The following is a 144,179-nucleotide window of genomic DNA, read 5'->3' as shown; positions in this document are numbered from 1 at the left end:
TTCCAAATCTTTCCATGTAGAGTAGGTAAAGACATTTTCTTTAAATTGGTAAGATTAAAGGTCAGTAGGATGTTATTCTTTACAATAATATTATGGTATGTTCATTACTATCAGGTAATGAAAATCAACCACCACTTCACTTGTATTTCTCCTCCTACTTTACAAACACTAATTAGTATTCAAATTGCTAATGTGTGGTGAGTAAGAGCTTCACAGAAATTATTCATATACTTCCTGGTTGCTGGGGATCCAATTTATCCACTCAGTTGATGGGACACACAGGAAGTGACTAACACAGGGGTTAAGGTGCACGAAGAAATAAGCAAAGCAAGTAGAATTTCCCTGATTTGAAAACTTACAAGGAATAAAGAAAAAATTTTCCCCTTTGGAATAAGTTTTCGGGTATTTTCCAGGGTTCGATTATCCAGTTGTATCTACATATAATATTTTAATAGTATATATCTTAACAATGAAATGTATTTCTTATTTTTCCGTCTTATTACCAACCTGTGGCTATTTGCAAACAAAGATTCTGTAACATCATTCATTCTCTTGGGCATTGTACTACCCCGTGTACTACTCCTGGTTTACTGAGTCCTGGATATGGAAACAGAGTCCAGCATACCATGCTCTTATCTAACCTTGAGAACAGTCTAGAAGTCTTCCCATTGCCATCCCCAAATGTCCTAAACCATTTGAGTCCTTCTCATCCTTCAATTAGGAAAACTGCCCCCCCCCATGCTATCATTATTAGTTCAAGTGAGTTAATTTTTCATCACAGGACCTTGTTTGCTTCCTTATTATAATTGAGCATAACCTGATTTATCTACATTATTTTTTCTCAATTAGACTCAAGAGGAATTTAATTTCATTGATCTTTTCTATTTTGAAAGACTTGTCCTTTGAAAAACTTTTAGCTTTACATTTATTAATTTTTTCTTTCCTAACCTTAAAATCCCATCTTTCTAGTGCTTCTTGTTAATTTTGCTGAACTTTTTAATATTCTTAAGATGTATGCTAAGAATCTACTCCTTTTTTGTTATTTCTTCTTTAATAATGAAAGCATTTAAGGTTTATACTTTCATTCCTTACTGTGGCTTTTGCAGCAGTGTCTCATAGGTTGTTGTTTTGTTTTGTTTTGTTTTTTGTTTTGGTTTGTTTTTAAGTAGTCTCCATGCCCAGCACAGAGCCCAGTGCTGGGCTTGAACTCGTAATCCTGAGATCAAGACCTGAGCTGAGATCATGAGGTGGATGCTTAACTGACTGAGCCACCCAGGTGCCCATCATAGGATTTGATGTAAAGTGGTCTCCTTGTATTGCTGTCTAAACAGTTCATAATTTGTTTTGAAATCCATTGATTATTTAAAAGTGTATTTCTCAGTGTCCAAGTGGTTGGAATGTAAACACATTTCATTATGTAATATCTGATACATTCAATAGACTCTACGTAAGAGTCAGCACCCATCAACAAAACTAAAAAGTGGAGCATTAACAATATCACTAACGCTCACCTATGCGCTTTCTTTTCTTTTCTACTGATCAATTGGACCAACCCTAAAATAAAACCACACTCTCTCATTACTCTGGCTTTATAATAACTCTTCGTAACTTATGGAAAGCCCCCATGTTATTCTATTTCTATTGTATTCTATCAGGGATAATGGCACGGTAAGGAGCTTCAAGGCCCTGATCCTCAACGGAAACACTGAAAACTGACAAAAAATGTCAGAATGAACTTTATAGGAACTCTGGAAAGCAGTCAATGGCTTACAGCAACCAAGCAAACACTTAATCAGGAAAAAGCAACTGAAACCTGGTAGGAAATCTTTGCGGCATTTCTAACCTACCCTTGCCCCTGGGGTAAAACTGCCCCACTTCCCCTGCTCGGTGGTGCTCTGGAGGACTCAGCCCATGGAGAGAGCAGAGCTGACCTCGTTCTCAAAGAATTGTGGTTGTTCTTGAAGGTCTAGACAAAAGTTTGCCTTTCCTTTGCCTGACTTGGAACTCTCTCAAGGGCAAAGAAGCTGCAACATGGAGGAGTTTTTCAAAAACATTTACAGGCAGAATTATTACTTTCTGGCACTAAGGATATCAGTTGAGGCAAACAACTGACACTCCACAAAGCCTGGGAGAGAGCCGCACCTGCGCTTGGAACTGGCAGAGGCGTCATTGCAGCTGCTGCCTCCACCACCACATCCACAGTCCTGCTGAAGCACGAGTTGTCTGTGGACGTGACCTGTGAAGGTTACTCTAATGCAGTCAGTCGGGCGCTCAACTAGCTGGGAGGAGTTGAGTCTGACATTCCCCTGCCCAACAAGGTTTGCATAAACTCTGAGCACAGCATAGACACTCTGCTGGAGACCATGGGGAAAACAGGAAAGGCTGTTTCCTACCTCTGCCCTAAGTAGTGAGGGCAAGGGTGTGGACCCCTGGGCCCAAGATGGACCAAAGAAGGCAGGACACTAATCCTTTTCTGCCTTCCAGACAGACCTGGGGTCTGGCAGTCTTGCTCACTGATGGGAGTTCCTGCTGAGACCCTCACTAGCTCTGCTCTTCCCTAGTGTCCCTGCAATAAAGTTGAGTCACTTTTGTTGGGGGGGAAAAAAAAGCCTGAGAGAAAGGCTGGGAAGTGAGATACTTTGAGGAATAAGAGTTTCAAAAATCTTCTACATACACCTGAGAATCTAGAAGGCTACATGTGTGCCCAGAGTGGAGCTCTCACACCTTGTCAGTAGGAATGTAAAATGGTATAGCCAGTGTGGAAAATAGCTTGGTATGTCTTTAATAAGTTAAAATAGAATCACTGTATGACTCAGAAATTACCATATGATTCCACTCCTAGGTATATACCCAAAAGAACTCAACACAGATCTTCAAATGAATTTGTGCAAAAGGGTCCACAGCAGCACTATCAACCCAGAAACTAACAGACAAATGCAGCATATCCTACACAATGGGATATTATCCAGCCGTAAGGAAAGCCCTGTCACGTGCTACCACATGGATGAACCTTAAAAACATTATGTTAACTGAAATAAGACAGACACAAAAGGCCACATACTCTATATTTCCATTTATATTAAAGACCCAGAATAGGCAAATTTATAGAAACAGAGAGCAGATTAACACTTGTGGGGGATTGGGGGGTGGGGTGGGAGAAAGGTGAGTAGGGATTAACTACTTAATAGGTTTGGGATTTCCTTTTGGGGTGATGAAAATGTTCTGGAATAGGTGATGATGATGGCTGGTCAGCAATGCAAATGTACCAAATGTCTCTGAACGGTACATGTCAAAGTGGTTACGATGAAGAATTTTATGTTCTGTGTATTTATCTGCAATTAAAAAAATAAGTGAAAACATAGTGTCTGGGTTCATTTTAGGTCATGTTTCTCCAAATACAATTTAAAAATTTTTTTAACGTTTATTTATTTTTGAGAGAGAGAGAGAGAGAGGCAGACTGTAAGCAGGGGAGGGGCAGAGAGAGAGAGAGAGAGAGAGAGAGAGACAGAATCAGAAGCAGGCTCCAGGCTCTGAGCTTTCAGGACAGAGCCCAACGCGGGACTCAAACCCACGAACTGTGAGATCATGACCTGAGCTGAAGTTGGACCTTTAACCGACTCCAAATACAATTTTTAAATAAACCTGTCAATATCCTTGATATCTGCACATAGTAAATCTTTCAACTGATTAACTATTAACATAGTATAGCTCTCTAAGTTGTCTTTACACCTTTTACTTACTTTAGTTTTAATTTTTGCTCTTTAAAGACATTGCTTTCTTTGTTAGATTTTTTCCTAGACATGTTACATTTTACAATAATGTTTTTGTAAAATTTCATGTATAGGAAAGAGTATAACTCATAATGCGTGGCTTGATGAATTAACACAGAATACACAGAGAATACTAACCAAATCAAGAAATAGAACATTGCCAGCACACCCCTGCCAGAAGCTTCCTTTGTATTTCTCCCCAGTCACCAACTCCCACCCTTGGCCCAAAACGAGCCACACTTTTCACTTCTAATTTAATGTAGTTTGATTTTTCATTGCTTCAGTTGTAATGAGTGCTTTTTGTTTCCTATTCAAGAAATCTTCCCCCTCAAGTTTACTAAACTCTTCTTTCATGTTATTACATTTCAGATAGTTCCATTGTGACTTCTTTTTTGACTCATAATTTATGTAAATGTATTTGCTTAATCTTCAAAAATCTGGGCTATTTTCTAATTTTTTTTTTTTTATTATTGATTTCTGGTTTAATCTCACCATGATCAAAGAGCATATTCTCTGTTTTCAATCCTGTCAAATTTGTAGAGACGTGCTTTATGCTCCAGCATAAAGGTTTATTCCACACACATCCAGAAAGATGTGAATTCTTTCCCTGTTGGGCTGAGTATTCTATGTATGCTATGGATGTCATTCAGGTCAAATCTGTTAATCCTATTACTTAAATCTTTACATTTAATGAGTGTTTTAATCTTTCCTTCCTTCCTTTCCTTTTTTCTTTCTTTTTTCCTTTCTTTCTTTGTAAGAATGCTTGACACCTATTCAGCAAATTTCAAGTATGTAATACAATATTGCTAACAATAGTCACTGCTATATATTAGACGTTTGGAACTCATTCACCTTATAACTGAAAGTTTGTGTTCTTTGACCTACATCTCCCCTCTTCCCCACTGCCAGTCCCTGGAAACCAGCTTCTTCTCTGTCTCTATGAGTTTAATTTTTTAGATTCCACCTGTAAGTGATACCATATAGTATTTGTCTTTCTCTGGCGTATTTTACTTAGCAAAATGCGCTCCAGTTTCATCCACATTGTTACAAATGGTAAAATTTCTTTCTTTCTCATGGCTGAATAGGATTTCATTGTTTATATATATCAAATCCTCTTTATCCATTCATCTATCCATGGACCTTAGGTTGCTTTCATATCTCGGCTATTGTGAGTAATCCTGCAGTAAATATGGGAGTACAGATATCTCTTGAGATACTGATTTCATTTCCTTTGAATATATACCCAGGAGAAGGATTGTTGGATCATATGGTAGCTCTATTTTTAATTTTTCGAGGAACTGTTTTCCATAACGGGTGTACCAATTTACATTTTCACCAACATTCTACAGGGATGAATTTTTGACTGCTTGTTTTACCACTCAGTGAAAGAAGTATGTAAATTTTCTCATTATCCTTGTGGACTTGCATATTCCTCTTTTTAGGTCTGTAAGTATTGTTTTATATATTTAAGAGACATATTGCCAAATGCAGTATACAGATCTTGTTTCTACTCTGATTGAAAAAATATATTTTAAGACACCAGGGACATTGGAATACAGGCTATATGTTGGATGATATTAAGAAATCATTGTTAAATTTGTTGGATGTGGTAATATCTACTAGATATACCGACTAAAGGGTTTATGGGTTAAATTTTATAACATTTTATAGAATTTCTCATAGAGTAAATCGTGAAGACTGAGAAATATATTTCCTTTAAGATTTTTATACCAAGACCTCTACTTACAAAGGTATGATGAAGACATGATTGGCGAAGATATGATTTGTCACATGATAAATAAATCAAGTTGGTTGACATGGAGAGCTGGCCTCTGACAGGCCTTGGGCAAACATAGACAAAACCTGCATTTTTTAAAAAACCACTAATAGATAGTTTTTCCTTTTATTTCTACACACATTAACAAACATTTTGGGAAAAAAATAATCCAGTATATATACTTGTGGATGGGTGGAAACATTTTCAGAGTAAACTAAAAAAATCCATGTAATGGTTAATTTTATGTGTCAACTTAACTGGCCTAAGGGTTACCCAGATAGCTGATAAAACATTATTTCTGAGTGTATCTGTGAAGGTGTTTCTGGAAGAGATTAGCATTTGATTCAGTAGACTGAGTAAAGAAGATCCACCTGCACCAACGTGGGCAAGCATCATCTGATCCATTGAAGGCCCAAATACAACAAAAAGGAGGAGGATGGATGATGTCCCTCCTCCCTTCTTGAGCATGGACATCCGTATTTCCTGCCATCAGACATCAGAGCTCCTGGTCCTTAGACCTTCCGACTCTGGAACTCATACCAGTGGCCCTCTGGTTTTGAAGCCTTTGGCTCCAAACTGGGAGTTACACCATTGGCTCCCTTCATTCTCAGGCCTCTGACTTAGGCTAAATTACACCATTGACTTCCCTCCTTCTCCAGCTTACAGGCAGCAGACTGTGGGAGTTCTTGGCCTCTATAACTGTATGAGCCAATTCTTACAATAAATCTCTTATGCATATTCATATATATTCTGCTGGTCCTCTTTCTCTAGAGAACCCCGACTAATAAAACCCATAAGAAAATTTTTGTTTATTTATTTAAAAAAAAACCCACAAAACACACGGTCTGACTGAGGTGAGATTTCTGACTAAAATAAGTTTGCTAAGATGTAAGCTGTCATCAGTGCCCAGGGATGTGAGCCAGCAGCTTCAACACAGGAATCAGCTAACAAGGCTGTGAGCCACACAATATAAGAAGAAAATGCCATTGGGAGGACATTCAACTAGATGTGGCTTTTGGAGACTGACCATGTGATGGATGAAATGTAAACTAATATTTTTCCTCTATTTCATGAGTTTGAAACCACTCCCAAGCAGTATTTAGGACATTAGGGCAGAGATACTAAAAGTATCATTTTCCAATTGCCTGAGCCCACCTCTTTATAGCTCATATAATAAGTACTAACTTTTCCTGTTTTCAGATGTGGAAACAAGAGTTGAGACTTTAAGACATTACAGCCTGGGAGCAACCCTTAACTGGGGAAATACTGGCAAGCAGAATGCCAAGTATTCTATCAACATAATTGTAAGGAATGTATGATTATATCCATTAGACAGATGTGAAAACTGAGTTTCTGCAAGCTTAAGTGACCTGCCTAAAGCTAAACTCTAAGTGCTGGGTAGCTGGGATTTAGTTTGGCTCCAAACTCTACATTCTTTCTTCTGTATAATAAAGTCATCAATTGCATGCGCTTCAGATTAAAATGATCATTTAACCACATTCATATGGGATTGCTTTAGGACATATTATCTTTAAAATGCTCTTTTTTGTTTTCTTTGCTAATTGTTTTATTTCTTTGCCATTAAATTCGTTTTTAGAAACTAAAAAAGTAATGCTTGGGTGCCTGGGTGGCTCAGTCGGTTAAGCATCCAACTTCGGCTCAGGTCATGATCTCATGGTTCCTGAGTTCAAGCCCCATGTCGGGCTCTGTGCTGACAGCTCGGAGCCTGGGGCCCCCTTCAAATTCTCTGTATCCCTGTCTCTCTGCCCCTCCCCCACTTGTGCACTCTCCCGCGCATGTTCTCTCTCTCCCCAAAATAAATAAATAAACATTAGCAAAGCAATGCTTGCTTGTATTGTTTTAAAAAAGATCAAATACTAAGAAAAATATAGTTAAAAGTAAAACTCCCCCAAACTCTTTGTAGAGGTGACCATTGTTAAATTTCTCACATAGTCCATTGCAGAAAATTTCTGCCGGTATTCAAATATACACACATAGATTTATTTTACTTCGATGAACCCATATTTTGCATACTGTTCTGCATCTTTCTTTTTTCACTTAACATAACTTACACATCTTTCCATACAAGTATGTACGTCTACATTTTCGTTTTAATGGTCACGTACATTGGCATTCCATTTATGGGTGTATATCATTCAGGCGACCAATCCTGATTAGAGCTGTTTCCCCCTTTTTATTGCAAACAATACTGCAATGATCAGTCCTGTACCAATATCTGTTCATACTTACATGAATTTAAACCGAATTATAATCAAGGATTACCCTATAAGTCAGTCCTAATTTTGGTTATAATAAGTAATGGGACATAAATTTCAGAGACCCAAGAGACTCAACAGTGAGTTAAAAAAGAGTTACTATACAACATCTTTATTTTCCACTCAAAGCAACATATTTAACATTCAGATATTTCTACATTGGCTTCAGTCTGCTTGGGTGAGCAGAATTCTTTCAAATATCTGAGCTATCTGGACTCACCATGTTTTACCAAGATGATCACGGAAGGTTTTGTCTATAGGCGAATGGTACCTTCCAAGGGCAAGTAGGTTTTCATTCTTCTAATTACCTTCCTGAGGTCGGAATCATTGGGGTGTCCCAAGTCCCACATTATAATTTGTTAAAGTTATATTAAACAGCATGCTGGATTAGTTTCTTGAACAGAGATTTTCCATAAACTCTATAATCATTGAATGTTCAATTTGTGGCAAACATGTGAAGTTCTTTCTAAGAAGGAAGCATGGCCTCTCCTAATATGACTTACTTGCAAACAGTTCTTATCTCACAACTCGATATTTCTTTTTTCTCAAGAGACAAAAAGATCATTAAATACAGGGAGTGTGCTAAAAGGGGAATTTGGATGGACATAGAGGACATAATGCTAAGTAAAATAAGTCAGAGAAAGACAAATACCATATGATTTTACTCACATGTGGAGTTTAAGAAACAAAGCAAATGAACAAACAAAGAAAAATAAAAATGTACTCTTAAATACAGAAGGGGAGGTGGAGGATGATGGATAAAATACATAAAGGGGATTAAGAATGCACTTAATCTTGATGAGCGCCGAGAAACGTATAGAATTGTTGAATCACTGGGGCGCCTGGGTGGCTCAGTGGGTTAGGTCACTTCAGCTTAGGTCATGATCTCAGGGTTCACGAGTTCGAGCCCCGCGTCAGGCTCTGTGCTGACAGCCCAGAGCCTGGAGCCTGGAGACTGCTTCAGGTTCTGTGTCTCCCTCCCTCTCTCTGCCCCTTGCTCGCTCCCACCCCCCCCACACACTCCCTCTCTCTCTCAAAAATAAATAAACAGTAAAAAATTAAAAAAAAATTGCTGAATCATTATATTGTAGACCTGAAACTGATATAACACTGTATGTTAATTATACTTAAATAAAAAAAATTAAAACTAATTGGAATGAGGATAAAATTCCTCTAAGTGGAAGTGCTGACTTAAATAATATGCCTTTCAAGTTTTGATAATATTGTCAAAATGCTGTCCAAAAAGTTGTTTAAATGTATATTCCCACAAGCTTATAGTGCCCTGAGTCCCATCCCTTTCCACACACAAATTCTCATCCTGAAAGTTACTAACTACAAACAATGTAATTAATAAAATATATTGTTTTTCAGTTGCATCCTTAAATTATGAATGGGTTTTAGCATCACATATTTCCTTTACTTATGAATTGGCCATTTTAAGAACTTCTTTTAAGCACCTCCAAGCAAAGTGGGGAAGTCATCTCATGATGTGTAAATATGAAGAGAGACAAGTCCCAATTGCCTTTGCAAGACAGCTTCTTTTCTGCAAGACTGCTCAGATTTTTTAGCACACTCATGTGCACCATGACTCTCTAGGAGACCAGGTTGAAGAGGGGTTTGAAGGAAAATCTTCATTCCATACCCCTCCTCCACAGCAGTTTATAATGACTCCACCTCTGGGTCCTAGATGCTGTGGAAATATTATTTATGACTATATATTACTGGGTATGAAATCTGTAAGGTAAAAGTTTATCTATTGTTATTCATTGTACAGTTGTGTTCTATATTTATCCTCAAGAACTTTCTTATGTGAGGACCAGAAAGGGGGTTAGATAATGTAGTAGATTGTCTGCAAAGATAACTGTCCCTCCCACCAAGCACTTAAGACTGTTTTACTTCCCCTTGCCTCCAGTTGATCTTGGGACTTCTGTAACCTACAGAATGCATTGGGAGTGTTAGGCAAGAAGCCAGGCATTAACGACAGGAGGATGGACCTTGGACACTCTTAAAGGGAGCCCCAACCTAGGACCACCCAGGGAGCATCCCATTCCACCCATCTACCAGTCTGTCCGGTCCGTGGTTACAGCATTCTGGCAGCGGAAGAGTTAAGTTTGTTGTGCGCGTTGCACTGGTGCAGAAAGCAGCCGCTTGTCCTTACCTGACCTCTGCCTCTAGAATAGAAATAATGTTGCGGTTTCCTACCCCTGCAGGCATTTCGAATAGGTCTTGGGAAAGGACATGCGTAGTTGGTTAATTATTATATAATCCAGGCCTGTCACTCAAATGTTGTAACCCAAGGACCCACCCAAAAGAAAAAAGTGTCTCAAGCCCACATCCTGGACTTTCTGGGGCCTTTGTCTCTTTTGGAGACCTGCTCCTCCCTTGAAGCGTACTTTAATAACACTTTGCTCTGCTTTGTTTTAGTTTCACTGTCCTGCGATTCTTTACTGTGGCAGTGAAAAGAACCTTGTCTTCTTTCTTTTTCCATCTCACTCCTGGTAAAGGAAGCGACGTTGGGCAAGTTCTAGTGCCAGCCCCTAAGCGCTCTGGAAGTTTCTGCCTTCCCTTGTTTATCAGATGAAATAAGAGTTGAACCACAATGTAAAAGAGAGAGAGAGAGACGACCCAGTCTGCTCCCGGCCATGCTGGCCACCTAGCTGAGGTGCCTGGCTTGTAGGCAAAGCCATTTTGGACACCCCAGGTCACACACAGCTTCCAGCTGACCGTAGTCACAGGAGGGATCCTAGTTAATGCCAAGTGAAAAGAACTACCAGCTGAGCTCAGCTAACTCTCAGAATCATTAAAATTAAATAGATAATTGAAACCACAGTAGAGACTAAAAGAGAACCTGGAGAGAGAAAATCGTGTGAAATATAAAATGAAAACCAATTGTCAGGACAAGGGTGCTGGGAATAGATGGATGGGGAAGGCCCCAGGCCAATAGGAGAGTACAAAACTCCTATCCTGAGTCCTATCCTGAGTTACGGTTCAATTGCTAGGACTGTATACTGCAGATGGAAACATTGATTTGTGGCTATAGGGCACCTGAAATATGGCTAGTACTGGGGTGCCTGGGTGGCTCAGTCAGTTAAGCATCTGACTTCAGCTCAAGTAACAATCTCAAGGTCTGTGAGTTCCAGCCCCACAATGGGCTCTACCCTGACAGCTCAGAGCCTGGAACATGCTTCGAATGCTGTGTCTCCCTCTCTCTCTGCTCCCTCCTACCCCACTCATGCTCGTTCTCTCTCTCCTCTCTCTCTCAAAAATAAACATAAAAAAACATGGCTAGTGGAGCTGGGTTTTAAATTCCGTGTAATTTTAATAAATTGTATTCAAATTTAAATAACACTATATGGCTAGTGACTACCATACTATAGTGCAGCTACTATATCACACGTCAAACTTTACCCTGATGAAGGGGTGAAAATCAATAACTTGCCCCCAAATTGTGCCTTTTCATCTGCTTCTTTCTCAGAATTCTGATAGGAACCTAATTACTTACACTGTGATCTGCTTGAGTCCCAGAGAACTGCTTAGAATGACCACATAATCTGTCAACATTTCCATTTGCAGAACAAGAATCAGAAGTGGGTTCCCCCTTGTAGTGGTTTCTGAGTGAGCAGAGATGAGACTGGGAATAACAACTTAAAAAAAATCTGTCTTTCTATGTTTATAAGTAGTCTTGAAGTGAAAGTACCTATTATGAAGGACATTTCTAAGAACTTTAATTAAGGTATTGAAATTCAAACCCATATATATATGTATGTACACACACACACACACACACACACACACACACACACACATATGGCTGCTGTGTTTCCCAAACTTCTTTTAATATAGAAATATTTTGTGTGTATGCCTTCCATTAACCTTTTACAGCAGCAATAGGACACATTTTGGGAATGCTTTTTTAGAAAATGGCAGAATTTTTATTAAACTGGGCTAAATGTCATTATGAAATATTGAACCCTTCAACCATGAATACTACATGATAACTTTCCAAAATCAATTCCATTTCCTTAATTAGAAAATTAATCATTTGAGATTATTAAACAAATATGAGGCAAGATTAAAATGATGATTTTCATTTCCTTATGGGTTAATTTTTAAATATTTAACAAAAATAGGATAATACCCTTCTCAGGGAAGGCAAGATTTTAGCTGAGATTTAGTTTAATTATATGGTAACTAGACTCCAAAATTTTAAAACACTGTCTTTAACATTCCTACCTCCTGAAGGCAATATTGACATTCACATGAACAAAATCGTCTTTCTTTTATACCCACCACTTGGCAATAGGCCATGATTTTCCAAGGAGCCAAGGACAAACGATTATTTCAAGGACAGTTTTTGCTAGAGAGAAATTCTTGCTTTCTTAAAGAGAGAATAGAATTTGTTCTACTTCACTGTCTGATTTAACACCCCTGAAATTGAAAATGTATTATTTCTACTTCTGTGAGTCCTCAAAAGACTCTCCTACCCTCTGGAGCTTGTCCTAACTGGATTGTCAAATTAAGGTACTCCTCCCTAAATTCCTATTCATGTGAATTTTATTGTTGGTAGCAGTCCTCAAAGATCATCTTCCTTGATGGTTCTCACGTTGGCTGCATATTGGGGGGGAGCGGCTTTAAAAATATGGATTTCTGGGCCCTACTTCAGACTAATCTCAGTGGGGAGTTGGGGAGAGTGTGGGGAGCCAGCATAGACATCCTTAAAGCCACTTGGGAGATTTAATGATAATTACACTATTGAGCTAGTCCATCCTGTTCACCTAACAGATGTGGGGACTGAGGACTAGCCACCTAAGTGAGATGTCGCCATTTTGTTTCTTATTTATGAGGCTATTAGGACTGAAGCAGCCTGAACAAGCATTGGCTTCCAGCTTGTGCACAAGTTACCAGGGTTACAACTGGGTATCTCTAGGGCCACCTTGGGGGTAAAAGGGGACAGTGAAGGAAGGGGAGACTCTGATCTCCCACCAGAACATCTCTCTTAGCTGTTTGTTCATATTTTGTTTGAAGAGACGGTTCCACTGCTAAAGTATGACCAGTCTGAAAAATCACCCCTCAAAAAATGTGAACATTGTGTGTCCATTTCTGAGATTTTTATCAAAATATCTTCGGAGCCAGACACCAGTTCAACCATTAATGAAATGTAAAAACACTTAACAAAACAGAGGACTGTTTATTCTTAAGTCACATTTCCCCCCAAGTGTTTGATGAGCAATAAAGGGGCTGTCTAAGCTCAAATATTTGCATCCATTAAAAATATGTGTACCAGGTAAGAATGTCAGGACACAAGTGCAAATTTTTAAAATGCATTTCATTTTTTTGCAACTAACTTAATTTCTATTTTATGTCCTATTACTTTGATACCTGATGCAGCCTGCCCCTGCCTGTGGTTGTGTCTAATCCAGGGGATGTCGGGAATTCTAAAGCCTCATGGAAGAGGTCTGGTCCCTGGTCCTCTTCTGTCCTGGATGGCATCCTCTGAAATATACTCTTTTCTATCTGGCCTCAGGTCATGGGTACATGTGGTTTCTATTTACTCCTCACCACAAAGTCACTTATATCCGGCTCTATCAACAGCCTTTGTCCATACGTGGTCTCTCAGGAAAGCATTCTGTTGCTTCCCCAGTCCTCCTGGGTTTGGAGAACCATGTCAGCAAGTCTCAGGCTCCTCTGTGCAAGACCCCTCCACCACATCTATTCCATCGCTTCCCCCATCATGATGCTGAAAGGGAACCCATGAATCTTGCTGCATTTCCTCACTTCAGGAGGAGCTGTCCCAGCAGTGGGGACCAAGGCACAGGGTCGGTGTCCTGAAAACAAATGTCTAAGTGTCCTCTGATTCCTCTTTCTTATGGATACTGTGGTTGAAAGGATGGGAACATTGTCTTGAACTGAGAACACTTTCTTCTGAAACCATTATTCTGTACTAAAGCCTTCAGAATCCAGGCTCTGGCAACTCAAAACACCTTTCCTTCAAGACTGTTATTTCTGCTATCATTCCAAAGGTCTATTTTAATACTGAAGCACAGAGAATCGCCTACTTATTCTTCCTTTCTCTTGTGTCATCTCGTCCAAGAAGCCGCCCCGGTGGTGGTGAGGAGAGTCACAAGAGGCAAAGGAGGATGGTGGGGGTGGGCATGGGGGGGGGGGAGGGGTGTACACACACACACACACACACACACACACACACACCAGTTAATACATCAATATCATACCTTTCTACATATGCGTAAGGGGGAAATATTGATCAAAACCTGACCTCCCTTCAATGCTTTCTTGACCTCCCTTCAATGCTCATCACCATTTCATCCTTTTCCCCTTGTTCCCTATATTTTCTAATGCTTAGTAATAGGGATTCATAATATAAATTTCAGAATTTCCATATAATGGACAACTATGTAGTTATTTATAAACATATTAAGTTGATATTAAATTGCATGAAAAAACTGCCATGATTCTGGACATTGGAAATGTTAGTGTGCCCGCCCTGACCACACCCAGTAGTAAGGGAAACAGCCCCACCCTCTCCTCTGACAGCAGGGAGTGGGAGGGGAGATTGTTTGACCACTTGGTCTTCCTTCCAGTGTCTCTGATTGGCTAAGGAGTGAGTAACAGATGCAAGGAGTAACCAAACAGTAAACTTACCAACAACGCAGTGTCTGTGCGGACTTGACAGAAAAATGAGCAGGGCAGAATTTGAAATTTGTACTAAAACCCCAGAAAATCATGAGGCAATAAGGGTGAGGGCTCAGTTAAAAGGTCATAAGGTAAAATGGACACTAGAGGAGACAATGTGAGAAGTAGGAAGCTGAAAATATGGGGGAGCAGACATGAAGAACGAGAAAGTGGTTGAGAGAGTGAGTGGTTGAAAGCAGAGCGAAAAAGACAGAGATGGAGGGCAGCCACTAAACTCCAGCTCCCAGGGCTGAGGTCTTGGCAGCTGCTTGGGGTACAGAACTTTACTCCAGCTTGTTCCATACGGGACGTGCCCTAACCCGACCCCAGCTCTTAGATTTCCGAGACAATGTCCTCGGCATTCTTTGTAGATCATTTCAGTAAGCCCTTTACGTGGTCTATGCTCAGTGGGTCCCTAGCTTGCAACTGTTACAAGAGTATATAAACTATGAGCCCAAGTATATATCTTTAATGTGTGCTTACAAGTATGTGTGGATATGAAGCAGAGTCACAAACTTACTAACAATATTCTTAGATGTACCAAGATATGTGGCTCCTTTATTTCTTCATTAACTAATTTGATCACCTAAAAGATGATAATCACTGGGTGCAACTCGGCAATGTTCCAGTATTCTGTGGCACAATGTCTCCATCCAGTTTACATATTCATTTAAAGTTCAATTACCTAGGTTTTTGTTAAAGATATACCTCGTGTAGACAAAAAATGACATATTTACAAGGTCATTCATTGCACTACTGTTTGTAATAGCAAAATTTTATCTATGTCCATCCATAAGGATAGAGTTGAATAAGTTATGAAGCATCCTTACAATGGAAGACTTTCCAAAAAACAGTGACTACATTATATACCATACAGATATGAAAATACCAGTGATGTATTTTAAATGAGAAAAAAATAGTTTTGTTCCCTTTGATTTAAGCAAATGAAAAACAAGATTAAGACTATATATTCACATTTGCTAGTAATAGCATAAACTCTGGAAAGATATATCAGAAGCCAATTAAAATAATGCACTTCGGAAGGAGTGCTCTTGGGGGACTAGGAACAGGGTGGAGGGAAGCAGGTCTTTTTCCTGTAAGTCTCCATACAATTGTATCAGTTTATGGACCATGTAAATTACACTGTTATAAAAATGAGGCCTGTTTTGGGGCACCTGGGTGGCTCAGTGGGCTAAGCGTTTAACTCTTGGTTTTGGCTCAGGTCCTGATCTCATGGTTCATGGGATCAAGCCAAGCCCTGTGTTGGGCTCTGCACTGACAGCATGGAGCCTGCTTGGGCTTCTCTGTCTCCCTCTTTCTCTCGGCCCCTCATCCCTCTCAAAAATAAATCAATAAAATTTAAAAAATAAAAATAAAAATGAAGCATATTTTAAAAAGCAATTAACATCCAACCTATGAAAGTGATTTAAATAGTATCTTTCTGTGACTCTGGGTAAGAAGACTGGTTCCCTCAGACTTACCCTAATTCTCTGATTAGGCATAAATGAAGTCATCTCCCTGGGGTGGAGTGAGGGGAACTTGGATCCCTGCAGGTGATCTCTCTTTTCTGCCTGGTCATGCTTTCCTTGCTGGCATCTGCAGCTGAAGTTGGCATTTGCTGTCCTCTACTGTCTGGACTTTCTTAATGGGTCTGGCTGAGTGGTGCTACCAGGCTGACTTGGTCTTGTCTTAGCACTTGCTGGTGCTCAAGACTTCCCGGGCCTCCCCCATATCCTCCCTCTGGCTCTACTTGAGTCTGATCCCACAGCCTCTGCCATAAGACCGTCCTGCCCAGGCCTGCCGACTTCTGTGGAGCCCTCTTCGTATTTGACCCCTATCCCCTACCGCATTCCCCACCTTCACATTCAGGAAACCCTGGGCCCAATCAGTGGCACACAGGAACTGGAAGAGTTCTGGAAAGCTATACTTCTGTTCTCTCTGTATCTACCATGGAGAACACTTCCCAATTCACATTGATGCGGCCTACTCCCAGGTTGGTATGTGGAAAACTTGCAAAACTATGTCCCCCAGGGACACAAATGTGAACCTGGACAAGAGCTGCTGCCTTAGTATTCCCTTCCACTTTTCTTACACAATTGGCTTTGGCCCAGAGAGGGATTTTGTTTTATAATTTTCATTTTGAAAATGTTTTTAAATGTTAATTTTCTGTTATTATTGGAGAGAACATGAGAACTTAATGTATTATCCTTTGTACTCTCCTGAATTTGTCTTCTTCTTCTTCTTCTTCTTCTTCTTCTTCTTCTTCTTTAATTTGAAGACAAAATATTCATTTGAGCCCTAGGTTTGATGATGTTTGGGAATCATGTTTAGAGCTATTTCTTGGGAAATAAGCTAGGATTTGATTTAGCATAATGACTGGTTTGTGAACTGCACAGGTGAGATGGAGAGGGATTTAGAAAATTAAAAATGGAAGATAACACCCCCCCACACACACACCACAACATACACACACACAAAATGCATCAGTCATTGTTGTTGTTGTTGTAGTTGCTGTTTTACTATCCAGAAAATTGTCTCAAATCACTAGTTATTTGACTAATTCAAATGCAGCCTAGGAAACAGATAAGGCAAGATCACTCACATGGCTCTTCCATAACTATCTTTTCTCAGGTCTCAAAATGTGGTGTTTGAAATCCATCTGTTTGGTCAAGAGAATGCTGACTGTGTTCCTTAGTAATAGCAGATTTTATTTAAGGTAAAAATGTACTCAGAAAAACACTACCTCTTTGGAAATCTTGGCAAGTCTGCCTTCAGATTTCTTTAATGTAGAAAATAACTCTTGTGTTTTTAAGCCACTGCAGTTGGGTTTCTTTTAATACCAACCCAACTTAATGCCTAACTGAAACAATCATGGGTAGGAATTTGTTCATTCCTTTATTCATTTATTCAACAGATTGTAATTGAGCATCCAGATTCCAGGTACTGTATTAAGTATTGGGTATTCTGTTACCAGATACTGGAATAATGGAGATTTAAAAAGAATAATGGTAACAATTAACAATATTATGTTGAGTCGCTTTTCTATTTGCCCCTCCAAATCCATTCTTCATGCAGCCTGCATTGTGCCCCTGGGGCAGGGGTGGCTGACCCATGTGGATGTTGTCAGTGGACTCCCTAACTCTTTGGCTCCAGTTGGATTATTTTCCCCCAGCTCCCTCCGTGTGGGATTTTCATAAACTGGCTTCATCTCTCTCCTGAAAGTCACAGCTCCTGTCAGTCAGGCCTCTCCAAGTATTTCGTCTTCAGGTTCTGACGACTGTCCTTTTCTTGTTAATTTAGGCCTCAGGTGGTCATACTGTCCTGTTATACCCAGCTTGCAGTCTCACTACATTCTTCCCATGCCTTTATAAAGAGCTCCTTTCCAAACCTCTTCTCAAATCAATCAATAGGAATGTCTGTTTCTTTTTGGGAACTTAATAACACGGCCCTCATTTATCAAGAACTCCTTGTGTGCTACACACTGCTAGGTACGCCATTTTGTTGAATCTTGTCCACACTTTATCATGGTAGGCTGACAAATAGAGGTTCAGTTAACTATGACCAAGTTGTTGGCTAGATTCTTTTATTTTCCTAACCAGGACACTTGCAGACATAGGCTCACCCTTATATGAAACAGCATAATCAACAGTCAGCATGGGTGACCCTCCGTCTTGTTCCCCACCCCAGCTCCTCTTTCTGTGCCTCTTGCTCACAGTATCGTGTGCTCCCTCTTGGGATTCGCTTTTGTGGTGTCTCTCTCTGGTCTGTCACATTGGCAATTCTCCTTGCTCGGACCACAGTTACCTTCCCTGTGGAAGGAGTGGCAGATAATTATTATTACCTCTCTGGATTGGGAGGGGAGGGTAGCAAGAAGCTTAGTTGACCCATTACCTTAATTTAAACAGAGGGCTTAAACTGTACTGGTAGTTTTAGAGACCGCTGTGATGATTTAAAGACACATTTTGATGGTTATGTTCTTATTGGCTGCAGACCCAGGAGTACGAGGGGGTCTTATGAGAAGACACTAGAAAAACTCTCATATTTGGTTTTGTGAAAAAATTCTGTGGCAAATCTCCATGAAAGTAACTTGATTCCTGAAATTGTCTTCCCATACGTGTCTTCAGAAATTCTGAGTTACATATTCTACATTAGGGGAGGAATTCTCTAGGCAACATGTGGATTAACAGAGGTAAAAAAGAAAATCATTTTTGGTGGTGGAACGATACTCCCTGTTACCTTTAATTTGTGTAGAAAAAGCCCAGCCAAGTCCATTTATTGTTATCAAGGACAATAAGTAATTTCACTTCCGAAACACTTTCACATTCTCTTTCCGCAATTGTAATACAATTTTTAAAAAGAGCTTGTCCAAAAGTACATTCAATATGTTTCCCCAGACAACGTACATCCTATAGTTTCAACTTATTTGTTTCTAGTATTACTGGGAGGCAGAGGGGAAAAAATCCAAATGGTTTGAATTGCATAACAAAACCTACAGGCTGAGAACTCTTTGAGTCACAATTCCAAAAGCAGCCCTCCAAATATGTATGTCATGTTTCCATTATCCAAACAATTTTTGAGTGGTTTAGTGTATCCTAACTACAGAAGCCTTGTTTGTAAAGAATGATAGTGATGGCAAAGAATTCTGCCAAAAACATTCTGTAGCACAGGTATGAGGCTTGCCTGGAACATAGAACTCAAGAAACCCAGTAGTCATTGGTGAAGTTTGGAACATTTAATCCCAATATAAAATTTTCAAGGATACATGGAATCCCTTGCCATATTCTCTTCCTATGACAGTGGAGAGAAATGTACTACTCACTCCTACTTTTCCTTGACGACTGCAGTAACAAGACAGATACTGAAGAGCAGAAAGGCTTCGGCAGTTTTAAGACATGGCTGCAAATTCTTTGACACTCCCATTGAGAGATGGGAGCTCAGCCCTTCCCCTTGAATTTGAAAAGCTTGTGACAGTTTTGACCAAGAGAGTATGGCAGAAGGAATGTTATGTGATTTAGAAGTCTGGGTCATAAAAGGCCATGAAAGGAAGCCTTCTTTGCTGGAACATTCTTCTTAGAGCCGTGAGTCACCATGTAAGAATCGGACTGCCTTGAGTCTGTTGTGCTGGGAAAGTTGGATTAGGCATTCCAGTTGACTGAGTCCAGGCTTCCAGCCTATGCATCCCTGCTAAGGACACCTGAATGAAGCTGACTTGGACCCTCCAGACCAGCCCACATTTTCTAGCCGAATACCATCAAGCAAACAGAAATTTCCCTAGACAAGTTCTGCCTGAAATCCTGAACCACAAAATCATGAGATGATATTTTGACCACCAAAATTTTGGGAAGTTTGTTTTATAGCAATAGATAACTAAATTATCTAGTCGCTGGTCAGCACACCTATATTTAGTAGAATAGTAGAATATTTACTATAGTAGTATAGTAGAATATCTCATAGGCAAAAATCTGAACCACAATGTCACACAGTGCCGCAGGGCTGGCGCATCATTTCAGTGATTCCTGAGAACTGTGTGTTCTTCCTTCACTATGGCATCTCTTCATGTAGGTTATAAAATTTTCAAAGTAGAATATTAAAAACAATTAAGTCCATTGGCTTTCAAATTGTGTTTTCTGGAGCCTTAGTGTTCCAATAAAGGTGACTCAAGGATAGAATTGCCAAGAAAGGGAGGTTCTGGCTCTATTTCAAACCAAATTTACTCTGCTTTTAGTAGCTGTATAAAACATACTCATATTCCACTTAAGAGATCTTTAAAAAATGTTTCATTGCTAAAATTATCAAACAAAAAAGTTTTCAGAGTAGTGATCTCATCTGAAATTCTCACTTTACAATTAAAAAGCCAAGTCTTGGGGCGCCTGGGTGGCTCAGTCGGTTAAGTGACCGACTTCAGCTCAGGTCATGATCTCTCAGATCATGGATTCGAGCCCCACATCGGGCTCTGTGCTGACAGCACAGAGCCTGGAGCCTGCTTTGGATTCTGTGTCTCCCTCTCTCTCTGCCCCTCCCCCACTCGCACTCTGTCTCTCTCTCCCTCAAAAACTAAACATTAAAAAAAAAAAAAAAAGCCAAGTCTTGTGATTACACTTATCGTGGTGAACACTGAGTAATGTATGGAATTGTTGAATCAATATGTTGTATGCTTGAAACTAATATAACATTGTATGTTAGTTATACTTCAATAAAATAATAAAAAGCCATATCCTGAGAAACAAATATTTTATTCAGTATTATATCTAGTTATGGGCTAGTCAAATTCTGATTCCTATCATAGTGATTTTACCATGATTATACAATTAGCCTATGTCATGAATATTAGCAAGACCAAAGATTAAGATGAGTTCATTTATCCAATTAATATTTAACTGAACACTTGTCAGGTACCAGCTCCCATACCAGGTGGAGATGAGGTCTTGAACGCGATGGGTGTGGTCATTGCTCAGAATGGGGTTACCACTTGACAGGATAGAATTATCAACCAGTAATCCATAAGCTTCTTTTCTGTAAATGGCTTTGGTTTCCGTCACCATCTTACTCATAACAAGAGATAGCAATAGGGAAATCTTTAAAGTTGTAGCATTTAGTATCTTGCTGAGGAAAAATGCCGAGTTGTGAGAGAAAGAAAAGGAAGGATGCAGGGAACTATAATAATCCAGAAAGAGTGATAATTGGGTCCCAATTAAGCAGAGAGGGCCATGTGTATAAGAGTACAAGGCAGTCTGGAATTTTTAAATCATTATAAAATTACCGAAATGAATTTTCAAGAAGTGTTACCCACTTCATTGAGTTGTTTATTCAATTTTGTTTGAGAATATGTCCTTAATTGTTCCAAGAATTTTTTTTAAGTACTACATGATTCAGGTAACATTTACATAGCCTGCTTTATAAAGATTAAACTAAACTTAAGTAGGAATGTGAGACGGCTTTGAAAAAGGAATAGGCCACTTGAGAAGTATGTGGACGTCGATAATTTCTGAGCCGCTCCAGGTACAGAGATAACATATCAAAATATCTCATTAATTGAGTGATAAAAATTCAATCTCTTTAGGCAAACCCATTATAGGACTTATGAACCAAGTAACTCTTAATGACTAAGTTAACACCATGGACTCTTCATTTTTAAAGGTGCAAAAGAGATATTTTAAGCTTTGTATTTTAATTTTAATTTTAATTTAAATAGGCAAGGGCTCTGGTTGAACTCTTGAGAAAATCTAGTTGTAGGAACAATCTTTCCAACACATTCTCTTCTTTAAAGACTCCAATTTTGGCAAAATCACCTTCACTTCATCCACAAATCTTTTACTTTGCATAACCCACAACTTAAACTGAAAGTATTTTCCCTTTATAATAGAAAAAGCTCATTTTTCTGGCATCGTCATCATGGGATAGTGTGTCACTGCAAACTAAAATTCCAGAGAGTGATTTTTTTTTTTAGTTTATATAAATTATTGGTTTTCATATTTATAAAATAGAAACAAAAATATCTCACACAAATGTATTTTTTCTTTTTAAAAATTGCTATTTTATTTGTTTTTATTGGTGTATAATTGACATATAACAGTACATTAGTTTCAGGTGTACAAGATAATGATTTGACATTTGTATACATTAAGAAATGATCACTATAAGAAGTCTAATTAACATCTGTCTACCGTATATAGTTACAAAAATTTTGTCTTTTTTTTTTCTTTATGATGAGGACTTTTAAGTTCTACTTTCTTAGCAACTTTCAACTCTGCAATACAGTCTTATTAAATATAGTCACTATGCAGTACATTACATGACCATGAACTCATTTATTTTATAGCTGGAAGTTTGTACCCTTTCACCACCTTCACCCATTTTGCTCCTCCCCTCCCTCATCCTGGCAACCACCAATCTGTTCTCTGTATCAGCTTGGTTTTTTTAAATTTGTTTGTTTTGTTTATTAGAATCCACCTATAAGCAAGGTAATACAGTATCTGCTTTTCTTTGTCTGACTTATTTCACTTAGCATAATGCCCTCAAGTTCTATCCATATTGTCGCAAATGGCAACATTTCATTATTTTTTATGGCTGAATAGTATTACAATACATTCCTCTGTGTATAAATATCACATCTTCTTTATCCATTCATCCATATATGGACACTTAGGTTGTTTTCCTATCTTAGGTATTATAAATAATGCTGCAATGAACAGAGGCGTGCATATATCTTTTTGAATTAGTATTTTCTTTTTCTTTAAATAAATATCCCAAAGTGGAATTGCTGGATATGGTAGTTCTATTTTTAATTTTTTAAGGAACCTCCACACTGTTTTCCATGGTGGCTACACCAGTTTGCAATCCCAGCCAGCAGTACACGATGGTTCCCTTTTCTCCATACCCTTGCCAACACTTGCTATCTCTTGTCTTTTTGATAACAACCATTTTAACAGGTGTGAGGTGATAGCTCATTGTGGTTTTGATTTGCATTTCCCTGATGATTAAGGATGTTGAGCATCTCTTCATGTACCTGTTGACCACTCGTATGTCTTCTTTGGAAAAATGTCTACTCAGATCTTCTGCCCATTTTTAATTGAATTTCTTAGTTTTCTGCTAGGAGTAGTATAAATTCTTTCTATGTTTTGAATATTAACACTTTATCATATATATGATTTGCAAATATCTTCTTCTATTCAGTAGATTGAATTTTAATTTCATTGATGATATCCTTTGTTATGAAGAAACCTTTGAGTTTAATGTAATTCTGCTTGTTTAATTTTGCTTTTTCTGCATTTTCTTTTGCAGTCAGATCCAAAAAATCGTCCCTAAGACTCATGTCAAGGACCTTATGCCTGTGTTTTCTTCTAGGAGTTTTATGGCTTCAGGTCTTACATTCAAGTCTTCCAGTTTGAGTTCATTTTTGTGTATGGTGTAAGGTAATAGTTTAGTTTCATTCTTTTGCTTGTGCTGTTCAGCTTTTCCAACACCATTTATTGAAGAAGCTGTCCTTTCCCCATTACACATTCTTGATTTCCTCATTGTAAATTAATTGACCATATGTGCATGGGCTTCTCACACAAATTTATGCTGATGATTATTTAATAATTGATGATTCACATGGCACAACAAAAATTAAGCCTCAGTATCACATTGCAAACATTTATTCTCACTGTTTATGATAATGTAAATGATGGCCAATATCAAGCCGGGTCTCTAGTAACACATGAGTAAAACTTTGAAAAGGCCTTTAAAATAAATCTTGTATGTGAGCTTTTTACCTCCATTTGTTTAAAAAGCATCCCTAAAAATAAAAAAATAAACGTCATACACATACACAAACACACACATAGTTACATATATTTACCTATCTCCCTGAATCAGAGGGAGATTTTGACTACAGCCTTTTTTCTTGAAGCTTTATATATCATGCTGTTAATACAGAAGCCCATCCCAAAGACAGTACTCAATAAATGTTTGTTGACAGAATAGATAATAAATAGTACTTTTCAGCATCTCACTTACATTGATTAATTTTGTTTTGTTTTTCGCAGCAACATTATGACAAAAGAAGGTCAACACAAAAAATGAGGCTTAGAATGTTTGTCACTTTTACAGTCATAGTATTATTATGTGGTGGAACCAGAAGTAGACTTTCCCGACAGATCCTATCTCCATTCCATCCCTGGATACTAGTTTCTCTTGTAGAAGGAAGAAATAAAAGCTTTCAGGTTTTTAATTGTTATTGTTGTTATTCCAGAAAAATGAATGTGTTAGTTCATTCATTCATTCGTTCTCTAGCACTGTGCTTTTCTCATTTGTTTCACCGCTCTTACACAATTTGTAATTCTCTATATGAGTGTGTATTTGCTTGTTTATTGCCTGTCTCTCCTACTAAACTGTAAGTTCCACAAGAGCAGGAAGAGGGTGGTTTTCATTACCCAGAGCCCAGCCCAATGCCTTTTGCATACCAGGCATACAAAACACACATAGGCATTCCAAAGACACTTGCTGACTGTTCAAAGTTACAGAATTGTTTCCATTCTGTCTTGAATCCCTAACTACAATGGCGTTAGGAAGCACGTTTCGGGTAGGCGGCAGGTGGCACTGAGGAAATGACGGCACAGCCAGCACGAGAACCAGGCACCTACGATCCCATCTTTGTGAACGGGTCACACTCTCAGAGCTGAGTAACTGACATTTATTCTCAAATATTAGCTTTTTGTCTCATTCAGATGTCGATTCCAATAGAATCTGACATTTTTGTCTGAGATTTATTTCCTACATAGGAAAAAAAGTTCAGAACCCTTATAACTTGGTAAGTACCTCCTGTAAATGTTGTAAACTTTTTTAATTTTGAAAGTAAAACACACACTTGATACAAAATTCAAACAAATAATATATTAAAAATAACTCTTCCACAAAACCTGATGCCATTTCCAGAGAATACTTCCTGTGTAGTTCCCTAGGTTTGATTAATTTACTCCTGTAAAGCATGTGGGGACATGCATGTAAGTGTGTATGTGTGTGATTTTACAGTTTATCCACATCAGGACACTTTTTAGGGTGAAAGAAGGTGCTGTTAATAATTATGTAGGGGCAGCAAGCATAAACCAAGATTGTCCTTAGCAAACCTTGACATGTGGTCACCCAACCTTGACGTGTTACCCAAACCTTGGTAGTGCGCAACAAGGTCACGGCTGGTTCAGGGCCTGGTTTGCTGAGCTGTCCAGCTCTTCTGCCCCTTTGCTTTAGAGCTTAGCCTATGATGAAGATTTCACTGGTCCATAGGGAAGAAAGAAGAATTAAAATCCAGTTCTTAGATTTTCTTTATAAGGCTAAAGTGATTGAATTTAAAAATTTATATCCTATTCTGAGATGATGCTCTTCACACTCTTTTTTGGTACTTAAATGTCATTTCAAGTGTGTAATGGTTGTCTCTTTCTTTCTTTCTTTCTTTCTCTCCTTTATTCTTTCTTTTCTTCAATGTCAATTCCAGCTTGGAATTCAATTGCAAGAAACAATAACCCATTAAAATAGGTCTAACAAAAGTTTGGAGGTAGGTAGTCATGAGCTACTATAAAGGATCAGTGGTGTCACCAAAGACCCAGGCCCCTTCTATATCTCTGCCCCACCATCCTTACCAGGAAACCTCCTCATTCATGGTAGTAAGGCAGCCGCTGCATTTCCAGGAATCACATTCAAATTCCAGGCAGAAAAAATAAAGGGAAGGGCTTTCTGCTCCTAATGCTTAGCTTATTAAAAATTTGGCAATAGGGGCGCCTGGGCGACTCAGTCGGTTAAGCGGCCAACTTCGGCTCAGGTCATGATCTCGCGGTCCATGAGTTCGAGCCCCGCGTCGGGCTCTGTGCTCACAGCTCAGAGCCTGGAGCCTGTTTCAGATTCTGTGTCTCCCTCTCTCTGACCCTCCCCCGTTCGTGCTCTGTCTGTCTGTCTCAAAAATAAATAAACGTTAAAAAAAAAATTAAAAAAAAAATTTGGCAATAGATGCCTAGTAGTTGTTCCTTAACACCCTTTAGATGAGTCACTGACCATCAACACAGCTAGAGAAGGGACATCAGGGGACAACAAGACAGCTAGAGAGCTGTATAAGAGCAAATCCCAGGTCATGTGATGCCTCTGCTCAAACCTCCAGTGGACTCCCCATTGTGTTCAGGGTAAAAGCCAAAGTCTACCTGACCCTATGCTGCCTGACTTTCACTGCTATATTCCCTCTCTGATCTTTTCCCTCACCCATTCTGTTCCAACTGCCCTGGCCCTTTTGCGGTTCTTTGACATCCAGCATGTCTCCTCAGGGCTGCCACGCTTGCAGTGTCTCTGCCTCAGATGCCAGTACGACTCGCTCCCCTTTCACCGAGGCTACCATCCTCCACCTCAACCTATCACGTCTTATCTCATCTTGCTCAATTTTTCTCCCTAGCCCACCATTTCACATACTGTATTTGCGTATGTATTTAGTAACTGTGTCTCCTCCCACTAGAATAGAAGTTCCTTGAGGGTAGGAGCTTTGTTTTGTTCACTGCTGTATGCCTGATGCTTAGGACTGTGCCTGGTTCATAGTAGGTGTTCGACGACACATTGAATCAATGGGTGAATGAATGACCACATGGTCTAGAGTCTCATTATTCACCCTTAGGCCTGAAGGTGAGGCCTACCTTTCCTAATGGCAAGAGATCTCCCTCTCTAACCGAACAGGTGTGACTTAAGCAGGGAAGAAAATGCTGCTGAGAAGGTAACAGGCAGTGTCTGCTACAAGGCTCTTAGGGAAATGAAACATTGAAAACCATCTTTGGTTCCACCCAATTAAAAAAAAAAAAAACAAAATTATGGTATCTAGAAACCTTCCTGGGCACTGACACTATTGCCTTGCTGGCTCATCTTTGCGCTGCCCTATCTACAGTGCTGGTGACCTTGGTCCTTCCCCTTCGGAGTTGGATGACACTTCTGGGACCCTTCTTAACTGTTGGCCTTCTCTGCCTTGAACCCTGACACTCTCCAGTTCCCAGGGCTGCCCTGTGAGTAGCTCCTTCTCTGCACTCCAATCTGTTGAAATTGGGACCCAAACAAACAAACCACTCTTCTTTTTGTCTTAAACATAAATTCCTAAGAAGCAAACCAACAATAAACCCTAAAAACTATATTAGTTAAAACTGAAACAAAATCTATTAGATACATTGAAACAAAATATCTTAGAAGGCACAGGCAATAAAACATTTAGCAGTGAAATAATTTCAAAATTATTTAAGTTGAATTTCGGAAAGATAAACTCTCATGCTCTTTGTTACTGATCCGAATCAAGATTTTAGTCCTTGGTCATTGATTGCCATTAGAAATGTAATTAGATTCAAAATAACATGTTCCAAATTGTTGTTTTAACCCTCACAAATTGTTTTCTGGCTCTAAACTTTACCCCTCATCCTCCACTCCTCCCCCCTTCCCCCCACCCCAGGCTGTTACTAACTTGTGTGAACAAATCACCTCTATTATTAGTCTAAAATTGTTTTTTAGTAAAATGATCATCAAATGTCAGGAAATTGGTGGCATTCTGCTTAATACCGTATGGCAAAATTTGGAGAGAGGATGTATCTACGATGTGGACAACAGCCAGTGGGGTTGTGGGTGGGAGATAAGAAAAAGGAGGGCAGATTTCCCCCCATCCCTAGAGTGCACAGAACATCTGTTCCTTTATGTTAAATGGAAAATCAGGCTCACCACAGCATGATAAACCAACTTCTGAGGTATAATTGGGTATTTAATATTCAAAAGAAATAGTGTGCTCTATAAAAACAATTTTCTCTTGGCAAGTAGGACTTTACTTTTGAAATTTCATGTAAGATGAAACAAGCCTTTATCACCATTTCAACACTGGATTTCAAAACAAACCTAAAAGTGTTTTGTACTCATTTGGTCTTAAGATGATAAACAGATTGATGGCCCCATTGAGGAGAAACAATGTGTATCTTCTCATAGAATAAGGTGATGGCACCATTCAGTTGAATGTCTCCAACCCCTTGCTTTGTTCCCTGGGTGCACATGTGTATGTATGGGCACTTGTGGGGGACGTACATTCCGTTTGGTTAAATATCTACATATTTGAAAAATGGCAAAGAACTGATTGGAGCAAAATTTATGCACTGACCAGTCTTAACAGAACTTCCCTTAATGGTGTGGAATTCAGAGGATGGGAGATCCCTTTTGTTCAGAGTGGGAGATTACGGTGAGTTCTTTTATCCCAATATATATTAAATTGTAGTATTTTTTTCTCTGTCTTGGGTGCTCCGCAAGCTGAATATCCAGTTAGCTCCATACAACCTAAGAACACTGTGTCTTAATTTTTTTTAAGTTTATTTATTTATTTACTTTGAGAGAGAGACAGAGAGAGAGAGAGAGAGAGAGAGAGAGAGAGAGAGAATTCCAAGCAGGTTCTGCACTCACGAAACTGTGAGATCATGACCTGAGCTGAAATCAAGAGTTGGATGCTTAACTGACTGAGCCACCCAGGTTCCCTGAGAACACTGCTTTCTAAAATAATTACTTGGGTTCATATACAAAAGGTTGAAGCTTTCCAATAAAAGCAAATATGAAGACATGGTTTAGGTAAGCTAGGTGTGCCCTCCCATAGTTTTCTATGTCAAACTCACAGAGAAAAGCCCATTATTCCTCCAAATGAGTTTTCTGATTACTTAAACAAATAGAGCATTCTGTTACTCTCATTACTCGTCATAAAGAATTTTTTCAAGTTAATGTAACACAAGGTGAATATGTATGACATTGTTGTTTTCTTACAGATTTGCTGTCAAACTTTGAAATAAACAGGTCTCTAGTCACAAGATAGATCTATACGGTTTCAAATATTTTCAGGGCTCATTTCTAGTCCTTCTATTCTAATGTCAGAATAACAGAAGCATAATAAGTGCTTCCTTTCTTGAACATAACTTCATGAATCTAGTGAGAAATATAGGACGCTAAAAATGCTAAGCCTCACGTCTGGAATCTTCCGATATTTGCTAACAGATATTAGCTTCTCATGTTCAGAAGTTGGCTTTCACAGATAGAATTTTCTATTGCTGTTGATGTGGTTTAGAGAAGTGAGATGGAGAGGGAAAAGAGTTGAGGATCTTCTTCATTTCTGTAGGAGAAGATGCTTTCTAAGATGAAGTTCAAGATGTATATAAATGTAGGTCCATTTCAAGTTAATATGGACATTAGGACACATTTTAGGATTATGTAAGTTTAAAAGGGGAAGATTTATTTTGATAGATAAAGTCAAAAGTCAAGGAGAATAAGTATGTATTTATTAAACAAAAAGACCAGAAGATATTAAGAAATAAAGTGGTGCCTTTTTTTTTTTAAGAATAGGTGTCAAGTTCAGGATGATCAGTAATCTGGCTCCGATTTTCTTACACTCTTATCATAGGACCTGTCCCACGAAAAATTTTCTTTCCTCAATTTTACCCTCCCTAGGTAATTTCTGTTCCCTTACTTTCTCCTTTTCATTTTCAGAACTGCACTATACTATTCAGTGGGGGTGCAATGGGGGTTTAGTAATTCAGATTTTCACAGTAATTACAGTAAATGTGTATGAATGGGTCCTTGAAGCCTCAAAGGAGGCCAAGAGAACTCCAAGCTAAAAAGAAATAAGTATTGGGGCACCTGGGTGGCCCAGTTGATTGAGCCTCTGACTCTTGATTTTGCCTCAGGTCATGATCCTGGGGTTGTGGGATCGAGCCCTATGTCAGAGCCTGCTTGAGATTATCTGTCTCCCTCTGCCCCTCTCCCTAGCTTGTGCATGCACACACACTCTCTGTCTCTGTCTCTGTCTCTGTCTCTCTCTCTCTCTCTCTCTCTCTCTCTATATATATATATATATATATATATATATATATAAGAAAAAAGAAAAAAGAATAAAAAAGAAATGAATAGCGACAAAACAAAACAACTCAGGAAATGAACACCAAATGAACACCAAATAAAAGAAAAAAAAAAAGAAAAAAGAGATGAATAGTAACAAAACAAAACAACTCAGGAAAGCACCAAATGAGCTTTTAACTTTAAAAAGAGCTTTGTTGGTGAACTCATTGAAAGAAAAAAGTTAAATGTATCCCTAGAAAGTGGGTTGTTAACTATAAGGCAGTTAATTTTAGGGGAACATTTTCCAAACATGATGACTTTGGTTATCTGTTACTCAGTATTAAACTAAAGCCTTTTTCTGCCAGTAATTAGAAAACTGGGTCAGTTGTCAATTTCATGATGGATCAAAATTAAAAACTGTTTTTAGGCTTTTTTCACATCCACAGAGATATTTGTAACAAGACAGAATAATCATATTTTATGTCTGTAAAGAATCATGGGAAAGTCCTCCCCTATCCTCTCTTTCCCTACTTCTCAACGCACTTTCTGCTTATTTACTGATGAGAAAACATAGAGGCCAGAAAACTTGTGGAAGGCCACCAGCAGAGTTGGAAATAGCCTGGAATCAACCACAGGCAGCACAGAAGTTCAGGAAGTTCCTGATTTTTCTCAGGAAGTTCTCACCATCTCAACTTTCTAAAACTCAGCTGCCATCTTACGAACTCTTGGAAAGTCTTATGGAAACCTTCACCTCACCCTTCCTCTGACATTCCTGGGCAAAACCATGACGCACAGTACACGGCATCCATCTGCTGTTTTGTAATCACTGATTTCTCTCTATCTCCTTCATTAAACTGTGAGGACAGATATTGTGTGTCTGACTTTCTGTATGGTCATATATTAGGATATATTAGGAGCTTAATGATCTATGTATTTAAAAGATTCAATCAGTAGAATTATAGTCTCCTTATTTCTAAGGCTACATTTTTCTCTATACATTCTATACTTGGGCAATGTAAACATTTATTTTTATTATTGCACCAAACATTTGGATTTTTTGTTGCTTATCTGTTTTGTCTACATAGCACCCATTTCCATTTTTCAGTTAGCAATATTGGGAAATAGCTCATTCTATGTGTGGTTGGGTAGGATGGACCTCAGCTCCAGGGGTCTCAGGAGACCTGATCACTATGTTTTATGTCTTTGGCTAGAGAAATTGTTCCATGGAAGAGTACGGAACTCAAGCCATATGGATCTCACTAAATCCTAGGATGCTTTGGGAACTCTTTTGGAGGAAATTCTCCTTAAACTAAAACTGATTATCAGTTTTAACCACCTGGGGCCACTACCTGGAGCCTGACAATGAAGCCAACAGTGAGGAAAAAAGTTGTGAGAAAAACAGATAAAGATTTGATAATATCCTTTAAGCTTTTGAACCTAACTGTACCAGAAATCAGTAATAGCAGTTACAATGGCTTTAGCTGCAAATAACAAAACATTCCATTAGATGTGAGCACTTCATTTCATATAACAAAACATTTACGGGTAGATTGTTCCAGCACTGATTTGGTAGACCAAATTAGAGCTTTGGCCCCACACTTCATCTAACCACTACAGCACCACATCTCACACAACCATGACTAAAGACAGGAAAGAAAATTCTTTTATGAGGGTTCCCAGTTGACTTCTTCTTATATCTCATTGGCCAGTATTAGGTCACAGGCCAAACTGTAGCTACAAGGAAAGCTTGCAGATCTGTTTTTTCTCACTTCCACAGAGACAGGCCTTTCCGGAAAGGAAAAAAGTGGTATGGGGTGGGGGATGGGGGAAGAGAGCCACTACTAGCTGGGTCCACCATATTGATTTTCCATGGGATTTTCAAGTATCTGAGGAAAAATAGTTTATTTATTTAAGTTACTTTGAATCAGTTTCTGTCCTTTGCAACCAATCATGTTTCATTTCAATATATCATTTTAAAACTTTATCTTTTTGCTATAAATTTTAAAATATTTAAGAGAAATTTCTTATAAATTAGTACAATATTACCAAAGAAATAAAAAATTATAAAAGTTATTTCTTTTTAGAATATGGGTTTGCCATCCATATTTTCAGACAGATGACCCAAACATTCATGTGTATTAAGTAGACCACTCGTGCACTCACTGAGAAGATAGCTGAGTCATTATCTCACAAGTAGAGCTTTGGTAAAATTTCAACATAAAATCAGTTAGTATTTCATAGGGTTCTTCATCTTTATCTTGTTTTCAATCTCTGAGATAAAAATATTTTCAGAGGTTAAGATTACCGTGTTCTTTTATCTACCACACATTCTGTAAATGTCTGTCATTCCATTGTTCACTGCTTACAATTTTTTTTATAGAAAAAGACCAGAGAGCATAAAAACATAAAAGCTTAACTCAGACGACTGGCAGAATTGGACCTCAAAAATATTCTTCTCTTCACACACGCAAACAAACAAACAAACAAAACAAAAAACAAAAAACAACCGAAAGCAAAACGAGGGTACTTCCAGTGAAAATTTTATTTCTTTAGTGCATTTTTTGGTGATTAACTTTTAAAGACTTGAATCATAGTAAATTAGATATTCTTTTCAATTTTTTTTCTAAGTGATGTTGCTTTATTTTTTTCAAAAGCCAGGACCAGATGGCTTGTTTATTTTCAAATTCAATTATAGCTATACATAGGGGAAACAAAATTGTTACTGCCTTTTGTATTAAATTTCTCAAAAAATTTTGGACAATTTAGGAAATACTAAATTTCCTCGGTTTTCATAATGGGTCTGGAAAATAGATATCATGTCAGCAGGGCAGCTGGACTAATTTGGAATGACTATTGTAAGTAAAAACGAATGGGGTGTTAGAGTGGCTCAGTCAGTTAAGCGTCTGACTTTAGTTCAGGTCATGATCTCATGATTCTTGAGTTGGAACCCCAGGCTCTGTGATGATAGTGTGGAGCCTGCTTGGGATTCTCTCTCTCCCTCTTTCTCTGCCCCTCCCCAGCTCTCTCTCTCTTTCTCTCAAAAAGCAAATAAACTTAAAAAAATTAGCTTTGTACCCCAACTACAATTATAGTGAGATATCAAACTCTTATGAATATAACTATAGATTAGTGAATAAAACTATAATCTGACGAGGGAACCAAAATGAATGCTAATCCTAACTGTAGTTTAGAACTCTCTCTAAAGTCATTCTGATTTTTTTAAACCTATGGTATATTTCAACTTATGTGTTAGAAATAATTACTATTTATTTAGTGCAAACCATCAGTACCTAAAAGATGAAGATGATAAAAATAGACACACTGAGAAAAGTTGGGGATAAAAATCAAACTTGAATGTGACCTTGCCTCTAGAGTTTCTCAACCTTGGCACTATTGACAGGTGAGCCAGATAATCCTCGTTGGGGGAAAGGGGCTGTCCCATGTGCTGGAGGATGTTTAGCAGCATCCCTGGCCTCTTCCCCTTAGATGCCAGTAGTACCCCCATTCACTATGACAACCAAAAATGTCTCCAGACATTGACAAATGTCCTCTGGGATCAAAACCGCCTGGATGGAGAACTGCTACTCTAGATCCTACTACCAATTTGCAAGAATCTCAGAGGGCAGAGGCAGGACATGCAGTCAATAAAGCCTATAGTATGGGAAATTATAAAGATCAAATGACCTGGATTTTTCTACAAATAAATAGTAAGAAAGAGAAAAAAAAGGATTAGAAGAGACTTAAGAGGCATATCAATCAAATGCTATGTATGGATCATATTTTGACCCTGATTCATACAAAAAAAGTATAAAAATGTTAGGCAATGGTAATAGAACTATGAACACACTGGCTGGATATTTGATGACAGTAAGGAATTGTTTAAATTATGGGACTGCAGTTATGTTCCTAGAAAGAGATCTTGTCTTTTAGAGAGCCTCCTGAAATACTTTCAGAAGAAGTGAGATGTATATTGATATTTGCTTCCAGTGAATCAGGGCTGGGGCTGGAAGGAGGGGAGCAACTTAAATAAAGCAAGATTGACTATGATTTGATAGTGTTGGACCCAAGTGATGGGTTCATGAGAATTCATGAAATTACTCCTCTCTCTTAGGATTATGTTTAATATGTGTCATAACAAAGAATTTAAAAACATAAGGGCGCCTGGGTGTCTCAGTCAGTTAAGCAACAGACCTCAGCTCAGGTCATGATCTCACAGTTCGTGGGTTTGAGCTGTGCTGACAGCTCAGAGCCTGGAGCCTGCTTGGGATTCTGTGTCTCCCTCTCTCTCTGCCCCTCCCCCATTCACGCTCTGTTTCTCTCTCCTTCAAAAGTGAATAAACATTAAAAAAAATTATAAATAAACCAAAACATTCATGACTAAATTAATATATACATATATATATATATATATATATATATATATATATATATAGACATCTTTTTAAAACAGTTTTAGCCTCATACACTATCCTTGTACTAGCAGCTGAATTTTTTTACTCAGTGATTTAAGTTATTAATTACTAAGTGAATTGCCAAGAGAAGAACATAGTGCGTTTGCTTTAATCTAAATTTTTGGCTCAATTGATCAGCTTAAGTATCGATAAGTCACTCTCTTATCTTAAATAGAGCAAAATCTGACACAAGGCCCAGTAGGGTAGTTTTCAGGTGGTGCCCTTCATCAGTCCTGGGTTTCTACAGAAGTACTTCCAGAAAGACTTGACTCAAATTTCACCGTTTAAACATTTCCAAGTTTATTTATTTATAATTTCTTTTTAATATATATATTTTCTATTTAGTTTTGAGAGAAGAGAGAGAGAGTGTGAGCAGGGAAGGGGCAGACAGAGAAGGGGACAGAGTATATGAAGCAGGCTGTGTGCTGACAGCAGAACCCTGATGCGGGGCTCAAACTCATGAACCATGAGATCATGACCTGAGCCAAAGTCAGATGCTTAACCGACTGAGTCATCCAGGTGCCTCTCCAATTACTTTTAAAAACTGTCATTAAAAAAATCTCAGTAGGGAGATCTATCTATCTGTTAACATGTGGGCACATTAATTCAATTTTTCTAAGGCCAAGAGCAAAGTTACTTCTGCCATCACTGTTTTATTGAATGAAGAACACCCTAAGAGTACAAGGTGAGTGGTTGAAAAGTAGTATAATTTCCATTACTGGTTTGTGTGATTCCAAGTTTTTTCAGCGTTTTGTAACCTGCCTCCAAAATGTGAATGTTTAAAATACTTTATGACTGCAACTTGCAATCATAATACCCAATATTAACATTTTGTTTATTGTTATTTTTAATCAATGTACTATTATAGAAATGTTTGTATATATAATAAAACAATTTTATGCTAATCAAGTCCTGAGTTGTTTCTATGTTTGAAAAAATGGTTGTACTACAGCAAGAAGTTTGAATATCATTGTCCATGTGGAAAGAAAGTCAGGGCACCTGATGAAGCCTTGGGCATCAGCTTTGAACATTCCAGGTACACCTGAGGCAGGACCACATCTTGAGAAATGAGGCCTTATACGTTAGAAAATTCATTCCATCTAGAATCCCTGTTGGGTCAAGAATCCTATCTGGTTTATTCACAACCATATGCCCAGACTATTACTAAGGTTGTGGCATATGAAAGCTTTAGTTCCTGCCTGAATCTCTATTAGTTCTCACCAAGACACTGAACTCAAAATTTTAAATATATCAGTCAGGATACCTGGAGGGAAGAGAATTCAACTCAGAAGATTCAAGAGTTTCTGATAAAGGACTTCTGCCCTGAGATGTGAGCTGAGTGAAAGGAAACAAGGCATGGTGAGGTACCTAGGGTCCAAGAACCAGGGAGGCCATTGATGCTTCTGTGCCTAAAATGGTAAAGAGAGGAAGTGATACATACCCCTGAAACACAATGGCAGCTGGAGCCGTGAAGTAGAGGCAAAGCCTGCGAAGACATACAGCCACTACTCAAAGCAGGAGGGAATGAGGAAGAAACACAGACCCCTCCCTCTCTTCCCCCATCCTTCAACCACTGCCAGTGCCTCCCACTGGCTGAACCAACCAGAAACCAGTAGCAAAGGAGCCTGGAGATGCGGGTCACAGGGGTCAGGGTCCACAGCACAACCCAGGGCAAACGCAGTGTGAATGGATGATGGCCGTGGACGAACAGAGAATTATCAGAAACCATCTCCCTCCCCACAAAACTGGCAAAATGAATATTTAAAATCCTCAGGCTGATGATGTCATGTATTAAATAACAAAAGAATGAAATCAAGTAAATTCTTCCATGTAGGGTGACACTTGGGTGACCAGTGGGGATTAATGGCGGTCCTTGTTTCAGCTTCTACTTAAAGATTTCGTTTATGTCGACAGGGTCTACGTATTTCTAATATGTTCAAAAATTTCTTTTTGTGGTGATCTGTCAATTGAGCGTTGTTCTCTCCCTGGTGTGACAATCTTGCATGGTGTGACTGCCTCTGCGAGGGGTTCCTGGAGCCAGCAACTTCTACCCTCAGTGACATCTGCTGATGCCGCGCCTGCCTTGCTTTCTCCTTAATTGGAGGTCCACTAGCTGCTGAGATGTGCCTTCACTGCAAGGTCATTTCAGGTTCAGTTTTCTCTGCAATGTTAGTGCCCCTCTCAAAATGTTCAGGGATCTGCCTGCTGCTCCCAAGCTATGCCGGGTTCTGGGAGGGCTGTCAAAAACCTTTTCCCCTGGGCATGGGAACACTTCTCTGTTCCAACAAAGAGGCAAGGGAAATTTTGGAGCCTTTTTCCAGGGCATCTACCTACCTAGACACCTCACAAATCTTCCTCCTCTGAGGTCTCACTGCTTCTCCAGTCTCTATCCAGGAGTGAGGCCACATCCTCTTTATCTTGGACCCCCATCCTGTCTTGGGTGTCTCTTTTCCAGGGACACACAGTTTCTAAGCTCTCTTAACTTCTCATATTTTTCTTTCTTTCTTTCTTCCTCTCTTCCTCTCTTTCTCTTTCTTTCTTTCTTTCTTTCTTTCTTTCTTTCTTTCTTTCTTTCTTTCTTTCTTTCTTTCTTCTTTCTTTCTTCCTGCTTTTAATTTTAGAGACAGAGAAAGAGGGGGAGAGAGGGAGAGGGGCAGAGAGCTAGATAATCCTAACATGGATGCGAGGCTTGATCCTACAGCCATGAGATGATGACCTGAGCTGAGACTGAGTGGGATGTTTCACCAACTAAGCCACCCAGGTGCCCCAGCTTCTCCTCATACTTTTCACCTCCCCTAACCAGTTGAATCTTACCAAGTTTGAGAGTGGTTTCTATGGTAGAAACCAGAGTCTTGACTTTTTTTTTTTTTTTTTTTTTTTTTTAACAGCAGAAAACATATGGTTCTAACCCTATCAGATCCAGGCTCTCCTATTGTACTGTATTCTATTCTATTCTATTCTATTCTATTCTATTCTATTCTATTCTATTGCAAGTAGAAAGGTAGTGTAGTAGGCTCTAAAATCAAACAGATCTGGTTTAAGTCCCAACCAGGTGGCCACTTATTGCGTGAATTAAGCAAGTTACTTAATTTGTGACTCTTCCTCCCTTCTCCTGTATTCACCTTCCTCAGGCAGTGAGGATTTAATAAGATAACATATAAAGCACCAAGTATCATCACTACAGAACAAAAATACCAAGTAAATATTAGCTACTGCTGCTGTTATTATCATGTGTAAAATCTCCAATTCATAGTTATCATGGGGCTACTGAAAGGATTAAGTTAATATCTAAGCAAACAGACTGCAAACCCATTTTTAAATAGGGAGAATATTTAGAAGGCATAGAAAACAGTCAGGAAAATGGGATGCTTTCCTAAGTACATCACTTAGTTAGCATACTAAGGTCCATAGAAGTAATTTAAGAGTAGGTATGTATGCTATGAAATTAAAGCCATTAGGAAAATATATACTACTATCCAGTAATGTAGGTAAGAAAGGAACTGACACCAATTAAGTTAAATCATAAGCTTAACATTAAGAATAATTGGTTAGTAGGACTATCAAGAATTGTGTTTTCTGGATAGTGATTCTGCTTATCTTTATTCTGCAGTTATTTTTACATTTTTTCCATTTTAATATTCATCTATAATTCAGCAATTGCTAAATGAAGTGGTAAATTCTATGGATACATAGAGGGAATGACCTTTCTCAAATATAATAATCATAGAAGAGCTTAACCTTTGTCAGAAACCCAGCATCTCTTCAACCTGCCCAAGATTCAAAGATTTAATTCCTACTCAACATTTCAGATCTGTATTCTTTACCATAACTTGCTAGGTAATTCTTGCTAATGTATCTTTTGCTAAAAGATAAGTCACAGTTAAATTCTTAACCTCTTGGGTTTTAGCTTAAATTAATAAGAGATTTGTGTAACATAGAGTCACAAAAATCCAAACCAGGGTACAAAATAATTAAAAAAATGAAAGCTGTTAATGTACCCTTTTATACCTTTAGCTAAACACCTTGAAAATAATTTTCTCCTGATCAATAGTGTAAAAATGAGAGGAAGGTTTGTACTGTGAAGTCAAATATAATTAATTATAGAACAAATCAATTTTTACAAAATGTATTAGAAGTAGAACTAATAAAATTACTACAGTAGTACCACATTAGTATACAATAATTAAAGAGAAAATGAGCACATCAAATTTAAGGGATGAAAACATGATTTATAATATCCATAAGGATTAATAACTTGCAAGAGAATTACTTATTTCTGTAAACAGTTTTGGTTTAGTAAAAAATAGAAGTGTGAAATGACTAAGACTCATTGCAAACTGACCTATTTTAGAAAAAAAGCAAGTTGATTATTAGGAAAGCAATTGAGAGCCAAGAGAAATAATCTATCCTAATTGATCATTAATTAATTTTGACTGGTTATTCTTGCTAGACATTTGTATGAAATTATTAATATTGAAAGTACTTCAATAATTTAGCCAAGTATTTGACATAAGTTATTTTAATGATACATGAAAGATATCTTGTTAACATTCTGGAATGAGTAACTTTATTCATACCATCATAAATATGATGATCATAATAATAGATTCAAATTTGTAGTCTCATTTTTTAAATTAATTACTATGGCATCAGACTGACATTTTACCTAGTATTGTATAAACTTTTGATATTAATCTTGTTAATTTGAGGTTTGATATGTAGCCACAGAAATAAATAATAATGATCCTGAAGAATTATTTAATGTTACAAAGTATATGAGAATAACGAGGCTGAGGGTGGAGGTGGCAAGGCTTTTTGTTGTATTTTTCATCTGAAAAATTAAAGACTTACTATTCAACAGATGAAATCCTATGTTTGGTTATACTTCCAACTATAACTTTTCTCCAATAAAAACTGTAAATAAATTTAACATTGAGGCTTACTCTGGCTTTAGAACCCTATCTTAAAAGCTAGATTTTGTTTTATATTTGAAGAGAAAAATTGCTGCTGCTACAAGGAAGAAAGAAAATGAATTTCTCAGTGGACGAATGACTGTATTTATTCTGTGGCGGGTGCAGCTGTACCAGAATGCAATCAAGGAAGGATTTTATTTAAAAGACATTGCAACTGTCACGGCCATTGAGCTCTTGGATGATTAATGTCATGTCTGATATAAACTATGCCAACTGGATCTGGAAGCCAGGAAAACAAGTATCATGGCAGGCTCTTCAGTGGTGGGCATCTTTTCTTTTTCATTCTCTCTCTTTCTCTCCAGTTAACTGTCACGTCCAACAGCCCTTACAGCTCTTTAGGCTCACAGCTGGAAAGACAAGCCATAGCAGGAGCCTTGCACATATTACTTTAGTCCTGGGGAGGTGAACATAAGGAGATGGTCCTTGGGGAAATCATGTATCGCTACTGTAAGCGGTCATTTTTAAAAGATGGAAAAAGCATTGTGGTAGTTTATCATTAACAACCAATTCATGTCCTTAAGTAAATGTTGTCACAGAAAAGACCATCTCAGAAAACCACTCTGTGAAATGTCTTTTTTAATCATATATTGAAATTGTACCTCATGCCATATAATATATATCAATGTTTATATAAATACATAATAAATGAAAGCTGGCAATTTATCATATTGCTAAGATATTTTGGAAAAGCTTGCCAAGATGCCCAGTGGTATATTAAAGGTACTTAATAAGTAGTAAATTTTTTCATTATTTTTATAATGTTTTATAATGATTACATTATTTCTACTTTCTTCTGCAAAATTATAGAATAGAGCTGGATAGATACCCTCTAAAGCCTGTTCTACTTTCTAAAATTCTATGATTGAATCTTTACTCTGAAAATCCTACAATACATTTTGCCAATAGTCATAAAAATTCTGACCTGATTAAGCTATAAAGAACTGACATCAACCCAGATCTTTTTGTGCTAACATTGTTACATGATAGATTTTATTCTGTACCTTAGAAAACCATAGCATAGCATCTGCCTTGTACACTTGGTGATAATTACCAAACCATTCTCATATTTAAAATACATATTTATTTAACATATCTAACCAGTCTTTCTATTAAAATGAATTTTCTGGAACAATCAACATTTTTTTCAGGAGAAAATATCTTTTTTTGAATAATAAAAGGTGGTTAAATGCTTAATCAATAATTTATTTCCTCTAATAATGAATTAAGATATAGAAAAATTCAATAAGATACACAAAGGAATTTTAAGTATTTTTTGCTCATCTCCACAGACATTTTCAACTTACAAAACTCATGTTTGTTAATGCATTATATTAAAAAGTAATTTATGATAATCCAGATTTCCATAGTCTTTCTTTTTATTTTATTAATTTTATGAATTTGAAGCACAGTTAATAGAGGCAAATTTAGTTTGAGTAAATAAGTAATGTCCAAAGTTGAAACAAATTTCACTTTAAATAACAAAATACATATAATTTTGTATGTAATTCCTATAATTCGCTTGAACACAAGAAACCATTAAGCAAAGAAGCAAAGTACAGGTCATCAGGGCACAACAATATTTTTATTTTAATGTTCATTTATTTTTGAGAGAGAGAGGGACAGAGCAAGAGGGAGGAGGGCAGAGAGAGAGGGAGACATAGAACCCAAAGCAGGCTCCAGGCTCTGAGCTGTCAGCACAGAGCTCAACGCAGAGCCCAAACCCATGAACCATGAGACCATGACCTGAGCTGAAGTCAGATGATCAACAGACTAAGCCACCCCAGGCATCCCTCTGGGCACAACAGTATTTTGAAAGAATATTTTGGTTAGACACTTTTCAAATATGAATCCAGTGTTATGATTAGTATATAGAATTCTTCAAGGTATTTAGAGTTACACATTCAGGAAGACACATTAAACCTACAGATAAAGTTTCAGATTTTATTTATACCATGCTAGGAATAAAAAGTGACATTGTTATAACAACATCCACAAAGCAAAGGAATGAAAATCCAAAAGATGAAGATATTATTAGGACATAAATAATTTAGATGTATATCTGATGACTGTATTCTGTAACATACACAAATGTCCTTTCAAGAAGTCAGAGCCACATTATTTGAGTCACAAGTGACAAAAAGTTTCTTATTGATTCTATATACTATCTTACACTTTATTTACCTCAACTAAAGAATTTAGTGCATGTTTTATAAATGAATGATTTCTGGGGCACCTGGGTGACTCAGTCAGTTAAGTTTCCAACTTAGGCTCAGGTCATGATCTCACAGTTTGTGAGTTCAAGCCCCACGTTGGGTTCTGTGTTGATGGCTCAGAGTCTAGAGACTGCTTTGGATTCCTTGTCTCCCTCTCTCTCTGCCCCTTCCCTGCTTGTGCTCTGTCTCTCTCTCCATCAGAATAAATAAACATTAAAAAAATAAAATTCATAAATGAATGACTTCTGTAACTAATAAAGAAATGAAATTATTTTCATGGCAGAGTTAATAAATGGAAAAAAATTAGAGCAGTGATCAGCAAAAAGCAAGCTTTCATTTAGCATCAGCTATTATCTAACATTTAATTTGAGCATAATTAATCAGTTAAGCTTATACAGCTCAAAGTGAAACCTAAATCTTTAAGATTTCCCATTGCAAAACTAGAAAGGACAGAGATAAATAATCCAACCCAGGTGTCTTATATATGAGAAAGAGCTCAGATTTTTCATATATAATTACTCATCACACATCATCATCATTATTGTGATAGCACCAGTCAACATAGCACTTTACAGAATTAACATGGAGCCCGCCCTACCTGCCTGGCCATTCATAACAGCAAATGTCAAGCCAAAACTAACAATCCTGGAGACCGAAAGTTCCTGCTCATGGACAGCTTTAGTGTTCAGTTTATGGTCTTTGTTAACCAGTGCAGAACTGCTAAACAGGCTGACACATTCTGGAAGGTGGTCATAGGATTTTTTCCTGTTTCCTGTGCTGCCTTTACATTTTCAGACAATGATAGAAAGGGCATTTCTTATAAGACTCTATGACATTCTTTCTAGTGTGGTGATCTCAATGGAAGACAGGGGTCAACTATTGAGAACTCAGAATTTTGTGGTGAAGAAAAGGCTGATTAAATTTGAAAACAAAGCAGTTTCATAAACTTGGCTCTGGAATTCATGGTAAGCAAGCGAACTCAATGCTCACCTTGATATCACACATGCACAAAACTTCATTTTTAAGGCCAAAAAAACTTTCTTCCTTCCAAAATTACCTTTGGTTTTATTTTTTTCAGTTATAACTCTTTGACTCACAATAACATTTCAAAAGTGTTTAAGACTCTTTAAAGAAGTGCATGTTTACAAAAGAAGGTGTGTGTAATTATTTAGATATTTTAGATGGACGTATCGCTGCTTCATGCTGAAATTATCAAGTCATTCATTACACCATTATCTGATTTAAGTCTCAAGTTTTCATAACCTCCTTAATGCTTTCTTCTTGGGACTGGCATTATATAGATAGGAATAGACCAATTCAATGCTGTTAATGATACTACTGGTACATATTTGTGCCTCCTTGACATTTTTCAAACACCTTTACAATTGCTGGGTGCCAAAACCAAGCCAGTGAAGCAGACAGGGGAAGAATTATTAGTCCCACTTCACAGGTGAAGAAACGTGGGTTCAGAGACACCAACTGACTTGGCAGGTGGATACTAGGTAGCAGGGCTAAGACCACACTTTAAGTCCTGCCTCTCACTTTTGTACTTGCATCAGTCAGGATGGCCTATGTGATGCTGTAGCGACAAGCAATCTCCAGATCCAGAGGCTCAAAACAGCAAAGATATATTTCTTGCTTTTTTAAAAAATTTATTTATTATTTTTTAAATTTTATTTTTTATTTTTTAAAATTTACATCCAAATTAGTTAGCATATAGTGCAACAATGATTTCAGGAGTAGATTCCTTAGTGTCTCTTACCCATTTAGCCCATTCCCCTTCCCACAACCCCTCTAGTAACCCTCAGTTTGTTCTCCATATTTATGAGTCTCTTTTGTCCCCCTCCCTGTTTTTATATTTTTGTTTCCCTTGCCTTATGTTCATCTGTTTTGTCTCTTAAAGTCCTCATATGAGTGAAGTCATATGATTTTTGTCTTTCTCTGACTAATTTCACTTAGCATAATACCCTCCAGTTCCATCCACGTAGTTGCAAATGGCAAGATTTCATTCTTTTTGATTGCCGAATAATACTCCCTTGTATATATATACCACATCTTTATCCATTCATCCATTGATGGACATTTGGGCTCTTTCCATACTTTGGCTATCATTGATAGTGCTGCTTTAAACATGGGGGTGCATGTGTCCCTTCGAAGCACCACACCTGTATCCCTTGGATAAATGCCTAGTAGTGCAATTGCTGGGTCGTAGGGTAGTTCTAGTTTTAATTTTTTGAGGAACCTCCATACTGTTTTCCAGAGTGCCTGCACCAGCTTGCATTCCCACCAACAATGCAAAAGATATCCTCTTTCTCCGCACCCTTGCCAACATCTGTTGTTGTCTGAGTTGTTAATGTTAGCCATTTTGACAGGTGTAAGGTGGTATCTCATTGTGGTTTTGATTTGTATTTCCCTGATGATGAGTGATGTTGAGCATTTTTTCATGTGTTGCTTGGCCATCTGGATGTCTTCTTTGGAGAAGTGTCTATTCATGTCTTTTGCCCATTTCTTCACTGGATTATTTGTTTTTTGGGTGTCGAGTTTGATAAGTTCTTTATAGATTTTGGATACTAACCCTTTATCAGATATGTCATTTGCAAATATTTTCTCCCATTCTGTCGGTTGCCTTTTAGTTTTGCTGATTGTTTCCTTCACTGTGCAGAAGCTTTTTATCTTGATGAGGTCCCAGTAGTTCATTTTTACTTTTGTTTCCCTTGCCTCCAGAGATGTGTTGAGTAAGAAGTTGCTGCGGCCAAGATCAAAGAGGGTTTTGCCTGCTTTTTCCTCGAGGATTTTGATGGCTTCCTGTCTTACATTGAGGTCTTTCATCCATTTTGAGTCTATTTTTGTGTATGGTGTAAGAAAGTGGTCCAGGTTCATTCTTCTGTATGTTGCTGTCCAGTTTTCCCAGCACCACTTGCTGAAGAGACTGTCTTTATTTCATTGGATATTCTTTCCTGCTTTGTCAAATATTAGCTGGCCATATGTTTGTGGGTCCATTTCTGGGTTCTCTATTCTTTTCCATTGATCTGAGTGTCTGTTTTTGTGTCAGTACCAGCCTGTCTTCATGATTACAGCTTTGTAATTCATCTTGAAGTCCGGGATTGTGATGCCTCCTGCTTTGGTTTTCTTTTTCAAGATTGCTTTGGCTATTTGGGGTCTTTCTGTTTCCATACAAATTTTAGGATTATTTGTTCTAGCTCTGTGAAGAATGCTGATGTTATTTAGCTAGGGATTGCATTGAATATGTAGATTGCTTTGGGTAGTATCGACATTTTACCAATATTTGTTCTTCCTATCCAGGAGCATGGACTCTTTTTCCATTTTTTTGTGTCTTCTTCAATTTCTTTCATAAGCTTTCTATAGTTTTCAGCATATAGATTTTTCACCTCTTTGGTTAGATTTATTCCTAGGTATTTTATGGGTTTTGGTGCGACTGTAAATAGGATCGATTCCTTGATTTCTCTTTCTGTTGCTTCATTGTTGGTGTATAGGAATGCAACCAATTTCTGTGCATTGATTTTATATCCTGCAACTTTGCTGAATTCATGAATCAATTCTAGCAGTTTTTTGGTGGAATCTTTTGGGCTTTCCATATAGAGTATCATGTCATCTGTGAACAGTGAAAGTTTGACCTCCTCCTGGCCAATTTGGATGCCTTTTATTTCTTTGTGTTTGATTGCAGAGGCTAAGACTTCCAATACTATGTTGAATAACACTGGTGAGAGTGGACATCCCTGCCTTGTTCATGACCTTAGGGGAAAAGCTGTCAGTTTTTCCCCATTGAGGATGATATTAGCATTGGGTCATTCATATATGGCTTTTATGATCTCGAGGTATGCTCCTTCTATCCCTACTTTCTTGAGAGTTTTTATCAAGAAAGGATGCTGTATTCTGTCAAATGTTTTCTCTGCATCTATAGAGAGGATCATATGGTTCTTGTCCTTTCTTTAATTGATGTGATGAATCACGCTAATTGTTTTGCGGATATTGAACTCTGCATCCTAAGTATAAATCCCACTTGGTCATGGTGGATAATTTTTTTAATGTATTGTTGGATCCATTTGGCTAATATCTTGTTGAGGATTTTTGCATCCATGTTCATCAGGGAAATTGGTGTATAGTTCTCCTTTTTAGTGGGGTCTGTGTCTGGTTTTGGAATCAAGGTAATGCTGGCTTCATAGAAAGAGTTTGGAAGTTTTCCTTCCATTTCTATTTTTGGGAACAGCTTCAAGAGAATAGGTGTTAACTCTTACTTAAATGTTTGGTGGAATTCCCCTGGAAATCCATCTGGGCCCGGACTCTTTGTTTTTTGGCAGATTTTTGATTACTAATTCGATTTCCTTACTGGTTATGGTTCTGTTCAAATTTTTTATTTCTTTCTGTTTCAGTTTTGGTAATGTATATGTTTCTAGGAATTTGTCCATTTCTTCCAGATTGCCCATTTTATTGGCATAGAATTGCTCATAATATTCTCTTATTTTTTTTTTTTTTATTTCTGCTGTGTTGGTTGTGATCTCTCCTCTTTCATTCTGGATTTTATTTATTTGGGTCCTTTCCTGTTTCTTTTTGATCAAACTGGCTAGTGGTTTATCAATTGTGTTAATTCTTTCAAAGAACCAGCTTCTGATTTCATTGATTTATTCTCTCTCTCTCTCTTTTTTTTTTTTTTTTTTTTTTTTTGGTTTCAATAGCATTAATTTCTGCTCTAATCTTTATTATTTCCTGCCTTCTGCTGGCTTTGGGTTTTATTTGCTGTTCTTTTTCCAGCTCTTTTAGGCGTAAGGTTAGGTTGTATATCTGAGATCCTTCTTCCTTCTTTAGGAAGCCCTGGATTGCTATATACTTTCCTCTTATGACTGCCTTTGCTGCATCCCAGAGGTTTTGGGTTGTGGTATTATCATTTTCATTGACTCCCATATACATTTGAATTTCCTCTTTAACTTCTTGGTTAGCCCATTCATTCTTTAGTAGGATGTTCCTCAGTCTCCAAGTATTTATTACCTTTCCAAATTTTTTCTTGTGGTTGATTTCAAGTTTCATAGCATTGTGGTCTGAAAATATGCATGGTATTATCTCGGTCTTTTTGTACTTACTTAGGGGTGGTTTGTGTCCCAGTATATGGTCTATTCTGGAGAACATTCCATATGCACTGGAGAAGAATGTATATTCTGCTGCTTTAGGATGAAATGTTCTGAATATACCTGTTAAGTCCATCTGGTCCAGTGTGTCATTGAAAGCCATTTTCTCCTTATTGATTTTTTGATTAGATGATCTGTCCATTGCTGTGAGTGGGGTGTTGAAGTCTCCTACTATTATGGTATTACTATTGATGAGTTTCTTTATGTTTGTGATTAATTGATTTATATATTTGGGTGCTTTCATATTTGGTGCATAAATGTTTACAATTGTTAGGTCTTCTTGGTGGATAGACCCCTTGATTATGATATAATGCCCTTCTGCATCTCTTGGTACAGTCTTTATTTTAAAGTCTAGATTGTCTGATATCATTATGGCTACTTCGGCTTTCTTTTGTTGATCATTAGCATGATAGATGGTTCTCCATCCCCTTATTTTCAATTTGAAGGTGTCTTTAGGTCTGAAGTGGGTCTCTTGTAAACAACATATAGATGGATCTTGTTTTCTTATCCATTCTGTTACCTTATGTGTTTTGATTGGAGCACTGAGTCCATTGACATTTAGAGTGAGTACTAAAAGATATGAATTTGTTGCCATTATGATGGTTGTAGAGTTGGGAGTTTCTGGTAGTGTTCCCTGGTTGTTTCTAATCTTTGTTGCTTTTGATTATATATATATATATATGTGTGTATATATATATATATATATATATATATATATATTTTTTTTTTTTTTTTTTCCTCTTTTCTCCCCTCCAAGAGTCCCTCTTAAAATTTCTTGCAGGGCTGGTTTAGTGGTCACAAACTCCTTTAATTTTTGTTTGTCTGGGAAACTTTTTATCTCTCCTATTTTGAATGACAGCCTTGCTGGATAAAGAATCTTGGCTGCATATTTTTCTGATTCAAAACATTGAATATATCTTGCCACTCCTTTTGGCCTGCCAAGTTTCTGTGCATAGGTCTGCTGCAAACCTGATCTGTCTTGCCTTGTAGGTTAGGGACTTTTTTTCCCTTGCTGCTTTCCTGATTCCCTCCCTGCCTGAGTATTTTGTGAATTTGACTATGATATGCCTTGTTGATGGTCTGTTTTTGTTGGATCTAATGGGGGTCCTCTGTGCTTCCTGGACTTTGATGTCTGTGTCTTTCCCCAGGTTAGGAAAGTTTTCTGCTATGATTTGCTCACATAACCCTTCTACCCCTATTTCCCTCTCTTCCTCTTCTGGGACCCCTATGATTCTGATGTTGTTCCTTTTTAATGAATCACTGATTTCTCTAATTCTTAAATCGTGCTCTTTTGCCTTAATCTCCCTCTTTTTTTCTGCTTCATTATTCTCTGTAAGTTTGTCCTCTATATCGCTGATTCTCTGTTCTGCCTAATCCATCCTTGCTGCCGCTGCATCCATCCATGATTGCGGCTTATAACATTTTTAATTTCATTCTATTTTTTTTTCTTCTTTTATCTCTGCAGAAAGAGATTCTATTCCATTTTCGACTCCAGCTAGTATTCTTATTATCGTGATTCTAAATTCTGGTTCCGACATCTTGCTTGTATCTGTGTTGGTTAAATCCCTGGCTGTTGTTTCTTAGTGCTCTTTCTTTTGGGGTGAATTCCTTCGTTTTGTCATTTTGAAGGGAGAAAAGAAATTAATGAGGTAGAAAAATTAAAATTAAAAAATTAAATTAAAAAAATATTAAAATTAAAAAGTTAAACACACACACACACACACAGACACAAAATCTAATAAATGATGCTAGATCCTCGGTTTTGGTCTGGGTGTTTAAAGCGGTGTGGCAGATTAGAGAAAAAAAGGGGGGGGAATAAATAGTTTGAGAATTTGAAAAAATGAATACACTGAAGTAGACTAAAATGAGATGATGGGAGCAAGATGGAATTTGAAAAAAAGTTACACGAAAGTAAAGAATATAGTAGAAAAAATTAAAGAAAAATATTTTTAATAAAAATTAAAAATTAAAATGAATTTTTTCTTTCTGCATTCAAACAAAAGAAAAGAAATAAAAAAAGAAAAAAGAAAAAAGGAATCGTTTGAAAATTTGAAAAAGTGAATACACTGTAGTAGACTAAAATAAAATGATGGAAGTTAAGGAGAATTTGAAAAGAATTACATAAAAGCAAAAAAATATAGTAAAAAAATTAAAGAAAAATATTTTTAATAGAAATTGAAAGTAAATGAATTTTTTCACTTTCTGCATTCAAGAAAAAGAGGAAAAAAAGAAAACAAGGAAATCGTTTGAAAATTTGAAAAGGTGAATACACTGAAGTAGACAAAATAAAATGATGGAAGTAAAATAGAATTTGAAAAAATTTACACAAAAGAAAAATACAGTAATATAAATTAAAGAAAAATGTTTTTAATAAAAATTGAAAATAAAAATGAATTTTTTCTCTTTCTGGTGAATTCTGTGGTTCAGGTTGTGCAGATTGTTGTGTTAATCTTCCAATCAGTTTTCTAGGTGTGTAGGATGGGTTAGTGCTGGTCTGGCTGTATTTCATGGCCACAAGACACACAAAAAACTTCCATGCTGTTCCGCCATCTTGGCTTCTCCTATTTCTTGCTCTTAATACATGTCTATCACAAGATTTCTGGGGCTGTCTTTAGTTCTGTCTCTCTCTGCAACCTAGGATATTGTACCATCCACTATCTGGAAAGTTGCCCGTCACTGGGACACCGAGAGAAAATTCTAGCAAATCACATGCTTGCTCTTAAAGTTGCAGGAGAAACACTTCTGTTCACGGTTCATTGGTCAAAGCATGACTCACAGTTGTGACTAACTGCAAATGGGCAAACCTATGAGGCAGTGCACCAAACCAGAGATATTTTGTGAATGTCACTGATTATAATAGTCAGTCCTTCAAGGCTCCAAATATTCAATTCATTCTCCTTCCATAGGCAATATATACTCACCTGTCCCCGAAGGATAAAACTCACAAGTTTCATTTAGTGAGGACAACAAGCACAATGAGCAGGGTCTTTGGATGACACAGTGTAGTCTCTACATCAGGGAGAAATGTTCTTCATGTCTGGGTGTGGCTCCTCTAGAACCAAAAGACCTATGAACCAAAAAGTCAAGTCATTTGCTTGCCGAACATCTAGTACACACTGGTGAAACATGTTCAGGGTAACTTCACTAACTATTCCTATTTAGAAAAGAGGAGTATGGGAGACATAGCACTGTTGTCTCTAGAAGGTATGAAATTCCAGGGGGCAGATATTTTAAGGATCCTCTATCCCAAAGGGAGAGAAAAGTTTCTTTGATTAGACTTACAAGGGGCTTTCCAGTCCATTTATTCTCCATGGCTGTTTGTTATATTCTCTGAAAAATTCCATCTTTGTCTAAGGATGAACAATGGTGACCTTGTTCGGACACGGAACAACTTTTTCAGGTAGCTACACTTGAAGAAGAAAAAAAACAAAGATGCTATGGCAACTTTCCCTTAAAACCAGATGTGTGCAATTTAAGACTGCTCTTTATTTTTCAGTGAAGAATATTACAGACTTCTTATATTTTTGGTGTTAAAATACCCTTTCCTGTGGGCTTCAATATCAGCAGTATGGTGGATTTCATGAACAGTGATTCCTCTCACTATTGAACAAGTTTGGGTGAAATATAAGTTTTTCATGAAGTATAACTTTCGTACCATTGCTGAGATCTCAGTAAAGAAGAAATATCTTTAAGGGGCTAAAAATAGAATAACAACAAAACCACCAGCCAAACATGAGTTGAAACACATTCCCAGGCACATACACAAATGGATTTGTTCTGTCAGTGGCAAGTCAACGAACCTGCAGCTGAGATTTTTATATTAAACCTGGGAATCTTGGCTAACGGGTCTCAGGTGATGAGAGCCTTATAGCAAATGCAAATACTCCCTTGAAGAAAGTTGAGATTAGCTACATATGAACATCCAGTTAAAGGTTACAAAACACAAGGAAACAAGTCACCATGAGTAAATGTCTGTGGAAACATCAAATTAATATCCTCAAAAGCTAAAAAGAGTAGAATGACTGGATACAGAATATAGAGTAACTATGAAAAAGATTTAAATTAAAATAGAATCATAGGAATTCATAGGCAACAAAAGATTACCCAACATGACAAGGAAGATACCAAAAAGTAACTAAAATGGAACTGTTATAAATGAAAAATGTGATTGTTGAAATAAAGAAACTCAGTGGTTGAATTTAAGAGAAAATTAGACACTGATAAAGAAATAGCAAGATGGAAAACATACTCAGAATTCAGCACAAAGAGGAAAGAAAATGGAGAACATAAAATAAAGGCTAGGAGATAAAGACAAAAGAATAAGATTTAACCTATGTCTAATTGTAGTTCCTAAATTACAGAATACAGAAAACAGAGGAGAGGCAATTTTTAAAGAGTTAATGCTTAAGGATGAAGGGCATAAATTCAAAGTAGCAAGATACATGGGTAGTGAAATAAAGTTGTTAAATGTTAGAAACATTTCTTTTAAAATCAGAAAGAAGACAAGCATGCCTTAGAAGCATGCTTCTATTTAACACTCTATTAGTGGCCTGCCCTAGCAACTGCAATAGGTCAGGAAAAGAATAACAAGAGTTAGAAACAAAAGAAACAACATTGTTATAATGAACACTCAGTTGAATCCTGCCTGCTGCCCTCTGCAAGCCTACCATTTAATTAGAACTAATGAGAGAATTTAATTTATGAAGGATAAATTGGTATTTGGATATAATACCAACAAACAAAAAAAGGGTTATTTTTATACACTAGCCACAAACAGAAAACATATTTTTAAAGCAATTATTTAAAATAGTAAGAAGAGATACAAGAAATAAAAAAAATATGGAACAAAGACATGCAGAGCCTATATGGAAAAAAGTATAAAACTCCTACTGAAAGACATTGAGGAAGATCTAAATTTGCAGTGTTTGTGATGTTCATGGATAGGAATGCTCAATACCCTAAACATATAAGTTCCTTCTAAATTCAATATAATGTTAAGGGGCACCTGGGTGGCTCAGGTGGTTGAACATCAGACTCTTAAAATTTTTTTAATGTTTGTTCACTTGAGAGAGAGAGAGAGAGAGAGAGAGAGAGAGAGAGAGAGAGAGAATGCATGGGGGAAGGACAGAGAGAGAGGAAGACAAAGAACTTGAAGTGGGATCCAGGCTCTGTGCTGTCAGCACAGAGCCAAACCTGGGGCTCGAACCCATGAACTGGGAGATCATGACGTGAGTCAAAGTCAGATGCTCAACCGACTGAGCCACCCAGGCACCCCGAGCATTAAACTCTTGATTTTGGCTCAGGTTATGATCCCAAGGTCGTGGGATCAGGCTCCAGGGAGCATGGAGCCTGCTTGAGATTCAATCTCTCTCTCTCCACACCCCCCATCCCCTGATCATGTGCGAGCTCTCTCTCTAAATAAAAAAAAATAGTTAAATTCAGCACAATTACGATAAAAATTCCAACAGACTTCTTTTTTGTTTCTTCAGAACTTGAGAAAATCTATTAAAACTTTTACATGAGAGATCAGAGGCCCAGTAATAGCCAAGATACTCTTGAGAAGGAGAAAACAATGGTGAACTTTTACGAAGAAAACCATTTCTAGAACCAAAACAGGAAGAGAAAAATTTGTCCTTCATCTAATTGATGGTATTCATGCACCTAAAGAAAAAATTTCCTAGAGAAGGACCTGAGTCTGTCTGGGAAACTTGAAGTAGGTAAGAGGGACAGTGAGGGATGGTGGGAAGCAGAGGGAGCAGCATCAGAGAAAAATTTGAGGAAGTGAATTTGCAAGGGCGCCTCTGTCAGACATAGACACATCCACATCATGCAGTGTGATGTTATAGCATCATACTACATCAGCAGTTTGCAAAAATATTTGTGCAACACTCCTAAAAGAATTGTTAAAAACTTTTTACCCCTTAATTTTTAAGGTGGCATCTCTTATGCTTTAGCATATATTTAAATAGTTATAAAGGATGTGATTGCTGGTATATTGAAAATAATTACAGTTTAAAATTTAAATATTTATTAACTTACCTAATAGAATCCAAAATGTTAAAGATGGGATACTCAGCCACTATCATCCATTTAGAAAATACATGAACAGCTTTATCTCTAAATTGGAAATTTTACATTGTTCCTTTTCCTACTTGAACTTCTATTTGTATTCCACTTTCTTCACAGAATTTTATGCTTATATAAAATATTGTTATGCTTGAGGTCTTCATTGCTCATCCTATCATGTTTCTCTTCAGCAAGCATATAAATGTAAATTGGAATTTTATACATTTTTGCATTTCATGTGACTGAAAGACTTAATGGTCAAGAGGGTTTTTTTTTGGATTGCAATATTAAAATTAGTAGTAGTATAAAATTGATAACAAAATAAGCACATTACAAATGATAATGGATCAACATCGAACATCAAAAGTAACATTTTCCTGGAAATGAATCTCATAATGAGAGAGATGAGCCCTTTTTTCCTTCAGTTTATGTATCCATGGGCAAATGTTAAATAATGCCAAAATGAGCCCATTTTCAACATCAAGTCTACATCTGCTTTTCATTTTTATACATGCAAGCACTGAGCTCCTCATTCATTGCTTATAGCAATGTCAACATCAATGAATTTAATTGTCCCTTTGGCCCCCAGATAGTTTTTATATCCTGGAACAATGCTGTAGGGTTGCTTAACAGTGACCTTTCTTTTGTCATTTGGGAGAAGGTAGTTGTGCAAGGGGAATCAATGTAAGACCCAGACAACAGACACCTTACTTAAATCAATTTTAGGATGGGGAATGTAAGTTGAAGATCTTGACAGTGATTGCTGTAAAACTGCCCAAGCCCATTAAAACTTTGGAAAGACTTTGTGTCCCGCAGCTTGAGGACCACTGATTCAAGTCATTAACTAATTCCTCTGATTGATTTGCTTGCTCAGTAAGGAGCCTTCTGATTTTTTTTTTATTTTTATTTTTCAATATATGAAATTTATTGTCAACTTGGTTTCCATACAACACCCAGTGCTCATCCCAAAAGGTGCCCTCCTCAATACCCATCCCCCACCCTCCCCTTCCTCCCACCCCCCATCAACCCTCAGTTTGTTCTCAGTTTTTAACAGTCTCTTATGCTTTGGCTCTCTCCCACTCTAACCTCTTTTTTTTTTCCTTCCCCTCCCCCATGGGTTTCTGTTAAGTTTCTCAGGATCCACATAAGAGTGAAACCATATGGTATCTTTCTCTGTATGGCTTATTTCACTTAGCATCACACTCTCCAGTTCCATCCACGTTGCTACAAAAGGCCAGATTTCATTCTTTCTCATTGCCACGTAGTATTCCATTGTGTATATAAACCACAATTTCTTTATCCATTCATCAGTTGATGGACATTTAGGCTCTTTCCATAATTTGGCTATTGTTGAGAGTGCTGCTATAAACATTGGGGTACAAGTGCCCCTATGCATCAGTACTCCTGTATCCCTTGGGTAAATTCCTAGCAGTGCTATTGCTGGGTCATAGGGTAGGTCTATTTTTAATTTTCTGAGGAACCTCCACATTGCTTTCCAGAGTGGCTGCACCAGTTTGCATTCCCACCAACAGTGCAAGAGGGTTCCCATTTCTCCACATCCTCTCCAGCATCTATAGTCTCCTGATTTGTTCATTTTGGCCACTCTGACTGGCGTGAGGTGATATCTGAGCGTGGTTTTGATTTGTATTTCCCTGATAAGGAGCAACATTGAACATCTTTTCATGTGCCTGTTGGCCATCCGGATGTCTTCTTTAGAGAAGTGTCTATTCATGTTTTCTGCCCATTTCTTCACTGGGTTATTTGTTTTTCGGGTGTGGAGTTTGGTGAGCTCTTTATAGATTTTGGATACTAGCCCTTTGTCCGATATGTCATTGGCAAATATCTTTTCCCATTCCGTTGGTTGCCTTTTAGTTTTGTTGGTTGTTTCCTTTGCTGTGCAGAAGTTTTTTATCTTCATAAGGTCCCAGTAATTCATTTTTGCTTTTAATTCCCTTGCCTTTGGGGATGTGTCGAGTAAGAGATTGCTACGACTGAGGTCAGAGAGGTCTTTTCCTGCTTTCTCCTCTAGGGTTTTGATGGTTTCCTGTCTCACATTCAGATCCTTTATCCATTTTGAGTTTATTTTTGTGAATGGTGTGAGAAAGTGGTCTAGTTGCAACCTTCTGCATGTGGCTGTCCAGTTCTCCCAGCACCATTTGTTAAAGAGACTGTCTTTTTTCCATTGGATGTTCTTTCCTGCTTTGTCAAAGATTAGTTGGTCATACGTTTGTGGGTCTAGTTCTGGGGTTTCTATTCTATTCCATTGGTCTATGTGTCTGTTTTTGTGCCAATACCATGCTGTCTTGATGATGACAGCTTTGTAGTAGAGGCTAAAGTCTGGGATTGTGATGCCTCCTGCTTTGGTCTTCTTCTTCAAAATTACTTTGGCTATTCGGGGCCTTTTGTGGTTCCATATGAATTTTAGGATTGCTTGTTCTAGTTTCAAGAAGAATGCTGGTGCAATTTTGATTGGGATTGCATTGAATGTGTAGATAGCTTTGGGTAGTATTGACATTTTGACAATATTTATTCTTCCAATCCATGAGCAGGGAATGTCTTTCCATTTCTTTATATCTTCTTCAATTACCTTCATAAGCTTTCTATAGTTTTCAGCATACAGATCTTTTACATCTTTGCTTAGATTTATTCCTAGGTATTTTATGCTTCTTGGTGCAATTGTGAATGGGATCAGTTTCTTTATTTGTCTTTCTGTTGCTTCATTGTTAGTGTATAAGAATGCAACTGATTTCTGTACATTGATGTTGTTTCCTGCAACTTTGCTGAATTCATGTATCAGTTCTAGCAGACTTTTGGTGGAGTCTATCGGATTTTCCATGTATAATATCATGTCATCTGCAAAAAGCGAAAGCTTGACTTCATCTTTGCCAGTTTGGATGCCTTTGATTTCCTTTTGTTGTCTGATTGCTGATGCTAGAACTTCCAACACTATATTAAACAATAGCGGTGAGAGTGGGCATCCCTGTCGTGTTCCTGATCTCAGGGAAAAAGCTCTCAGTTTTTCCCCGTTGAGGATGATGTTAGCTGTGGGCTTTTCATAAATGGCTTTTATGATCTTTAAGTATGTTCCTTCTATCCCGACTTTCTCAAGGGTTTTTATTAAGAAAGGGTGCTGGATTTTGTCAAAGGCCTTTTCTGCATCGATTGACAGGATCATATGGTTCTTCTCTTTTTTTTTTATTAATGTGATGTATCACGTTGATTGATTTGCGAATGTTGAACCAGCCCTGCATCCCAGGAATGAATCCCACTTGATCATGGTGAATAATTCTTTTTATATGCTGTTGAATTCGATTTGCTAGTATCTTATTGAGAATTTTTGCATCCATATTCATCAGGGATATTGGCCTGTAGTTCTCTTTTTTTACTGGGTCTCTGTCTGGTTTAGGAACCAAAGTAATACTGGCTTCATAGAATGAGTCTGAAAGTTTTCCTTCCCTTTCTATTTCTTGGAATAGCTTGAGAAGGATAGGTATTATCTCTGCTTTAAACGTCTGGTAGAACTCCCCTGGGAAGCCATCTGGTCCTGGACTCTTATTTGTTGGGAGATTTTTGATAACCGATTCAATTTCTTCGCTGGTTATGGGTCTGTTCAAGCTTTCTCTTTCCTCCTGATTGAGTTTTGGAAGAGTGTGGGTGTTTAGGAATTTGTCCATTTCTTCCAGGTTGTCCAATTTGTTGGCATATAATTTTTCATAGTATTCCCTGATAATTGTTTGTATCTCTGAGGGATTGGTTGTAATAATTCCATTTTCATTCATGATTTTATCTATTTGGGTCATCTCCCTTTTCTTTTTGAGAAGCCTGGCTAGAGGTTTGTCAATTTTGTGTATTTTTTCAAAAAACCGACTCTTGGTTTTGTTGATCTGCTCTACAGTGTTTTTAGATTCTATATTGTTTATTTCTGCTCTGATCTTTATTATTTCTCTTCTTCTGCTGGGTTTAGGCTGCCTTTGCTGTTCTGCTTCTATTTCCTTTAGGTGTGCTGTTAGATTTTGTATTTGGGATTTTTCTTGTTTCTTGAGATAGGCCTGGATTGCAATGTATTTTCCTCTCAGGACTGCCTTCACTGCGTCCCAAAGCGTTTGGATTGTTGTATTTTCATTTTCGTTTGTTTCCATATATTTTTAAATTTCTTCTCGAATTGCCTGGTTGACCCACTCATTCGTTAGTAGGGTGTTTTTTAACCTCCACGCTTTTGGAGGCTTTCCAGACTTTTTCCTGTGGTTGATTTCAAGCTTCATAGCATTGTGGTCTGAAAGTACACATGGTATAATTTCAATTCTTGTAAACTTATGAAGGGCTGTTTTGTGACCCAGTATATGATCTATCTTGGAGAATGATCCATGTGCACTCGAGAAGAAAGAATATTCTGTTGCTTTGGGATGCAGAGTTCTAAATATATCTGTCAAGTCCATCTGATCCAATGTATCATTCAGGGCCCTTGTTTCTTTATTGACCGTGTGTCTAGATGATCTATCCATTTCTGTAAGTGGAGTGTTAAAGTCCCCTCCAATGACCACATTCTTATCAATAAGGTTGCTTATGTTTATGAGTAATTGTTTTATATATTTGGGGGCTCCGGTATTCGGCGCATAGACATTTATAATTGTTAGCTCTTCCTGATGGATAGACCCTGTAATTATTATATAATGCCCTTCTTCATCTCTTGTTACAGCCTTTAATTTAAAGTCTAGTTTGTCTGATATAAGTATGGCTACTCCAGCTTTCTTTTAGGAGCCTTCTGATTTTAATGCCATTTGAATGTCCTTAGGCCTATGTGTAATATGCAGTAACACATTGACAGTAAGAACGCCAATGGAACTTCACTTTGTCCACATCTGCTGACAAAGCTCTTATCCTCTACAAATTTTACCTCTCCTACCTGCCACTCAAGCTCCCAAGCAGTGGCTCTTAAGTGTTCACAGATAAATCCATGTGGCCAGTTCTCATCTCTCACTGGGCATAGCCACTAACCAATGCATTACAGCTGTACTTTCAGAGTTTCACATAGTAGAATGTACTAGAAATGAATCAAATGTAAGTCCAATTTTGGAAGCCAAAAATATATTGTTATTTTGCCAAGTAAGAATCTTCTAAAATACTGTACATTATCACCATTGTTTAACCTGTACAAGAATATTTCAAATATCTTATAATGATTTCTTATTATGACATGTTTGAGGCACACGAAAGAATATATGCAATATATATGTAAGTTTTTAAGTAAACATTAAAATAAATACCTGGGAACCCATTACCCAGCTTAAGAATTAAAACATTACTAGTAGTTTTATATCTGCATGCTCTGTCTCCATCCCATCCCCTTGCCTTTTTCCCAGAGATAGTCACTATGCTGAGTTTTGTTTTTAGCACTCTCTTCCTTTTTAAATATAAGCTTTATCACATGAACATGTTCCTAAACAATATGTTGTTTAGATTCTCTCTTATTTAGCATTATAAAAATTATATATTCTAATACTCTTCTGCAACTTTCTTTCTTCATTCAATATTTCCAAGATTCAGCCATGATGTTATGTGTATCTATGGTTTATTCATTTTTACTGACATATTTCATTGGGTACACCACCACAATTTTTTTTTATTCATTGTCCTGAAATGAATATTTGGATTGTTTTATATTTTTGCTATTATAAACAATGTTGCTGGTACATATCTGTAAGAATTTCCCTAAGGATATTTGTATATAAAAGTGGAATGGCTTGGTATATACATTTTTAACTTTACAGAATAGTTCTGAATTTTTCTCCAAAGTGATTGAGCAAATTTACATTTCCTCTATCAGTGTATAATATCCTTTTGACCTATAACTTCACCAGTTCTTAGTATTATCAAGCTCCTTAATATTTACCAATCTAGTAACCACAAAATAGATTAAGAGATTAATAGATCTTATTGGGATCTTAATCTGTAAATTGGTAATTTGCAAATGTACAGACTAAAACTGATAATAAAGTTGAGCAACTTTTCACATTTTATTTGCCATTTGGGTGTAATCTCCTACAGTATGCCTACCATAACTTTTGACCATTTTCCAGTAGGATTTTTATTTATTTGTTTTTCTTTATTTTTAATATAGGTACTAATTATTTTTCAGTGGTAGGTGATATATCTTGACTATAGCCAATCCTACTCACATAAGCTTTTCTCATTCAGTTCTCAGTGTTCTGTGGGTCCTGTACAACTGCCCATAGGTGCTGATGTTTCCTTCGTATGAGTAGCAGTTCCTCATGTTTGTGTGGGATAACCAGTTTATAAAGCACTCTCACAAATCTTATCTCATTTGAGTCTCCCAACAATTTCTAAAAAACTAGACAGAGGCCAAGATGGCAGAGCAGCATGGAAGGTTTCTGCTTCTCTTGTCCCTGAAATGGAGTTAGATCAGTACCAAATCATTTTGCACACCTATAAAATTAATCTGAGGATTAACACAACAATCTGCATAACTTGAGCCATAGAACTCAGCAGGTACGTGGCATGGAGAGGTGAAGTGGGGGAGAGAGAAGCTGCGGAGGTTAGGGGGCTGTTTTTGCTTGTGGAGAGAGGACAGAGACTGGGGAAGAGTACAGGAAAAGCACCTCCCCTGAAAGCAGCTGGAAAGAAATAGAAAGAGTGAAAACACCCATAAGGGACCGAACAAAAAAGGGAGAAAGGAGAAAGGAGAAAGGAGAGGGTTTCAATACCATTAGGACTCTACAAACGGGGATACAGAGTCAGAAGAGGGAATAAATACCATTAGGACTCTATAAGCAGGGAAGTGCAAAGTCTGAAACCCCACAGCTTGATATCTGGTGGAGCTCTGGTGGGAAGGGTGAATCCCTAGGAGCAGACAGTGAGGTCCGAGGGGTCCTCAGGATGCATGGGGAGAGGCAGTTTCTCTGCTGGGAGGACATTTGGTAGAGGCTGTGTGGCCTCCCCACAGGCAAAGGTCCCAGCTGATCCCAGAGAACAGCCACATTTGCTGGTAATAGAACAAGGACGTTAAGGTTCACTGAAGCCTGGCACCAGATATGTGTTGTGATTTGCCATAATCCCTGAAATGCTGCAGCTACACAATCGCACAAACTTTTTCTGGGGCGGTCTAGCACCCAACCACAGTCTCTGGGCATCTGCAGCAGTGTAGTTGTGCGAACATTCCCAGGGACAGGTCAGTGCCTGGCCACTGCTTGGGTGGATCCTCCCCTAGAGGGTTGGAGCAGGCTCAAGCCACAGGGCCCTAAGAAGTGAGGGGTTTGGAAACACAGCCCCATCTGAGATAAAATTCAGAAGGAAGGTTCCACCTGGCAGGCTGATGGCTTGGTGGTGGACAGTGTAGAAGTGGGGAGTGGATGGAAGCAGGAGACAAAGGAGGAGTGCTTGATTGCCATTTGGCAAAAGCACAGAATTCTCATGCTAGAGACTGGGTAGCTGGTGATGCCATTTTCACCCTTCCCATGCATGCACAAACATGCGTACACGTACCACAATGATCCACTCCATTAAGCTAAGCAGTGTCTTCTAGTGGAGAATGGAGCCATTATACTAAGCCCCGTCCAACTGTGTCAACCAAGTTCTAGAGGAAGAGCACAAGTCTCTCCATCTGCTTAGTTTACAGACTATAAAGTGCTTAAGAGTTTGGCTTTTAGGGGAAACTGGATGTAATTTCATTCATAGTTCACTCTATTTGCTGGTTCATCTATTCAATTTTTTTCTTTTCTTATTCTTGAATACAGACAGAGAAAAATATTTTTATTTTCCATTTTTATAAAAAAGATTTTTATTTTTTCTACTACATTTTTTTGGTAATTTTTTAATTCTATTTTACTTTCAGCATTTAATCTTATTCTATTTTATTGTGTTCATTTAAAAAAAATTTAAACGTTTTCCTTTTTTTCCCCTTTTTTCTTCTTTTCTTTCCCTTTTTTCTCTATTCTATCAAGCTTCTTTCAACAGCCAGACCAAAATACACCTAGGATATAGCATCCTTTATTTAATTTTTTTGTGTTGTTTTTAATTTTTTTATTTAAATTTTTTATTTTGTTAATTCTTTTTCTTCCTCCAAAATGACAAAAAGAAGGAATTCACCCCAAAAGAAAGAACAGGAAGAAATGACAGCCAGGGACTTAATCAACACAGAATAAGCAATATGTCTGAACCAGAATTTAGAATAATGATAATAAGAATACTAGCTGGGGTTGAAATGAGCATAGAATCAATTTATGTGGTGATAAAAGAAGTAAAATCTTGTCAGGATGAAATTAAAAATGCTATAACTGAGATGCAATCTCAAATGGCTGCCATGGTGGCAAGGATGGATGAAGCAGAGCAGCGAATCAGTGACATAGAGGACAAACTTACGGAGAATAATGAAGCAGATAAAAAGAGAGAAATTAAGGCAAAAGAGTACAATATAAGAATTAGAGTATTCAGTGACTCATTAAAAAGGAATAACATCTGAATCATAGGGGGCCCAGAAGATGAAGAGAGAGAAAAAGAGGTAGAAGGTATATGTGAGCAAATCATAGCAGAAAACTTTCCTAACCTGGAGAAAGACACAGACATCAAAATCCAGGAAGCACAGAAAACTCTCATTAGATTCAACAAAAAAAGACCATCAACAAGGCATATCATAGTCAAATTCACAAAGTATACAGAAAGGAAAGAATTATGAAAGGAGCAAGGGAAGAAAAAGTCCTTAACCTACAAGAGAAGACAGATCATGCTCATAGCAGAAATTTGGCATGCCAGAAAGGAGTGACAGGATAAATTCAATGTGCTGAATCAGAAAAATATGCAGGCAAGAATTCTTTATATAGCAAGGTTGTCATTTAAAATAGAAGGAGAGATATAGACTTTCCCAGACAAACAAAAACTAAAGGAGTTTGTGACCACTAAACCAGTGCTGCAAGAAATTTTAAGGGGGACTCTCGGAGGGGAGAAAAGATGAAACAAAACAAAAAGACCAAAAACAACAAAGACTAGAAAGGACCAGAGAACACCACCAGAAAATCCAACTCTACAGGCAATACAATGGCAATAAATTCATATCTTTCAGTACTCACTCTAAAACGTCAATGGACTCAATGCTCCAATCAGAAGACATAGGGTAACAGAATGGATAAGAAAACAATATCCATCTATATGCTGTTTACAAGAGACCTATTTTAGACCTAAAGACACCTTTAGATTGAAAGTAAGGGGATGGAGAACCATCTATCATGCTAATTGTCATCAAAAGAAAGCTGGAGTAGTCATAATGATATCAGACAATCTAGATTATAAAATAAAGATTGAAACAAGAGATGAAGAAGGGCATTATATCATAATTAAAAGTTCTAAACACCAGGAAGACCCAACAATTGTAAACGTTAATGCCCCCAATGCGCAACACCCAAATATATAAATCAATTAATCACAAACATAAAGAAACTCATTGACAATAATACCATAATAATAGGGGACTTCAACACTCCACTTATAACAATGGATAGATGGATAGATCATCTAAGCAGAAAATCAACAAGGAAACAATGGCTTTGAATGATACACTGGACCAGATGAACTTCACAGATAAATTCAGAACGTTTCATCCTAAAGCAGCAGAATACACATTCTTCTTGAGTGCACATGGAACATTCTCCAGAATAGATCACATACTGGGACACAAATCAGCCTTCAACAAGTACAAAAAGATCGAGATCATACCATGCATATTTTCAGACCATAATGCTATGAAACTCGAAATCAACCACAAGAAAAAAACTGGAAAGACAACAAATACTTGGAGACTAAAGAACATCCTACTAAAGAATGAATGGGTTAACCAAGAAATTAAAGAGGAAATTAAAAAGTAAATGGGATTCAATGAAAATTATAACACCACAGGGCAAAATTTCTGGGACACAGCAAAGGTAGTTATAAGAGGGAGGTATATAGCAATCCAGGCCTTCCTAAAGAAGGAAAAAAGATCTCAGATACACAACTTAACCTTACGCCTTAAAGAGCTGGAAAAAGAATAGCAAATAAAACCCAAAACCAGCAGAAAACAGGAAATAATAAGGATTAGAGCAGAAATCAAATCTATTGAAATTAAAACAAAAGAAAACAAAACAAAAACAGTAGAACAGATCAATGAAACCAGGAACTGGTTCTTTGAAAGAATTAAAATTGATAGACCCCTAGTGAGTTTTATCAAAAAGAAAAAGGAAAGGACCCAAATAAATAAAATCAAGAATGAAAGAGGAGAGATCACAACAATGAAGGAATACAAACAATAATAAGAGAATATTATGAGCCAATATTATATGCCAATAAATTGGGCAATCTGGAAGAAATGGAAAAATTCCTAGATACATATAAACTACCAAAATTGAAACAAGAAGAAATAGAAAATTTGAACAGACTCATTACCAATAAAGAAATTGAATTAGTAATCAAAAATTTCCCAAAAAACAAGGGCTGGATGGCTTTCCAGGGGAATTCTACCAAACATGTAAAGAAGAGTTAAAACCTATTGTTTTGAAGCTATTCCAAAAATTAGAAATGAAAGGAAAACTTCCAAACTCATTTTGTGAGGCCAGCATTACCTTGATTCCAAAACCAGACAAAGACCCACTAAAAAGGAGAACTATAGAGCAATTTCCCTGATGACCATAGATGCAAAAATTCTCAAGAAGATACTAGCCAACGAGATTCAACAATAAATTAAAAGAATTATTCACCATGATCAAGTGGGATTTTTACCTGGGATGCAGGGCTGGCTTAATACCCTCAAATCTGAAAACTATAGAAAACACTGAAAACCATAGAAAGCTTATGAAAGAAATTGAAGAAGATACAAAAAAGTAAAAAAAGATTACATGCTCATGGATTGGAAGAACAAATATTGTTAAAATGTTAATACTACCCAAAGCAATCTACATATTCAATGCAGTCCCTATCAAAATAACACCAGCATTCTTCACAGAGCTAGAACAAATGATCTCAAAATTTGTATGGAAACAGAAAAGACCCTGAATCTCCAAAGCAGTCCTGAAAAAGAAAATCAAAGCTGGAGGTATCACAATCCCAGACTTCAAGATGTATTACAAAGCTGTAATCATCAAGACAGTATGGTACTGACACAAAAACAGACACTCAGATCAATGGAACAGAATAGAGAACCTAGAAATGGATCCACAAATGTATGGCTAACTAATCTTTGACAAAGCAGGAAAGAATATCCAATGGAATAAAGACAGTCTCTTCAGCAAGTGGTGCTGGGAAAACTGGACACAATGACAGGCAGAAAAATGAACCTGGACCACTTTCTTACACCGCACACAAAAATAGACTCAAAATGGATGAAAGACCTAACTGTAAGACAGGAAGCCATCAAAATCCTTGAGGAGAAAGCAGGAAAAAACCTCTTTGACCTTGGCTGCAGCAACTACTCAATCGACACGTCTCTGGAGGCAAGGGAAGCAAAAACAAAAATGAACTACTGGGATCTCCTCAAGATAAAAAGCTTTTGCACAGCGAAGGAAACAATCAGCAAAACCAAAAGGCAACCGACAGAATGGGAGAAGATATTTGCAGATGACATATCTGATAAAGGGTTATTATCCAAAATCTATAAAGAATTTATCAAGCTCAACACCCAAAAAACAAATAATCCAGTGAAGAAATGGGCAAAGACATGAATAGACACTTTTTCCAAAGAAGACATGCAGATGGCTAACAGACACATGAAAAAATGCTCAACATCACTCATAATTAGGGAAAAACAAATCAAAACCACAATGAGATACCACCTCACACCAGTCAGAATGGCTAAAATTAAGAACTCAGGCAATTACAGATGTTGACGAGGATACAGAGAAAGAGGATCTCTTTTGCACTGCTGGTGGGAATGCAAACTGGTACAGTCTCTCTGGAAAACAGTATGGAGGTTCCTCAAAAAATTAAAAATAGAACTACCCTATGACCCAGCGATTGCACTACTAGGTATTAATCCAAGGGGTACAGGTGTGCTGTTTTGAAGGGGCACATGAACCCCAATGTTTATAGCAGCGTTATTCACAATAGCCAAAGTATGGAAAGAGCCCAAATGCTCATCGACAGATAAATGGCTAAAGAAGATATGGTGTATTTATACAATGGAGTACTACTCAGCAACCAAAAAGAATGAAATCTTGCCATTTGCAACAATGTGGATGGAACTAGAGGGTATTATGTTAAATGAAATTAATCAGTCAGAGAAAGACAAATATATGACTTCACTCATATGTGGAATTTAAGATACCAAATAGATGAACATAAGGGAAGGGAATCAAAAATAATATAAAAACATGGAGGAGGACAAAACATAAGAGACTCTTAAATACAGAGAACAAACTGAGGGTTGCTGGAGGGCTTATAGGTGGGGGGATGGGCTAAATGGATAAGGGGCATTAAGGAAGACACTTGTTGGGATGAGCACTGGGTGTTACACATAGGGGATGAATCACTGGAATCTACTTCTGAAATCACTGTTGCACTATATACTAACTTGGATGTAAATAAAAAAAAATAAAATGACAAAACAAAACAAAACAAAATCAAACAAAACTAGCTGGGTGGGGCACCTGGCTGGCTTAGTCGATTAAGGGTCCGACTCTTGATTTTAGCTCAGATCATGTTCTCACGGTGGAAACCCCTGTCTGGCTCTGCACTGACAGCATGGAGCCTGCCTCAGATTCTCTATCTCCTTCTCTCTGCCCTTCCCCTGGCTTTCTCTCCCTCTATAAATAAATAAATAAATAAATAAATAAATAAATAAATAAATAAATAAATAAAACTAAAAAAAAAAAACTAGCTGGCTATTATTATACTTGTTTTATAGATAAGGACACTGAGTGGCTTGCCCAAGGTCATATAGCTAATGAGTCTTCAGATTCTGTATTCCATTTCCTTCTTATGATTATATGATGCTTCTGCTATTTGTAGATTATGGCCTATTCATTTAGACAAATGCTGCACCTCTGTTTAGCATCTTTACTTCAGTTTCTTTTCTCCCTTTTTTTGTGTGTGTGTGTGTGTGTGTAATTTAAAATACAGTTCTAGTCTATGAAGTTCATTTTAAATGCATTACCTACAAGATAACACATGAATAAAGGAAGCACCAAGAGGATTCTTTAATAGGATTTTTTAAAGAAAGTCTAGGAGGATATCAGAAACCACAATAGTTACCTGTTCTGGGGCAAATCACATTTTAAAAAATAATAGGTTTATTATGTAAGAGAGCTTATTTCAAGTTCATTATCTCCTTTCTTTGGCCCTTTAGAGAGTTAAAAAGGCGAATGTAGGGAATAATGAGAAGAAAAATATGTTTTAACATTTATTCATATTATCTAAATTGACTGTCCTATGTCAAATACTGATTTTATATTTATTAATTATTAAATATTATCTGTTTATTATATTAGAGATAAGAGATACTTATAATTAGTCTTAAATGTTGAAGTTATCATGGGAAGTAATATTGGTAGAACAGAAATGCCACCATTCAACCTTCAGCTGAAGCTTTTACACTTGGGCAATTAGGCGGGGATCCATCAACTGTGGGAGCCCAAGGAAGGTGGGATGTTAGCTCTTGAATGAGAGATACCCAAATATTATCTTTCAAACAGTTGAGGTGGCAAAGGGTAGTACTTCTTACTTTCTGGGAGTTTTAAAATTCATTCATTCATTCATTCATTCATTCATTCATTCTCTAACCAAACCACTGCTTGTGAAATCTTTAACGTTTTTTAGTTTCCATCTATTTTTATGTACATCACATGCATCAGAGAAAACTATGATGAAACTACCAGAAGGACCTGGGGATAAATAAGGAAACAGCATTCCTACTCTGAGGTATTTTAATCACCATATAATAGTTATATCTTAAGCACTTCCTGGGCACATCCCTTGATGAATAATAGATAGGACTACATCATATCTTCTTCAAAGAGAAAGGTCTTTAACAGCAATTGTCAATTCTACAGACAATCGCTAAATATGACTTTTCCTAGATCTTTTTCTTCAGTATTATAAATAAATGCATCTCCAGTTAGTATTTATCAAATATTCCTACATCAGTGTCCAATTTTAAATTGGCTGGCTTGCCTCTGTTCTCATGAAGTGATGGCTTCTGTAAGTATTTTGGTCTGAGTCTAAGAGCTGTGTGTGTTACATGAGAAATAATATATGCCTGATGATGAGCTCCCTGTGTGTATTTCTTTTATGAGTCAGGTACTCTACTAGGTTCATGCCGCTCACTGTGAGTAGGGGATAATTATACCACAAAATGGTAAAGCATTAGAGAGAGGAGTGCATTGGGGGAAGGGTACCTAATGACTTTGGAATTCAGATCTGTGTTTGGAGAGAATGAGGTGAACTCATTGTGTTGGTAATTTTCAGCTCTCCATATTTTATAGTTGTGTGTAAGGATATGGTCATCTGTAATGACCCATACATTCCTAATTGTAAGGGGATGTCATTCCTAGCTGGGCAGCTTCTATTATCATCTAGTCCAAAGGGCCACAAAGAGGCAAATTACTTATTTGAGAGGAAGGGCACTCTTCATATTTTCAGAAGTAAATCTACAAACTAACTGCTTAAAAAAGGGCCTTGTGGATAATGTGACCATGCAACTTAATATCCACTTTGGACAAGTGCACGATTGGTGGGACGTTGGGACAACAAACCCAAACAGGGAATGTCTCAGGCAAATAAAAAACATGGTCACCCTATTTATGGAAGGAAAAGCACCCAAGGCCTTCTTCTGTGAGGTTGCGGGTGCAAGAGTTGATTTGGTTGATTTTTCCTGTAGGAGAAAAAAAGTCAGAAGCCAAAGCAGTGTCCTGTTGCCTTTTCAAGGGTAAGTCAGGATAGGCCAGGATAGTGGATTATAAGGACCTTACAGGGTTCTGAAATCTGTAGCACTTCAACTTTGATTTTTAAAGATTCCATTCTTTCCCATTATGATTAATAACAAAACTCTTCAAAAAAGTCTTTGTATGGGTCTTTAGGGACAGCAAAAAATGGGGCTTTGGGAAAATAATACCTTATTCTGCTATCAGAATGGGAAAGAGTAATGGGAAAGAGTAATGAAGAAGTATTTTGCAAGAAAAGAATAGACTACTTTCAAGAAAGAAGTCTTTGCAAGAACAGACTACTTACGTGTTTGCGGTGGGGGTATCTGGAATTACAAAGAAACACTGGGGACAAAAGAAAAGACCTTGTGAAACGTCTGACATAGTATCTCTCCAGCTTGATCAACAGGGCCGTGGGCTTCCAGTGACCCTGAGTGACAACGCTCTGCTGTGTGGGAGCGCTTGGGAGCAGTGTCCCTTGGTTCTCTGGGACTGAGGCCACGGGCTCCTGGTGACACCGCGTGTCCCTGAGTCGTCCGCAGGAAGGCAGGGACGGCAGCCCTGAGTCAGCCAGCCGCGAAGGGCCTTGGCTGGGAAGCAGGCAAAATGCACTGGGGCGTGCCTCGAAAACCACCTGCCTAAACCCTGTGCCCGGCCAGGTGCGCTCAGTGGCCAATGTACTCCCCACGGCCCTGCCCACTCTTGTCCCAGGCCCGCCCACTCCCCAGTCAGTGCCTTAAACCTGCCCGCCGCGCCCCACTCACTTCGCCGCCGCACTGAGGGCTCGGGTCTCCGCGCGCTTCCGTGCGGGAGGCCCGGGCGCTGCCACTGCGCGTGCGCCCTCAGGCTGGAGGCCTCCTGCGCCCCTCCCCCTGCGGCCGGACTTGGTACGGCCGGGCCGGCGGTTGGTGTCCTCCGCGGCTCAAGCGAGCGGCGGGCTTTTCAAATCTTAGGAGGAGCGGCGGCGGGCCTGGCAGTGGTGCTGAGATGGAGGCGCAGACCGTGAGGGGTCCCGAGCTCCGCCTGGCGGGCCTTCCCGCCCAGCAGGTGAGTGAGGAAGGGCCGGACTTCCAAGTCTTCAAGCCACAGTTTTGCCTCGTCGTGGAGAAAGCCCCCACTCCGCGTCTCGTATTCAGCCGTGTCCAGAAACAAAGGGACGGACTAGGAGACTGCACTTTGCAGGCTCCAGTGGAGCTAGGAAATCTCCTCATCCCCCTCCGGCCCCCGATTTCTTTTGGAGGAGACAGACCCGAATGGGGAAGCGATGCCGGAGTTCCTCCGTGCGTTCCCCGGGCGCACCTGCCGGCTGCTTCCTTCCACACCTCCCCGCCACCCGCCCCCCCCCCCCGACACACACACACACACACACACACACACACACACACACACACACAAGGTTTGGATCCCAGTGTAGGTGACGCAGGGGAAATGGGGGTCCCGGGATTTCCAAGAAGCCCACCCGAGGCCAAGGGAGGACGGTTTGCTTATTACTCGATTTGACGGAAAGCACAATTACTGGAGCGATGTCCACACACGACATAAACTCGATGGGGGCAGGCTGGAGAAGCAAACTGCAAACTTGGAACTTTAGAAAAATTTGGTTTGATAGTGGATTCTTTTCGAATCGGATAAGAGAGAAGTTTGAGGTTTTGCTATTTCGCCATGTAAAGTATGTGTTTTTTTACTGAATAGAGACCAATCAGTTATTAAAGTGTTATATTTTCCCCTGAACTCTAACTTTAGAGTCTTAAAACTGATGTCTTTATGCTTGATCTTCCCTTTAATCTCCACCTTCTTTTACCTAGTTCTGAAATAGATTAAACCATGTGAAAATGCCAGTTTTGTAGGTCAAAATTAGTAGACTATTAGCACTTTTATATGGTCCAACCTATTTTTTTTATTAGAAACCTGGGTAAACCTAACCTTCTAACCTTTGCTTAGAAACCTGTTATTTTGTTTAGAAACCTCAGCAGATACAAAATTGTTAGAAATTCTTCAATAATACTGAGGGAAATAAAGCAAGACAGTAAGAACTATTATGCAAACCAAAGTCCAACTCCTTTATTAGTAATGCTGTTTTATGCCAGCATTTTCAAAAATTTCAGACATTTTGATGTAAAATGCTTTTCTGTCCTATCTGTTAAGTACTTTGTTCTGATAACAGAATCTTGATTTCTAGTGAATGGGCGATCTGTTGAGGTTCTCGTATTTATTACATAGGTGTTGGTGTAGCCGTATATTTATTTAGCTGTGTGCAGCAGTAATATTTAGGAATTTTACAAAAGAGACAAGAAGATAAGGTCATGAAAGAAGTTTAGCTACATGGAATGAAAGTAAATAAATATACATAAGAACTGGGTTATTTACATGTGAGATGGTACAGTAATATTTAATGATTTCATAGGCAGTAAGAAAACCAAGTAATTGAGTTGTGGAAATTCCTTGTGTTTGGATCTTGGATAAAAATTGCAAAATAGTAATAGGTTTCAATCTAACAGGAATATTGAGGGTAAGAGAATTTTATACTTGACTAACAGTGATTTCTTATTTGCTCTATTTCCTCTGATATTAGTGAAACTGCCACCTAATAGGGATAGGACCAAAGATTCTGAGGTGGTCATAACACTAGTGAAACATCTACTGAAACCTTGGAGTCAGCTGTGAGTACTCGCAGCATAAAGCATTGGCTTTGGAGTCAGATTAAGGTCAAATCCAATTCTGCTTGTTGAACAATCTCAAATAAGTTAACCTGTCTTTTCTAAGTCCTTGGTTTCCACAGTTGTAAAATGGGTAAAATGCTTATCCTAGAAAGTTACTGGGAGTTGAGAACCTTTTTGAAGTACTTAGCATAGTATCTGACACTCAGAATGTGCTTGAGGGAAAACTTTTTCTTACTATCTTTTGTCCCATTCATCTGTTGGGGCAGCCACCTAACCTTTCTTACAAACTTTCAAGCTTTTGAAATCTTAATAAAAAAGAAATTCAAGAAGTAATGCCATTGATGCCGGCAGGCTGGTTCAGGGATCCAGAAGGGGTCCCACAGGACCAGTCCTTGGCTTCCTGCAGGATGGAAATCACATATGAGCCAGCAGGAGGTGAGTTTATTGAAGATACAGAGAAAGCAGTTACAGACAAAAGTTCAGGAGACTCTGAAAGGAGAGGAGCACAAGTCTTGTCTTCATTCGGGGTCTGGGGGTTTTTACTGAGGACGATGGTCTAGTGTACGTGTCCTCTCAGGCATCTAGGAACCTGTTAGAACAAAGATGAGGGCCCAGGTATTATTGCTTGGAGCCAGGGGGTCTTGGCATTGAGATGTCTAGTGCCAGTGGTCTGGAATACACATATAGTAGCTTCTTCCAGTCATTCTCATCTGGTTCATCCTTAGATGTTATCTATTCTAGACAAATCATTAACTCCTTGTCCCTTACAAGGAGGACATACACTATTTTCATTATAAGACGTGTAAAGTGGAGTGTAGGGGCAGGTTGTAGCAAGGATAGAAGCAGGAAAAGGAGCAAAAAGCATATTTTAATGGAGTTCTTCAGTTTCCCTGTCTCACTATCTCATTGTAGTAAACATATACAGAAACATGGATTTAAGAATTCTTTCTGTAATACCATTCCACAGAATAACCACTATTAACAGTTTCCAGACTTTTTCTGTACATAAACAATTCCTTTTTTTTAAAGTTTTTTTTTAAGTTTATTTATTTACTTTGGGGGGGGGGGCAGAGAGAGAGAGAGGGAGCAATAGAATCCCAAGCAGACTCTGCATTGTCAGCATGGAGCCCAATGTGGGGCTTGAACTCATAAACCGTGAGATCATGACCTGAGCCGAAACCAAGAGTCAGAAGCTTAACCGACTGAGCCACCCAGGCACCCCTGTACATAAACAATTCTTAAAATACACACAATTTCTTTTAGAAGGATGTATGCTATATATACTATTTTGCAGTCTTCTCTTTCACCATGGTCTCTTAACTAACACAGTTTAACTATATCCATTAGGTGGGTGATATTTTCTATCTGGATTACTACAGTTGTCTTGCAGCAGCCCAGCTTCATTTATTTTTAAGTCAGTGCTTAATTTCAAAATTAAGTCCATTTTCAGGGGAGCGTGGGTGGCTTAGTCAGTTGAGCATTTAAATCTTGACCTCAGGAATGTGAGTTCAAGCCCTGCATTGGGCTCCATGCCCAGTGCGGAGCCTACTTAAAAAAAATATTAAGGCCATTTTTTTTTTTGCACTTCCTTTGTCCCATTATGCTCTTAAAACCTGGTATCTTTCTGTTTTCTACATAATCTAGATTTGCACTTTTAAGTCATTTCCCTGTTTCATTTTTAGCCTTGCCCTGTCCATTTTTATCAGCCTGACTAGGTATCTACATGATCAGGACAGTACCATAGGCTTCTGTTTGACTTGATTACAAGGTAGCTCATATTTAGAAAATTGAAGGAGAAATGGCAAGAGGAAGGTTTCCCCCCACCCCATTCTTCCCCACCCCAGTTGCTCTTTCTGGAGACTTGCTTTCAGACACTTGTAAGAGGGATGAATACATGCTTTTGTCATGGGTCCTAGTCAGTGTTTACTCTGCCATTATGATTGAGGCAGCAGCAGTCATGATTTTAGCTCCCTGCCATACCACTTTGGGGTTAGTAAGCACCATCACTGAATGCTCTATGCATGCCCTCATTACATGATCATTGTTCTCACTGTGCATGGCACACCGGCTCTTAACCCCAGGAGCACTTTGCACCCCTTACTAACTAAAATTAAGTTCTTCCACTCTGAAAAGACTTTCTTGGCTGCAGTAGTTATCACTTGACCAGATGGGTTTCCCTGTATGTGAAGTATAGATGTGTACTAAAAGAAGTTGCATGGAGAACAAAAAACGGGTAACACCATACCTCTTTTTTTTTAAACCCCAGTACATTCAAAAGCATACATACGCTTAACAATTCACCCCACTCATGTCAGCCCTCCCAGATCCACATCTGCTCACTGTAGAATAGGGGAGGTAAGGTCATAGTTTACTATGTATGTTAATTTGGCTGAATTAAGGATCAGCAAACTATTTCTGTAAAAAGGCAGATAGTAAACATTTTCAGCTTTGTGGGCCATATGGTCTTTCTCGAAATTACTCAACTTTGCCATTGTAGTTTGAAAGTAGCCTTAGATAATACAAATGACCGTGATTGTGCCCCTGTACAACGTTATTTACAAAAACAGGCATTGGCTAGGCTATAGTTTGCTGACCCCCACGCTATTAGAATTCTAATACTAATATCTGTTAGATATATCTTATTTCCTTAATGAATATTTAATCTTACAAATAAGGTGATTTAAAAAACAAGCCTTAACTTTGCATTTCATTTTTGCACTATTTCCCAAGCCTCTATAATTTTATAGTCTTTATCAAGTGATGAAGAGAAGACAGTCTTCATTTACAAGATGGAAACCCTAGAAGCCCAAACTGATTCTTTAATGTGTTTGTGGCCACCTACTGGTTTCTTAAGGTTGTTGCAACTTTCCAGGTCACTGGAATTTCAAGTACTACCGCGTATCTCTACCCTGGCTCTACATTGAGTCACCGAAGGAACTTAAAAACCAAACCAAACCAAACCAAAACAAAACAAAACAAAACAACCTCAGGCTCCACCTCCAGAGAGCCTAATTGTTTTGGGGTGCGTCATAAGTTCAGGTGCTTTTATAAAAGGCTCTTCCTCTACCAGAGGTGATTCTCATGTGTAGCCAGCTTTAAGAACCACTGTGCTGGTTCAGCTGGCTGCCTCACTGTAACATTTAAAAAGCAAAATTGAATTTAATGGCACCAGATGGTATTTGTTTATATTTGGGTTGTGGGGTAAAACTATTCATCTTGCTTCAGGTTGCCTCCTATGTGTGTGTGCTCCCCAATACTAACCAGCTTGACAGAGCTTAATCTTATAGATATATGGGTCACATAGATAATTCTTAAAATTCGTTATTAATTACATTAAAGAAGAATTTACTTTGGGGCTGACAAAGTCATACAAAGATGAAATGGAGTTGTTGAGATTCAGCCATGTGTAAAGAAGGAAAACTAGCAAATGACTACATTTATGTAGTGTACCAGTTTTGAGTTCTACCACTAAAGAAGGTTTTTATGTGGTAATTATGTGATGTAATTACAGAAGGTAATTAAACAGATCTGTTTTCTTCATGTGAATAGTATATTTGATTGATTTGGATAGTCAAATCATCTACTATAGCTTCTCTTTAAAAAATTTTTTTAAATGTTTATTTATTTTGAGAGACAGAGAGACAGAGTGTGAGCAGGGGAGGGGCAGAGAGAGAGGGAGACACAGAATCTGAAGGAGACTCCAGGCTCTGAGCTGTCAGCACAGAGCCCGACACCGGTCTCGAACCCATGAACTGTGAGATTATGACCCGAGCTGAAGTTGGGCTCTTAACCAACTGAGCCACCCAGGCACCCTTATAGCTTCTCTTTTAGTGTAATTTTCATTGACTTGTCCTCCTAACTTTTAGGTTTTCTTTTTGAAAAGATTGTCTTTTTAATACCTGGAACTTTTGTTATTAGGTTCCAGTTACATTTTTTATATAGATTTTGATTCAATTAAATGGTAAATTATAGCATTCATTTTTTTTTTTTTTACCACAGAAGCCAGGATAATGGTCATTTTACTTTTAAAAATAGACGTACTAGAGCATTATTGTGTTTGTAGTTTAGTAAAGAGTATATCTAATGATTTATAATTGTTTAAAAAGCCACTGTGAATTAAATCAGAACAGTACGTTTCAGCTTCTAGAATTCTATTGTTACATGTGTAACTTGTATATAGAGCTGGCCACTACAAGATCATTGTATGGAATAAAAGACTTTCAGAACTAAAATGATTTAGTAGTTTCATGGTGACTCTTTAAAATAAACAAAAATCCAAAAATATATTCTACATCTCTGTTCCATCTGATAGCTAAAGCTTTGGACATTTTTTAACACAGTGCTTTCCCTCTGTAGCTTCTGAGATTTTATTGACTTTGTTTACCATAGCTGCTAAACCTCAGTCCCTTTTCCAGCATCTGTTCCTTTCCAACATCTGTTTTTCCTTGGTTAATTCAGTGTCATCAACCACATCTTGCTATCCCACAATACAACTTAAATAATATGTACATGTGCTATAATATTCACATTAGTTACTATACATATTATTGTGTTCATTTCCTGGACTGTCCCTTAACAAATTACCAAAACTAGGTGGCTTAAAACAATGGAAATTTATTCTCTCATCGTTCTGGGGTCCAGAAGTACGAAATCAAGGTATCTGCAGGCCCATACTCCTGCTGAAGGCTGTAGGAAGAATCTTCCCTGCCTTTTCCAGCTTCTGGTGGTTACTTGGTAGTCCTTGGCTTATAGACTCATTACTCTCATCTCTGTTTCAGTCTTTACATGGAGTTCTCTCTGTATGTCTCTCTGTCTTCACATGGCTTTCATATAACGACACTAGTCATTGGGTTTAGGGCCCACACTATTCCAGTATGACCTCATCTTAACTAATTACATCTACAAAACCCTGTATCTGAATAAGGTCACATTCTGAGGTTCTGGGAGGACAAGAATATTTGGGGGACACTATTCAAACTTGCGAAGCTATGCAAAGAATATGTAATGTTTCTCACCCTTGTTTCTGTTGTGTTTCTCCACTAGATTGTAGACTTCCTAATAAAGCAAGAAATTAAGGTTTTGCAAAGAGCATTTTTGAATAGCTATATTTTTTGTACTATCATACTTCAAAACTTTGTTACTTTCCCAATATGTTATAAAATCACTAGCACATTTTTACTAATAAAAATAAATGTTATAATTTTGGATTTTTGCTATCTTTAAAAAATGCTTTTCTCTTTTTTTTAAGGACTGCAGCATTCAAGAAAAAATAGATTTAGAAATTCGAATGCGAGAAGGAATATGGAAACTCCTTTCTCTGAGTACTCAGAAAGACCAGATCTTGCATGCAGTTAAGAATCTCATGGTATGCAATGCTCGAATAATGGCTTACACATTGGAGCTACAGAAATTAGAAGAACAGGTTGCAAATCAAACTGGAAGATGGTTAGTAGTATAGTTTTCCTATGGATTTTAATGTACTGAAGTATTTGAATTAAGAACACAATATAATTTAATCTTAATGGCAAATATCAAATCACCAAAGCTTTTTAAAAAATAAATACACTGAAATAGACTCTGATACTATAAACATTTTGATAGTAGAGCTCATAGTAAAGTTACTATTAAAGTAGCAGTTTTCACCAGGCGATTTTGTTGTGTTCCAGATTGTAAAATGAAGTGGTTAAGAATCAAGAACTGAGGGAATATTTTAAAGAGGACCAAGACTGATAATTAGTATATAGAAATGTGAATTTTTTAAAAAACGAGTTGCTTAGAAAATGCTAACAAAGAGGTACTAGCTGAGAGTAACGGAAACAGGTATAGAAATTGAAATGCACACCCCTTTCACATGGTGAACATAAATCCTAGAGAGGCAAGCAACTTAACTCAAGGACTGTAACTGGCTAGTGACAGAAGTTAACAGGAGGTTGCTTAGGATTTGCCAAATAATGTTACTCTGTGCTGCCATTTTGGATTGGGTCTAGAATGTGTGTATGAAATTTACATCCTATCCTATTTACAATGCCCAGTCTTGTGCTCGCTTCAGCAGCACATATACAATGCCAGGTCTTACTTGAACCCAAGAATTAGCTCAACTTAGTGGCTAGATGGGGATTTCTTTTCTAATATAAGTTGTCTCACATCACCCATCATTGATTGGTCTTAAAACTGTACTGCTAGTGAAGAGTTTCTTTTGATACGTTAGTGGCTATGTGCTGTTCATAGCTCATCTGCATTAAATTCTTGAAAAGTGAGATTTTGTAAAAATAAAATGTTGATGAGATTGTGATATAATAAAGACTTGTGTACAAAGTAACTAATATTTATTAGCTGTATTGCCTTTGGATAGCTATTTAATCTCTTTGTGTCTCAATTCCTTAATTACTGTTGGTAAGATAATATTTACATTTTGAAAATTAAGATTATATATATTAAAAACCTAATTTAATACTTTTTACATATTTATTATTCAACACATAACAAATAATTTTCATTATTATTTATCCCTGATGTTATAAAATGAAATTATTCTTACGTCATAATTCAGGAAAATATTTTTCACATGGGCATACACTGGTTTAAGTCAGTGCTTCTCAAACTGGGTCATATAAATCACTAAGAGTACACAAGTATGTGTCAGGAGATATAAAAAGCCATAGAATAAATATGACACACCTTCTTTATTAACTGTGAATTTTTAAGAAAAAATGAGAAATTTATAATTGTGGCATAATTTGGGCTGTTCTACTCATGGAGAGAGATATATGTTCTCTTATCCTTTTTAAGGGTATTCGGTCAGGAGGGGGCTGTTTCAGTGGAAGAGTTTGAGAAACACTGGTTGAAGTACAGTGTGGGACTAAACACTTGCTATTATATCATCTCTCACAGTTACACGAAATGCTCCTCTGGAAATCATATCTGTCCTCCACATTTATGTTCTTTAAATACTTATAGTGAATTGTGAATTGACTATTTTCTTAATTTGGCAGTATAACTTTTCTAAAGTTACTGATTTGTAAAAATGCTTAAATAAACTTAATCCTTATGGGATTTATATAAAAAAGATAGGAAAAAATATCTGAAACTCTCAACTGGAAATGTGCATGTTTTTCAGTTTCTTTAGAGATTATCTTCATTAGATGAAAATAGCTTTGCTGCTATACATACATTTATATTCATTATTCCTATAAAAAATTGTCTCCCTTAATTATAAAATTATTTTTTCAAAGAAACCTGAATATTCTCTATGAATTCTTTTGTTTATAATTCCATATTGTTATGTGCAGATAGAACCTGATTTTACTGATCATATAAATATAACTGGAAATTATAATACTTACCTTCTTATTACATAAAAATGACCTAAATATTTTTTTATTTCTATTTTTTAAATTTTAAAAAATATTTATTTATTTTTGAGAGAGAGAGAGAGAGAGACAGCATGAGCAGGGGAGGGGCAGTGAGAGAGGGAGACATAATCTGAAGCAGGCTCCAGGTACTGAGCTGTCAGCACAGAGCCCTACATGGGGCTCGAACTCACCAACTGTGGGATCATGACCTGAGCCAAAGTCAGAAGCTTAAACAACTGAGCCACCCAGGTGCCCCCAAATGATCTAAATAGTAAGGCAAGTCTTATGATAAGTTTTTTCAGTATCTTGAAGAAAATTATGTAAATTATGCCATTTGATGAATCAATCAAATATTTACCAAATATCTACTACTTGTAGAACAATTATTAAGTACTGTGCTAGTGTGTACAAATTCAAAGAACAGAATATGTCAAAATATGAGAATATTTGTATATTCAGAAGCCAAACATTTTACCTTTAGAGATGCAGTAGTCTGTTCCTTAGCTTGGTTTTGATAGTCTTTGAGGTAGAAAAATGGTTTGCTTTTACATTGCTGCCAGAGTTAAAATAGCATTTTAATGAGTCTACTGCTTACCATTAGTCTACCTTCTCTAAAATTTTACTATAAAATATAAACAAATATAATTTTTAGCTTTGTTAAAGAAGAATCAAATCAGGATGAAATGATAGAATTGAAGAAGATCTAGTGGAAGAATTGGGTCTTCATGATCTTCGAGATTATGAAGGATGATCTAGTTTGGTTGGGTGAGTAGGAAGAAAGTAGCATTTCAAGAAAGAAAAATAGCAAAATAAAAGCTCAGGGTGAAAGATGACCATGAATTATTTTTTTTTAATGTTTATTTATTTTTGAGAGGGAGAGACAGAGTGTGACAGGGGAGGAACAGAGAGAGAGAGGGAGACACAGAGTCCGAAGCAGGCTCCAGGCTCCGAGCTGTCAGCACAGAGCCAGATGTGGGCTGGAACTCACAAGGGTGAGATCATGACCTGAGCTGAAGTCCGACGCTTACCCGACTGAGCCACCCAGGCACCCCTGGCCATTTATTATTTAAGAGCAGTGAAGAGATGTGTTTGGTTGAGGCTGAAGATGAAGCCAAAGTTGAAAAGCAAAGGGATAGCAAGATTCAAGAAAGTTTAGAAGGCTAGCTAGCACGTTAACAGTTGTTAACTGACAGACTTCTAGGTGCCAGGTATGCTAAGGGCGCATAAATATCACATTATAAACTGAAAGAGGTATAAACCTTGGTTTTAATTTCCTAACATTCTTTTTGTCAATTTCTTTGTATATTCTTAGGTTCTGAGTTTTGTTGTCCTCTATGCTTGCTATGTTACAGATTTTCATTTCTTATTCCCTACTTTGTTCAGTTTTTTAATCAACTTTTTATTATGAAATTTCATATGTAAAAAAATAATAAGAATAGTATGATAAAAATTGTAAGAATAGTATATTCTCTACCTTGGTAGACCATTAATAGTTTACCATATAGTTCATCTACTCACCCTCTGTCTTTGTGCTACATGCACACACATACCTTTTTCCTTTTTTGTGTTGATCCATTTGAAAATAAGTTGCAAACAACATGGCATATACATCTCAGTGGTTCTAAAAGGAGGAACATTCTACTACATAACCAAAATATGATTATCATGTAAATTATTAACAATAATTCCATAGTAATAATCTAACATTCAGTCTGAATTCACTTTCAACTAGTTGTTAAAAGAAAATCCTTTCTGGTTGTTTTTCTAAAACCAGAATTCAGTCAAGGTTCATATAATATATTTGGTTATGTCTCTTTAATTTCTTTTAATCATTTTACTTTTTTATAAAGACTCCTTGCCATTAATGCCTTGAAGAGTCTGCACTTCTAACAAATATCCTTTATGAATGTTCTGCATTTTGTATTTATTTAATTGTTTCTTATGGTATCATTGACCTTTTATCCTATTTCCTGTTTTAGCTGTACCTGGAATTTGCATCTAATGGCTTATTAATAAGACTCAGGTTAAACATTTTTGGGGCAAGAATTGTTTTAGGGCAGATTGAGCAAGATACATGCTGCCAGTGTAATGTGAAGAGACAGTTGGTTTTACCACCCTGTGTGATGCAGTTTGATCCCTTGGTTTGGATGGAAGTTGCCTGATTTCTCCTTTGTGGTATAATGGTTTTTCCTTTGCAATTCACAAGTAATCTGTGGGACATTATATTCTGTTATCTGTTATATTCTGTTATCTAACTAGCTTTCACTTAGCGGTTTTATCCATTTATGATCCTTGCCTACATTATTACAATGAGGTTTGCAGATAGTAATTATCTGACCCTATTATTTTTTCTATACTTTTTAGCTAATCTTCTGTAAGAAAGGGCATTTCTCTCCTTTCTCTCCCACTGCTTCATGGATTGTTATTTATTCAGTGTATTATATCATTTATAGTCATTAATCTTTTTGATAGATAAATTGTCCCAAATTTGTTTGATGGAAGTTCCTTCAAAATGGCTTCTTTATTCTTTTGACTTGCCTCTATTAGTCTTTAAGAACTTCCTTACTTTCTAGCACAAAAAGATGACCTAGGCTTGTCTTGCATTTTCTGTGCCATATACCTGGAATCAGCCATTTGTCTAATGAGTTCTGGTTCCCTTTAATGGTAAATGATATTTTGAAATCAAGATCTGGGCACTGGGTGTGCTCATTGCTACTGGGGATCACTGCTTTTAGACCTTTTTAGTAGACATAGCTAAGGGAGAGACTTTTTAAAAAATTAGGAGTTTGTGGGGTGCCTGGATAGCTCAGTCAGTTAAACATCTGTCTTGATCTTGGCTCAGGCTCTGCACTGTGTCACAATGGAGCCTGCTTGGAATTTTCTCTCCCTCTCTCTGCCCCTCACCTCACGCATGTGTGCTCTCCCTCAAAATAAATAAACTTAAAAAATTTTTTTAAATTATGAGTGTGTATTGATATTTTTAGGTTTTTTGTTTTCTTCAATTATTTTATATTTGCGTCTCTTTGTTATTCTGAGAATCTTAATACATAATAACAGTAATCCTATTTCCTTATTTAATAATGTGATTATGTAAAGTAGTTTCATAATTTTAGTATCAATATGATTACTGACCTAGGCCAGTTCAAGATTTCTTTGCAGTTTTTTTCCAGCATACAGAAATTAGAAAAAATTTCCAGTATACAAAAAGATTGAAAGACTTGTACAATGAAGACTCATATACCCACCACCTAGATTCTACAATTAATATTTTAACTATATTTTCTTTATTCTAAATTCATCTGTTTATCAATTCATCTTATTTTTTGTGATGCAATTCGAAGAAAGTTCTTTTTGTACATGTGTCTATGCGCAAACATGTATACATTCCTGTGGATAGACAGGAGACCATGATTAAAAGTTCCTTAAAGTGATCTTTTTCTTTCAGTTTCATAAACAGGGTCATCTAGTGTTTCAATTTGAGTTTCCCTTTTTACCCTTGGACTAAATTGAACTTCTTGGATATGTCATGTTTCTTTTTCCCCAACTCCCAATTAGTATTACCTACCTCTGCCCCTACTCTAAGGGGCAACCATTGTTAACTGATTTTTTTTTTTCCACTATAGGTTTTGCCTATTCTAGAACTTAATGTAAATGCAATTGTCCAGTATGTTCTCTCTTTTTGCCTTTGTCATACATAATACTTTTGAGATTCATTATGTAACTAGCATGTATCAGTGATTTTCTCCTCTTTATTGGTAAGTAGTATTCCATTGTATGAGTATACTTCCTTCTAGTGTTGATTCTTCTCTGACTACTTCTTACTTTTGGTTGCTTGCCAGTCCCTTCAGGTAGTTGTTTTTTAAGTAGTTTTTCCAGACTTTATATTGTTTTCTGTGGAAAACATAAGAGGGGGAGGTAGAGTTTTTCTAATATGAGCTACTCTGACATACCAAAAGAGGAATGCATTTTTTATCTTGATCAGATTTTTATTTTTACTATCTTAAGAAATATAATTTCTTTCTGACTTAATATAGTTAATTTTCATAACTTTCACAGCCTTTTAAAGTTCTCACATTTCTTTTTATCAGGGTACAAACTTTCATATATGTTCAAAAGATATATGTTATTGTTTTTAAAATCTTCTACAGCCTGGCTTATTTTTGGGCCACTTGAACTGTCTTGGACTGAAAGATAGGTTGAGATCTTTGTTACTAAAGTTTTTCTGTCTTACCCCTTGTATATCTCCTACTTTCTGTTTTATGAAACGTTTGGTATCTTAGTGCTTGTTACACACATGTTGTCAATTGCAGCCTTTAGCATTGTTATCAAGTGTTCTTTTGTTACTGTTGTCACATAGTGCTTGTCACATAGACTCCAATTCAGGGGTTGCCTGATAACAAGATCATAATCCCAGGCATTTTTAGTGTTTGCATTTGTTTGGTTTACCTCTGCCCATCTCTTTATTTTAGCCTTTATGAATCACTTTGTTGAAGGTGTATTTCTTGTATTCATCCAGAGTTGGGTTTTATATTGTGAACCTATCTGAAAATCCTTTAACTAGGGGATTTAATAAGCTTATTTACATTTATATTACTGATATATTTAGCTTTGACTTTGTTATATTCTTTTATGCTATGTTAACTTATGTATGTTATAACTGCGGTTTGTCTTACAGTATGTCGCCTATCTTCTCTGCTTTTTAAAATTTTATTTAATTTAGAAAGTTATCGGTTATAGTAGTTACTAGAACTTTATATTAAAAAACTATATACTGGTAATTTTATAATCACTTTAATTCTTTTTTATTCCTCCCCTTAGGCTTCTACTGTTTTGTTTTTCTACTTTGAATGATATCATTTTATTTTAACTTTTCATCTATGTGGAGATCAATGAACTCATTTTATTTTTCCATTTTTTCCTTCTGTACCTTTCTATTTTATTTTAGTTTAGTATTATCTTTTTCTAGGTTGTGGTCAGTTCTCCTGTGATGGAGTAGATAATACATACTAATCTTGTACTTATGTCTCCACTTTTGTTTTAGTCTTTGATCCACTTTTAAACATGTATAATGTTCACTACCTGACCTTTTGTTGTACTTTCCAAAATCATATCTTGTTTGAAGGAAGTTTATGATCTAGTAGATTTCTCAATGTGAGTATAGCTTTCTTCATATTCTTTTATCTTTAAGTGCTTTTCTTTAGTGTTGGTCTTTAAAAGGACAGCTTGGGTGTATACAAAAATCCTTGGCCAATGCTTTCTTTCCTGGAGTTTCTTGAAAACCTCACATCCCTGTTTTCTTATAAAAAAATCTAATGTCTAATTTTCCTTGCTTTGTAAATGACTTGGTCATTTTGTCTAGAGGCTGAAAATAGTTTTTGCTATCCAAAGTCTGATAATTTTAGTGGAGTATGTTTAAAGGCTGACCATTTTGGCTCACTTAGAACCCTTTCAGTATGTAGATTCAGTTCTTTTATTTTCAGACAGTTTTCTTGGAGTTAAAGCCTCTAGAATAAAGCACTAAGTGTCTCCTTACTTTGTTTTTCAACTCTAAGGACTTCAATTACACATAAGTTGGATCTTCTTTGCCTGTCTTCTATGTCTATCACTTTCCTTTGATATTTTTAAAATCTTTATCTAATTTTGCTCTTTTTGCTCTTTTCATTCTCATCCATTATGTCCCTTAATATACTTTCAGTTTTATGTCTTCATTCTTGGGCACTGTGTATTTTACCCTTCATTTCAGAAATGATTTTATTTTTCTTTTTCCAGTTTGTTTCCTGTTCCTACCTCTCATTTTTAAATTTTCTTTTTTTTTCTTTTTTTGCATATTTACCTATTGTTTGTCCTTTACTAGTCTGAGGCTTTAGATTTCAGATTCCCCACTTCTTTCACATTTGCAATAGCTTATTTAACTGCACTCAGTTCATTTTGGAGTATTATATTTTTGTTATTTTATATTTTTTGGAGAGTGGTTCGTGGAATGTTAAAGCATTTTGATGACTCCTACTTTTGTTTTATTGTAGCTTTCTATGGATGTTTGGGTCCTTTTCTTTGTCCCTAGTTAAATATGTAGCATGTAGAGTTTTCTTGGGCCAAGTGATGATAGGTGCGCAGAAGGGCTTACTTGTTTTTTTTTTTTTTTTTTTGTCTAAGAGTGTTTTCTATTATTTGAACTGTGAAGACAAATTTCTTTAATAAATGATGACTTAGGGATGTTGGTTAGTTGGTTTCCTGATTTTTTGGTATGATTTTGTTTCTTGGGGTTTTTAACTTCAGTTGCTTTCTTCTTCTTCTTCTTCTTCTTCTTCTTCTTCTTCTTCTTCTTTTCTTCTTCTTCTTTTCTTCTTCTTCTTCTTCTTCTTCTTCTTCTTCTTCTTCTTCTTCTTCCTGTTTTTTTTTTTTTGTTTTTTTGTTTTTTGGCATGGCCAGACTTTCAAAGGATACCTCCCTCATTGTGTGTCTCTCTTCTCCACAAGACTAACAACTTTGGAACCAGAATTCTTTTGGAGTCCTTCCCTTTCAACTCCCCAGGAACCAGTGCTATGGTATCCACCAGGTCTTTTATCAGTTTTCTTTTCTTCTAGGGGACATCAAGAGTTGATATTGTGTTTTGCAATGGGTATCTGACTCTACTTGGGTGAGACCTCCAGGAGCTGGCTTTGATGGTTTCAGTTGTTAATTTCTCATACTTACATGTAAATGTAAATTTTTTATAGTCTCTGTTTTCTAGTTACACTGTAAGTATGGGCTATACGTGATTTTATTTGCTTTCCTTGTTGATTTGAAAACTTTTATAAGATACCTGAAGAAATTCAAATTTAACTACCATTATCTTACAGGAACTGGAACTGGGACTCTGATCACTTTAACAAATGCTTTAGTGCCTCTTCCATGTAAGCGCCATGTTAAATACTGAGGCCAAAAATATAAATACACAGTAATCCTCAGTAATCTTTGTATTTGTGTAACATTTCTAAGAATGATATAGATTCATTGAAAATATTATTTCATTCAGTACCTATGAGGTAGATGGATACTTCTGTTTTACAGATGATGATACTGAGGCCAAGAGGTTAATGGCAATTCTTTCACATAACTAGTTATTTATTGATGGTAAGATTCAAACCTAAGACTTCAGTCTGAATCTACTAAATGTTTCCTGCTCCATCAAAATGGCCATATATATTTCACTTCATTTAGTATTCACTAAACATTTATTGAGTGTCTTGAAGATACTGGTGATTCAGCAGTAAACAAAATAGGCCAAAAAAATCCATATGCTTACAGAGCTTACATTTTAGCAATAATATTCCCTCCTACCCAAACCTGCCAATATATCTCTTAAAATCTGAAATACTTTATTTGGTTTTGTAAAAACAATATTAGTCAAAGCAATTTGTAGCACCTAATTATGTATATCATTCAACATAATTGTGATTTTAATAATGCCACAATAACCAGTTTCTTATACTCCAGTTGCCTAATTTATTACTTATATACTATAACTAAAAAAAAGAAAAAGTATAGGTGGCAAATGAAAATTGTGTACTCCTGGTATTTCTATAATAAAACATGGTATATTAAAGACACTGCTGATTTTATTTTTTAAACTTTATATTGTTTGGGTGTCTGTTGAAAGAGTCTGTTATATCAAGGTTTGAAATAGAAACCTCATCTTTCCAATTTTAAGATACTTATGAAGTTATTAATTTTATACCACATAATTTTAGGATGGTTTAAAATTCCATAATAAAGCACTTCTGAATATTTTAGTTTTCACTTATTTGCATAAGAGGTGAAGGATTTTATAACCTGCTTCCAAATAATGGAATCCCAGTTAGAATTCTTTTAGTGCTTCATTAAGAAAATATAAAATACTTTCATCAATTTCTCATTATACCTTGTTAACTTTCGCAAATAAATGCTATTTTAAGTTCCCATATTGAATAATATAAAATGTGATAATCTGTATTTACTCAATACAGATTTTTGAGCAACAAAGTGGTTGATTGGCACCCTCTGTTGGTCATTTTATTTACCTACAGGCAGAAATTAAGTAATAAAGCAAAGTTAAAAGTTTGTCTTTCATATTTTTATCTCTTTTAAATTAGCTTTTACAAGTCTTACCAAAATAATGCTCTAAACTAGGTCTATAAGAATAAGGTGTGCTATTATTTAGCTGTGCTTCGGTTTAGATAATTTTGTGGTTATTTGCTTTTTCCTCAAGCTGGCTCTCTAATTGTAGCATTTAGAATTGGCATTAACATTGCAGATTTTCAAACAAGTATTTATTTAACTGTAGCAAACTATTAGCTACAGTAGCACATTATTAAACAGAGAATGTTTAACAATTTTATTGTCAATTTGGATTAATTAGAAAAACATCACATTTTAGCACCCTAAATAACAGTTTGAGGAGTTATTTGAATTGAAAATAATTCAAGCATCAGCAAAACGAGGCTTAATTGCTTCAGTTTGTCTCATTTTTTAAAACATAGACTTAATTTTTCTATAAGAGAATATGGTTAAATGGATCTATATTATAGTTTGATAATATTTGATGTAATAACTTTGTTGGCTGGCCCTGGAAATGCCTGTGTAAGCGATGTAATTACAGGGAAGAAAGCTATACTCTGCCAGGTGATTGAAGAGTTCGGAGGGGAAAAATTTTTTTTTTTTGATAAATATTCAGCCATTTTGCTTTTGGTGGTTCTAATATTTCAGAATTTCACTTACCTGCTAAAGCATTAAGTTTAATCAAATTTAGAAATACCTAATGGATCTCAACTTTAGTGTAATCTATGACCTACATTCTATAATACTCAAGTTACTTACCAATATTAGAGCTTTCTTGTATTTTCTCACTGAAATAAGTATTTTAGGAATTTATATTATGCATTGCTCATATAGAAGGTGTTTTTAGAAATATTACTTAAAAGTGCCAGCCAACTGTATTTATATTGTACATCTTACACCAACCTGAGGAAATTGAGATTTGTGTTTGATTTGTAGTGTGCCTTATTCAATTGAACTTTTCACTTTGTGATGAACTAATAAGCAAGCTAATGTTCTCCAGTGTGACAAACTAAGCTTGAGTATAAAGTACTGAACTTGACTCTTTTTAAACTTATGATTCAGTGAAACATTATCTTGAAATAATCAATGAGTACTTTTATTTTTTACTTAATGAATTCCCTATTTTAACTTAAATACTAGTGCGACCATAAAGTAATTAGATAGTATCCTGAGAGTTTATGGCTTTAAATCTACTACATTACTTTAGTTATACCTCATGTAGTTCTAAAAATAATTATATACTTGTCTTATGTAAGTTTATCAACTTAAGTACATCAGTGTATTATTTTGCCTAAAATGCTTATGTGCTTAATTCAGTAAGAGAGTAAGAGAAGTAGACTTATATATTTTGTTTTCAAGTTTTGGCATATGATAATATCTTTGCAATCTTTTTAACAAGCCTACTGAAATGCAATGAGATGGTGTCATACTCTTCTGAAAGTTAGTTATACTTAAAATCCCCCCCAATCTCCAAAAGCTCTCTTAGAATGAAACAGTATTCAAATGGAAAGTTTTTATCTTATCACATATTTGAAGTACCTAATTAAATTAGCCAGTAGTTAATTAGCTAACCAAATTAAGTGGAGACCAAAAAAAAAAAAAAAAAATGTGCAAAGAATACTCTTGGAAATATTGTCCCAGAAATGGAATGCTAATTTCTTCTTCTTTTTTTTTTTTAGGTTTATTTATTTTGAGAGAAAGCGAGAAAGTGCTAGTGGGGGAGGAGCAGAGACAGAGAGGGAGAATCCCAAGCAGGCTCCATAATGTCAGCACGGAGCCTGATGTGGGGCTTGAGCCCAGAACCTTGAGATCATGACCTGAACCGAAGCTGGATGCTTAACTGACTGAGCCACCTAAGCGCCCCTGAATGCTAATTTCTAAGTGCAGGATATTAGGAAATAGAAAATTAGAAAATATTCAAGGGATTGATTTGATTTAGCAGGAGATAACTATTTTGAAATTTTTTTTTTTATCATAATAGTGTATTCTAAAGTCAGATCTGGGAGTTTCTTGTATACCTAGAGATTTTTTTACTTGAGATTTTTTACTTAAGATTTTTTTCTATTGTCATGATAATGTTTTCCTCTCCCCATTTTATTCTCTCTGCAGAGCCACTCCCTTCCTTTAGCACCTGAGTTAATTTATTGTTTTAGTATGTAGTTTTTTTGAATTTCAAGGAAATGAATGATATATGATATTATTGCATATAAATGTATAGCGGAGAATAATTTTTTTGATATTTGTTAGGTTTTTATAAGGAAAAAGTACTCCTGAGCAGCAAGTTCATGGTTGGGAAGCTCTTTAACTTTTTCAGGCAACTATAATGTGGTAAGTTAGAAATATAATTTGTGAAGTGGTGATCCAAGGTATTACACTTCCTAGGACACTTCCAAATATTGTACATCTTGCTTATAAATAAATGTTCACAGAAGACTTTCATTGTAGAGTAACCCAGTATATAATCATCAGGAAATGTAAAGCTTACAAGAAAAATCAAAGAGAGTGTCTGTATGTATTTCTCTTAAAGCCAGCTAGCTGTTGACCAAACATCTTGAAGTTTGAATCAAGTAGTTTATATTAACTGGAAGTCATTATTATGCATGGATATATGTCACGTTTTAATATTTAGGCATTTGTGAAAGGTTATTAAAACATTGCTTATTAGAAAAGATCTTTTTTTCATTAGGTTTTTTTTCCTTTTGACAGTGATGCGAATTTTGAAAGTAAAGAACGAGCGGCATGTAAAGGAAAGATTGCCATATCAGGTATGCTGTAGATGGGTTGTTTTTGTATTGCTGAATAAGTTGTATAAATTATCTTCCTAGAACTGGTGGGATTTCAATTCCCTGCGCCCATTCTTTTCTTTCATTTTATTTTGCATACCTCTATCTATATTTGTTCTAAAACACTGTTTTTATCATTTGCTGTACTTTTGTGTAAGATTTTACAGTTTGGAAAAGCTGTTCCATACGTACTACATATATTATGCGGTTTTCTGTTCAGCGTAGTTTTGTGAAATAGGTAGGATAGTTCTCTTTTCCTAGACTTGAAGATTAAATAACTTCCTGTAAGTCATTGAGCTGGACTGCAAACTCAAATCTTTGACTCTCTGTTCCTTTTCTGCTCAGAAGTTTCAATAATATTTTTAATGTTTGTCCAGGCTAGAAGCTCCTGGGTTGGGACAGTGTTTGTCTTGCCCCTCACCCTGAAGCCAGCATGGTGCTTGTGCGTAGTAATTGCTCATTGATGTTGATTGGATGGATGACTGTTTCTTGTTTTCCATAGGATAAAAACCAAACTCCTCTCTTCCCCAGAGTTTTCCCTTCTGACCCAACTCTTTTTCTAGCCATATCTTCTACTCCTGTACATAAACTGTCTGCTTTAGCCAGACATTTCTCTCCCTGTTCCGTCAATACACTGCCTGCTTCTGACAGCCAATTAGCTCTTGAAATAACTATATTATCTTTGCGATCTGTTTGCTCATCTATAAAGCCTTCCCTGTTATCATTCCAGCTGGAAATGATGTTTTCTTTCTTTGAATTCCTAATGCAGATAGAAGACCCTTTACCACTAGATGGCACTTAATGCTCTGTTGTCTCAGTTTCTCCAAAGTGTTAAGGAAACTAGACAGTGGCTTGGAGATGCCACAGATTGAAATGAACACAAGGCCGACTCGTGTACACTAGTTAGATAATGTACCTTTTACAAATATTATCTCATCAGTACATTTTGGGTACAGCAGACCTCCATCACCCCTTGAGTAATAACTAGCTTGTTTCATTGGCCCGAAGCCTTGTTCTCTTAGCTCCAGGGAACATGCTGCTGCATTTCAGGCTCTCTCACCCAAGGAACTGTTTTTAGAAATGTCTTTATGGATAAACAAAATTCTCATGCAGGAAGGATAGATTTGGATTTTACAGGATGTAATTGTCCTAAATCATAGGAATTGCCCTCAGCAAAAATTCTTCAGAAAAATAACTGTATAAAAATCTGTTGCTTGTTTTATGGTTATTTATATTCATGTTTTCATCTTTCCAATTATAAGACTGGAATAAAACATGTTTTATACCTCCTTATATGCTTTTGATGCCAAACACAGTACCTTTACATAGTTGTGCACTATGTTCAATACATTTTAATGTGAATAAGTAAAATATTATTGATCTTTAAGGGAGATTTTCTAAAAATACTTTAAACATAATCTTCTATTTCTTGCTTCTGATTTAGTGCCAGTAAGTACACAAATGAGATATGTTAAATTGCTCTTGAAGATTCAAATGACATGATAGACTTAACATCTATTGACATCTTATAATAGTTTATTGGCTACAGCAATTTGTGAAAATAGCATTTACTGTACATTTAGAAGAGTGATAAAGTAAAATCAGTTAAAATAAGAAAAAAAAACTATTTTCCTGACCACAAATACTTCAGTGTAGAAATTAAACTTATTTCTGCATGTGTTCCTTCTTTCCAAAAGATAATTTTAAATTAACTTAAGGAACTGGAAGTCTCAGAAAATTACATATGTAATTTCTTTTCATCTTTGCTTAGTCTTAATTATATCTTATCTGTATATTTGTAAAAAATTTGTAAAAAAATAAATGAAGAAAATTAAAAACGAATTCACCTTAAAACGAAACATATTTTCTTTTGACATTGGGATGAAAATGTGACTTTGATTTTGATCAAAATGAATATTTGCTACAAAGTTTCATAATGTTCTGAGTTTTCTCTGATTACTAGGTGAAACCTGGGTTTTCCATTTTCAGCTTTACCACTCATGGCCAGATCATTACAAAATTAAAAAGAATAATTCAGGTATATCCTGATCATTCCTACTAAGTACCAAATAATTGTATTGTAGCAATTGTCTTAGCTTATTCACTGACTACTAATTCAATATCTAAAGCCAAGTCAGTTCACAAAGTTCAAAAACAAAAGTTTTTACTTTTAAAAATAATAGAAAGACTTCTAGGACTTGATAGCATCAAGTTAGCCATTGTATTACATAAGTCTTTTCATTTTATAATACAAGTGTCAATGAAGACATAAAAAGAGACAAAAGCAAGAGTACTGTAAACTAAAACTGAGTCAACCATTTGCAAGAATCTGTAAGGAATTTCTACTATTTGAAGCTGAATTAAAACACATATTGGTAGGTTACACATCCTTTGTCATCTGAACAGTAAATAGACCACCTGGTAAATAGATAAGAAATGTGTGCCTTCTCTCAAGGATTTGACTTAGCTAGGCATGGGAAAAGGCAAGACTGCTATATGCCATAGACTATTGGTGTATAGCAGAGAAAGTCAGGGTTCATGTTCCTCCCAAGATAGTGTAAATGGTTAATACCACCCTAATAGGACAAGAACAGCTGTGAACAAGAACAGTTGTGAAATGAAATGAGTCAGCAACTGTGGTCAAGCAAGAAGCAGGCTCTTTGACAGGGTAGCAGCCAAGTCATAATTATAAAACAATAAAGACAATCCCATTAAAATGAAGAACAAAGTAAAAATGTCTATTATATCAATATAATTTTAACACAGTTTTAGAAATTGCAGCTAAAATAGCAAGAATGAAAGATGAAACTGCTAAAAAGAAATAGAGAAACTGAATACTATTTTAAAATAAGAAATTGCATACCTAGAAAATCTAAGGAAAGCTACTGAAACACTATTTGAACTAATAAAGAATTCAGTAAAAGTGGCTAGATTCAAGATAAATATACAAAAAGTGGTAATCTCTCAAAACCAGCAATAACCAGTTAGAAAATATGGCAAAAGGGTCTCTTTTACAATAAAAATAGCAAAAAACCAAAAACATCAAATACCCCAAGCATAACCTTAATAAAAATGTAAGGATGACTGTATCATGCTACTGTATATATTGACAGAATATTATAAAGTTAATGGCTCTCAAATTAATTTGGACAGTAGAATTCTAATGAAACATTTTGGAGGGGGAGTTTTGACAATATATTTCTAAAATTCACATAAAGAAATTAGCAATTGGGAATAAGATGTTTTGGAAGGATATATTTCTAACCGATGACAAAGTGTATTATAAAGATTCTGTAGTCATAATAGTATGGTATTGGTACTAGGATAGACAGTAATTAATAAATGATTCAATTAGATCTATAAAGCTTATAGCCAAAGAAGAGATACTTAGTCAGAATGGCATATATGATAAAGAGCCATTTAATCATTAAATCAGCAAGGAAGAGAAGTCCTATTAGATATATAAATGGAGTTGGAACAATTATTGTTATAGGAAGAATCTTTATATTTTTATTACATATACCCAATATTCTCATATAGATTAAATAATTAACTTTTAAAAGTATAAACCATAAACTATGTAAAGAAAAAAGTGGGTCACGGATACAAATATTCACTGAACTGACTAATAAATGTGTTGACATTCTTCTTGTTAATCAAGAAAATACAAATCTAAACAAATCTTATCAATTGACTATTAAATTAGTAAATATATTTTTAAAATTATAGTTGGATGAGATGTATATAAAGTATTTAGCTTGGTACATAGAGAGAGCCCAATAAGTAATATTTTTTATTAAAACTGCTAAGGCAGCAGTGGTAAGGGCACTCATACATACCTACCTGGTTGGATAGGGTAGGGATGAAGGAGTATTGTAAAGCTTTTCTAGAAAGGAAATTAGAAATAGGCATTAAGAACCTTAAAAAGAATTCTAAACAAATGAAAATGTGGACAAAGGATCATAGGATTTAAAGTGAAGCACAACAGAAATGTAGCCAAATAGCTTATGTTCATAAAGAGTTGAAGGTATTTGAAAGTGGCATAATTAATAGGTATAAAAACATGCACATAAATGTCCTAAGTGTAATTGGGAAATGTCTTAGAGAAATTTTCCACAAAGGTTTGAGGTATTTATACTCTGAGTAATTAAAACAAATTTCACTTTACCATTGAGCTTTCTACTGTCCTGTGTTATGCTGTAATTCATACATCTTAATCTATTTGGTAGAACTTTGATTCTCTTTGAAGGTATATAGATAACATAGGAATGTCAGGGGAAAATTGTTAATTGAGTATTAAAAGTAAAGGGAAGGATGGAGGAAGCTAAGAAGGAAAAATTTTGACTGTGACAAAGGTCTAGATTAACATCTGAAATAAGGATCATTAACACAATTACTTTCAAATTTGAAGCATGTGTGAACGAGAGAAAATGTATTTCCATCACTTTTAGAATATATACCTTTTTCCTGGTCTGAAGGAAGGAATGCATTGCTCTTTTTAGTTTTCTTAAGGGAAATGCTGTAGTTTGTGTAGTTTGTAACATGAATATACAAAGATCTTGCAAATTCTTTTGTAGACAGGTTAAATCTTCTTAATGGAATGAATTTGGTCTGTATGTCACAAACAATGATCTTAGACAAGTCATGGAGTTTTCATCTTTCAAGTTTGCATAGTAGAAGCCTTGAAGTCCTTTCTATCTACTATTTTATGGTTTTGAAATGTTTTTAGCTATGTTTGTTGCTACTGCTTACCCAAAGGAGAAATTCAACTATTTCAAAAACATAAATTACAAAATGAAAATGTTATGGCATAAGCGTATTACAGATCTTACTTAATTTCTTGAGTCATAATTGGTAGGATTTTTTAGTAAATTATTTAAATAAATAGAACAGATTTTATATTCCTGGTCTAAGCTATTTTTGAGAAAATATTGCCTGTGTTAGAATATTTAAATAATAAATTTTATATTGGCTTTAATGGTCAGAATCTATTATGGAATTCAGAGGTTTATTTCACTCTAAGAAATGAAATTTATCAAGACTATTACTTGTCATTTCTTTTTCCCCTCCTTTGTAGACATTCGAATACCACTAATGTGGAAAGACTCTGATCACTTCAGCAACAAAGAACGTATGTATGATTTTAATTTATAATTGGAATGTATTCTTTAGGGTATAGTAAATTTGTGATTATTGAGAGAAGAGCTGCTTCCATGGTGAAATAAATTGATGTCATTTGACAGAATAAGCAGTATCTTGCTGAACTGTGTTTTTTCCTAGTTTTAGTAAATATGTTGTAATTGCTTGATACTTACTAAGATAATGCCTATCTGATGTACTTGTAGTTGTTGATTGGAACCTAGGCAAGGACAGTTACAGGTTGTGGGGAAGAGAAGTGTGTAACAAAGGAAAATGTTTAAGGAGAAAAGGTAAAGGCAGCATTTCTATCTGACCAGAATCTGGGAGATCTTTTCTGCCTTGTTTTGTTACTTCAGATTATTTAATAGGATGTAAAAGAGAAAGATTTTTAGCTTGATCTGATTTTTCCCCCTTCAGCATTTTATGGCTTTATATAGTCTTCACAAATCCATGTATTGCTAAGGTCATAGAAATTAACCTCAAATGATTTCTAGCTGTTAGAGGCAAAGCAGAAAAGATATGATAATCCTTTATCTTTCTTGTCTATTGTGATAGCTTTGTTCTTCATACTTTAAAAACTGAATCATATTGAGCATAATTAGTTTTATATGAAGAATCCAAAATCAGGTTAGTATATTTGTTATTCAATTAGGAAATATAATTTACTTTAAAATGGAATGCATATGGGGATTAAGCGTATCTTTCTGATTACTATGGAGAATAAGTTTTTCTGAAGAGCTACATTTTCTCAATAATGAGGTTTTGGCCCTTTAATCACCTCATACTTTTAAAAAACATCACCAAATTAAGAGGCTCAGCAGCTATGTTTTTTGGACTCACATGTCTACTTTTTATTGTTTTTGTGGTTTCCTCCCTTGCTGTCAGTTTGGTGGAAAATGTTTTGCTGTTGTTAACGTGCCTGCTTTTGGTCTCTCACAATAGAGAACTTCTTAAATAGACTTGGATGCCAAATGACAGAGGTCTAGTAGTATATATACAATAATAAATTTGCTATTAATTAAAGCTTAAAGAGTTTTCTAGGAATAAAATTTATGAATGTGGTGGTTACAGTAGGCTGCTGAGAGGCCTATATTTTCGGTTTTAATGTTTGATACTTCCTGGCTTAGTTGCTTTGTTCTGGTTGGGTAAGGTATTAACGTGTACTGACAGAGCAGTCACTATAAAAAGTTAAGGTTACAGTGTACCATGTATGAAAATAAGAGTCTATTAATAAATATTTGAGATAACTTTGTCATTTTCAAGGAGCTTTTAACATAATATAGGTATGATACATCTCATGGGGCACTCTTTTTTCCCTAGGATCACAGCACTATGCCATTTTCTGTTTATTCAAAATGGGAGCTGAAGTTTTTGATACTGACATGGTGATTGTGGATAAAACAACCACAGATATATGTTTTGAAAATGTAACTATATTGTAAGTATATTTAAATCTTCAAAGAATGAGAATAATTTAAAATTCTAAAATTCTAAAATTTTAAAATTCTTTAAAGGAAGACAAAATTTTTGGGTCTTTGGATTATTTTTGAAGCATTAAGGTGTTTAAATGTTAAATTGATTTTGAAAATTATTCAAAAGAAGTCCATTTTTGCATTTGAAACTTTTCAACGTAAAATAAAGTAGAAATCATGTAGTATTAGTAAATATTTGACTCATTGGATATGGTAAATTTTTATTAATTTTTATTAATATTTATAGTGTTATTATTAACCAAGCTATGAATACAATGGAGTCTCATTATACCAGTATTTTCTAGAGAGTGAATTTGGGGCATAAAACAGGTTATTACATTTCCTACAGGATGTTTAGGTATAGCAATACTAAAATAGTTATAACAACTTTACTTATAAGATAGTCCTGAAATATGTACCATAGGAAAAGCACTTTGGTAAAATTTCAAGATGTTCTTTTTCTTATGGAGTGCTCCTTTCATGTACTTCAAAACAATAAAAGATTGGGTGATCCTCAGGGTTGTTTTTATTGCCCCTGCTCTTTTACAGGCTCATTTTATTGTGGTCATAATACAGAGCCAGAAGGAACTCCTCAGGTAGCCATAGAAATCATTTTTAACTAACATAAGTTTTTCCTGGCCCTTTCAGAGGTGCTATTGGCCTAAATCAGTGTGTGATTTGTATTTCTTTCAGGGTTTCAAAAACACCATCTTTGTATCTAGATATTAATAGCTACTTAACTAATAGTTAAGTAAAATTGAATGTCCACGTCTTTTGCCATTTTCAGCTATGGAGGTAAACAGTTGAGATTTGAGAGTAGTTTTGCCACTCACGTAACATTAGAAAAACTATTGCAAGCCATGTTTTGTGGCTTCTGTCCAGTGTCCCATAAATAACTGTGCAGCATGGAAAAATAACATGTACTGTTCTGAGTTATTAGCAGTTGTGCAGGCCTTCTTACAAACTCTTTTGAACCAAAGGAATAAGGAATTTATTTAGGATCCCCAAAATATCACCAAATGTTTACAGAATTGAGACTAAAAGGATAAATTTCCTTAGTTATCTAAATACATTTATTTCCATTATCAACTTTGCTAGTGCATTTTTTTTCTACCAAAATTGTCCTTTTAATGATCTCTTTACTTCACATCACTTTGTTATTATTTTTTTTTACCACAAAGGCAAAAGTATGATTTTTTTTCATTGAAAGAATGATGTGAGTTACTTGGGAAGACAACACGTGATTTATAATTTTTACAAAAATTCTGTAAATATTTTAAATTGTTCCAAAAATAACTGCTGACAAATGTTCTAAATGTTGTTTAAAAATGTGCCTTTGTTATGATTGCTTTTAATAAGTATTTAATATTTATGAGTCTCTGGTTTTTCTCTAAATATTGACATTTGTTAGTCATTACCAGGAATACTGTATGTTTAAAAGTTGCCAAGTAAACTATAAAAATATCTGGGAGTTACTCCTTGGGTGTATCCAAACTATAGATTGGCCATTTTTATTCTCTAAGACTGATGGATCTTCCATCTAAGGCAACATCTACCGCTGATGGCCCTCTCTTGCGGTTTTAAGTAAATTTTATTGTTAGTAACACCACCGCAATCTTTTATAGCAAAGGTAGTTCACTGTGTCTGGAAAAGGGTAAAGCCAATCTTAGCATTTGCTAAAATTGCGGAATTCTTGCATATGGGTATAATAATGCATTGAGTACCTTTTATGCTAAGTTAAGAATACAGAGATTACCCAGGCAGCACTCTCCCTCAAGGAGTTCCTGCCTTGTAGTATAGCACTTTATACTGTTTCTTGCTTGCTTGTTATCCTTTTTCTTTAGTACTATGCCTGTATACATAGATTGAATTGAGTTAACTTTGCCCTATTTTAGAAGCTCTGGAAGTTGCAGTGACTCTCTCAGGTCATTTAGATACTAAATAAACACAGGGAGATTCTGCCTCATTAACATATATTAACATAAACTCATTTCAAATTGTGATTTCAAATGTTATGAAAACATCAAAGGGTGTTACGATTTTATTTTCTACCAAGTTAAATTTCTAACATTATGAATGCTCTTGATTTTAGTAATGAAGCAGGGCCAGACTTTCAGATAAAGGTAGAAGTATATAGCTGCTGTACAGAAGAATCTTCTATAACCAACACACCAAAGAAACTAGCCAAGAAGCTGAAGACATCTATAAGTAAAGCTACAGGGAAGAAAATAAATTTGGTGCTTCAAGAAGATCATGAAACATGCTTGTCCTACAGTTGTGCTATTTCGTAAGTTTTTTCATACAGTATTTATAGTGACATAGTATTACTATATATTTGTGACATTTTGAAGTATTGTATGTGGAGTAGAAATTTACATGTTAAATGGAAATAACATCCTGAAGCAGAAACAAAACTGACACTCACCCAATTGAGGTATCCTTAATATCTTCCTTTGAAAGTAGGAAGTTGGGTAACCGTGTTTTTTAGTGATTTGGAATTCCAGTATCTACCACAAAAGCAGAGACGTTTTTCTTTCTTTCTTTTTTTAAAGTTTATTTATTTATTTTGAGAGAGAGAGAGAGAGAGAGAGAGAAGAGGGAATTCCAAGCAGGCTCCATGCTGCCAGCTCAGAGTCTAACACAGGGTTCGATTTCACAAACTGAAATGGTGACCTGAGCCAAAATCAAGAGTTGGATGCTCAGCCTACTGAGCCAGTCAGTCACCCCTGGAATGTTTTTCTCAAAAATGGACTATCTTTATGTCAGAGTGTTTGCTGTGTGTTAGTCTAACTGGATTTCTATATATGTCATGCATCATTCTTACAGATTTTTAACAATATTTTATCTCTTGATAACAGAACCTCATTACCATAATCACATCTAACAAAATAAAAAATAAATCCTTAATATCATCTGATATCCAGTCTGTATTCAAATTGCCCCAATTGTGAAAATGTCCTCTTATAATTTGTGCAAATCAGGATCCAGATAAGTTCTACAATGTTCCATTTGAGTGATTAAGTTTCTTTTAGTCTTTGATTATTCCCTGTCTACTTTTTTCTTGCCATTGTTTATTGAAGAAATCAGATCTTGTAGAATTTCCCATATTTTGAATTTAGCTAATTGCATCTTTGTGGTCTTTTTATTTTTATTTTTTTATTTTTTATTTCTTTAAAGGTGTTAACAATTTTAAAGTTTATTAATTTTAAAATGCAATCTTTAAGATGATTGTAATTATATGTAAAACTTTAACTTAAGACCATGTTGAACAAAATATATTCATCAGAAAAATACCAATGGCAGAATATTAGACAGAATATTATGAAACTGATTAAAGCACATTAACATATACCAAGAATATGTCATTTTTAGAGTTCAGATAATAGATATAAATAATTAAATTTTTTATATATGATGATACCTTTCTTCTTTCATTCTGTAGAAATAATTTCATTTTTAAAAATCGTTTGTGAACAGACTTTATAGATCTGCCATTCTAATAAAATTAACATGTAGGTCAATACATACACACTTTTAAAAATATGTAATTATTTTTAGTACCCCTGTCATTCTTAAGTGTCTAGATTTGAAAAAACAAGACAAAAGTGTCAAGATTTAAATGATGAATTATGTGATCACTCTTTCCATAAAGAGGCATTTTCAGACTGATAGTTATTGCAAAAAGTGGACTACAGATCGTTTGGTGGCTCAGTTAGATCAGAGTTAGGTGATCCTAAGATGAGGTAATGGATGGACTACAAAACACTGACTACACCAACAATGGACAAAATGCCTCCAACGATGTCCACCAATTTGTGGTCTTTTTAAATACTTTTTCTATCCCCTGTGTTTGGTAGTTAGATCTAGAGGACTGATTTGATTCAGGTTCTTTCTGAAGAATCAATATAATCATATTGATTATAGGTACTTCCTACTGTCTCCCATTAGGAGGACTTGTCCCACTTACAGTTATGTTCAGATTGACCAGTGGGTTCAGGTGTTGCCAGCTTAATCCATCCTTTGTAAAGTTCCCTATCAATTTTTTATCTAATGGTTTTAGCAGCTATTGCTGATTATTTCATTAAGGATTATAATTTGCTGACTTTCTAAATTTATCATGCCTTTTTTTTTAAACTTGGAATTTTCTCAAGAACTTTCCTTCATGAATTCTCTGGGTATAAGTGCAAAAAATTGATGGAGGAAAGGGAGAAAAAAAAAACTTGATTCTTTTATTTACCCAATTTTAGAATAATAAATTGATGTCCTAGCAACCATGGAGGTAATCAGTGTTTGATTTTATTTGAACTCTTGAATTGTTGTATATATTTGTGTTTCAATCTGTTACAGTTGTTATTCTCTTTGAAGCCAAGTTGTCCCATCTTTGATCAGTGGGAAATCTTCAGAGACTCCTGCAGCTTTTGACACAACCTAGTCTCTGATAGCTTCTTTGTTTTTCTGACACAAGGTGTTCGATATTCATCTTGTATTTTTCTGCCCAGGCTTGGTTTCTTCAAGGAGCCCTGGTTTGTTTCAGATACTTTCTTCAAACATTGTATTTATTACTTCACAGTTTTATGTTATGTTTCTTTTCTTCTTAAAAAATGTCTATTTTACTTAGAGCGAGAGAGAGCGAGAGCGAGTGAGCATGAGTGGGGGAGGGGCAGAGAGCAAGGGAGAGAGAGAGAATCCCAAGCAGACTCTAGGCTCAGCACCCAGCCTGAAGTGGGGCTCGATCTCATGACCATGAGATCATGACCTGAGCCAAAATCAAGAGTCAGATGCTTAACTGCCTGAGTCACCCAGGCTCCCCTATGTTTGTTACTTGAGAAAACTGTTGATCAGTCTACATTCCCAGAATTTCTTTGCATGTCTCTATAGAGTTGGCTCTTCAACATGTCAATAATTTTACTATGATTACAAAAAGCAAAATATTTCAGGTATGGAAAATGTTTTGGGATTCTAGCATTGTAGCTTTCAGTCTATTTTGCTTGAGACCCATGCTAAGAAATACCCTCATGACTGAGTGTACAGCAGAATAAGCAGATAGATTTCGTGAGGCAGTACTTAGCCCTACCTATTTATAACACCGTGATCAGACTTTTCTGTTCTATATTTAGTTTTTTAAAAATGCTGTTTATGAATCATAAATTGATGTCATGATTCAGTGAATGGGTCCTATCCACTGAAAAACAGTCATAGAAGATGTAAGTCTTTTCTCATAAAAATGTCATTAAAAAGTATTGTAATATTTAGTAATACTATATTGTATTAAATATTTAATATATATTAACTATATTTAATACAACGTATTAAATACAAATGTATTATAGTACAAATACAAATGTGTTATAGTATAAATATTAATACAATGTTAATTAAATACAATATTAATTCAAATATTAACATAATAACAATATTGACTGTAGATACCATGCTGTAAATTACATCCTCTTGACTTATTTATAACTGGAAGCTTGTAACTCTTGACTGCCTTTCACTCATTTTGCCCATTCGCCAACACACCTGCCCTCTCACAAACACCAGTCTGTTCTCTGTATTTATTAGTTTTCTTGTATCTATTTGTTTTGTTTTTAAGTTCTACATAGAAGTGAAGTCATATGGTATATATGGTGTTTGTCTTTTTCTGTCTGACTTACTAGCATAATATCCTCAAAGTTCAACCATGTTGTTGCAAAGGGCAAGATTTCATTCTTTTTTATGGCTGAGTAGTCGTCCATTATATAAATATACAACATCTTCTTTATCCATCCATTGATGGACACTTAGGTTGCTTCCGTATCTTGGTTATTTTATTTTTATTATTTTTTCAATGTTTATTTATTTTTCAGAGAGAGAGAGAGACAGAGACAGAGCACGAGCAGGGGAGGGGCAGAGAGAGAGGGAGACACAAAAATCTGAAGCAGGCTCCAGTCTCCAGGCTCCAAGCTTCAGCACAGAGCCCAACGTGGGGCTCAAACTCACGAGCCATGAGATCATGACCTGAGCCAAAGTCAGTCGCTTAACCGACTGAGCCACCTAGGCGCCCCACTTATTTTAAATAACGCTACATTGAACATCCGGATGCATACACATTTTTGAATTACTGTTTTAATTTTCTTCAGATAAATACCCAGGAGTGGAATTGTAACATTAAACTCAAAAACTTCTACACAGTGAGGGTAATCATCAACAAAGTGAACAGGCAGCCAACTAAATGAGACAAGATATTTGCAAATCATGTATCTGCTAAGGGTTAGAACTTAAGAGCCAAAAAAAAAAAAAAAATCCAATTAAAATATGGGCAGAGGATCGAATAGACACTTTTCCAAAGAAGACATATGAATGGCCAACAGGCACATGAAAATATGTTCAACATCAAAAATCATCAGGGAAATGCATATCAAAACCACAATGAGATATCACCTCATACCTGTTAGAATAGCTGTTATCAAAAAAGATAAGAAATAACTATTGGTGAGAAAATGGGGACCCTGGTGCACTGTTGGTGAGAATGTAAATTGGTGCAACCATTATGGAAAACAGTATGGAGGTTCCTCAAAAATTAATGATTGAAAAAAATAAAAATATAGTAAACATTTAAGAATTGTAGCTCTTTCCATTATTATTATTTTTACTGTTGTGAGACTAGTGCTTTTTCTGAATTATTTTCTTCAAACTTATGCTGAAGCATTGCAGTTTAAAAACAACATAGGATTATAAAATGTAAGCAGATACTTTCAAATTTAAAACCATTGTTTATAATTTCATGGAAGATGACCTAAGTGATATTAGAACTTGCATTTAACCTCTATTTTTCTTTGAAGTCTGGCAGAAGTTTTGAGAGTGATTGGTGTTAAGTTATTTTAAAATAGTGACTGACATTATTTGTCTTGAAGTGTTCATTCTCCTACTAGATTTGTTATTTTACTTGTTTTATACCTGAATCCAAACACTAATTTTCTTTGTGAACATGCTCCCATGTAACTTGTATGCCATTTGCTTATTTATACCAATTAAAGTTGGTCAAAGACAAAGTAAAATCTTTTACATTTCACTGACTCATGTTCTGCTAATACCTGTATTCTACTGAGTTTCTGATGTGAATCCAGAGTATACTAGTTAAAGTCATAGCCTAGGACCACTCTTAAGTGATAATTCCTTAACTGACCGTGTGAGTACCATATAGGAGTTTGAGACTAGCACTAGTGATCAGAATGTATAAAGGAATCAGTTTTGTTTCTTTAATAGTAATCTAGTTCAATGAGAAGATTCCCAATATGGCTATTAATTTTTAACCAAAATGGACATAAAAGATCAAATTTGGGCTGTATAGATCTTCTCTAGTAATATGGCATATAACCACCAAATATAGCTGTTCTTTTTGCGTTTTTAGACTACCATTTAGACTAGTCATTTATTTTTTCATAGCATTTTTGAACCAATCTCTCCCCCCCCCCCCGCCATAAATGTTATAACAATTGGTCTATTTGATTAAAAAATGTAGCTGATTAAACTGTTGGGAACTCAATATTAGGGTTGGCTAAAAGGAATGAGTGTAATGTTTTAGTAAGAAAATGTTATCCTGACAGGAATGTTTTAAAAGTGAGATCATTGTTGGTTTTGGAAGCATTGGCGTTGTAATTAGTCATGGTTTAAAAATGAAGTAACTTGAAATATCATCATAAAGTATTGTTTGATCTGAAAGAAGACAGTGAACATTTTTGGTAATTTTTAGCATGCTCCCTGATGTGATTCATTTATTCATTTTATTTGTGGAATCTCACTTACTGAAATTCCTTTAGCTGGATTTTCCCAGTGTCTCTAATAGCTGAGTTCACTATTTTATGCCCCTTGAGAACTATTTCGAACATTATTCGTCACTGTATAAATATACATCATTTTAAACAATCATTTTGTGAAAACTGGTAAAATTGAGAGTGATTATTTACTTGACAAAAAGGTGTATTAACTTAAAAAAATAAGCCATTATACTACATTTTAAATTAAATTGAAGTTGTAAAACAAGTATCTTAACACTTGTCCAGAATAAATGGATTATTTATGTTTTGAGGAACAATGATGTTAATGTTTTGGTCATTTGAAAGACAATGCAGAGTTCAAACATAATTAAGGAGTACTCAGCCATTGGGTGTAATTTCTTCATTTACTCATCTTAGAAATGATTATTCAGCAGTTATATCATATGGCACATTGGATTCCAAGGTCAATGAGTCATGCTCCCTGCACTCAAAATTCTTGCAGTGGTGAAATATAGTCGCTTGTATCTGTTTTAACAGAAAAAGTACCAAAATTTTAAACCATTTCTTAATGAAGTATAAAGGTAGTAAGTGTAGTATAGTGGGGTTCTCTTTCCATTATACTACTTGCTAGGTATAGGCAAATCAGTGATATTCTCTGAGCTTCAGTTTCTTTATCTGAAAATATGGACCAAACTATCTGCCCTGCCTACCTTGAGTAGTTAGTGTGAATCTTTAGAAAGATATTGCTTGTCAAAATGCCTTAGGCTGTACCTATGTGCTATTATAATTCTTCACATGTCTCTGATTTTTATGGGAGATTTCCAATGTACTACCACATTTATTATTTGATTATAAAAACGATCAAATAGAATCTAGAAGAGAAAAAAGTTATTCACACACCACTCTAAATCAAATACTTTTTATAATTTTGAACTGATGATTTTCAGGTTTTTAAATACCTAGCTTTGGGAGATACTTAGATATTCATAATTACACATTTTGCTCTTTTTCTGTGCTCATTACAGAGTCTTCACATAATCATTTTAATGACCACATTATCTAGCAGTTGGCTCTTAGTTTATTTAACCAGACTTAGAAGTTGTCAACAATCTTTCTCATATTGTTATTTTCAGATACATCATTCATTGGAAATAGAGGCAGATGTGTTCTATGTTGAGGAAAAGTTGCCTTAGTTACAATTATTTCTTAAGGCCTGAGAAAAAATATAAACGTATACTTGGGTGATCACATAATTTCAGCCTACTCTGCCACACAGGTTGCTTTCTGAGCTTCTGCCTCTCCAGGGCCCTGGTGCAGGTGCGCAGCCTATAACCCAGCTGCTTCCTGTGCACACTCATAGCACTAGCATTTTGTATTATACAATGTATTGAAATGATGCTGTTCCTCAGGTGAAGAATACTCAAATGTTTTCAGTGGTTAGTAAGAATAAATTACAATGTCACTCTGAAAAATAAACCCAAAAAGTATCTTCATCTCTTTCTCTCCCTCTCCCTGCCTCCCACTATTTCAGATGTTTCTCTTGATGGACTTAAAATGACATGTAGACTATCCATCTAATACCTTGACCTCTCAGTCCCATGACCTCCTGCCTGCAGTGATCTTGTCCTTTTGCCTGTTTCAGTCGTCCACCCCATTGTTGTTACTATGTTACTTGTTGTTATTAATAATTGTATATGCTCTGTGATCTTCATAGCAAGTATCTTGCTGCATCCACCTCCCACATTTCCAGCTTGTTCCCTTCAGTGCTCTGCCTTGAACTTAAAGTAGACTCCATGATTTACCACTTTATTTTTTCTTAGCCTTTTTCTCCTTATGTCATACTTACCTTGGAAAAACTCCAGCCTTGGTTGAATCTCCTTTTAGATCCTCTGCAGCTGCGTTCATGAGAAATAGATGAAGAAGCTGGAGAAAAACAGTCCAAGGGGCTGGTCTTACTTTAGACACATGATCAGTAACTTTAGGTGAGTTCTCAGTATGACTGAGCAATCCTACTAAGTTTCCATGCCTTTCCACTTTGCCTCTCTTCAGGGGAAGTATATCCCATCACATTGCTCTCTCTTCCGAAGCCTCCGATTCCCTTCCTCTCTGCTCATTCAAAGCTGATGACTTTGTCTCACATGTCACTGACTCTGCTGAAACAATCAGGAGAGAACTTGCATGTCCTTCATCTGCCAAATCTACCAGCCTATCTGCATCTGTGTCTTTATTTGCTGCTTTCCTTCCTTGGGAATTCTTTCCCTCATCTAAGGCCGCCTTCTTGCACACTAGATCCCATCTTCTGAGCCACTCAGAAGTCAGGTCCTGCACATGTACCCCGCTCCCCCACATTATCAATTTTTCTTTTACTGCATCATTGTTACAAACATATACCTACTGCCACATTTCATAGCTATCCTTTACAGAAAAGAGTTTTCTATATACCTTATCTCCACTTCTTCACCTCTTACTCTCCGTTAGACCACTGTAGTCCATTTTCATCATGTTACCTCTGTTAACTTGCCTTCCAGGATACCATTTCCCTGGTTTTTCTTCCACCTGTGACTGTTCCTCACCTATCTCCTTTGTTCATTGCTCTTCAACTAAATCTGAAATTATGAACTGTGTCTCAGTATTCAGTCCTTGGACTTCACTTGACTTTCTAACTTTAATTAAATTGCATTTGTATACTGGTAACTCCCAAGTTTAATTCTTCAATACCTTTTTCCCTCCTAACTCCAGATTTGTATAGCCAGCTGCCTACCTTGTAGCCCATCTAGATATCTAAAACTATTTTAAACTTGACTCATCCACAACTCAACTCTTACTTGTCTGGTCTTCTCTCAGTCAGCCTCACTGCAGTTTCCAACAGTTCCAGTTTTGTCCTCGGGCCCAAAGCCTTGCAAGTGTTTTCAGCTCTTTTTTTCTTTCACATCCCATGTCCACATTGGGTCAGCTTTAAGAATATGTCAAGAATATTGCCACGTCTCACCAGCTCACCCGCTACCATCCTATTCCAGGCCTGCATCAGCTCTTTTGACCTCCAATCAGGCCCATTGCAGAAGCTTTCTAGTTGGCATTCCCATTTTCACTGTTGGCCCTTGTGGTATGTTCTCCACATAGCAGCCAGAGGGATCATTTCAAAATGCAAGTCAGATCATAGCACATGCCTCTGCTCAAAACCTACCATTTGCTTCCCATCACACTCAGAATAAAATCCAGTGTCCTTCTGACGCCGTACAAAGCACTGTCATGTACAGTGTCTGCCCCCTACTTACCTTTTGGACATCACCTCTCCTCCTTCACTACTCCAGCCACTCTGGGCATGTTTGCCAGTCACACCTGGCATCTCTCTCTCTCATCACGTACCTACTTACTGACAGCTGTTCCTGAAGATAACACACTGCACTAAAATGCTACTGGGGAGTCTATTTCCCTCTATTCTAGGTGGGAGTCATTAAAATGCAGTTCTGTAAACCTTCTATATCAGTGACAAATTACCACATTGAGATAATGCTTAATATATTGGACCCTGATCACCAGACAATTAGGCATTGTTAGTAGGCCATTTGTGCATAGTAATGTTTGCTCTTCCGTTGTAACTGCTCTTCTCAAATGCTTTCCACAGTTTTCTTTAATACTTTCTCAACTTTTTTGGCGGGGGGGAACTCATTGTGTAACACTAGGGAGAAATAAGAGCTAACTATGGAAGACTAGAAACCCAGGCTAAGTGGGTAATAGTAGAGAATGGCCCACACTGAGTATGAGGCTGGTGCCATTTAGCTCTTGCAACAGTGGAGATTTTTTGGTGCTTAGTGAACTTTTCCAGGAGTTTCCATATGAGTCTGACATCATACCAATTGTATTCAGAATGTACCTTGAAATTGTAGTCCTGTGTCGTTTCATTAAAAAATTTTTGTTGAGTTTTAGAGACAGAAACATAAATTTTCTTTTATAAACACTGACAAAAGACATTGGATATTGAGAGATATTTCTAGTCTTTGGTGGTTGTATATTAAAAATAAAGATAAAGCAAGCCGCCATGCTGTACTTAGTAAAGTATTTCAATTATTTCTCAATAAAACTGGAGAAAAAATAAACCAAGAGCTCTTCTCCAAGGGAGTAACGTTCTTGGGGTATGCTTTACACACCTACATGTATACATACTTTTTCTCTGTAGTAGAGATTCTATTAAAGATTTAGTAAGAGATGAAGAAGGTTTATGAAACATATCACCTGATACAATAAAAATTCCCATCAGACGTTTCTCTTCTATGAAGTTTGTGTACATTTCTGTCTGTCTGTCTGTCTCATTTTAACATGCTGTGTTTTGAATGTTGAGGTTTTGCTGTTTTGGAAAATAAATAATAAAGTTAAGAGAAGTCTTGAAATAAGATTGCTAGCACAGAAAATATAATTATTGAATAAAAATTCACTTTTTATCACCACAAGGTACCAGGATATGAAATTTAGGATCAGAATTTTTAGATACTTTGGCAAGAGTGCTATTTTAACACAAGTAGCGTAAAGGGAACTATAATGGAAAAAAAATGGAATTGGTAATGAAGTCCTCCATTTTCCCATATGATGGTGAAAACCCCAAATCTTTGAAGTTGGTAAACTCCAGGAAGTAAATGCCAATCCGATCCCATCACTCCCTTCTTCTTAACCTTCTCCAGTGACTTCCTATTCTACTTGGAATCAAATCCGCCCTTCCTCCAAGCCTCACAGCAAAGTCCCAGGGATCTAATCCTTGCCTGTACCTCTGACCTTGGGTCAAGTAGGGTGGTGTTTCCTGCAGGCTCCTTATGCTTCAGCCACACTGCTCTTCTTTCAGCCCTCTCTGTTTGGAATGTTTTCCCACATTCTTAGCCTGGATCCATCATTTTATGAGGTTATAACCATTACCCCTTAGAGAGTCCTTTCCTGCTTCTCCTTCTTAACAGACCCCTCAGTTTTCTTACCCCTTCGTTTCATAGAAAAAGTTGCATTATAACTTACAAATGCCAATGTCTTATTTATCCCTCTGCTTATTCTTTTTTTCCCTCCCCCTTGCATCAGAATGTAATACTGAGTCCTGTTTGTCATTAGTGTCCCATCACCTTGCATAGGACTTGGCACATATTAGGTATTCAGTTCATATTTTTGAATGAATGGAGATCTTCCAGAGAAACATTAGTGAGTTAAACCAAATAACTTGAAGGTTTTCATAAGATAAAATAGCATAAAGAGATAAACATGCCAAGTTGATAATTCATTTATGTTTATAATCTATCATCTATAACATCTAAATATATTTTACATTTTTTATCGTGGTTAAATATATATAGCACAAAAATTACCATTTTAACCATTTTTAAGTGTGTAGTTCAATGGCATTAAGTGTGTTCACAATGTTGTACAACCATCCCACCATCCATCTCCAGAACTTTTTACCTTTCCAAACTGAAATTCTATACCCAATAAACAATCACACCCTGATCCCCCCTCCATCCAGCCACTGTCAACCTCCACCTCTACTTTTTGTTTCTATGAATTGGCCTGTTCTATGGGCTTTAGATGTGGAATCAAGCAGTATTTGTCCTTTTGTGATTGGCTTATTTCACTTAGCATAATGTCTTCAAGGTTAATCCATGTTGTAGAATGTGTCAGAATTTCCTTCCCTTTTTAAGGCTGAATAATATTGCATTGTATCTATGTATCACATTTTGTTTATTCTTTCATCCTTTGAATGGACAGTTGGCCTTCTTCTACTATTTGGCTATTGTGAGTAATGCTGCTATTTATACGGGTGTACATATATCCGTTTGAGTCCCTACTTTTAAGTTCTTTTGGGTATATACCCAGAAGTGTAATTCCTGAATCATATGGTAATTCTATTTCTAATTTTTTGAGGAAACACTGAACCATTTTCCATAGTGGCTACAGCATTTTTACTTTCTCATTAGGAATATACAGAGGTTCTGGTTTGTCTATATTCTACCCAACACTTAACTATTTTCTGTTTTGTTTTGTTATTTTTAATAGAACATATCCTAATGGATGTGAAGTGGAATCTCATTGTGGGTTTTAATTTGCATTTTCCTAATAATTCATGATCTTGAGCATATTTTCATGTTTTTATAGGCCATTTGTATATCTTCTTTGGAGAAATGTCAATTCAAGATCTTTGCCTGGTTTTTAGTCAGGTTGTTTATTTTCTGTTGTTGAACATCTAACTATTTTATGTAGTAGAAAATATACTAAAATACTTAAGGTATGTCTTATTTCTCTCTATTCTTAGGGGTACAAAATATAATTTGCTAGCGCATACTACTCTGACCTTGGAAAGTGCTGAGGATAGCTTCAAGACCCATAATCTGTCCATTAATGGAAATGGTGAGTACAGTCTATATTTTACTTACTGTGTATGTTATGTCAATAGATAACATTGTGGCAGTAGTAATTTCTAATTTTAGTATGCCCCTCTGAAGCAGATGTTGGCTTAAATAATGTAGGCATGCATGATTCTGTAGGTTCTTTCTAATATGTCCATCTCCTCCCCCAAAAGAGAAAAAAATGTTATGTTTCCCTCATGCCATTTGCCAGAGATTTGTTTGTGAGGCTACTAGCTCAGTGAGAACAGAAAGGGTTTTGTGTATTCTCAATCCTTGTCTTGGACTTGAAATTGATTACTTCAACACCCTTCTAATTGGCAAAGACCTATCTTATTTTTATTTTTATTTTTTTATTTTATTTTATTTTTTTAATATGAAATTTATTGTCAAATTGGTTTCCATACAACACCCAGTGCTCATCCCAAAAGGTGCCTTCCTCAATACTCATCATCCACCCTCCTCTCTCTCCCACCCACCTATCTTATTTTTAAAGTTGAATTTGAGGAAGCCAACCCTTATGTTGGTAGAAACAGAGGATTGGGGAAGGTAGGACCAAATTAATCTTAACTGTGTTATCTCTGGATAATATTGATAGTTGTAGTGTGTCCCCCACCAAAAAAATAATAATAATAATACAGCAAGGTGAAAAAGGGACTTAAGCAATTAGGAAGGTTCATAAAATTTAGCATAAGCATTCTCCATTCTCCCAGATTATTTTACCTATGAGGAATCATACAGAGTGGTGATGGTAAAGTAGTTTGGAAATATAACTTGGCCACTTATTCTTGTCCATTTTCTGAAGCAGAATATATAAAATTACGTACTACCCTATTTGTACATATTGTTGTAAGGATGCGTGGCTCTGTACTGATGAGATAGATGTTTTTACAACAATATTTTTTAAGTTTTATGCTAAAACTTACGTTAGGGGTGGCTGGGTGGCTCAGTCGGTTGAGTGTCCAACTTCGGCTCAGGTCATGATCTCGCGGCTCGTGAGTTCGAGCCGTGTCGGGCTCTGTGCTGACAGCTCAGAGCCTGGAGCCTGCCTCTGCTTCTGTGTCTCCTTCTCTCTCTGCCCTTAACCCACTCGCATTCTGTCTCTGTCTCTCTCAAAAATAAATAAACATTAAAAAAAATTTAAAAATATATATATATATAATTTACTAAAACTGATCCAAGAAACCATAAACCTAAAGAACCCTGCAACTATTAAAAATAACTAAATAAGTTACATACTGATATAATCATACAATGAAATACTTTAAGCAATAAGATATATAAATACTGAATGAACAAAAACCAAGTCACTAAGAAAACATAATGTGATTTTTATCCATATAAAGTTCAAACCAGAAAAAAACTAAATTGTATTATTTAGAGAAGCACACATAGGTGGTAAAACCAAAAATAAATGCAAGGAAGTGAATACCATAAAAATTGGGCCACATTTACATCTAGAATAATTAAGAAATAATGTTGGCAATTTTCTTTCTGGACATGGGAGTAGTTATGCATAAATTCATCTCATAGTTATTTGTTACATTGTACATTTACATTTTAAGAACTTTTCTCTATTTTTTAGTGTAAGTTTTATTTTTAAATTTTTTTAATATTTATTTATTTTTGAGAGAGAGAGACAGAGACAGACAGAGCACGAGTGGGGGAGGGGCAGAGAGAGAGGGAGATGCAGAAGCAGAAGCAGGCTCCAGGCTCCGAGCTGTGAGCACAGACCCCGTTGTACGGCTCGAACCCACGAGCGTGAGATCATGACCTGAGCCGAAGTTGGACACTTAATCAGCTGAGCCACCCAGGTGCCCCAGTAAGTTATATTTTTATACATATGTGTGTATTCTAAAATTTCGGGTTCATAAGCATTAACTTCTTCACAATAGCTTTATTGAATTTCTCCAGTACCTGTAGTGATGTTTCTCCTTTCCAACTGATAGTGGCTTGTTGTATGTTCTCTGTCTTTTTATTATCATTCTTGCAGTAGGTTTGTCAGTTTTTTTTATTCAGTAGTCTGTTCTATATATTCTAATTATTTGTTAGAAATAACTATTGTAGTCTATGTATTACTATGAGAGGTCTGATAAAATCTGCTGTGATTGTGGATTTTTCTAGTTCATAGCCATGTCTATTTTTGTTTTATAATATTTGAGCCTTTATTGTTTGATACACACAATTTTTAAATTGTGCACTTTCTTCTACTCTTTTAGCCTCAAACTGTTCTTATTTTTATATTGTAGATATGCCTCTTCAAGCAGGATTATATACTGGATTTTAATTTTTATCCAGTTTGACAATCTTTGTGTTTTTTAATGGAGCAGTCATTTTGCATTTGATACCAAATAGTTTATAACCCATATTATATGATATTAAATATTTATGTTTAAATCTGCCATCATATCCTGTGTTTGCTGCTGGTCTTATATATTTCGTGATGGTTTTTCTGTTGTTTCTTGCCTTTTTAAGGATTGATAGTTTCATCATTTCAGTTTTTCCTTGTTCCAACTTAAGTTGTAATTCTTTTTCTCATCTTTTAGAAATTACTTCTGGAAATGCCATTAATCATATATGTTAAAGTCTAAAATTAAAAGATAGTTTTACAGGGTGCCTGGGTGGCTCAGTCGATTATGTGTCCAACTGTTGATTTTGGCTCAGGTCATGATCTCACAGTTCACAGGATCAAGCCCTACATCTCTCTCTCTCTCTGTCTCTGTCTCTATCTCTCAAAATAAATAAATAAACTTAAAAAAGAGATAGTTTTACCTTTTTTTAGGCAATGCAAGGACTTTAGAACAGAAACTCCATTTCTCTGACCTGTGTGCTATTATTATATATTATAATTCTATTTGATTTTTAATTTCACAAGATGTTTTATACATTTTATATTTATTTAAGTTTACCTAAAGTTTCTGTGCACCACTTGTATCTAATACCTTACATCTGGGATCATTTTCCTTATGCTCGAAGTATAATCCTTAAGAATTTCTTTTAGTATGTTCCACTGATATCATACACCTTTGTTCTTGTGTTTGAAGATAACTGTTTTTTGCTTCATTCTTGAAAGATATTTTTATAGGATACAGAATTTTGGTAGTTCCCATTTTTTTCTTTTTGAATATTACAGATATAATTCTACTATCTTCTGGCTTCTTTTACCAGCTACTGAAAATCATGTCAGTGTGTCACTTCTGTGACAGTAGCTTTCTTTTCCTTTTAGCTTTGGTTTTCTGAAGTTTCATTATGATAAAGGTACATAATTTAATTTTATTTATGATGCTTTTGGAACTCTAACTTCTTTAAATTATTGATTGGTGTCTTTCATTAGTTCTGGACAAAATCTCAATTTTCCATTCAGAGAGCCTCTGCTCCTCCATTCTCTTTCTTTTCCCCCAGCATGCCTGTTAAACCCGTGTCAGTTGTCCTCACTTTATCCTCTCTGTGTGTTACCCTTTATGATGTGTTTCCTGCATGCATTGTCAATGTTATTTCTTAGGTTTTTGGTGAAAGAGCATGCATTGCTGTTTTATAGCCTGTGACTAATAATTCAGATGTATAACGTCTTTCTGGGTATATTTCTATTGTTTTTTCCTACAGGTCATGATGTCTCAATTCCTTGCATATTGGGTTATCTTCATATAGTTGTCATTAAAATCGAAAGTTTATGTACAGGAATAAATTGATGCAGGCACCTGGAGGGACTATCATTAGGGGCCCACTTTATTCAAAGATCATGTCTGAGTTTTTCCGGACTCCTTGTATCCCCATCTCTAGGCACTGAGAGTCCTAGGCAGCAAGGCTGGTTTATTTCTGGTTCACTGCCTAGGAACCCTGTCGGTGGTTCCTCTGGGATGTCAGCCTAGCATGGGGAGGATCTCCCATTAACCTTGTTACATAGTTCAGGCCCTAGACTTTGATTTCTGTTCTGCTTCCTCATCTTGCAGGATCATTAAATCATAACCTCAGCCTTGCTGGGATTGGCAAATGCTCTCAGGACAAACACAGCATCTGTGGTCACTTAACTCACTGGTTCTCATCAAATTTGTACTGGTAATTTCTTATGGTCTTGTTACCTTTTTGTCGCTCTTGGAAGAAATTTTAAATATATTTGATACAGCATTTTCAATAGTTGTCAGTGGGAAGATTGGTCTGCACAATCTACCCTTCTTACCCAAGATTTGAAGTCCGCAATATTATTAGCATTATCAATTTTATCACAAAATCTAGCAGATGAAGTTTATTGTCATTTCATTTGTGTCAGTTCTCTGATTATCAATATTGCCATCATATGTTGAGTGTCTATTATGTATCAGACACTGTTCTATGAAATATTATTCAGCCTTAAAAAAGAAGGAAATTCTGCAATATGTGACAACATGAATGCCCCTTGACAACACCACACTAACTGGAATAGCCAGTCGCAGAAGGACAGACACTGCGTGGTTCCATTCACATGAGGTATCTACAATAGGCAAATTCAAAGAAGCACAAGAGTAGAATGGCAGTTACCAGGGGAAAGAAGGAGTTGCTAATTAACAGGTATAAAATTTCAGCTATGCAAGATGAATAGGTTCTAGAGACCTACTGTATGATGTAGAGCCTATTGTTAACAATACTGTATTGTGCATTTAAAAATCTATTAAGAGGCGGGGTGCCTGGCTTAGTTGGTTGAGTGTCTGACTCTTGATTTCGGCTCAGGTCATGATCTCACAGTTTGTGAGTTCGAGTGCCACGTTGGACTCTGTGCTGACAGTGCAGAGCCTGCTTGGGATTCTCTCTGCCTCTCCCTCTGCCCCCCCCCCCCCCCCCGGCTCTTGGGCACACACGCTCTCTCTAAATAAATAAATAAATAAATAAATAAATAAATAAACTTAAAAAAATCTCTTAAGAGGATAAATCTTCTCTTAGGTGTTTTTACCACAATAAAATGTAAATAAATAAATAAGTAAACAAACAACCAAAGAAACAAACAAACACTTCTAAGCAATTTTCATTCCTAGTTGTCTGTGGGATGTGTCTATAAAGAAGCATTACCATGAAGTGATTAATGGTGTGGACTGTGGCACCAATCAGCCTTGGACTCATATTCTAGTTCTAGCACTGTCTAGTTCTGTGACCTTCACAAGTTCTTCATTTTATTGTCATTTACATTTTACAGATGGGTAAATTGCAGCCTAGAGAATATAACATGCTAGGTCATGTAGCTAGGAAGTGGGTGAGCCAGACTTTAAATAATCCAGGACAGGCTGTGCTCTCTCTGCTATGCTTTCTGGTCAGGGATGATGACTATTAAAGCACCTGAAGACTCAAAATACTATCCATGTGTGAATAATGGAATTGATGATGAAAAGCCCCATTCTTTCAACCAAATCATCCGAAAAGTTGAGGAAAAGAATACAATTCATAAAGGAAGCATTAATTTTAGCAGTGATTCCTCAGTTGTCTTCAGTGTTCTGTAAGATATTACTAGACTCTTGTTCAATAAAATACTCATGGGTAGATCAGCATGGGCACTGTGTGGTATGGCTCTTTTTTAGAGAAATGCAATACAGACTCACACACTGTGAGAAGTCTGAGACTGCGCTTAAAACAGTAACACCCAAAACTGTGGGCACTGGAGTTTGTGGACTCCACAGAAGAAAGTTAAAGAAACAATAACCCATATGCCTAACTCTTCATAGGAGGTATATTCCTAGAATGTGTATGAATTAAAATCTTGTAAATCAATCCTATTTGGAAAAAGAAGAAATATTCTAATTTAAAGGAAACAATTTTATACTGAAAAAAAGCCACCCTCAAATTTATTCATTAATATAAATCTATGTTAATACATTGGGTTTTCCTGAATAAAGTTATGTCAGTGTCTGTAAAATCAAGAGGAAATAACTATATTTTCTAAAATTTATAACTCAGTTTTATTATTCTTGATAATTGAAAGGAAAAGCTAAAATGGTATCTTCATCATCAAGAAATTTTTATTCTTTTTATGAAACAATGAAACCACATTGTGAAGATTGACTCACAGGGAACTAAGATGTTATCTGGATTCTTTCCCTTGCCTGTGTTTTGTTTTTGTTGTTGCTGTCATTTTTAAACACCATTTTGTTCTCCATTTGAAAATATAAATGAATTAGATAAAATCTTTAAGTAGTGAAAAGTTAAGTTGCTTTTTCACTTCCTGTTTCATTTCATTTTGTCCTAATGTCGCCCTTGGTTAGAAAAGAAGAATTAAGCATTTGGATTAGATAATTTGTGCAGGGATGGAGGCAGCACTGAAAATGGAAAGGGCGTGGTCTGGGGAGTGAGACTGCCCTGGATATGAAATAACAGGAAGCTGCTATGTGACAGACACAATGATAGATGCCATTTCCACATTATTTGATTTTCACAACAGCCCTCCTTCTGAAGATGGGCAGTATTTTTAAACATGAAGACTTGGTCCTCAGCTGGGTTAAGTGACTAGATGGATGCCATGTTTCCTGTCAGAAGTAGAGAGAAGAAGCTGTGACTCTGCACTTCATCCACGGTGGTCCTCAGCTGTGAAGAGACCCTGGTCAGAAGGGATAGGTGATTGCAGAGTATATGGCAAGGGGTCTGCAGAAAAAGGAATTCTACATCCAATATTGCTTTCCAAGGACCATAGTCAGGAGGAAATTATTTTTCTCTGCATGCTATGAAATCTAAACTTCTTTTACTGGAGAAGCACATTTGTTACGAGTGGTACTTTCCAGGATACATTAGTGATGGAACAAACTTTATGAACTCGTATGAAAAGCTAATCATCATTTATGGTTCTATTTTTTAACAAAGTGTATCCTAACTTAAAAATAACTAGCCTACAGATATTTAGAACATAAGCCATCCATAAATCTAGGATTGCTACATAAAGAAATTTGCTTTCAAAGTTTAAATTCATAAATCACAAAGTTGATTTCAGATGTTTTACTCAGATGCCTGCTTTTATCGAATTTTTATTTCATTTCCTGCCTATTTTAGAAAAGGAGTTTCTCCTATATCTATTTATTTATGCCTGTGTTTTGGAATCATTGCCTGTGTTCTATTTATGCATTTATTTTTCCAAGGTCAAACCCTTTATTTCTGAAAGGTAGCAGCTTTACCAAGATATTAGTAAAAAAGATTTGAATAGTCCCAGACAATTTGTTGTGCTCTATTCTTAATAATGAGCAGGCAGGTTGTTAAAAACTTTTTTGTTTTCCTTTGTGTACTTTATTTAGGCACATCTTTTTCATGTAACTGATGTACCAAACCTTGGCATGGCATCTGTATATAATTGTACTTTTACCAAAAAATGTTTCATTTTCCAGAGTTATTTTCCAGAGTTTCCAGATTATTGACTTTGGGGTCAAAAATCATAACAACCAATGGCTAGCAATTTTATAGGCACTACCAACAGGGATACACTGAAAACTTTGAAAATCAGTTTTGTGTGGTCCATTGTGGGCAAAGGGCCACATATTGGGAATCAATTACACAATGCTTTCTTTCCATGCAGATGTGAAGGCTGTATGTCTATCTACACACTACATTAAGGGAATATCTTAATGTTTTTTGAAAGAACTTTTTTAAACAATTGCAAACTTACAAAAAAGTTACAAGTTAAATGTCAAGATCTTTTTCCCAAAAGAATTTATGAGAGCAAGTTTACGTGATTCTCCACTGCCTCCAAATATGTTATTATATATTTCCTACTAATAAGACATTGGTTACATCACTACCACTATTCCAAGTCAGTAAATGAATATTAATACATTACTACCATTTAATCATCAAACTCTATTAAATAAAGTATTGCTTCTTGTCCCAATAATGTCTTTTATGACAGAAGGATCCAGTGCAGAATCATTCATTGCATTTAATTATCACGCTTCTTTTAGTTTCTTTCAAACTGGACCATTTCTTCTGTCTTTTCTTGGCATTCATAACATTGACATTTAAAAAAAACTTTATGTAATGTTTATTTATTTATTTGGAGAGAGATAAAAAGAGCAGAGGAGGGGCAGAGAAAGAGAGAGAGAGAATCCCAAGCAGGCTCCATGCTGTCAGTGCAGAGCCTGACATGGGGCTTGAACCCATGAACCACAACATCAGGACTTGAGCCGAAATCAAGAGTCAGATGCTTAGCCAACTGAGCCCCCAGGCAGCCCAATAACCTTGATATTTTTAAACATCATAGTCAGTTACTTTGCAGAAGGTCCCTAAATTTAGGGTTGTCTGATGTTTTCTTGGGATAAGACTTAGGATATGCATCTTTGGCAGGAATATCACAGAAATGATACTGAGTTCTTACTGAGTTCTGTCAAGTGGCATGTAATTTTGATTCATCTCAATACTGATAATTTTTACTTTGATCACTTGATTAGTGTGGTGTCCGCCCAGCTTCTCTACTGTAAAGTTGCTCTTTTGTTTCCCCTTTGAAAGAACTTTTAATATGTATTTTGTGTGGAAGAGGGCGGTGGCTTGAAACTATGTAAGTGTATGTCTTACTGGTCTTTCAATTTATTCATTTGTTTATATCAATATGGACTCATGTTTTCCTGTTTTATTCAGTGCATCATAATCTGTTAATATCATTGCTTGTTTTAAGGTTCAAGTTGTCTCCAATCTGGCCAATGGGAACACATTCAAGAAGGGTTCTGTTGTCTTTTTGACAGTGTTCTCATCATGAGTACTTCCTTGCTTTATGGCATAACAAGGTATTTCAGGTTCATCCTGTACTTTCCTTGCCCCAGTCATGGAATCGGTCATTTCTCCAAGGAATGCTGGTTCTTTGTAATGGAAATAATATTTAGAAGACATGAGCTGGGCTCTAGATATATTAGAGTGGTACTGTTAGAGTGTGGCTTTCCACGGGCGCTCTCAGTGGACACAGCCATACACATGCTTATGTGTTTTGTCCTGTATTTCCTAATCTCTGTATGTTGGAAATCATGAGTCCATACCAGTGCATCCAGTTCTAATCTAACAGCACAGAGTTCATTCTACACATTTGTAACTCCTTTTTCTGACAGAAAGAAACCTGTCTTTTGTACCTTTAATGCATTTTCTTCTTTGATCAGCCTTCCTGAAAGCAACCATTCTTTTATCTCCCTTGAATAGATACTCTCTTCTCCTTGTTGGAGCTCTGACTCCTCATTCTAGGCTGCCTCTTGCCCCGTGTAGACTCTCCTTACCTTGCTGAGGCTCACACAGGCCTGGCCACCCCAGGCTTAAAGTTCCCCTGCCTGGCTGCCCTCTCCCTTACCTCAAGTGGACACCCTCCTCAGCTGGCCTGTGCTCTGACACCCCATGCCCACTGCCTCTGTTCTCAGATGCCCCCCTCACTGGGCTCTGACACACTTTTCTGGGTCACTGAATGTGACCTTGCTGCTCTCAGACTCCAACTGCCATGGCTGAGTCACCTGCCAAATATGCACACTCTCCTTACTCTTTGCATTCTGACTCCTCACATTGGGCAGCCACACCATGTAGACATCACTCTGCTTGGGCCTTGACTCCCCACACCAGGCCACCCCCTGAGGAGAAATCCCCCATGGGCTGTGTCCCACGTGGTCCATCTTCCTCAGCCCATTCAGGCTCTGACACCTGGTGCTTGACAGCTCTCTTACTCACCATTCCCATCCTTCCTGGCTCCAGCACCTGGCATAGGTGCCCGTGGGGGTGGGCTCTACCTAGTGACTTACAACTGAATTGTGCAGTAAGGGAAGGGAAAGAAGAAAGGCCAAGAGGCTTATACAAGCATTTTCTTGAAATTGTCCTCTGAAATGTTATGTTCAGATCACTTTATTAGATATTACAATGAAAATCAGAACACGAAGTAGAATTTGACATATAAAAATCATTTTATTAGAATGTTTTTTATTTTAAATGAGTTTACTTATATGCCCTGAACTACCTTCATTGGTTAAATACTTTAAGATCAAACCAGAGATCAAGAGACTAAAAGCTCCACGTCTGTTTTGGGTAAAAGCATTATCAGTTTAACATCATCCTGTCCTATTTTCTCATATTTGATTTTTTCGTTAACAGTGGCATCGCTGTTTGAGTATGATGAGCCTTTACATATGTTCTTATACACAGCAAAAAAAATTGCAAAATAGAAAAAAAATGAAAATGTATAATGACCTTAAATACACATGTTTGTAACTTGCTTTTTTTTCTATCTTGTTTAACTAGAGGAGTCTTCATTTTGGCTTCCCTTATACGGCAACATGTGCTGCCGCCTAGTTGCCCAGCCAGCGTGCGTGGCTAAGGATGCATTTGCAGGATTTCTACATCAGCAGGTTGGAGGACTTTGAATATCCTACAATTATAGCTACAGTCTAGATCTTAATATACTGGCAGTTTGGTCTTCTGATAATGAAAAGTATTATTTTTAAAGTGTTCCTTTAAATGGCTATTTTCCCAATGTTAGGCATAGAATGGGGGTGAGAAGGTGGGAAGGGGAGGGGTCTAATGCAGGCTTGATGGCTAAGGAGCCACTTCCAGGTCCCTCTGCTTCATAATGGCCGTAGCAGGACAATCAGCAGCAGGGACCCCTCGTGGAAGCAGATTAGGGCTGTTCCCCACCTTTCAGAGAAGGCCTTCCTGGCAGACAGCTTTTGGCACACTTAAGGCCTCTGGGCTTCCAAAGTTGCTTCTGTGGCACCTACTCCTGATTTATTTATAACCACAGTTATTTACATGCAGTAAATAATTAATTACGGGCTTCAGTGAATCAATACCTTTTTAAAAAAGATTCCATTAAGAGGAAAGAAAATTTGCATTCTTACAGGGTAGTCAACATTTTCCAGTATTCTGAGAACAGTAAGGGAAAATTATATTTTGAGTATTGAGTTATTTTTATAATTTTTTTGAGTTATTAGATGGATTGCTGTGGAATTTGAAGCACTAATTTTTAATAGACTAGCTTTTCTAAAACTGCATTGATTTATGATCCTATATGTGTAAAAGTTATGTGGTAATCATTACCTCCATTTGCTTAATGCTTTTGAGAATTCCAAACCTTTCTTCTGTGATATTAACTTACTCTTTCATTTTGGACTATTGACTTATTGTACATTAAATTAATGGGTAACTCTATCACATTAAAAAATTTTTTTTAAACTAACATAACTTTGGTAATTTAAGTATTTTGTTGAATTTAATGTTAAGATGATAAATAATGATTAAGGTTGATGGCTTCTTGAATTTTTTTTCAGCAAATGGTAGAAAGCCTGATTAGTTGGAGAAGGTTGTACTGTGTTTTAAGAGGGGGTAAACTCTATTGTTTTTATACACCAGAAGAAATTGAAGCCAAAGTGGAGCCAACTTTGGTAGTGTCCATTAACAAGGTAAATAAAACGCTGTTTTGAAAATAAAGACATAACATTTTATAGTTTGTTCTTTTCCATACAATTCACATTATTGCCACTTTATGAAGGAAGGGGAAGGACTGCTGAAAATAGGTTAGTTCATAAAGATAAATTAATCTTCTCTTTTTCTTCTATTACAGAGCTTATCCAGTAAAGGAAATACTGTATATTTCCTAAGAAAACATAGTAATTGGAAATCTATACCAGTAAATAGATTTTAAAGCAGAGAATGTAACTCCACATTAACAGGATATTTAAATTTTTCATGAATTTATTTAAGAGATAATATAAACATAAACTGACAGCTCATGTTACAGTGATGCTTTTTCTAGAAAGTTAGTATTCAAATGAACCCATAAAAAGATATTCCCGGGTGTACTTCCTGATTTCTTAGGGGATTGATGGGCAGTTGTCCAACCTTCTGTCAGAAAAGGAAAGCCTGATTCTCTCTCTCCCCTCCCCCCCTCTCTCTTTCTCTCTCTCTCTCTCTCTCTCTCTCTCTCTCTCTCTCTCTCTCTCACACACACACACACACACACACACACACACACACACTTATCGCATGATCTTAAATTTATCTTCACCTGTTACCTAAATCTAGTGTTTATTAGAGGGTTCCTCCCCTTTTGGCATTCCTACTCTAGAGCACTTCTTGGCATTTCTAGAGCAGAGTATCATGTTTTCTGTCCATAGTCTATACTTACTTGTTTCTAGTTGTTTTACTTTGCTTGTTTTTGCTTTTGGAGTGGTTGAATTGAAGTATCTGGTAAAATATGAGCCATCACATCTGTTAACTGTACATGTTCTGCTTGACTTGAAATTATCTTTTGAAAAAACATAAAGTTGTATGTCTTGAAAAACATGTGGATACTGTTTTACTAATCTATAAAGACTTGAGTTAATTTCTGTGATCATTTCCAATAATGACATTTAGTCCATTTCTATCCTGCTTTTAGAAATTATACTGCTTTTTCTTAAAGGAACTTCTTCAGTGAGACCTTTTACATTAAGGTCCACTTAATTGATCTGTGTTGTGTTTTAGAAAGATTAGTGTTGCTCTTAAATAATATAGCTCAATATTAAAACATGGTGAATTTATTTTAGTTTAGATAATTAGGTTGGTTTGTGAAAAGTATATTTTTTATTGGAAAATTGATATATTTTTTCATTACTTGCCAATGTTTTGTTTTGTCTTGTCTTGTTTATGCAGTGTCCACTTTTGCCTGGTCTTTTGAAAATTGCAGATGTGCAGAAAAGTTGAAAGAATAGAATAACAAACACCTATATACTTTTCACCTAGAGTCTTTGGCTGTTGTTAATATGTTGCCATATTTGCGTTCTCTTCACGTAGTTTGAGAATTTTTTCAGAACCATTTGAAAGTAAGTAGCCCACAGCATAACATTTCTTCCCTGGAATATTTCAGTATGTTTCAGCTAAAAACAAGGACATTTCCTTCATGACCGTATTATTTACCACAGTCATGAAATTTACTGTTGATAAAATATTATCTAATATATAGAGAGCAAATTGTCCCTAAAATGTTCTAATTTTTCTTTATTGTTTGATCTAAGACCCCCATCAAGGATCACAAACTACAGCTGGTCACCAGGTCTTTTGATTGTTTCCTTTTTACCTAAATTGGACCCATCACTCATTGCCTCTTTTTTCTTTTTTTGTCTTTTACTATATTGACATTTTGTAAAAATCCAGGCTAGTCCCTAAATCTGTTTTTGACTAATTGTTTCACTAGATTCGAGTAAATATTTTTGGCAAGAGTTCTGCATAGATGATTTTATCTAACCTGGTTTTCACTAGGTAGCTAGGTAGTGAAAAATGGAATTCTACCGATTTTTTTCTTACATGTTGTGCAGTGGAATATGGATAGTCAGACAACAAATTAAAATGTAATCTAGACAGATGATATTTTAAATTCATTTATTTTATTTGAAAACAGTCTTCAAGGTATTCATTTTACCTTATCAGTCCTTTATGGTAGACAGAGCAGGTAAGTCAGCCCTGTTTTATAGGTATGTTATTTCTGTTTTACAAGTGAAGAAACAGACTCACAGATCAGATAGAACTTGTCTAGCTAGTAAGTAAAATTATATGGCTCACTGTTTTTCTGTTTCCTTACAGACATACTGCTAGACTAGATTTGGAAGGCAAAATTAGACTTTTTCCCATCTCTGTACCCACTCTGAATAAGTTATGAGAGTAAAAACAGCTCTGAAGTGAGGTTTTGAGTCTGAGGCCACAGTTAACTACCTACCTATAGGCAATGGCTTAGACACGTATTGAATCTTTACCATTTAAATTTAAGAGGCAGTTATAATGGAACCCCTTTGTTACTGTAACCAGTGTATTTTCTTGTCTGATGACAAGGGTGTAATTCCAAACAAGCAGTTAACAGTGTTTACATGGTCTGGCTGAATTAATCTTTTTTCAATTGACTCATTTTTCCGTGTAGTAATAAAAGCTGGTGGCCTGGTGACTGATAGGATTCTGTAGTCAATCAGCTCCATTATTAAGATGACTAAAATCACCATACTTAGAAATCCCAGTGGTGGTTCCACAATTGACCATTACAAATTCACAGGAAAATGATTAATCTAGTAATTTGTATAACCTCAGCCTTAGACTTGGGGCAGTATGGGCTGTATTTGACCCTGACGACCGATGACATAAATTGTCATTGCACATGACTTTTGTCTAAAGTACAAAAGAGAATTTTAAGATTAAACCATGAGGTAAGGGTTAGGTCGAGAAGATTAATATAATTTAGTTGCTGATCTCAAAGATTAAACTGATAACACAGTCTTCCATTCTCTAGCTTTGTGACATTGCTGTCTTAATTTTCTCCAGGACTGATTCCTGCCCTTTCTCTGTAGCAGCTTTTCTCTTTGCAGTTCCTACTTCTACCTCAGGCTTCTTTTGAACCCTTCCATTTACCTGAAAACTTCACTTTTAACAGTAAATGCCCTGGTCTTCTTGTTTAAATATGACTATCTCAGTCAAGAAATGTATTTGTTACTTCTGTAAACCTGGCCGTTATGTAATTACATCTCCTATTAAAGTAATTTTTACTTATTTTTTTCTCAACTTAGAAAATTATTCAAATTTATAGAAAAGTTGTAACAATACTATAGTGACACTTTCATACCACCTAGCTTTAACAGTTACCATTGTTGTCATCTTTGCTTTATCTCTTTTTTTCTTTTGGGGGGGAGTTTAAATGTTTTTTAAAAAATTTTTTAATGTTTATTTATTTTTGAGGGAGAGAGAGAGAAAGAGAGAGTGTGTGTGAGCAAGCGAGGGGCAGAGAGAGAGAGGGAGACACAGAATGGAAGCAGCATCCAGGCTCTGAGCTGTCAGCACAGAGCCCTACGTGGGGCTCAAACTCACAAACTGCGAGATGCTGACCTGAGCCCAAGTCAGAGGCCTAATTGACTGAGCCACCCAGGTGTCCCAAAACAAAAGTATTTAAAAAAATTTTTTTAATGTTTATCCATTTTTGAGAGAGAGAGAGAGAGAGAGAGAGAGAGAGAGAGAGAGAGGAGGGCCAGAGAGAGAGGGAGACACAGAATCGGAGGCAGGCTCCAGGCTCTGAGCTGTCAGCACAGAGCCCAATGCAGGGCTCAAACCACGAACCGTGAGAACATGACCTGAGCCAAAATCAGACACTTAACTGACTGAACCACCCAGGCGCCCCATAAACTCTTTGTATTTAGTTTTAATTTGCTTTATGATGGTATAGTTGACATAAAATAAAACTCACCAATTATAAATGTACAATTTGATAATTTTGACAAATAATATACAGTTGTGTAATCATTACTACAATCAGTATTGGATTATAGGTTTTTTTAAGCTTTTTTGTGACAACATTTAAGTTCTACTCTCTTGGTAAATTTTAATCATACAGTAGTGTTATCAGCTATAGTCACCCTCAGATCTTATTTATCTTACAGCTATAAGTCTGTAAAGTCTCTTATCTGTATTTTTTGCTGACCATTTGAACATAAGTCTCCAACATTGATACTTTATCCCTGAATACTTCAACATGCAACTCTTAAAAATAGGACCCTTAAAAAAAAGTGTGTTGTGTAGATGAAATTACAATACCATCGTCACAGCTAGCCAAACTGACAATAATTCTCTTATAACTTCTAATATCCAGTCCATATTCAAATTTCCCCATTTTCCCTAAAGTGTCCTTTTAGCTTTTACTTTCAATCTAGGAACATTCAAGGATTGTACATTCTTCTCAACTGTAAATTAGGTCTAGAGGTTTGCTTAGATTCATTCTAAACATTACTTACAAGAATATTTCATGCATAATGACAAATACTTTACAGGGCATTCTGTTCAGAGGTACATGATGCTGGGTTGTCTCATTTTGGCAATGCCACATTTAATGACTTGGTTAAGGTGGTGACTACTAACTCTCTCCTGCATAACGGTAAGCCATCCTCTTTACTATTAGCAAGCAATCAGTGAGGTGATAGTTTGGCACTGTTTGTATATCTTTGTTGTCCAGTAGTCTTTCACATAATGGTTTTAGCGACCGGATTGCCCTTGTCTGAATTGGTTATCACACTGGAGATTGCATATGTTGTTCTCACAATACCCTTCATTCTACATGTATTAGCTGGCATTCTTTAATAAAGAAGGACTTTTTCTCATCAAGCAACAATGAATTCCAGTCCCTCCTGAAATGGCAGGATAAAAGCTTACTGTTTTAATTACCAATTTTCAGAGTAAGGAGTTGGTATTTTGGTCTTGTATTGATATTGGCAGTATGTATCAGAGCAGCATTACTCCCTCCAGAAGAAGCAAATGAATGTTGTGTCTATTGTGTTCCCCCCGGATTAATGGTAAACTCATAGATTTTTATTTATTCAATGTTTTAAATTACTTGATCTTAAAATATAAGGTAGGTATTTTAATTGTTTGACTTTGGAAATTTCTATGGGATACATGCTAAACAGGATCTTTGATAAATGCCAACTTGGTATTTTCTGATATGTAGAGCAGGTAAGCACCAAATAAACCTTTTTTTAAAAAATTTTTTGTTTTTAATGTTTATTTTTTATTTTGGAGAGAGAGAGACAGAGCATGAGCAGGGGGAGGGCCAGAGAGAGAGGGAGACACAGAATCTGAAGCAGGCTCCAGGCTCTGAGCTGTCAGCACAGAGCCCGACGTCGGACTCAAACCCATAAACATGTGATCATGACCTGAGCTGAAGTCAGATGCTTAACTGACTGGGTCCCCCAGGTGCCCCCAAATAAAACTTTTAAGAATGGTTTTGTTTCAGTTTTTAGTATATTTTCAATTCTGGGTCTCTAACATCTTTTTATGCTTAATACTGTTAAATATTAAATATAAATCAGAGTTCTTTTCTCTTTGCTGTCTTTCTTCTTATCTCATGATTTAGAAAATAATAATTTTGCTTAATGCTACTATAAAAATTATGTGAAATCATAAATTTTGCAGTTGCTAAGGTATATAAACAATAATTCTGTTATTTTGATCACAGGATCTGTTCTCTAACTGTAATTTTTTCTAAATGGCATTTCCTGTAAAGCTAAGTCAGTTTATTAATTTTCATAGGGAGCCATCTGTGGAAATAGTTACATTAAGGGAAGAAAAGCCTGAGCTATTCCCCTCCTGTTTTCAATCCAAATTTGAAAGGATGATTTACTTCAAAGTGATTGCTTCAACTTCAAAAAACTTCACTATTAATGTTGTTGAGCAAGACATTCCCAATAAGGGATACTTAACAGTGCCATTGAATCTTCTATATATTGTAGAAAACATTTTATTAGCCAGTTTTATCCATTGCCAGTGTGGTGAGTAGTGGAATGGAAAAGTGGTGTGGGTCTTTGAGATCAAAAGTTTTTTCTTGATTTAGATACTATACATCATTTCAATAATGAATAATAAAATTTGTACTAACCAAATCAATATTACTATTTGGTCTGATAGATCTTTGTTAAATTATCTTGAAATTGCTTTAACCATTATGTTTGTCATGGACCCTAACAAGCAAAATTATTATGAAGCACATGGGATTTTTTTTCTGATTATGTTAGTCCTTTAATGTCTCAATCCTATCAACTATTTAGATTGTCGTTTATTAAATACAGCAAAAATAGTTACTTAAGCCTTTTCCTTTAGGAATTTACATCTGATTTCATTGACATAAATTGAAAATAATTATATCACACTAATACTAATCCTTCCTAATGCTTGGTTTGATTTATGGTTATGGTTTATGTATTTCCAACATTCCTTGCCAAATATTGTGAAAGTATGCTTTCTTTGTTACTAGAGTGTGTATGAGGTCTAAAGCTTGTTTTTCGTCAGTAACATTTTGTCTTCATTCCTGATTAACAAGACTTTAGACCAAACACCTTTCAAAGAACTCATTTATTCTTAACAACATGTTCATGAGGAGGCTGTGAGTGAAGTAATACTATCTCAGCATTATAGGTAGGAAAGCAGGCACTTAGTTCTTTGTACTTGTAGCTTATTTTTAATTTGGGGAGGGGACATTTAAAGATAATCTTTAAAGAGAATGATAGAAATAAACCTGTCTGTATCCTCATACATTGTCCATCATAAAATTATTTTGAAGCAAATCCTGGAGGCTATATGATTTTACTTATAATTATTACAATTATCATACTTAATGAAAATTTATAGTCATATATATAGTCAATATATCATCAAAAATTCAGTGTTCAAATTTTCCAGCCTTGTAATTTTTTAAATAGCTTTTGAATCAGGATTTTAAAATAATGGTTATATATTGCATTTAATTGATTTGATCTCTTAAATCTGTAACTCTGTTGGAGTTGTCTCTTGGTCTCATGCATACACACACTCTCTCTCACACACACACACAATTTATTGAAGAAATTGAGTCATTTTTCCTACAGAGTTTTCCATACTCTGAATTTTGCTGATTGCATCTTTGAGTTGTCTTTTTTTCTCCTATTTTTGGATCAGATTTTTGTTTGTTGGTTGATTGGTTAGTAACAATATATCTTAGGAAATATTGTGTACTTTTATTGGGAGACATTTAATTGCCTGGGTCTTCTAATCATGTTAACATCCATAGGTGAGTATTGATTGCAACATTTATTTCATTAGGGATTGCAAATTGGTGGTATTTTAACATTCTTTCTTCATTTATTAGGTGGGATACCTCTATATTATCAGCTATTTGGTTGAGGTACAATTCTTATAGGAAAGACAGAATAAAGACTTTAAGATTTAACTAGTTGCCAAAACAATGAGGTGGTTCCTTAGCATCCTTCAAAAGTGACAAGTGAGTCCATTTTTTTTTTAAATTTTGAGAGAGTGAGTGAGTGGGGGGAGGGGCAGAGAGACAGACAGGGTGAAAGAGAATCCCAAGCAGGCTCCACACTCAGCACAGAGCCTGACATGGGACTTGATCTCACAACCGTGAGATCCTGACCTGAGCCGAAATGAAGAGTTGGATGCTTAGTTGACTGAGCTATCCAGTTACCCCCAAATGAGTTCATTTTTAAATATCATTAAGAATTTATGGGTTTAAAAACATTTCATGCATTAATCCATTACCATTGGATTCTTATTGACATTTAGATAGTCCCATCTTTGGCTACTGGAAGCCTCTTCAGTTTGGCTCTCGAGTCCTTTTGATACAATCCTATTAATCTTTGATTTTTGGTAGGATAAGAAGTTCAGGGATTATCCTATATATTTTCTGGCCCAAGCTAAGAATTAGCCATGTCTATAAAGAGCTCTGATTCCTTTTAGTAGGAAATAATATTTAGAACCCATAATCTGGGTACGGAGTAGACTTTTTAAAGATCGTATAGTCAAAAGTAAGGTAAGAAACAGTGCATAAATCTAGTCCCAATTTAGTAATTTTCCATTACCACAGAAATAGAGAGGTTGAAGTACAGTTTTAATTTAAAGTAATGAACAGCCTAAAAGAAACTTTCCTTTGATTTCAGAGTAAATTATATTTTGTTACAAAATTGACTTCTCAGATTATATCTGTATTGATTTCAGTTGGCCTTCTCTGGGTCCCCACCATCTCATGCAGTGGAAGGTTCCAGTTCAGTATGTGTTGACTGATAAAAGGAGATCCAGCCAAAGATTAAAATTTCACAATGAAGTCTCAAATTTATCTGCAGAGCAGTAAAAGTTGACTGTAAAACCTCCCTAATCAACTAAATGGTTTTGGATTAGCAAAAAGCAAGACAGGAAACTCTGATTTTAGATAGAAAACTTATTTTGGGACATAAGTTTCCTCATCTATAAAGTGTTGGATTAGGACTATTTCTGCGATCCTCATATGTCAACCTAAAACTGTCATTATCTGAGTTGCTCTTCTCTTATCTCATTAATTTATTCTTCATGTATTTTTCAATCACTTAGTGAGTGCCAGGCAGTATTTTAGGTGGGAGAAATAGTGGGAGCAGAAATGCCTGTTTCTTGCTTTCAAACCCTGCTAAGAGGAGACACTGCCCTCATCTAAGCGTCATGTGAGCCCATAATGATAACAGTCCTAAAATTCACCTTATGTTTTCTAATCCATCCCTCACTGAAGTTTCAAGAACTCTTATTGATACTTGGCCCAGAATGAAAAACAGCTTGCATGGACTTTCTGACATTATCAGAAACTTTATTTAATGACTTTTTCTTTGACATCCAGTTTTTGGTTGAAAAAATTCCCATTAGTTAAATTATTTGGGGTGATAAAATATAGAAGTTAATTCAAATGATCTATTCTGCGTTTCATTTGCACCTTTTAAAAGCTTCTCATGTTTGAAAAATTTAGTGGTATTTATGGTCCTCAGAGCTAATGGAGTGTATAGTGTACAGTATTTATATATTATTGCATTATATTCTCTTAGAAAGATATAAATGATCCAGTTCATCAGATTTTCTACATAGCTATTTTCATTTGAAATGATATCTTGGTATTATTAAAAATGTACATATTCATCTATAAAAATCACACTTTCCATATTTAAAAGTTGAATCCATTTTAATCCTACATACAAAAGGTAGTCATAAATTTGTATTCCGATAGATTTGAATGGAGAGAAAAGCACAATTTCAACAACAAGAATAATTCATATTTTATTGTTTTTTTTTTAATACTGAGAGAATAGAGGGTTCTCCTGCCTTCCTCCCCCACTGAGTCAGCCTTCAGTAAGTCTTACTGAGAGCATATTAAAGATTCTTTCTGGAGCTTCAGTCATTCTCTGCTGGTGATAATAAGCGTTATACTTAAAGAGGTTGATTACATGCATTTTCAGCCTGCAAGGATATCAATTAGGGTACCATTTTGTTTTTATATTGTATAAATAATTGCTTAAAAGAGTTAATTCACAAAGTTTATTACCATGGCATAGGAATGTAAAAAGACCATTATGTTAAATTACAATGTTGACCATAAGTCCATTACAATCCTCTGAAGACACTTACACTCCTACATTTTAAAAATGACAGTGTCTCTAAGATGGTTACTAATCCTTATGTTTTGTGATACTCCAGACTTTCAAAGTTAGGTTGCTACTTCATGCAGCATACATTTTTTCTCATGTGATTTTTGCATAAGAATTCCTTCCTTCAGGAAAGAACTTCTGTCATCCACAGTAGTCCCTTCTTAACTGCAGGGCATATGTTCCAAGACCCCCAGTGGATGCCTGATACTGTGGACAGTACCTAACCCTATATATACTGTGTTTTCCTATACATACATACATACCTGTGGTAATTTGGTTTATAAATTAGGCACAGTGAGAGATTAACAACAATAACTAATAGTAGAATAGAATAGTTATAACAATATACTGTAATGAAAGTTACATGAATGTGGCCTCTCTGCCTCTCAGAATATCTTATTATGCCACACTCACCCTTCTTGTGATGGATGTGAGACCACAGGATGCCTGTGTGATGAGATGCAGTGAGGTGGGTGACGTAGGCATTATGATGATGTAGAAGCATTAGGCTCTGCTGACCTGATGACGTGTCAGGAGGAGCATCATCTGCTTGTGGACCACAGTTGACTGGGGCAACTGAAATTGCAGAAAGCACAGACTAAGGATAAGGGGGAACTAGTGTTTATATGGTGCTCACCTGTCTGTATTTTCCCATGCTTCAGGGAATGTATAGCTTTTCTTTGTAAGTCTTTGCTCCTGTCCATAGACATCATTATATGTATATGTTAGTTTTGGTATGTGAGAATACATGCAATTTCTCTTCACTCAGTACTGAAAGAAGTGAGGAATTTCTTCTCACTCCTAATCAGCTTTTGTAACTGCCAACTAAATCCTCTTCTGCACACACTACAATAGGTTTAAACATACTCCTCTAGAACTCTTCTACCCAGGACAGTAGACACTAGCTACCAGTGGCTGTTACTTATAATGTGACTGGTCCAAATGGAGATGTGCTTTAAGTATAAAATAGACACTGGATTTGGGAGACTTAGAATGAAAAAGTGTAAAATATCTCAAAAAAAAGTTTTTCAATCACACATTAAAATAATATTTTGGATGCATTGGGTTGCAGAAGAACATTTTATTTTTTTAATTATTTTTTTAATGTTTATTTTTGAGAGAGAGAGGGAGACACAGAATTCAAAGCAGGCTGCACACTCTGAGCTGTCAGCATAGAGCTTGACGCAGGGCTCGAACTCACCGCGAGATCGTGACCTGAGCTGAAGTTGGATGCTCAACCTACTGAGCCATCCAGGCGCCCCTTTTATTTTATTGTTTTTAAGTTTTTAAAAAGGTGTTTATTTATTTAGAGAGAGACAGAGAGTGTGAGCGGGGGAGGAGCAGAGAGAGGGGGAGAGAGAATCCCAAGCAGGCTCTGCGCTGAGCTTGAACCCACCAACTGGAAGATCATGATGACCTGAGCTGAAATCAGGAGTTGGACGCTCAGGTGCCTAAACCACCCAGGCACCCATAAAAACGTTATTTCAAAATATTGTAATAATTATTACATAATTATTTTCACCAGTTTTCATTTTACCTTCTAATGTGATACTAGAAAATCTTCAATTACACATGTGTCTCACTTATTTATTTATTTTTTTAATATTTACTTTTGAGGGAAAGAGACAGAGCGTGAGCAGGGGAGGGACAGAGAGAGACAGGGAGACACAGAATCCGAAACAAGCCCCAGGCTCCGAGCTGTCCGCACAGAGCCCGACATGGGGCTGGAACTCACAAACCATGACGAGATCATGACCTGAGCCAAAGTCAGATGCTTAACCAACTGAGCCACCCAGGCGCCCCAGATGTGGCTCACTTGTGCAGGACAGCACTGCTCTAGAATAATATCACTCATTATCCAGGCAGCCAAATCCCCATTGTTTCCCCAAAACTCCTTGGAAACTACATGTAGTTGCTAGCTTGTCATGTGGCATGGTGGTGCCTGTGTCACTTGGGAACAGACTTTCTACATGTAGACACAGTAAGCACCATAATGTCGTACCTAGTACCACTCAGAAAAAAAGCTTAAGACTATAAACATGAATGAAACCATTGCCTTTGTTGTAGAGTGTTGCATTCAGCATTTAAAAAAATAATTGTTACCATCATGAAGGTTATAGTACTTCGTGGATCTTTAGCTATGAGCTTTGTAAATGAATGTTACATATGAAATAAATGTTAATGGGAAAAACCTAACTGCTTTGCTGCAGTAAACACTAAGTTATGGTTTTACTGCTTTAAGTGATAACACTGTATGTAATGCCTGAATATTAGAATAACAAACGTACTTTACTGATTCTTTTATTTTATTACTGTTGGAAATGTAGTTAATATAATTCACATTACAGTTATGACATGCCATACTTGTTTTATTGCAAATTTTAAGATGTATATAAAAGACAGCATACTCCTACTTAAAAGGATCAAAACAGGTTATGTTTTAATCTCATGTAATTTAATGTAAGTTCTATATGTAGCATGCTTTGAAACACTGTTCAGTATTTTTACTACAAAGCATTTTTCAACTCGGTGATCTGAGTCTGAATTTTGAAAATTCTCAAAGTTCCACATTTTAAATGATCAGCAACAAGATTTATAAATGTATCTGCTCTAAGTGTGGTAGTGAGCAGTAAAATACTTATTTGTTAATTACAAAAATATTCTCTTGTAAAACATTAATTTTGTCTTAATTTTTAGGAAACCAGAATTCGTGCAATGGATAAGGATGCCAAGAAAAAAATTCATAATTTTTCTGTTATCAACCCTGTTGCTGGACAGTCTGTAACTCATATTTTTGCAGTGGACAGTAGAGAAGATCTCCAGAAATGGATGGAAGCCTTCTGGCAGCATTTTTTTGATCTTAGTAAGTTAATTTTTGGATTTGCCAGTATTATATTCATGTATCATGAAAGGATGCACAAAGCAATCTAAATATTACAATTATAATGTTATAATTTGTATCAAGAATTTTTTATGCTCTTGAATAAAATGATAGTATATCATCACTGCATTGATCACTTTTTCTCTCAACTTTTCCCCAATGCCTGACTTTAACTATAGTTTATTATACGTTTGAATTCCTAGTATCTCTACCTGTTATTTTTTAAGTTCCTCTGGTCCCTAAAACAACTAGACCACATTTTTTCAAAATATTAGGTTTTAATTGGTTAAAGCAGTGTGTTTAATCAAAGGGATAACAATCCATTTGAGGAGTGAAACACTTCTCTAGGTTAGTGATGATTCTAAAATGTTGAAATGTTCAGAAGGAAATTCATTTTTATGTAACCTTCTGTTAACTCCAGATTCGTTATAATATCATTTTGGACATCATCCAAAAAATTTTTTTAAACCATACATGTGGTTTTCAGCTTCAATAGTACAGCCCATGATTTTAAAAACAATGTGATAGTAATATAATAAGAGTTTTACTATGTAAAATGTGTGATCTAGTATTCTCAAGTTAAGGAGGAATTTTATCAACAAGAAAATATTGAAATGATATATTGAGATAGGAGGGAGGGAGATGGGGGATGGGCTAGATGGGTGATGGGTATTAAGGAGGTCACTTGTGTAAATGTGAACTATTGATAAGGGCTATTTCTAGTCAAACTAAGCCTACTGTTAGATTCAACCAGCATTTTATATCTTTAGAATGCTTTTTTATAGAATTACAAAGGATAGCCATTTCCAAACAATCAAAGTTATTTCTTCAACCCCTAGAAATAATCCAACAGAAATTTTAGGACTTCTTAATGAGCTATTTTGGGAAACTTTATAAAAGAGTTAATACCTCCTGTCCCCAGTGTGATCCATGGCCTGGTCAAGTATTCTAGTGATGGTTGGGGAGGACACAAAAAGGGAACTGAACGTATTGATTACCTTCAACATACCATATAGCTTCATTTATTTCTCACCACAGCCCAGCAGGGCAGAAATTATTTTCCTCTGCTCTAAAGTTGAGAAAATTGAGGCCTGAAGAGATGTCTGGTTTACTGCAGGAAACTAGAGGCCTCCCTCTATAGCCTTCTGGAGTTCTTTAGGACTTGTTTTCCTTAAGTACTATCCCTAGGCACTCAATAGGCGTTTGAATATTTGTTCCATGCTTATCAGCATGCACTACATTTTTTTTTTTAACTTCAGCTGATCTTAGATGTGTAACTTAAAAGACAACAACTTCCTTTTGTTTGCTGATCACATCTGAAATTTTAACTGCTTTCCTAAATGCTCTGCTTTAGAGAGTTTGTCTTACAAAGACTATATTATTTTTAGAAGTGATTCTATAAAAATGTTTATGTGTATAAAAACAGGAACAGGGTAAGAGGAGGTAAAAATGCAGAATATTATAGTCTGGGTATCAACTACTACTAGATGATCTCATGTTTTTATTGTCCAGATTACATAAAGTAATTTATCATGCTAAAATAGGGAGTTGGAGGGATATAAATCTCGTGATACAACTGTCGAAATAAGAAAGCGATGACAACTAGGTTCTTAGATCTGGCTACTTCTTTAGTATTTAATGATTTGGGATAAAATCTGCCAATCTATCTAGTTTTTGAAGTATAAATTCTATTAGATTCACATTTTACAATACATTGTGTATGGGGCACCTGGATGGCTCAGTCAGTTGAACATCTGACTTGATTTCAGCTCGGGTCATGATCTCACAGTTCCATGGGTGGGTTCAAGCCCCGCTTCAGGCTCTGCGCTGACACTATGGAGCCTGCCTGGGGTTCTCTCTCTCTCTCTCTCTCTCTCTCTCTCTCTCTCTCTCTCCCTCCCTCTCTCTCAAAATAAATACATAAACATTTTTTAAAAAGAATTCATTGTGTATGAAGATATGAAGCAAAGATCAAATCCTAAAGATTGACTTGTACTTTAAATGTTTTATCTTCCTCATGGTAAGTGTAGCCTGTTGTGATCTTAGGTGAAATGTGATATGTAGAACATAATAGAGGATGGATATTCAAGGCAGAATAAACTAAGAGTAATTTAATATTTAGAGCAAATTTCAATTATTTGACTCTGTGTAAGAGTAGAAAATTGAAAGAGTGAGATTAAAAATCACAAGAAAACATTAATGGCACTAAGCCTGCAGAGGAACAGAGATGAATGAAGAGTGGAGGTTGGAAGCCAAGGGGGATGTGATAGCTAATTTTTAATATTTGAGAGCTGAAAAACACGTAAAAGGAATGACACTGTTCTGGATAATCAAAAGGGGTAGGAGTGGTGGGTCAAAGATAAATTTGTTTCAAGTATTTAATAATATACATATTGAGTCAACATAAGCAGCTTAGCATAACAGATCATTTGACTGGGAACATTATAACAAATATTATTGTGGTAAACACCTCCAGTAGACAGATTTTATGTGAAGACAACATAGCCATTTAATATTTCATACTGGGGCCTTTTTTTTTTATGTTAACATGTTGGTATCATGTATAACTTTGCATACTAATTTATTCACTGGTAAAATAAATGTTTCCATTGTAAAATTGACCAGTGAACATTCCACACTTGTACCTCTGACTTCAGTTACACATGGATAACATGACTTTATATTCCAGTTTTCAACATGATTAATATTCTGCTACCACTTTAACAATGAACAGCTTTAATCTATCAATATAGAGAAAATACGGCACTTTGTAATTTGCCTAAGATTTGACAGAGAAATGTTTGCTAGCTTAAAGTATTTCATTATTTTTCCAGTAGATAAGACCTTAATTTTTTTCTGCCCCAAGAAGGAAAAGCTGGCTTTTATATATTTATCTAAAAAAGGAAGTGGAGGGGAGGAATAAGTTATCAGATCTCAGATCCTACTAGATTTAAATTCTGCAGAGCAACCTTTGAAGCCTCAAACTCAAGATTTTGTTCTCTCTCTGAGATGCTATGTGGGCTATTTTGAAATTTTTGCCATATTCTATACTTAGCATTGTAATAAAACACACTAAAAGGTTTTTTATGTTTCTTAACTATTTAAAGTGATGGATTTAAAATTTATGCATATTACCATATAACCATGGCTGTATATTAGATTTAAAACAACAAAAATGAATAGATAATTTGACTAAACGTGAAATGTCTTTCATTTTTAAGCTATCGAAAATAACTAAATTGGATATTGAGAATATAATAAAAAGGAAGAGAAATATAGATCATAAATCATTCCAAAAAGACACATATGTGTATGACATTTACTTTTCTACAGATGTAAGATAGAGTGTAAGCATAGTGAACCCCAGTAACCTGCTTTTATAATATGAACAGAGAGACGCATGGTTTCTAGCACAGCTGTTACCCAGTGCGTAGGTGCACAATAAATATGGAAAGGTTAAGTTGTTTATATCCACCACTCAGAAGAGATTAATCTGAGAATTTTAAGATGAAAATAATAAAACATAATTAAAAGAAAAATTAATGTTCACACTTCAAAATTTTAACTTAAAAATTGAAACAACTTATTTAAGAGTACTTTTTATTCCTAGTAACTACTGGCTTTATTTAAAGTGTCCTTCCTGAATAAATTAGATCCAGTTAGAATTTGGAGTAATGTGTTTTTATTGTAATGGGCTTTTATATACCTTTTACTTGACTGAAAATGCAGCATTTTTCTAGTTATGTGATTTTTGAAAAGCATAATCATTTGAAGAAATAATTGTTAAATAAACAATTCTTATTTCTTAGAATTTTCAAAATTAAAGCCATTTTTGAGAAGCATTATTTCTAACTATATTTTGGTTGATTTTTACCTTTCAAATGTCTTAAATACTGGGTATTTTTATTTAATATTTAACAGAGGAGAACTTGTGCCAACTTTTGCCATGAATAGAAATTTTAGTTATTGATCATTACTGTGCCAGTGAAATCGTACAGTATTTAATAGCCTAGAGATCTTAGCTTCTTATATCTGTGCACAGAACTTATTCTTAAAATAGATTACTTTTGTGCTCAGACGTGGACTGTAAAATCATTGGTAGTATTAGGTTTTTGTGGCTTCCTTAAGGCAATGCTTTATAAATTCACTGTTATTTTTCACAGCAAAAAAAATATGTTGATATCTATTGAAAATGAAGTATACGTCTTCACATTTATGTTTTAAACTAGCCTGCCTTTTTCTGTCTTTCTTAGGCCAATGGAAGCATTGTTGTGAAGAACTTATGAAAATTGAGATTATGTCACCACGGAAACCACCTTTGTTCTTGACAAAAGAGGCGACCTCAGTCTACCATGATATGAGTAAGTGGGGTTTGTCTTTTCTAAGCTTCGGGGTAACAAAAACAACATTGTCCATACTCAAGCAGCTTATTCTATTGACATTAAAATGCTAAAATTTTCAGGGTGCAGTCAAAACGAATGAAAAAAGACTATGATTATAGACTGAGGAACTCATGTTTAATAGATGAATTAATACAAAATTAATGAATACACATTTTTCATAGTTTGAATGCTTAAGATCAAACAAAAATGTTAAGGCTTCAAAATGAATAAAGGTGCACTGAAAATAAATATTAGCTGAGTAGCTGATGAAAATTCTGAAAATGTGAACTTGCAGATTCTAAAATATAATCACGTTCTATAATTTTTTCTGTATTTTATTAAATTTGTTTTAAAGTAATGTTGATAAATGAATACTAGTAAATGGAAGTATTCTTTCATCTCAGGTCAAAAATTTGGTTAAGTTTAATGCTTTGGAAAATTTTAAATTTCTAGACTCATTAATATTCCATTTTCCCACACTTTGAAGGGTAATTATTTATCTTTGTAGGATTGCCTGAGTGAACAGTGCTGTGAACACAGGTCAACACTAAATTCTAGTCTGTTTTGCCACCAATATATACTTTACACTTACTTTAAAATGTTAGATTAAAAATGATAGATTTGGGTTTACACATTTGAAAATACCAGTGATTCATTTAATAGACATTATCTCTATTCTCTTATTTTTCCCAAGGAAAAATTCATCCAGAACCCTTATTACCAAAATGTTTCCTTGGGTTTCTGGTTTTGGAATTTTTTCTCTATGAACAGAGACTTTTGCTAGTCTACAGGAAAGGATACTAATCCAGTTACATTTGTCCCAGTTTACATATCAGGCTTTTATAAAAAGGGAATCCACTCTTACCTAGAAATCAGAATAGATTTTAAATCCAAGAAAAGTTATTTAATAAGTACTTAATCTACAGAATTGAAAAAAAAAATCCTCATGTAACTCTACTCCTTTGAAAGCTGAGTTTTACGCGTTTATTTAGGAACATTTATGCGTGTGCGTGCATGTGTGGCGCACAGTGAATGAGCTCCTTAGTTTTTGGTTCTGTTGGTAGGGGAAGGGTTATTTTTACAAGCAAATGCTTAAAAAAAAAGAAAAAGAAAAACAACTCCAAATCACTTGCTTATCCAGTGTGTTTTGATGACCGTTATAGATGTTGGTTTAGAAAACAATAACTGACTCAAAGTGTACACAGCTTCTGAATTTTCCCCATGCATTTTCTTCTCAAAATCATTACAGGCATTGATTCACCTATAAAACTTGAAAGTTTAACTGAGACCATACAAAAAAAACTTGAAGAGACAAATGGACAGTTTCTTATTGGTCAGCAGGAAGAACCCTCACCACCTCTTTGGGCCAGCCTCTTTGATGGTAATCATGAAGTGGTTATCCAGAAAAAGGTGTTATCTCCTGCAAGCAAGGAGTTACATGACGGGAAAGGGAAAAAGAGACGTGCTCCCCTTCCTCCTTCTGATAAAGCTCCATTCAGCTTAAAAACACAGAGCAACACAGATCAATTGGTTAAGGACAACTGGGAAAAAACAAGTGTATCTTGGGCCTCGCCTTTGGATACCAAATTATCAACCCTAATGCATCACTTACAGAAACCAATGGCTGCTCCTCGAAAACTTCTCCCTGCCAGGAAAAATAATTTAACTGATGGCGAACTCACAGACACTAAAACCAATTTTGAAGCCAAGCCAGTGCCAGCTCCGAGGCAGAAATCTATCAAAGACATTTTGGATCCTCGATCATGGTTGCAAGCACAAGTATAGAAAACCCTTAATGTATAAAACATTTAAGAAAATCTATAACTGTTAGGCTTAATTCAGAAGCACTGGTGATATAGTAACACATAATTATGTTGGTAAATATGATAGTGATTTACATCAATAATTAATAAGCTATTAGGTATAAAAAATGTTTTATAATGAAGAAATGGATTTCTCTTTTACTTCTGATTTTCAGAACGTAAGTGATTTCCCCAGTAGAGTGCAAGAGGCAGTTTCTAGACAATATCCTAATTGTTGGAAGGGTTAATTTATTCCTAAATTAGTACCAGCAGTGAGCAAGCACTAGGCAGAAGAAGGCATTAAAATTTCTTTGGGGAGAGACTGTCTAGTAACTTAAAATGTGTTAAATCTGAGCCATATTCTCATTGTGAGAATTTTAATACTAATGGAATGTTTCAAAAGTTTTATTTAAACCACAAATTATAGAATCCACCCAAGAAAATTTCTTCTTAGCATTCTGGAATTCTCATCTAATGGTTCACTGGCTCTCATCTATTGTTTAACTCACTAGTTAACTCACTGACCTTTCAAATTCCTGGGATAAATTTTGGAATATTAAATTCTTCATCTTTAAAGGGGATTTATAATGTGCTATTCAAAGTTGCTTCCTTGATGAGCCCTGAAATCCTGTTGACATTAACTCATAAAGTGAAGCATAACATTTATTAGTTTAGAGAAAAGGTAAATGAAATGTTCTTTATTTCCACTTTTCTATGCATGGTGCTAATTTCCATTGTGACATTGGAATTTGGGGAAGTGAGTAGCTGATTAACACCTTAAAATTCATTTAATGCTTATTTAAAAAGCAGATGGCCGATTGAAAAATATCAGAAAAGTTGGCCATGATGATAATTTTCAGAATTAATCCTTTTAAAACATTTTAATTAAATTTCCTTTTTTCTAGTAAGGGTTGATGTCTGCTATTGATATTATTCATTAAAAGTCATATTCTTACAACAATGACATTGGAATCATTTCCATAGGAGGTAATTTCCATAGCAACTAATCACAGTGACCCAAACAGGATTATGAAATCAACAGCAAGAGGATGCATACCTTAAGGAACAAAAAAACCCATTTTTTAAATAATAATGATTCTTCTAAACAAGAACTGAACAGTTTTAAAAATCAAATCAGAATTTTCAAATAAAACAGTTTCCATAAGGTGTCAGCAACAGCACCAAAAAATGTGAAATCACACTGAACCCTAAATGTCATTGCAAGAAATAAAAATTCAAGAATTAAATTACTGGCCTGCGTATAATCTCTAGAGATCTTTTTAAAGCTCATGAGAACTCTATTTGGATCAGAACTACATTATTACAAAGTAAAATGAACACTTGACAAAAAATAACATTAATTTAAATGGAGTCTTTCATTATTTTTAGATAGCAGTCTTTTTTCATTTATAGAGAATGATGTAACTGCCAGGTTACTTTTGTGTTTCCCCGGGCCTCCTAGTCAGAATTGCAACTCGAGGGAGTAATGATACAAAAGGTCTCTTGTGACCACGAACACCAGGACAGACATAGTATTTGATGAGAAGGAAGCCCCGTATGCATGCCTTAGAGGGTGTAGAGACAGTCACGTGTATGAAAACCTGCAAAGGTAGGATTAATTTGTTTTTTCTAACTAGGAGGCTCTCCTCAATGTCTGTTGTGGTTGCCAAATCAGTAAAGGGCATATTAAAAATCTACAGGATATTATGGTTTGAATTTTTGTTTATTTTTTAAGCCTCACTGCTGTTTTTGACAGCATTTGTGACTGTCATCGCCACTAAATTATTGAGCTAGAAGATGCTGCAGGCAAAATTGTTTCTGAAACTGGCATCTAAGCATTTTTTTTTTTTTTTTTTTTTTTTTTTAGTGGAAGCCTTCCTTATAACAACCGGTGTTAAAACTTCCAAATTATATTCTTGTCATTTCCTCATGCATATTATATCAAGAAAGATTTAGGGTGTACTGGAAAGAGAATGTACTCCTAGAGAACCTAAGTAGCAGTTGTGCCCTCAGTGGGGCACTTTGAAACAAGGCTGAAGCCCTTCCTGCTAGAACCGTCTATGTGAAGCCTGACCAAGGGCCACCTCCCTCCCGCAATTATTCAGGCCGTTTCTGGGGGCCCGTCTCACTGTACGCTACGCAGCCTTTGCACTCAGGCTGAAGTTTCCAGCCTCACTTCCTTTAACGTTGTGCTCATTAAATGTTCATTCACTTCCCCCCAAAAGGTATAATACAGAGTTGGGGCTCCCTCCCTTCCTTCTTTCCATCTTACTCCCTTCCTTCCTTCCTTCCACAGTTAAAAAAAAATCTAAAAATACTTAAACACTTTGTCAAGGAGTTCGTCAAAAGAAGTATTTGTTTTCGCATTTCCTAAACCGGAAGTTTATGACATATAAAAATATGCCGTGTAATGAAAGACATTTCAGCTTTTTATGAGCTGGCTTTTCACATTCTTTGTCCTTTTAATTTGTTTCTTGATAGATGAAGACCATAAACTTGAAAACAAAGAGTTAGCTGTCAGATCTTGATAATAATATTATAATTAGAGAAAAAAGAATAGATATTTTATGATATTATGATAATTCTGGTGATCTGAAGATAATGTCTTAGAAAATTACATTTACATTTCAAACTCTGGGATATAAATTACAACAGCATTAAGATAGTATTATTTTTACTTGCTACAAAGTGGTGAGCTTTTTATTTAAACATCTTGCCAAGGACAAAGAAGGCATCTTGTTACTGGAAACACACACCTCCTAAGGTAAACAGTGTTTCAAAATATCAGGCATGCCAACTCTTGGGGAGTTTGGTTAAATCCTCCTTAACTGTCTTCAGTGCCCCCTGACTTCTTTTAAATGGATGTGCATGTATGTGGAAAACTGATTCCATTTATTATAAATGCCTTATCTTTACCCTTTAAGATCCTACTGAATACATTTTTCTAGTATTTATTAAAAATGGAAGCTGCCTTGAGTTAGAGACAATTCATCTAAGGTAGGTTAAGCAGTCAAGTATTTCCTTAGGCTTATGTTCAGCACCTCAGTCACCTACTGAGAAGTTAATTAATTCAGTCCAAAATGGAATTGTAGGGCAGTTTGATGCAGTTTATGTTAAATGCCAGTTGAATGTAATCACCTGTGTTACCATGAATGAGGGGCAACTGTACTAGATATAGATAGAGTGCTATACCATGAACAAGAAGAGAAATGCTTTGGCAGGAAAATATCTGTCCCTGTGGTCAGAATTTATCAAAATCCTTGTCTTTTTAAAGAGTGAATTATTGAACAGTAATTAAACTTTAACTGATGACCATTTATACAGGGATCTATTAGTCTTAAACTATAAAGTAGACAGAGTTGACTTTGTGCACTTAGATTTCAAAGCATCACTATTTTTAAATGTTTACATGTTTAATGTAACTCTGCTAATAATAGTCATGAAAAAGCAGTTTATTTGGGATCATGCATATTTTTAGTTAACACTAGAAAGGGTATTACCTTTGAAGTTTTAAAAGACTTCATTTGAAAATATGGTAGTGTGTGTTATTTTCTATGACATGCTTGTATAATTGGCATTTTTGTAATTTTTATTTTGTTTTTTTAAAGTGTATTTATTTTGAGTGAGAGCTCGTGCAAACGGGGGAGGGGCAGAGAGAGAGAAAAAGAGTATCTTGAGCAGGCCCTACACTATCAGCATAGAGCCCCACATGGCACTTGATCTCAAAACTGTGAGATCATGACCTGAGCAGAAATCAAGAGTAGGAGGTTTAACCGACTGAGCCACCCAAGTGCCCCTGTAATTTTTATTTTTTATTTTTTATTAATTTTTTTTATGTTTTATTTATTTTTGAGAGAGCATGAGCTGGGGGAGGGACAGAGGGAGAAGGGGACAGAAGATCAGAAGGAGGCTATTATGCACTGAGAGCAGCAAGCCTGATGTGGGGCTCAAACTCACAAACTGCAAGATCATGACCTGAGCCGAAGTTGGGTTCTCAATGGACTGAGCCACCCAGGTGCTTCTCATTTTTACTTTTTAATTAAATGTAGGTCAAGTATCTGGATTAAGACATATTCTATTATGGTTATATATATATATATATATATATATATATATATATATATATATATATATATATGAGTACCAGTGATTGGTAAGGAAGCCAAGGTCATGTGATTAAAACTTCTATACATTAAAAGAACTGATTTATGAAGACATTCGCTTGATTTTTCTTTAGATACCCCTCTGTGCTACACTGATAGAAGTAAACTCTTGTGAAGTCAGTTTAATCAGAGAAAGACATACCCAGTAGCTGGTGCTTCTTATTATAAGACTAATATTTGATATCCTACATATAACTAACAATTATTAAAATGTTTGTATATAATCCTTCTTATAGGATACTCTTTTAAAAATCTACTCATATAACCTTAGCTTTAGGCTACTGATGCAGAATTTGCCCAGAGCTTTAGGTCACTCTAATGATAAATTAGGGACCTGGGATACTCAGTTGCTGTAGCCACAAGGAGACTCCTTATTGTAATGTACCTCCCTCAGTGCTTAATTTATTCCCATGGAGCTCCTCAAGGGAGGGGGAGAGAAATGAACAATCCTGGCTCAATTATATTATTTCAACATTTTATTTTGAAATTGTGAAGCGTGACCAGAAATATTTAACATTTCATTTTAGGAAAAGCTTCTCTTTCTCTGAGGAGATTTATTACAGAGGTATTTTTATTAATCTGAATATCGGAAAATACCAATCCTGGCATGTTTGATCATTAGAAAATTAGGCAAGATCATTCCAAATCTTACTGAAAATTGTGTTTTAAATCACAGCAGTTTGCTTTCGGAGATATGGTAATCTCTTATTGTAACTACTAAAGGAGAGAGGGATTGAAAAGACCTTGTATGTACATAATTGTGCCATGTCATAAACATGTTTCAACATTATCAAAATAGAATGTCTTAAACAAAAAGCAGAATCAGACCTATAAATACAAAGGACAAACTGATG

At 36.0% G+C, this 144,179-nt stretch overlaps 1 protein-coding gene and 1 pseudogene across 3 annotated transcripts; both read left to right on the top strand.

Annotated features, from left to right (window-relative positions):
- The window catches only part of LOC122231750, a 3,071-nt pseudogene extending 663 nt beyond the window's left edge, over nt 1-2,408 (top strand).
- Nucleotides 2,409-68,375: 65,967 nt separating this feature from the next.
- Nucleotides 68,376-140,409, top strand: RTKN2 (rhotekin 2). 3 transcript variants are annotated; one of them, XM_042960630.1, is made up of 12 exons: nt 68,376-68,643; nt 75,505-75,701; nt 88,391-88,449; nt 93,545-93,598; nt 94,927-95,044; nt 97,171-97,365; nt 109,119-109,213; nt 119,410-119,516; nt 120,435-120,566; nt 132,795-132,960; nt 137,232-137,339; nt 138,610-140,409. In XM_042960630.1, exons 1-12 carry the CDS (start codon nt 68,584-68,586, stop codon nt 139,143-139,145), a joined length of 1,827 nt encoding a protein of 608 aa, XP_042816564.1. In that variant the 5' UTR covers nt 68,376-68,583; the 3' UTR covers nt 139,146-140,409. The 3 variants fall into 3 exon arrangements, with proteins under 3 accessions (XP_042816564.1, XP_042816566.1, XP_042816565.1); XM_042960632.1 differs by lacking the exon at nt 75,505-75,701 and having other exon boundaries at nt 68,597-68,643; XM_042960631.1 differs by lacking the exon at nt 68,376-68,643 and having other exon boundaries at nt 75,515-75,621.
- Nucleotides 140,410-144,179: the final 3,770 nt, after the last annotated feature.

The sequence above is a fragment of the Panthera tigris genome, chromosome D2 (assembly GCF_018350195.1).
Source record: "Panthera tigris isolate Pti1 chromosome D2, P.tigris_Pti1_mat1.1, whole genome shotgun sequence".
NCBI classification, from domain to species: domain Eukaryota; kingdom Metazoa; phylum Chordata; class Mammalia; order Carnivora; family Felidae; genus Panthera; species Panthera tigris.
Note: the sequence above shows the minus strand (reverse complement) of the source record. Positions and strands in the feature narration are given on the sequence as shown.

What these genes read in the sequence shown, in the direction of transcription:
- RTKN2 (XM_042960630.1), top strand. Translation starts at nt 68,584, where the DNA reads ATGGAGGCGCAGACCGTGAGGGGTCCCGAGCTCCGCCTGGCGGGCCTT. An exon ending in CGGGCCTTCCCGCCCAGCAG is followed by an intron (nt 68,644 to 75,504) that starts GTGAGTGAGGAA and finishes CTTTTTTTTAAG; the next exon opens with GACTGCAGCATTCAAGAAAA. An exon ending in TGGTAGTGTCCATTAACAAG is followed by an intron (nt 120,567 to 132,794) that starts GTAAATAAAACG and finishes CTTAATTTTTAG; the next exon opens with GAAACCAGAATTCGTGCAAT.